Consider the following 119,702-nt stretch of genomic DNA (forward strand, 5'->3'; position numbering starts at 1 on the left):
TTCAGTGATTGATCACAGGTTGGACTTGATGATCATGGAAGTATTTTCCAACTTTACTGATCCTGTGATTAATGATCCTGTGTGGCCTGAGATAGCCACACTTGTACCAGGTGAGGTACAGGTGACCATGGGAAGTGGCTTGGTGGGGTTACTGATTTTGGGAGCTCTCTAAACAGACACAGAGTCTGGTTTAAAAAAATATGCTTATTCTGCACAGGCTACAAGATGGAGGTTTCTGCAAGTCAAACACCCCAAGGGGTAAAAAGTTACATATTTTCTACAGTAAAATTTAGATTAACCCACCTATCTAATACCTTTTCTCAGTACTCTGACACGAGCATTTCCATGTTACAGAGAACACCACAGAGTGAATTCACTCCCCTCTGGATTTCCTGCGAGTTAATTGTGGTGCCATAAAGATGTTTCCACATGTAAGTTTTTATTTTCTCGATAACTTGTTAAAGTACTTCATTAAGGCATCATATTCCCAAAGAAAATACTCCAATTATTATAATAGTTCTCATTTTTGTAAGTGAGAGCAAAACAAAACTCAATATTATTATACATCTGCATGTCCCCGGGGATTTCCATTGCGCTGTTCCTGATTCATGCCTGGGGGTGGTGAGAGGAGGAGGCAAATCAAGCGGGGAGTAATTTTCTAGGATACATTTACATTTAAGAAACTTAACATTGTAGCTTGCTGCTGCTGGCATAATTAATGATCGTTTCCTCACCCACAATGAACTCATTGAGCTGTGTCTGAATACAGAACGCAGGAAGTAACAGCAGCTATTATGTTATAAAGGTCAAATTGCTGACAGTTCCTGAAAATAAAGCTCGATGGCCTGGGTGGAAACAGGGAACTGGTGGCGTGGCAGGGCAGGGAGGGGAGGGGGATGAGATAAAGGCAGGGCTGCAGCCGGCCTGTGCAAGGACTGGGAAGGGAAAGGAAACGACAAACATCTGGTTCTGATGTTTCTGTGCAACGCTCTGAAGCCAAAGTGTGAACTCTGCTGACAATCCTTCAGTGCGTGGTGCAGAGAGAACATTTAGAATACACTTTTAAAGTATATTTAAATCAGCTCTCACGCCTAAAAAACAGCAGTGAGAGATTACTTTGATTGTATTAAATCCAAGATTAGGTAACACAGTTGAAAAAGTCATCTTTTATCTTATCTAGAATAGGCTGTGCCCAGCAGCAAGGCCAGAGGGGGCGCCAGGATGATCTGAGGGATGGAGCACTTCTGTGACGAAAGGCTGAGAGAATTGGGGTTGCTCAGCCTGGATAAGAGAAGTTTTGGGGTGACCTAATTGTGGCCTCCCAGTGCCTGAAGGAGCTGATAAGAAGGATAAAGAGAGACTGTTTACAAGGGCCTGGAGTGACAGGACACAGGGAATGGCTTCCAACTGGCAGAAGAAAGGGTTAGATGGGATTTTGGGAAGAAATTCCTCCCTGTGAGGGTGGGGAGGCCCTGGCACAGGGTGCCCATAGAAGCTGTGGCTGCCCCTGGATCTCTGGAAGTGTCCAAGGCCAGATTGGACAGGGCTTGGAGTAATCTGGGATAGGGGAAGGTGTCCCTGCCCTGGCAGGGGGTTGGAAATAAATGATCTTTAGGGACCCTTCCAACCCAAACCATCCTGATTCTGTGATTCCCTTGATTCTTCCCACTGCCATTAATATCCAACCTGAAATCCCCAGATAAAGCCTAGTGATTAAATTTGTCTTTTTTAACTCCACTATTAAATTTTGAAGATTGTTAAATTAAAACCAAATTAATATTCCTGGGTAGAATCACTTCCCTACCTCTGCCTCTGGTGCTGTGTAAAACCTTGGGGGATTACAGAGCTGCAGCAAGTTGTTGTCACTTGTTATTTGGTGGCAGAAGGAAATGGGACATCTCGCAGTAATAGATTTAAATCTTTTAATGCTGCTTTGGCACAATCCAGGAGGCTCAGCAAGGGCAAGTCTTTTATTAATAGAACCCCTTGAAATGCTCCTTTTCACCCACAGAGTAGCTGGCACAGTTAAAGATCCTCATTTAAAACCCCCAACGTGGTTACAGTCTGGGCACACTAATGAAGTAAAAGTAATCTCAAATCACATGTTAAGGACATGATTCATCCAGATCTGCCCAAATTAAGGCAGGAGTGGCAAGTGCAGCTGCCAGCACTGTCACCAGATCTCAGCTCTGTCAGGCCCACGTTACTCCCTAAAACATCTGTGTTTGGGAGGATTTCTTGTTAGCTAATCCTCAACAGAGAAGAAGGGAAAATGTTGGGTTTTGCTTGGTTTGGGACAGCTTTTACCCCATTACAGCAACTGCATGGGGACTTCTCAAGTTTTAATTTAATATTATTAACAAAAATATGTGTGAAACTTGGTACTTCAAGGGTGACTGAATTGACAGAGTTTAGATGACATAGAACTTCGTAAAAACCAAACTGTACTGATATTTTTAAGGTGTCTTAAAGCAATCCTTTGCATGAGAAATGTGAGGAATGTAAAGTTATATTCACAAGGCTTTTCTATTTTTTCTCTTTGACTAAAATGGCAAGCTATTATTGGGGGGGGGGAAATGACGTTTTTTATTAAGTCATGTGTACAAATTCAGAGCATATCTGAAGCTTGTCAAGGAGCACAAGCATTTCTGAAAAAAAGGTGACCTGCTTTTGAATTAAAATATGGTGTCAGTGCATATCCAGAAATCGGGCTGTGTGCAGTATCTGCTCTTATTCCTGAAGCTGCCAGGACTGTGCCATTCACGTGGCAATTACACACTTTTTTTTTCTTTTTTTACCCACTTCTTGTATCTCATTTGCTCCAAAAATCGATCCTTCCTGCAGAAATTACCAGATTGCATCCAACCCTTTGTAGGGGTAAATTTGATTTGTGTTCCATGTTTATTTTCAGCCACTTTTGTCTGTTCCTCTTTTTGGCAAAGGCCTGCCTGGTTCTTGGCCCTGTGTACTCTTACATAAAGCTTTCCTGAAGCCTTGGTCAGGTTTGTACTGGTGGGGTTTCTTTAATGTAATCTTCTGGTTAAAAGCTTTCAGTTGTTGCAACCTACAATTATTATTTTATATATATATCCCACTCACAGCCTAGAGAAAATAACAATGGCATCTAGGAGCTCGCTGGAAGTGGATTTTTAAATAGTAAATCTTTTCTGAAGTTTAATGGTTCTCACCAAAGGGCTTGGTAGAATAAAACTGAAAGAGGGTGGGTTAGGGTTAGGTGTTAGGGGGAAATGCTTTACTCAGAAGGTGGTGAGGCCCTGGCACAGATTCCTGAAAGTATCCAAGGCCAGGCTGGACAGGGCTTGGAGCAACCTGGGACAGTGGAAGATGTCCCTGCCATGAAGGGGTGGCACTGGATGGGCTCCACAGAGGGAGAATCCACAACCTCCCCAGGCAGTTCCAATCCCTCCATGGAAAGAAGCTCGTCCTCATGTTGAGGTGAAACTTGTTATGTTTTAGTTTATGGCCAGTCCTGTTCATCGGGTCACTGGGCACCACCAAAAAGAGTCTGGCACCATCCTCCTGGCAGTCCTTGGAGATGTTTGTATGGATTGCTGAGATCCCTTCTCAGCCTCCTCTTCTGCAGACAGCTCCCACCGACTCTCCTTGTAAAAGAGATGCTCCGGAGCCTTCATTGTGTCCGTGCCTTCCGCTGGACTCTCTCCAGGAGCTCCTTCCCTCCTGTCCTGAGGAGCGCAGAGCTGCACACAGCACTGTGCCAGGGCCGAGTGGAGGGGCAGCGTCACCTCGGAGCCACCCTCGGTGTCTGTAAGGCTGACACCCTCGGTGACACCCTCGGTGTCTGTAAGGCTGACACCCTCGGTGACACCCTCGGTGTCTGTAAGGGTGACACCCTCGGTGCCCCATCGGTGACACCACCTGTGCCACCCTCGGTGCCCCCCGCGTGTCTCGGCCCCGCCGTGTCCTCTGCTGCTATTGGTCGCTCCCGCTCGCCGTCGGGGCGCAGCAGCCAATGGCGCGCGGCGCGGCGGTTCGGCAGCCAATAGCGCGCGGCGCGGCGGCAGGGCCCGCCCTCCGAGCGGCGGCCCGGCGGGGTCGGCGCGGGGCGGGGGCGACGCGGCGCTGGAGCGGCCATGAAGGTGAGGGGGGATCCGTGAAGGCGAGGGGTTCAGTCAGCCGGGAGAGCGCTTCTCCCTGGCCGAGGAAGGAAGGAAGGAAGGAAGGAGGAAGGGGAGAATCGGGGAGGGTGACGGGGCTGGGAGCCCGGCGGGATGTCCGGGCCGGGCCGCCCCTCCCGGCTCGCCTCAGGCCGCGGCCGCCATCCCGCCCGGCTCTGAGGGGCGCCCGGGCCGGCACCGCCGAGCTGAGGGGCCCCGCGCTGAGTCAGGAGCCGGGCAGGGCCCGGGCCGGGCCTGTGAGGGGCGCTCCGGGGGGGCCGGAGCCACGGTCGCTCCCCTGAGGCGCCGCTCCGCGCCCGGGGCTGCTTTGCCGTCCCGGAAAAGCTCTGCTTGTTCCAAGGCTGGGTGGAAAGAGGAAGCTTCGGTTAAAATGTGATTAAAAAGAAATCCCTCCCTCCCGCCGCTCTCCTGTCGTTCTGCGGCTTTGGGAGCACACCCAGCTTGCACAGGTGTGTCAGGAGCAGCAGGTGAAATCCTCGTCACGTAACTAAACATCCTTAAAGCAGAAAACAGCGGCAGAGAAGTTGGAACGCAGGGTTTTGCTCCTAGGAGATGCACATGAGGTATGGAGAGGGAAGATACCGATGGCAGCTTGTCCGTGGAAGTGGAGACTGATGGTTTAGGTGCAGAAATTGGGAATATTCTCAAGGGAGGGATTTTTTGGTTTAGCCTGTTTTAATTTATGCGTTGTGTTGGTGCTTTCCAGCTATTTCTTTTACAAAACACTATAGAGAGTCTAGACGCTGTAATTAAATCATCAGTTAATGACCTGAGGGCATAGAAGGAATCCACAGGTAACTTAGGTTAAGGAGAAAATTAATGCCTTCATCGCCCTACCTTTCACCTTAAGCAAGTGGTTGGCAGCAAGATATTTTCTGTTTGATGCTGATAACTTCAGTGTGTCCAAAATGGCTAACAAAAAGTTCCTAAAAATATATGTGTTTGGTGTTGACAGTGATGTCTGAACAGTTGGTACAGGCTCTGGAATAAAATAAGTCTAAGAAGCAGGTGTTAAACTCTCAGGCCAGGCTTGTGGTATCAAATATCTCATGTCCTTTTAGTCATTGTGTGTCCTGGTGCTGCTGAGCAGTCCATAGTTGTGTAAAAAAGGAAGTTTAATTTTGACAGATCCTTTCAGTTAATTATTTTATTTTTCTGTTGTTTGTATGTGGCTGCTCTGAAATATTTTAGGTATGTAATTAACTCCCCAGTTTTGAAGAATAGGTGATGAATGAGAGGAATGGTTATGTTAGAGCTTTCCCTTAAGATGAGAGGAAGTATTTTTCAGAAGTTCCAAGTTTTAAAACTCAGGACTCTGGACTGTCATTGGTATTTCTGGCAAGTTAATTCCTCTTGCCTAATAAACGAGGATAATTATGTTTTGTCCTGGGAAAATTAATATTAATGTGTTTCCACAGTGCTTGTAGAGAAGAAGTATAAAACAAGCTTTAGTTTGAGGCTGGAGTGAGCTGTGTGAGCTCCCTGGAGGTCAGGGAAGGGCTGCTGGAGTTCATTCCCCTGGAGGAAGCTGAGGAAGATCTCCTGTGCCTGGGCACCCCAGGGCACGGAGGGTTCTTGTTTCACCAGGATGAATTCTGCTGTTGAAATACCCATAATGATGAGAGGATTTAATTAGAATGTATATTTGGTGTTGTAACAGAAGCTCTTGTTCTTACCTTTTGTGCTCTGTGGTTTGAAAGGAGACATTCTGGCCTATCCCCAGTTATTCTGGCATTAAGTTCCCACAAATGTAAGAGGATTGTGTTCAGTTCAGGGCAAATGTGCAACTTCATCTAGAAATTAATGTAGTTACTACAGGAATTAAAGCATCATGTTACAGAGCTGAAGTGTGTGTTCTGGTGGGTTGGGGTTTTACAGCAAGAATTAAAAGTCTCCAAAGCAATTATTTTCTGTCTTGGTGCTTTGGGGAAAAAAAAAAAAAAAGAAAAGATGCTGCCCTGGAATGAAAAAGAGAACAGCTGTTAAAGAAAAAAACGATGAAAAATTAATAGTGTTTAAAGGAAGTTGTATCCCTCAGCTTCCTTTCAGGGAGAACCTGATGTGGTTCTGTGTGCCCCTGGTGTTTTTTCTAGCAGGGAGCCACCTGACAGTGATTAAACTTGTGACCTGCCCAACTTGGAGTCCAAATTCCACCTTTCAGTAGAATATGAGCTTTTGATAAAGAATCCAATGCTAAAGGCTTCCAGGGATAAAAAGTAGCACTTTGTTTATGTGTTCAGAATATCCAGTGTTTTAAGATTGTGTGACTCAAAACTGAGATATAATCAATAGAAAATAAGTTTATTTAGATTTTTTTTTAAACTTGTGTTAGACATTTTGTAAGGCAACGAAACAAGGAGGATCGGGGAGATCTTGAAAAATGTTTTTTTTTTTTTTTTTTCAGTGAAACCAGACTGTAATTATCTTCTAACAAAGGTTGGTTTTCAGGTTTGAGAACCAGGAATTTTATTTTAGAGAGAGTTTTGTGAGTCGTGCAAGAGCTGGATGAGTTCTGGAGCAGATCCTGCAGGGACGGTTCTGCATTAATCACAAGTTGCTGTTTCTGCCTGTCACCGTTCTGGGCTTTGCCCCTCACCTACAATGGGCTGTCTGTCACTCCTTCCTTGCTCTGCTCTTGCATCACTCCTCAAATTCCTGACTCTGTTTGTGGGGAATTCTCTGGGAGAGGAGTTGTGAGTGTGAGCTCCCTGTGCCCGCCTTGGCCTCTGGGAGGCAAATCTTTCCCACTTTGGATTTAAGCTGGGAGTGGAGCTGCTCTGTCACAGCCATGTGTGCCGAGATCCTGGAGCTCAGGAGCTGGCACCACAGGCTCCTGGGATGGTGACAGATGGAGTGAAGTGGCTCCTCAGCAGCAAGTCACATCTGATGTGAGCTTTCAGAGGCTGATTTTCTGCTCTGTGATGTTTTCAGGCGGGAGCTACTTCCATGTGGGCTTCCTGCTGCGGGTTGCTGAATGAAGTTATGGGTACGGGAGCAGTGCGTGGCCAGCAGGCTGGCTTTGGGGGAGGTGCTGGCCCATTCAGGTTTACACCAAGCACGGGCTTCTCAGCATATCCAGCTCCTGCTGCAGCCAGCACCAACATCGTCTGCAAAGCCTGTGGACTCTCCTTCTCAGTTTTCAGGAAAAAAGTGAGTATATTTCCTAATGCGCTGCATTTTTACCCCTCTGAACTCATCTGTGGCTTACTGGGAGATGAGTGTTTATATCTCAGAAACCTGAGGCAGATATAGGCAGGGAGGGAGGAAGTGCCTTATTCTGAGGTCACAGGAAATTGCTGTCAGCCAGGATTAGAAGTTAGTAAGTCTGATGTTCATTAGTCCGATGTTCATTAGTCAGTGACACGTCTGGTCTGGGCTGGCCTGGAAATTTCTGGACTCTGATTTGTAAGATACATGGGTTAACTTCAGAATCTTAAACAGTAAAGCACATCTGGTTTTGAAGATGGCACCAGATAGTGTCTGAGTGACTGAACAAACTGGGTGATGGAAAAGTTAAAAACTCACAATTAGATATTAAAACTTCTTTCTGGAGGTTCTCATGCAGTTCTGGTTGTTTCCTCACCAGCTTCAGTTCTGCTCAGTGCTGTTGTGCTCCAACAGCATCTTCCTTCTTTGGGAGGCAGTTGGTGGGTTAATACAGATAAATAAAACTGAGACTTAATATTTTATTATTTCTGTGTATCACAACTGTCCAGATTGTTATTTTGTCCCCTCAGTGACCTAATCCTCTGTAGCACTTTCAGATAATCATGAAGCCTCTTCCCTCAGTTTGTGTGTTGTTTTCCCCATATGTGTCCTGTTCACATGGCAGTGGTTCATCTGGTGAATGAACTGTTGTGTAGGGACATTTCTGAAGCCAATATTGATTTACGATAATCCTGAAAACCTTGAGGAATTTGGGTTTGTTCACAGCAGCTGGAAGGAATGCTGACAGTCTTGTCTATTCCAGCTTTTGTGTATTGTGAGTCCTTTGAACAAAACTCTCTTGAGCAGTGACATCTGGGCTTTTGGGAGTATTTCCCTCCCTTGTGATTCATCACATGCAAGGCCTGCTTTGAGTTCTTGGAATCAGTTGAGGAAGCAGTAGGTTCTCTAAAGTTTGGGGTTATGCTGTTGTTTTGCACATGTGAAAGGAGTAGTGACAGTATATTCAGAAGTATTTTAACAGACCATAAAATGGGTTTTAGTTTCGTTTGTTGTCTAAACTACAACTTAAGTACTTTATTAATTTGTCTATTCGTAATATTTTTCACTGAAACCTCAAGTCGGCTTCAGTAGTGCCAAAAGAGTGAGACTCCCTCGGAACACTTGCAAAACTGACAGGGCAGTTTTCTGTATTTCAGTCTTAAAAATTATGTCTGTCACAGCTGACAGTGGAAGAGCCAACACTAAATTCTGTAGCCTAGAGAAGGAGAGAGCAGGGCCTGGATTTGTTTCCTGTGACCCACAGCTGAATGGTTCCCTCCTTTCCCCTCAGCACGTGTGTTATGACTGCAAAAAAGATTTTTGCTCAGTTTGTTCAGTCTTACAAGAGAATCTCAGAAGATGTTCCACTTGTCACTTGCTGCAAGAAACGGCCTTCCAGCGCCCTCAGCTAATGAGATTGAAAGTGAAGGATCTGCGTCAGTACCTGATCCTCAGAAACATCCCCACGGACACCTGCAGGGAGAAGGAAGACCTGGTGGACCTGGTGCTGTGCCACCATGGCCTGGGCTCAGAGGAGGACATGGACACTGGCAGCTTGCGTTCGTCACGCTCACAGACCTCGGGCTTTTTTGCCCATCCCTTTTCCACATCTGTGTCCATGACAAACCCAGGAGAACTTGCCAACAGAAGGGGAAGCACGGGAAGTGGGACACCTTCACGGGTACAGTGATTAATATCTTTCATGCAATAGCATTGCTTTATATTTTTTTAATAGTTACATATTGAAAAAAAAAACACCAGTTGATACAGTTTGGAGGGGCAGGAAAAATGCCTTTTGTACCCTGCATCTGAAAGCTGGAGATAGTCAGCAAAGATTCCTAGTTCATGTCAGAAATGACTTAAACCTGGAATGATTAGTAGCAATTGGAACTTCCAAGTGTCATTTCATTGTCACCTGTTATCCCTTTGGTAGGAAGGAAAATGTTTTATAAGGCAGTAACATGGGTTTTTATCCTGACAAGTTTCATTTTGTACACAGGGGCAAACGGAAACATCTGTAAATAATGAAGAAGAAGAAAGTGCAGAAGAGCAGGTGAGATATAAACTATCCAAAGAATAGGTTTTTGGCATGTGATGCCATACATTGTTTTAGTTCTCTGCCAACATTTGGCCTCATGCTCTGGTTCTTCCAGAGTTAGCTGTGTCTAGCAATGAATGTCTGCACACACTGGCTTCAAAAAGAACTAAACTTTAGCCAAGCTGCTGCAGCTTCACATGCTCCAGCTCTGGTGCTCTGAACTAACCAGGGCAGTTAAAACCACACAACTGATGTGTTTCAGACCCCGGGGCTGGCCAGGAAGAGAGCCAGGGCCTCCCTGTCTGATATTTCCAGTCTGGAAGACATTGAAGGGTTGAGTGTTCGGCAGCTGAAGGAAATCCTCGCCTGCAATTTTGTCAACTACTCAGGATGCTGTGAAAAATGGGAACTTGTGGAAAAAGTGAGCAGACTATACAGAGAGAATGAGGAGAACCACAAGACACGTAGGTTTATTCTTTATTTCTGCTTTCTTAAGACTACTGAGTTTCTGATTTCCGGTTTCTGGTTTGTTTCTGCCAGTGGAAAAACTTGGTATCTGAACTCGGTCTGCTCTGGTGGAAAACCTGGGAAATGTGTTTTAACAATGCAGGGTGCCCCTAGAGCAGCTGAACGTGGCTGTAGTGATTAAACAAAGCTTTCCAGGATTGTTCTGGTGTTCTGAGACTTTCTCCCAAAGCTTGGAGAGCTCAGCTTTCACGGTGAAGGTAAAACTGCACAACCGAGAACTGGTTCCTCAGAGAACTGGAACCTGGCACCTCCATGTGCTTTGCTGGGTTTCACAGTGCATTACTAGAGCTGCTCTGTAGCTCTGCAGATCAGGGCACTTCAGGTCTGTTACTGCAGAATTAAAATCTACAGCAAAAAAAGTCCAAGTGCTTTGGTCTCAGTTCACATTTTCATGATTAATTTTGTGGTTCTGTGGCTGCTGTTCTACCCTGTGCTCCACGCAGCAGTTGGAGTCTTTCACTTGTGCAATTTGTCCTCAGACCAATTCCTGTCATGCAAAACTTGAGAAAAAAATTTTAAACTTAGTATTTATTTATTTCACCATGCCCTGATGGAACGTTCAGTTATTGATGGGGATGGTTGCTATTTGCAATGAAACTTGACAGGTTCTGTTCACTTCTGCCACCTTTATGGCCTACTTAAGGCTTCCACTTCTTAGTCTGCTTTAGTATTATTGTGTTTAATCTTCTGAGGAAAGTGTTCTGCCAAACAGTGAGCTCCAAGATGGAAAATCAACATGCTCTGAATTTTAATCCAGCATGTTATTTCACAGTCATTACATTCTGAATAGAAAATAGTTTCTTGAGTTTAAAGAACGAAGCCAAATATTGGATGTTCACTCTAGGGGCTTTCTAGTTCTTGTTTCTTTGCTTATTTTTTGGAGGAATATAAAGTCGTGGCTGGGGTAAAAAGGTTCATGTGAGGGGATGGAGGCTGTCTAGGCTGGAACTGGCCTGGGTCTGCAGGGCCCAGAGCCGTGACCTCCCTCCCTGTTGGTTTGCAGAGGGGGAGAGGGCGCAGCTGAACGAGGACGACGACAGCCTGTGCCGGATCTGCATGGACGCGGTGATCGACTGCGTGCTGCTGGAGTGCGGCCACATGGTCACCTGCACCAAGTGCGGCAAGAGGATGAGCGAGTGCCCCATCTGCCGCCAGTACGTGGTGCGGGCCGTGCACGTCTTCAAATCCTAACCCAGGGCAGCATTCCTGGGGACGGGATTCCTGTGGGCGGGAGTGCTGTGCCCTGGGGCACGCGGCAGCGTTGTTGTCTTGGTTAAACTCGGCCTTTTCAACATCAAGATGTAGAAGATGGTGAAAGGTTTTTCAAGCGGCTCCTGCAGCGCAGGGCTGGGCAGGCCCAGGCCCTGCCCCACTGACCTTACAGCCCACAGATTGTTGGAGTCAAACTGTTTACAGCAGTTCTTGCTCTCTTCTGAAGAATCTCACCTGTCCTTACGCATTCAGCACTCGGCAAGTGGTCAGCAAACACCTCTGCTTGAGCCTATTAGCCTGTGGTGTTCTCTAGTGCATTAGAAGCAATGAATATATCAGTTGATTATTCAGCTTTTCCCTGGCGATAGAATGTATCTGTTCCGGCGGCCTGGCTGGTGTTGGACACAGCTTAGGAAGCGCTGCCGTGAACTGGTCCTGCACAGAAGCCCTTAAGCAGTCTTGCTTTATGCTGATTGCTCCCTCTGAATGTCTGTCATGACACTGTGTGCTGTCTTGGCTGTTCTGTCAGTGTACAAAACACTCCATCACGTTGCAGGGCTCAGGGGTCACACTGGGCTCTGCCTGGTGGGCTCCAAAAACCAGTTACTGAGTGGTTTTTAGTTTAGGAATAAACTATTTTTTTAAGAAGGGTACTGTAGGTAAACCATGTTGGCGTGGTCCTTAATCTGCTCATGCTGTTGTAACTATTAATCTGTGATGATTATACTCCATGTGCCGACAGCCTGATGTTACTGTGAATCCTGATCAGGGGCACCACCTTGTTGCTGCTGAGGTGGAATGTACAGCATTACTAACCTTAACAGGGGAGGCAGGAGCAGGGACAGTGTTTTTTTTTCAAATCTCCTGTTCACAGACTTTCACCCAAAGCCAACTCACCCAAACCAGCTTCCCAGGGGCTGCTGAGGGCCCTGTAGTGCCTGGCCAGCTCTTGGACCAGGGTCAGGCTGAGGTTTGTGCCACGAGCTGGGGTCCAGGTCCTCTTGAAGCAGGAAGGTTCCCTCCCTGTAGGATGTCTGTGAGCAATGACCTGGGGAAAGGAGCAGCAAGAGGAGCTGGTGCTGGGGTGAGAACAGGATGCACGACTGTGCCTGGTGAAGGTCACTGTAAAAAAGAGGTGAGCAAGGACCATGGGTGTCCAGTTATTTTTAAAGCAGAGGTGATTAAAGGTACAGTGTCTCCTTTAAGTCTCCATGTTGCAGCAAAGCTCCAGAGCCAAAGCTGTGCTTGGCTGAGGGTGTAGCACCTGAGAACTGGACCTGTGCTGCACTGGCACCTGCTCTTAACTTCTGTGAACTGTTAGGCTGGCGTGGAAGAGATAAAGCAGCTCCTCCTCACACAAACACAACTCCAAGCTCTACTGGGTTTTTTTTCAGAAGGGAGCAAACCTCTCAATGGCTTTATTTTTTAGAAGTAACTTTTTAATGGTACTTAATTCCTGGAGTCTGTCCAGAGGGGAAGCTAATGAAGGCAGACATGCCCTCAGTGTTATTTCCATGCTGCTCATTAGCCACTCAAGCTTAATAAAGATGGGTGACAGGCTCTCTCAGCCTCTGTCTCTTTTCTTAACCAGCCCTGGCAGTGCTGGGGGTTACTCGGCTCCAGTTTTAATGTTCTCAGGCTGTCAGTGCTCCCGGAGCCTGACCTGGGCAGGTCCCTGCTGGAGGAATGGAGACGTGGATGTTACAATGCCCTGGAAAATGCTCAGAGCCCTGGGCCAGAGCTCCCTGCAGCCACTCCCCCCTCCGCCCCGACAGAAACGCGCAGAGCCAGCGTCTGTTTTTGTACAATTGTTTATACAAATTCAACAAAGGTAAAACTGCATCAGGAAGGTCTACGAAAACAACACCATACAACAATGGCACTTATGAATGCAGAATTTTACAATCAGGAAATAACCATGTTATAAACCTTAAATGAGAACTCAACTCACACTTCAAAGAAAGAGAGACTACGTTTGACCATTTATTCTACTGCTGGACTCACTGTATAAATTAATTTTATATTGAGTACAAGAGCTCATGCTACAGAGTGAAACCCTCCTATGTGCAAAAGCTGAAATTGGAATTTTTTTAAAATTTTGAGAAAAAGGTGATTTCTATACAGATAAAAGTGTTTTACTTCAACTATAATTTACACCTTATTTCCACAACATGCTTATGTCACTTCTGAAGTATACAAAGCAGGATATAAACTTCCATTAAAACATGCTTTAAGTTGAAAGTATGAACCTACTTTTCCTGACCTGGGCACGTTTGTAGATAGATACTGCCTACGAAGTATAGGTTAAGTTCTCGCCTACCATAAGTAAAGATAAAAATTGGCAATCAAAACCAAAACACTGGTAATGCATTCAAACATTGCATAAATAATTTTTAAACAATTTTTGTACAAAAATAGTTCTGCATAATGTAAGATGTAACAAAACAAAACGTGTTAAGAAGGCAGAAATGCAGTGCGTGGTCCACTTAAATGACACCAACTTTTTTTTTTTTCTTGTTTTAAGAAATGAAAAGCAGAAATCAAATTTACACTACCAAGCACATGCTGTGGTACTTTAAATAACAGTATTTCTTGGAGCTCAGTCCTCTTCCAGGGTGTGAACAATTATCATCAGTAACAGTCGCCTTATGAATTTGCATAAGAGCCAGTGCAGGACATCCCAGGTGGACTGAATTAGTGGCACAAGTTGAAATTCTTAACATGGGTAGTTTCACGTTGTTCTCTCCTCAGCAAGAGTTGTAAAATCCAGTCACGGCATTTTCTGATATTCCAAGTTCCCAATTGAAAATAAAATCCCTACATGTTCTTAGTCCCTTCCCCCCCTCGCCCCAGTATTTACACAAGTCCTTTAACTAACTCAGTTTTTGCAGAAGTTTTTCTTCCACCTGCCCGAACTGGACACTTACAGACATCTCTGCTATGAACTGCTCACAGCCCTCCTTCGTCACTTGCTTGCAGTACCTCAGGTCGATCTGGCAGATGTTCCCACAACGTTTGAAGTAAGACAGGCACTGGTCAGTGACCTTATTGCAGTCTGGGGAGAGGAAGAGGGGACCAACTGAACCCTGATTTTCTTCTCCAGCACGAGGAATCCCCACGGCTCCATCCCCATCCCCGGCAGAGGAATCCCTGCCAGCTCCACTGCCCATTTCCATCCCCCAGCTGTTGTGTAACCCATGGGATCAAGCCAGGCAGCCCAGATGTGCAGAGCAGCGGCTCCGGAAAATCCCCTGGGAGGACGAGTGTGGACACAAGAGCTCCTGGCAGCTGCTGCCAGGGAATTGCACCAGGAGCAGGGCAGGGGCTGGGCCAACCCCCCCCCAGCTCTGCTGGCCTGGCAGTTCCCTCCCCCCCACCCCTTACCTGATAAATTAATTTCCGTTAGCGAATCCCGCGTGGTGGTTCCGACGGCGGTCAGCAGGTTAATAGACTGATCTGTCACGTGGTTACAGTAACTGAGATTGAGTTTGGAGAGCAGGGGCATGTGCCTGATGATCAGCCGCAGCGAAGCGTCCGTGATGTCCAGCCCGGCCAGGCGCAGCTCCACGATGTTCCGTAGCTTGCTCCGGTTGTCGATCTGACCTGCAGAGCAGAGGCAGCAGGTCACTCCCATGAGCCCCACCCCTGCTGCCAGCATCCGCAGGCCTCTATGAAATGCACCGTGACACACAACGCTGCTGCCCTGGGTCAACTTCAGATGCTTTTGCCTGTCTGGAGCTTTGGAGGGAATATCAGCAGGAACACCGGTCTATTTTTGGAACAGGCATGTGGACAAAGCCACCTCCTGATTTCAAAACAGAAGGGATAAAAGTAACTGCAGGGGCCCAGCGGAATTACAAGTCGGGAATAAGCAGTAGGCAGTGCAGTGCATGCCAGAAAGCAGATCTGATTTGCTCAAAATTTCACCTGAGCTGAAATCCGGGCGAATGGGGCATGACCCACAGAACTGCTCCTTCCCTGAACTGGAAGAAAGTGTTTCCATACTCTCTAAAGTACACCCGTTGCAGCCTGAAGAGAAGAAAGTCAGACAGAAAACCAGCACGGTGGCTCAGATGACGGTTCGGCAGCCAGAGAACATCCCCGTCTCCCCGGGGCTCCAACCAGGAGTGTTCCAAGTCACTTCCTCGAACGCCCCGAGGGGCAGCACGGCCCCAGCCCCGCCGGGATCGCCTGTGGGGACTCCTGCCCGTTTGCTCCAAGGGGGACCAAGCACAGAACAGGCCCCGGGGGTGGGACGGGGCTCCCGGGCTCCTCCCGCTGTTACCTGGCCGGTTGTCCGTAGGCGGGGACAGGAGGTCTCTCATTTGTGCGTCTTTCAGTCCTTCCGCCCACTGCACGTCCAGAGTTCGCAGCAAGGGACAGCTGGAGCTACAAAGTGCCGACACTGCTATCCATGAGCACCCTGATAACAGCAGGTCCCGCAGACCTGCGGGTACAGAACAGGTTGGAGCACTGTGACCTTCCCACACACCTCCCAGTGACCTCCACTGGCACCCCCAGGCTGCTCTGACCACGGCCTCTCCTCCTGCCCAGCTCTCCATCTGTCCCAGCACTTGGAACTTCACTGCTTCCCCCAGTCCTTTCAGCTTTTTCCACGCAGCATTCATCACTTACTGGGCAAGACCTGCCTCAAATTACTTGAACTGAACAGGTCGAGTAGTCACAAGAAATAATTTTGGCTCATTTTACTGACCCCGAAGTTTTAACCCACTGATGCTTCATGTCTACGCATTTCCAGCCCTCCTAGTAGAGTCTACTCCTCTTCGAGGCCATCCCGGTCCCTGGAGATTTTCCCCAGAGGTTGCAGTTTAGACACAGACTGGTTTGTTATACAGACTGGTTTGTGATTTGGTCATGAAAACACATCACTTACCTGGCAGTCTGTTGATAAGCCAACTCAGCTGCTTTTTAGATATATTTGTCCAGCTAAGATCAAGGGTTACAGGCTGTCTCCTAATAATGCCACTAAGCATAAGTGGAGTGATGGATTTACAATGGTTTAAATCTATTTTGGTCCATAATCTTTTGTCACAGCACCTACCCAAAAAGAAAAAAAGCCAACAGCACTTAATTTGGCACTTGTTTGGATTTTGGTAAGGCTTTAAAAGCAGTCATTAAACAGTAGAAAAAACTACAGCATTGAACTGAAAATTGCAAAAGTAAGGCCAAGTATTGCAAAGATAAACACAACCCCACACAATCTTATGTATAAGTTTCAAGTTCCTCCATCAAATATATCCTGCAATAAAGCATGGAATTATTCCTACAGTATTACAAGTATCTTTGGATCCTATTTTAAGTCATCCCAGCACTTAACTAAAATCCATTTTATAGCCTGAAGTTACCACTCCTTCCTTATACTTTGACTATGAAGTCTGATTTAAATAATATGCTCATTTCCTGTGTGTTTTCCTTACTCAAGACCACTGGATTTGGGAAAACAGATCCTCCCTCTCCTGCTGTGTGTCTGTGTTATCCCTATCTACGTGGATTATGTGTCTTTTTGCTCTTTATGGTTCTGTAAGGGCAACAACGCCAAGTCTTGATGAGTGTGCAGGAGTCTGCATTTTGTCTTGTTTTTTTTCCCCTAATTATCAAATACCGTATTTAAGTAGAAAATGCATTTGGCAGGTTTCAGTGACACCAAGCAGCCCACGGAGGAGACACTCCACACACATCACCTCGCACTGGATTATCAGCCTCTCTACTTTGTGCATGCTTTGCTAGCAGGCTGTGCTGGAAAGGAGCCTGTTCCAGTCTGTCTCTCTGTCCTTGTGCACAGCAAGAACACAGGACAGGAGTCACCAGAGCCACAAAATTTCACTGAGGGGTCACTGGAACCTGGAAATCTGCACTAAAGCTTCTGCTGCTGTGCAGCCACAGCAGCTGTGTCAGGGCCACACGGTACCAGAGCACAAGGGACACGCTGTGAGCAAACACCACCAACAAAGGATTCCTGCAGAACGTGCTCTGCTGGCACAGGGGGCAGGGAACAGGCTGGCTCTCCACGTACCCTCCACAGCAAGACAATCAGCACAGCCCTTGTGAGGAGCACACCGTGGGATCCTCACTATCTCAGGGAGTATTTAATAGCTGAACTGCACAAATGCTGGCAGTCAGGAAGTCCTGGGGCAGAATGACACCAAGGCTGAGCCAGCCTGGCTGTTCCAGCAGCAGGAACACCGCTGTGTCTGACTCCAGCACAGGCTGCTCCGGAGCCCGGCACGCTGACGCCGAGGTTGACACACACAGCCCCATCAGAAATGCTGGGAACTGCTGTTTCTGAGAAAGCAACCTGAGACCTGCCACTTCTGCTGGTCACCCCTTCTGCCCGGGCTCACCAGACCTCCAGGGACAGCCCCACACCCCTCTCCCAGGAGACACCGGTGCCTCCATCACCCGCTGCCCTTCCGCCCCCATCCCGCCACACCTCGTGTCCCGCCCTCCTTACCATCTGTTCCAGGTCTTGCAAACTCTCATACAGATGCACAAGTCTCTATGACTGAGGTAGCTAAAGACAGCCATCCAGACTTCCCTCTGCATCACGTGGGCTGCCCCATCGTCCAGGGGGAGCGAGTCCGGAGGGGGGCTGATGGGAGGTGGCCGGATAACGTGCCGCTCCATCTGGATGCACTTGGGGGGCGACAGCGAGGGCGGGGGCCGGGCTATTCCCCGGGGGGTGCTGCGCAGGCTGGGCATGAGCTGGTGGTGCCTCAGCTCCCGGGGAGTCCCGTTCAACCCTTTGCTGAACCTATGGAGTCTCTCGCTGTTGTTCAACGCGCGCTTGGGTTCCTCGTTCTCGCTCTCGGGTTCAGATTTGATGGGTTGGTGGTTCTCATTGGCAAGGCTGTTCTCGGTTTTTTGGATCTCCTGGTTAAGCTCTTTGCTGAGCTCCTTGCTCAGTTCTTTATTGGGAAGCCGCCTTTTCCTCCTCATCTTGAACTTCTTCTTGTCCCGGGGCTCGGCGCCCTCCGTGCTGGGCCCTGCTGTAGGTGAGCTGGACCGAGACTGGTCACTATCCTTGGACCTGGGGGGTGCTTCTGGCAGCTCATCCTCGGGCTCCTGCTTGAGGCGCCGCAGGGGTTTGATCATGGCAGTTCGGTCATCCGGGGCCTTCCACGACCGCCGCTGCAAGGAGAGACAAGGGCTCACTGTGGGAGCCAGGCCGTGCTCAGCAGCGCTTCCCATGTGGATGCTCCGCACAGGAGCCCTGCCTGGGGCTGGGCCCCCCGCCAGCACCGGGCCCCACCCATCCCAGCACCATCCCAGCACCGGGGCGCAGCCACCGGCCAAAGGTATCGAGTTCAAGAGCCAGCAGGGATGAGGAATCCAGCTATTGGCTCACTGGACTCCAGGAGTGATAAATGTACTGATTCACCCTGCACATTCCTGCACATTCCAGGGCCTTGCCCATCTCCCAGTGGATCATTTACACACAGGAGATCAGCAGCACACCACGGACAGCTTTGTCCCCAGCACTCCGCAAGAACCCAGGCTTGGGCCGCAGCCACTGGGAACCCACAACACCACCCAAGTGCCCTCATGCGTGGCTAGAAGGGCCATTCCCAAAACCTCTGGATTCACAGCTGCCATCCTGGCTGCTCTGAGCCTCCTTTAGATGCTCCTTTACACCCAACCAAATCCTGGCCGTTCCCTCCAATGCCTGTAAAACAGGGAATGTGACATCCCAGGACTACTGAGCCCTCACAGGGCACCTTCCTCCTGCCCCAGTCCCTGCTCCCAACAAACTGCTCTGCACTCACTCCCAGTCACCCACCTCCCTCTGATTCACCAGGCTGTGTGAGACACAAACAGGCCCAGGAAGGCTTCAAGCTTATTCTGATCACCACAAGCAAGAAAGAAGTCACCAGCTGTCAAAATGAAATAGCTCTAGTAAGGAGATCTGGACTGGCAAGGAGAGGGAACTGCTGTGAGCACACTTGTTGTGTCAGAGGCCCTGTGCTTTCTCTTTCCCAATAAAGGCAGTGCCTGTGTTCCCAAGTTTCAGCCCGTGGTGCATGGTGGAGAAAGCTGATCACCCTGCCTTTAAATTAACATATTATAAAGGGAGAAGTCACAGTAAGTTAATGACAGGTTAGAATAAAAACATTACTACACCAGCCCAGTGCAGATCCTGGCACCCCTCACACAGGGCACTGATGGGTGCTCTGCTTACAGGCACTGGAATTCTGTGATCATGCCAGGCTGTGAGAGGGTAGCAGTGTGCCAGGACATCCCTGGCTCCCTGGGGGGAGCAGGGACTCCAAGATGTGCTGTGGCACACCCTGCTGAGGGGCTGTGTGACAGGGGCAGTGTTCAACCACACAGGGAGGGCCAAACATCAGTATAGGAACAGACTTTTATTCCTTGGGTCATCAAAACACAACTAGCTTCTGTATTTTAATACAGCACACCAGAAGAGAAAATATGAATCCAGAGAGTGCAGCTGAAACTATTCTGGATTTAAAGGTTTCCGTAAGAGAGAGAAATTCTGTAATTTCAAGATGCAAATGGCATAAAGTTTTTCTTCTCCATGTTTTAGTTGCTGAAAGAAAGTAAAAAGCCCAAACACATTTGTTGTGTGGTAATGTACTCAGTGCCTTCCTCACTGGGGGGAGTCCAAAGGGATGGGAAAAGGAAAGCATGGCCAGCAAGCAGGTATGCATGAAGTGCTACTGTGAATTTTGCTCCCTCTCCACCAAAGCAGCCCAAATCCCTACATCTGCCATCCTGCAGCATTCCCACTGTCCAGCCTTGCAGGACTGACTGACTCCCAGCCCTGGCAGCCTCACAGGCAGTACCAGTCCAGCCACTGATTCTGATTTTACAGTCATCATTTTGGAACCTACATGAAAATTCAGAGTGTTCCCGCCTGGCCTGAGAGCCCCGACTGTCATGTTCAGGGTCAAGTTGTCTACACAACTGCTGGGAGCAGCTCCTGCTCTCTGCAGGCACCCCAAGGTGTCCTTCCAGAGGCTTCCCAGGGTGGCACAGCCCCAAAACAGCCTCGAAACAGCTGCCAGGCGCCACCACGTGGAGAGACACGAGAAGGCTTCCATGAAAAATTGATTCTCACCTTGTTCCTACTCTGAGCACCCTTGTAAAGACTTTTCAGTTAAAGTGGGTTTTCCAGTATCTTGAATAAAACAACAGCCATAGCCCAGTGTTTTTGGCCTCTGAACATCAACCTGAATGTCCCTGTTCAAGCCCCTGTCCTGTCAGACCAGCAGCTTTTACCAGAACGGTGAAACATGGCAGTTCCTCTGGGAACAATCTGGGATTTGAGATGAGCTCTAAGCCAGGAGAGCAGAGTCAGCAGCCCCAGGCAGCCCAGACCACGAGCAGGGGTTGTGCCTTACCCGCTTTCTCATCGTGGGTTCCTGGGACTTCTCGAATTTCCGTTTCCTCCACAGATGCACTTCGTCAGACTTTCTCCTCAGGATTGAATCAACTGGAGCCTTTTTGGAATGTTCCTCAGATTTCCGCCTGGGAGTCTCCTCGCAGTCCCCTTTCCTTTTGGCAGCATCTGGCACTTCCTTGTTGTCTCTGTTAATTTTCTGCTCCTTCAGCAACGAGCCCGGGAGATTTGATGCGTATTTAAATCCTGGTCCGCGCTTTTGCTTGTACGCCAGAGACACAAAACACAAACCAACTTTATACCTCATGCATCTCCCAGCTCTTTATGTTGCCACCAGCACTCCAACACTGGTGGGTTGATCACTTTCTAACTCACAAAATTATTAGTAAGGAGTTAAAAAGTTTTATTTTTTTCCTGAGGTTATTTTTCTAACTACACAGTTGCAAGTGTCTGTCTCGGTCTGCAAAGAAATAATGTGGCACTAATTCCAACAGACACCCCACGTTTTGCATAATTGCTTGTGAATTTTTAATTTCAGGAATTTTCATTGTCAAAATTAATGTGCAGCAGTGCACAGAACTAACCTAAATATTCCCCAGGTGCTGGGTGAAGTGTTGGTACAAGTATACAAAAATGACTGAAGAACAGAAAGCTGTGAGCTTGCCTCCAACTCACAGAATCCTCACAGAATGAGCCATATAACCCTGGAATGATTTGGGCTGATAGGGACCCTAAGGATCACCTCATTCCAACCCCTCACGACAGCTAATTAAGAACAAAACCTGAATTAAGCACAAAACCAAAAGCTGGTGTTGGGCTAAAGTCTATCTACAAGCCAAAGGGAATGCTTAAGATTTTGTATCTCATTCCAGCACCACTTATTCCCATTAAACTCACTTTTCCAGTTTTCCCTGCGTGGTTGCACTTTGGACACTCCCAGCAGTTCGGCAGCTCATCGTTAACCACACCATCCGATTCCTTCACCTGTGGGGGAGACACAGCCATTCACAACTGTGCTGCACAAGCAGGAAGGTGATGACCATTCCAAGGCACACTGTACAGCTCCTGGTTTGCTGGGATGGACTGCAGCCCTTCCAAGGGAGCAGAGGCACCATCCTGCCAGTGCTGAGCAAGCCCTGGGTGCTGCACAACCACCCCTCGCTGGCCAAACTCATCTGACAAAGGGCTCAGCTCTGGGCTTTCCATAAGGTCAGTGACAACCCCAATTCACACACTCTGCTCTCAGAACAACACTGAACACCCCAAACCCAGGGCTGTGACTGCACCATCTCCAAACACCCTCTCACACCTCGGGTGTGCAAAGCCCAGTCCTGTGTCCCCCCCCGGAGAGGCACAGCCTGATCCCTCCACAGGCAGGGCTCTCCCATCCATGTTCTCACACACATTAATCCCATGGGCATTTTTAGCAGCACAGAACCCTGCACTGTAATCAAGTGTTCCTTAAAATACTTTTCTTTCAGGATCAGAACTAGCAGTCCCAGGCTGCAGCCCTTCAGCCCATGTGCCAGTGGGGATGGTGCTGCCAAGGCAGCTCAGAGCAGACAGCTTGTTCACAGCACTGGACACACAGAAGCACTTCCAGCATTTCTCACACCCCAGATCCTCAGTCGGTGTAAGGGAGAGAAAGGCTGGCAACTTCACAACCTCCAACACTGACATTTTGCTTTCTGAAAGAAAACTTATGTTTAGTGTTGTTAGACTCCAGCAATAGCACAATCCTGCCCTACACAGCTGGAATGCTCCTCATTTCTTTATTTTCACACAGGAGACTGGAGTGCTTTCTGAACAGGGAAGAGGCATTTCAGAAAAGGCATTTCTGTGAATGAAAAGCAGAGCTAAGACACACCCTCCACATAAACACACTCACTGATGGCACATTCCCACTTAAGGGTTTTGTTACATATTTAGAAATAAAAAAACCTGGAGAAAAAAAAGAAAAAATATTATTACTATCGTAGACAACAAAAACATGCTGCTGTCCAGACTAACAGCTGGGCACTGGCAGCAGCAGTGTGGCTGCAGGAGACAGGAACAAGCACAGGCAGGGATCTGCAGATTTTTCATGTTTCTGAAACATTTCCTCCTCTCCTCCCAGCACAGGGAAAAGGCACTGGCTGTGCAGGAGCAAGCCCTTGGATTTAGGAACTGCCTCCTCAAGTCCCTGAGCCAGACAGCAGCCATTCTAGTTTCACCATCCAGTGAGATTGATGACATGCCAGTCTCTCAGCAAGACTCCTGGAGTTAATAAATAAGTAAACGAAGTGGGCAGAATTTAAATACTGGTTTTATCACAACTGTGTGCCTTTGAACCTTCTTTCCCATGGTAGGTGTAAGATACTTCAGGAGTTGTTGTATACATCTCTGCCTCAGGGGAACAATTCCTGGCCCAAGCCCAAGTTGGGAACAAGTTATTTCCCGCACTGAATATAGAACAAGTGCTGCTGAAGGGAAGGCACTGCAGCTCTGTCCCCTCTGTGAAGTTTAAGGAACTGAACAGATGTGAGGAACTGTAAGCAAACTAATTAGACACACACAGACCTGCCACTGAATCTGTCCCAAGCCTTTCAGGCTGGGTGGGAGCCAGTTCTGAGTGTTTGCTGCAAACAGCAGGTGGGTGTCTGAGGCACAGCGTGAGGCGTCACAGAAACCTACCTGCAGCACAAGGTCAGCAACTCAGATCTGAACATGAGACCTCGTGCTGGGAACTCGACTTGGTAGGGATATGGAGACCCCAGGATGCTGACCTGGCATCCCTGAGGAAGAGCCATGAATTCTGGCAGTGCCCAGACTGAAACAGGCACTGAGACACACCTGGGCTCAAGCTGTGCTGGATAAGGCCTTTGTATCCCTGCTGCTCTACAAGGCACCTAAATATTCACTTCAACTGTTATCACTACATTCAGCTGAGATGGAAAAGAACAGGCTCCTAGTGGAGAAGGGAACCCCTTCTCCCTAAGCAAAATGCATCAAATGCTGTACTCAGACATGCTAGCCAGGAACACCAGCAATTTGAGATGAAGCAACAAAAATTCACCACTCTTGGTTCAACTTAAACACTGTGTAACAATGAAAGGCAGTGTTCATTCCAAAATCTCATGAGCTCCCTCTGGAAGCAGTGCTGTGCTTGCGAAACTCTCACCAAGATCATTTTCATAAGAAACCCGTTCAGCAAAAAAAGTATTTGTGTTGGTGTGGTATTTTCAAGGAAAGAAGGATGTCAGGATGCTCTTGTTCCATGTGCTCAGAAGTGTCACATCCTGGCTGTCCCCAGCACAGCTCCAACACCAGCACTGCAGGTGCTCTGGTACCCAGGGCCCCCAGAGAAGCCCCTCAAGGCTCAGTGTGCCAAGATACACTTGAGCCATCCTTAATCTAACTCCTTAGAGAGGTCCTCTGGCACTGCTATTTCATGGAGGAAAAACCCCCAGAACATGTACAACCTAATCAGGGAGGTGGAAGAGGATGGACTTCAAACCACAACCAACCTGCCCTGGAGAATAAATCACCCCCTGCACGCACCAAGCTACTCCACAAGCTCTGGGAAATGCATCTTGGAGGAAAGGACATCTGCCCTTCACTGATGCTGTTTATTCCAGTCTCCCCCAACAGTGCATTTGCCAGACACTGAGCTGGAGACGACCAGCAGTTCACATGGTGCTATTTCCCAAGTGGGACAGGAAGGGACTTTCCCTCGTGGGCAGCAGAAGCAGCTGCCCTGGGGCTGGGGCTGTATCAAAGGCTATTTATGGGCTCCATCCTCAGAGCTTGAGGGCTCCAGCAACATGTCAACATGGCAAGAGATTTCTGTCTTGCAGGAAATCATGGAACCCAGGGAAAAAAAAGCAAGGAAAGATCGATCCAAGGAAGAAGCACCATTTTCCTTCTGCTGTTCCCCTGAGCAGTCTCAACCCACCTTCCAAGATGATTCTGAAATTCTACCAGAGCTCTTTTGCCTCAGGAAATCAACAGCACCAGTTACCCACCATTTCAGCTCAGCAGAAGCACTGAGAAATTAAAATACAAGACACACAGTGAATCTCCCAGTGCTTAACTGTCAGGAACACCCAAAGCAATGCTGCTCCTAGATACCAAAAGAATACTCAGAATACCTCACATGTGTAAGAGAACAAACAGCATTTGCCCGACTTCACAGATCTGACCCACATCCTGTACTAGTCCCAAATGTCGTATGGGGAGAGGAAATCATACCTGAGCTGCCACTAGACAACAACTGTCCTCTGAACTCAGCCCTGAGGTGCCACTGACACTGCAAAAGCAGAGAAAGGAGTGCACAGGGCACTTCCACCAAGGGCTGGAACAGCAAAACAGCCAAAATTAAAGTACCTCTGAAAATGAGCAGCTCCTTCCCCTGCTTCATCAGCCTCCGAAGTTTTGTTTTAAGCAGAGCCAAACAAGCAAAGCTCCTTTTCAGAGCCCATCTGTGGCAGGAACTGAGCACCAGCTCCATGAATCAGGGAGAAAGCACAACTCTGGTTTGCCAGCTCCCCACGTTCTGCTCTAATAAATGACAGCACAGAGCTTGGTGCAGCACCACATACAGCTCAGGAGAAATGAAAGGCCAGGACAGCTTCACCCCAGGCCTGCATAAGGAAGGCACACCTCTCCTCCCAGACATCCCAGAAGGGCCCAAATGCTCCTTTCTGGGGCACGGTGTGTAAGAACACATTTGCTTTGGCAAATCACTTTAACCATAAACAAATCAGCAACAGGAAATGGCTGATCAGCTGAAAGAAACAAGCTCTGGAGAAAGGCAGCTTCTAAACGCTAATGCAGGAAGATATGCCCAAAATGACACTTTTGTTACCAGCAAAGAATACAGCTGCTCACAGGACTCAAGTCAGCCAAGGGTGAACACTCCTGCAGCCTGACACTCACTCAGGCTGCTCTCCAGAGCTGCACTCCTCCTGCTCCAACATTTGCTCCTAACATCTTTAGAGCCAGCTGCCACCCTAAGGCACATCTGTACCTGGACCTCCATGAGCAGCCAACTGCTCATCTGTACTTTGTGGGGCTCAAGAAGAACCTGCTGACATGGACTTGGGAATATCTTACCCTGAAGTACAGGCTGCTTTTGCTCTGCCTCCTCCATTCCCAACTGAAATACCTCACTTAATTAAACAAGGGGTAAAAAGAAAGAAAGAAACCCACAAGATCTTCACATGCACACACACTCAGGGGATGTCCACAGCCAGGGTCCCTGCTCCCAGGGAATGCTGTTACATCAAGGACCCTGCCTGCTGCTCAGGGCTGTGCGTGCCACACATCTCACCCTGCTCCTCACACCAGCTCTCTGCTCACTTACTCCTCTGTCCAAAGAGGAAAACCTAAAAGCTTCCCAATTTCTGTGCACCACTTTCACATTAAGGTGATAACTAATTCAGCTTTTGTTTCCAACATGTATCACATCCTTGTACTCACCTTAAGGCATCCTGGGTGTATGATTTCATTACAAATGGAGCATTCCATTAGCATGAGATTAAACTTGCTCTCCTCCTCTTCCACAGTGTCCTCTTTCCCAGCTTCTCCACACACCAGACACACAGCAGTATGAGGCAGCACTGGCTGTTTATGTATCAGAAAGAAATGATCAAGATGTGGCAGACATGGAAACACATGAGCTTAATGATCATTTACAGTATCCTCATTGCAAAGAGGAGATAAATAGGGACTAATTGTGCAAACTGACATGAAGGCAAAAATAACCTGGTGACAAATTAGGGCTGAGTACCAGACCACGCTCCACAGGACACATTTTACACCAACGTGCCCTCCCTGAAGCAATACAGGTTCAGGGAACGTTACTGGGATGGATGAAAATGCATTTTTGGTGGGTTCCTTGAATCTGTGATCTGACAAAGACATTGGCATGCAAGTCACTTCACCAGTGTACAATGGGAGGGAAAAGAAGCAACCTAGAACATCACTATTCACATCCATTAGGCTTCACAATCCAAGTAGCAATTTGGCAGCTCCCCATTTTACAGGCAGGGCAGACAGATGTTATGGGACCTGATCCAGGTCTCACAGCAAGCCCACAACAGAACCAAGAACAGCTCTTTTCCTGACTGGTAGTCCATTATCCAGGGCTCTGCTCCCAGCCTGAGCACTGCAAAAAGCTCTGCTCACTTAGAAAGAGGATTCTCTCCTGCAAGTGTCACAAATGAGATCACACAGATTTTTTTCTTTTGCTGAGGCAGAAACTGCAGCATCTCACATATCTGTCACCCATGTCAAAGCACTGAATGCCACTCTAATTAAAAAGCCACCTTTTTGCTAATGATTAACAAATTTCTGATTTGCAGCCAATAAGGTATAAAGCTCATTACAAAAAAGGAAGATTCTAAGCTGCCCACAAAGGGAAGTGCAATCGATTAGGCTGCCAGTCCTTAACTATTACACAGCCAGAGGCAGAGATGGGGCTTTTCCCAGCAAGGATCTCTTGTGGATGTCGATTGAATAAATCCCTAAGAGAATACCTGCACACCAACCCAAAATTTCAACATCAACAGTGCATCGTTCAGCAAGTTTCATGCAGGGGGAAGCCCAGCTGTAGCAAGCCATTAGAGCACAAAGCATTTTGCAAAGAGCAGTACAGTTTTTCTATCTGGGAGCAAGGCAATCTCCTCTGTGCCACCACTGCCTCTGTCCCACTGATGGGCTGGAACAGCAGCTGTGCTGTCACAAGGGGTCCTCCCAGCCTCAGGGTCCCCTCAGACCCATTCCATGCAGCAGTGTCCCAGGCACTCCTGCTTCCCTTCCTGATGGAACTGGTGATGCAGAGGAGGTTCTTGCTCTCTGAGCAGCAGTAACAAAAGTCTCTGAAGGATTCTGAGCTTAATGAAAGTCTGTCTAGTTAATATTGTCAATGTTATTAACCAGGGCAAGCACAATCCCAGAACTGCAGGGATCATTACTCCCATACAGCTTCAGCATCTTGCAGGGTTTTTTTGGCTGGAAGCTGCTGGACAGGTACCACAATATATTACTCCTGAATTGTTAGAGAACAAGGGCAAAGCCAACAGGTATTGCTTACAGGAATGTAAAGAATCTTGAAAGTTACAACACTTCAGTGCCTTGATTTTCTGGGCCTTTGCTGCTTTAAGAGTTTGTAATAATCTCCCTGATATTTGCACCAACCTAGAAAGTGTAGAGAAGTCCCTGTCAGTGCATGTGAGGGTGGGACAAGTAATCAGAGACCCCAGGCTACCTCTGTCCTAACTGAAAGTAAAGAACTCTAGGCACCAAGAAGATGAATGAATCTTCACTGGAAGACAGAGGATAACTACACTCAGCTAAAAGAGAGCCCAGATCATCTCCAAAACACTCAGCCTGTGTTACTGAGAGTAAAACAGCTTAGTCTGAAAGTTTCCTTCATCAGTGAGGATGAGAAAGCACACTGCAGCCCTAATTTAATCCTTCCACAAAAAAGGCAGCATGATTTCACTATTTCTTGCCCTTGGAGAATAATAAATTCTTCATCCATGCTGTTCAATTCATGCCACACTCCAGGAAATCAAGTGTTCAAAGAAAAGACACTTGAGCTGCAAAAGCACTCTGCAGAAAGGTGGATGTTCTGTGTACTTTGCTGAAAGATCCAGCAGTGCTGAACCCAATCCTCTGTGTCAGGAACAGTGCAGAGCTTGGTACAGGACATGGAGTGAGCTACCAGGAGCAACTACTGGAAGCCTTAAGTGCTTAACAGTTTTTATATCAGTGTCAGGTGGAGTCATTTAATCCCTCCACTATGGCCATCTCCTAAGAATTAAAAGAAAAAACCCCAAATATTAAGTGAAAGGAACTGTAATGAGAGAAATCAGTACAGATAAGGTAATATTTCAGTTATGAATAAACAACATTCCTTTCCTTAAAAAAAACAAAACAAAATAATAATTAAAAAAACAAAAACAAAAAAAGAAAACCAAACCCGTAACAACAGCACAAACAAGACCTTCTAAAGAATGAAAATAAAAACTAAAGCTGATTTTTAGCCTTGAACAGAATCACTGCAGACATGAAACCCGAGAAGAAACTCCACAAGTCAGCATGGCAGCTGGAGATTCAAAAGCTGCTTGAACAACTTAATGGACGATTAATCTGTCAATATTTGTTAAATAGAAAGCTATCGCTTGTGACTCAAGAAGCTCCTCAGTAATGTATCACAGGAGCCCAGGAAAGCGACTGCCTGCTTGCCCTGTTCCAATGCTCTTTCCTGACAGCCATTTCCAGTCCCTGAGGAAGACAAGACCCTGGATTAATGGCTCTCTGCCTCATCCAGATCAGACCCTCTGCTCTATGCCTAAGTAACAGCAAACAAATTGAAATTCAGATCTCAGGGAGCCTGGGGCTGGGGTCATCAACACCAAAATCTCAGAGGCTGCCAGTCGAGGATTTCTCACATCCTAATTTATGTGGATAACATGGCAATGATGATTGCAGGGCAGCTTTTCTCAGGAAATTGCACCATCCAAACCAAACACACCTCTTCATCCTTTGAATCAGAATTTCCCACTCTTCCCCTTTTCCCAAAAATCCCAGAGTTTGAGGGTGATCTGAGCGCCGATTTTTGACGTACTGACATTCTCCACTTCTATACCGCTAAGAGGAAATCTGTTAAGTTTTAGTGGCATTCTGGTTTAAGATCTGGGGAGGACGAGAAGCACTGGGGAAGAAGGGATCTGAGCTGGGAGGGCAGGAATTAGACATTTAAAGACCACTCAAAGCAGAGCTCTCAGCCCCACACCTGACCACCCAGGAGACAGGGCTGCAGCCCAGGCACACTTACAGCTATGCACTGCCTCATGATGCAGGACTGCTTCATCCTGCCGGGCCCCCCGAACTTCTTCATGTCCTTGCAGAAGTGGCACTCTCCGCACTCTGTCCGCAGACACGCCTCGCACTTGCGGCATCGCGTCCTCCGCCGCCGCGCTCCCGCCGTGCTCCGGTTGGCCGCGAGCTTCACCGCGGAGGCAGCGCCCAGCTTCCCCTTGGGCCGCCCCACTGCCCTGTTCTGGAAGAGACACACACACACACACACACAGGGTCAGCTGCACGTCCCACCTCCCTGCTGGGCTGCGGGGGGAACTGACAGGCGTTAGCACAGGTAACGCACAGCGGATATATGCGATCGCTCTTAAAGGAGTTTCATCGTTTCTCCGAGGAAAAAAGCGTTGTAAAAAGACACGGAGGTGAGGACACAAATGAGAGATCCCGAAGCCAGAGCAAGCCCATTTCAACAGGAGGGCAGAGAGAAGGCATTTAGGCACAGCTCAACAACACAAGATCAAGTCCCTGGTGAGGTGCTTGGCTTTGGTCAATAGATGATCTGTGCTAGTGCTGAGCTCTGGGCTAGATAGCTTAGATTTGTGCTCAGGTTAAGACAGAAGGACTTCCTCTGCTGAATCCAAGCCGCAGCAAAAGTGATTTGGTGGTTAAGTACAGCAGAGAAACACTCAGCCAATGGCTTGAGCCTCCAGTCATATCCTTAAAAAATCAGGAGAGTATGTGCTACTGCCAAGCCATAAAGTAGGAAATAAAACAAAAATGCTTCAAAACTCTTCCAAAGTAGCTCCCCTCCTACCCAACACTAGCAAGTGCTCAAAAATAGAGCACCAACTGATGATGTGCAAAGGCTAAAAAGGGCATCCCAGGTCTAGATTTCAATGACCTTTAAGACAGAAACTAAAGAAGCATGAAAAGATTTGAAATTATTAGATTAACTGCAACGTATTCATTCCAGACATCCAAATTTCGTGATCTCATCAGAAACTCCCTGTTACACACAAGAACTTACAGCTCATGCCAAACATCACTAAATACCATGTAATTGTATGGGGCTAATTATGCAAGAATTGACTTGGCTCATACTGACCCCTGACAATTTTCTCCATAAAGATGATAATAAGGCTCATCAGGTTTAGCATTTCTACAACTCTTCCATTTTCTGCACATCTCAGCATATGACCAACAGACCACCCAGTTTCACTTTCTGTTCCTGTTGAATTCTGGGCAATCACCAAGGCAGGGGCAGCTTGGCTATAAGAAGCCATGCAGAAATTCCACCAGAGTTTTTAAAAGGAAGGATGTGGAAACACTGCACTTGGTTGTACAAAAGCTTCCCCAAGTATCCTGCTGTACAGTCCTGAAGAGTAGCAACACTCCAGTGTATTCATCCTCCTCCCAGCTGACTTAGCAAAGCCCTAGTGACTTTCTCTAAGCTGCAGAGAAGTGCTGATATTTTAACAGCCTCCATCCCAGGAATCTCAGTGCTGGGCAAGCAAAGAAGTCAGGAGCTAGACCCCTTAAGCTTTCTCTCCTACAGACTGACTATCACGACTGAGGTGGGAGAAAACACTACTTAATCCATGATGTTGCAGAGATTTCCGCTAAGTTTTTAATTCTGCTCCTCCAGAACAGATTTTGTTCCACGTGCAGGTTGCACCTCACCGTGCTGTGTGAACACGGACGAGCTCAGCTTCCTTCCCATCGGCAACCGCAGCAGCCGCCTGGATTTCAGATCAATGTCAGACACTCTAAAGAATAAATATTTACCTTCTAGACCAACTTTCCAACCTCTCAAGGATAAAGTCTGCTCTGGCAGGACTGGCTTAGAAGCAACCTAGATAAGAGATAATTTTCTTCCTCAGCATGAATCACTCCTCCATTCTATTAGAGTCTCCTTCAGCTAGGAAGGGAGGCGAGACACGAACCAAAGACTGGATATCAGCGGGAACAAGCTAAACCAAAACATGCACAACAACCTTGGCAGCTCCCCTTGGACAACAGCACATGGAAGATTCTGTGTGAGCACCTGACTCCTCCTACTGGGAAGCAACATGATTAAATTTGAGGCAAACAACAGCTATGACACCGTGAGAATGCTGTTTTTAAATGCTTTCAAGGAAAAATCAAACTCTGTACTTTTCCAGCTGAAAGACAACTCCTGCTTCTGCCACAGTAATATGAGCCAAGTCCTAATTCTGAGGACAACAGTTTAAGTGCAGAACACTGCAAAGACGCCAAGTGATAAAAAGCCATCACCGAACACAGAATTTGAGAATCCTAAAAAACCCACAAAAGCAGGAAGGTAAAAGTACAAGAACAAGCCTGAAGTCAGACCATGTCACACAGCTCAGATGTTCTTCCAGACACCACCAGAACACAGCAGAGGTACAGAGGTTCCATCTCACTGTAGGGAACTTTTCTTGCCCACCCAAACCTCTTCACTGCTCGTTAGCAAATTGCACTAGCTGGGTTTGTACTAATTTACCAACCAACCAACCCTCAATCCAAGCCACATTTTCACTCCAGGATGTCGCAGCCAGCAAGGCTAAAGAGATCTTGCAGGAATTCCCATTTGTATCTAGTTTCAAGGGGTTCCAAAAGTGGTCGCTTAAAAACCTCCACAGAAGAAAATCTGGCCTGTGGGTTCCTCCCAGAAAGGGGCTGGGATTCAAGGGGGTAGAAGGAGCCTCCAACATGGCTTGGGGTTTATTTAGCACATGGCAGACAGCCAGATAAATTCCAGGTCGATGTTAGTGAGGAGATGCTGCAGGATTTCCAGCCCAATCTGCAGTTTTACAACATCCCAGCCCTGGCAATGAGACTGGATAAAATCTCATTCACAGCTCCTCTCCTCATCTCCCTACTGCCACTTGTCACCCTCCCAGCACAACTCCATGGATTTGTCTTGCAAATAACGAGCACACAGTAGGGGCTGGCAGCACTCCTTACCCTGGATTTACCACAGTGGCCAGCAAACAGCAGCTCCACAGCCTGAGGCTCAGGACTGGGTGTCACACCAAGCCCTACTCCAGGCTGACACAATCCCACTCCTGTGGAGGAGACCCCACCATCTCCTTTCCCAAGGAGATGCAACCTTCAAGCACAGCCTGGGCCTGTTGACTCTGCAGTCCCACACAGCCACCACTGAGAACCATCAAGAAAACAAAGACTGCCCCAAATTTGGGAGATTTCCCCCATTCCCCCCCCCCCCTTAAACCTTACAACAGAAGCCAGGGAGCTGAGATAGAGCCTGCCTGGAATACCATCACAAGCCACCCACTACGTTCTCCTGCATCTCCACAAAAACTGCTCATAACTTCTATGGCCACAGCAAGTCTTCAAAAGAGAGGCAGGACAATGCTGAAGTGGTGACAGCCACTCCGCCAAGCTCTCAACAAAGGCAAAGCAAGCAGCTGCTGAAATGTATTAGGATTAGTATCTTAAATCCATATCTCTATTACACTGAAACCTAGAAAGCTGGTGGACTTGCACTGCCTTCTAGACATGTGAACAGGACACCCTGCTCATTGTTTTTTTTGTTCTTGTTGGGGTTTTTTTTCTTTTGTGGGATTTTATTTTTTTTTGGTGCTCTCCCTGTTACTGTTATGACACACAAAGGTAACTTGCTCCTGTTCCCAAAGCAGACACACCACCTGGGCACGGTGGTCAACGTGGCCCATCACATGTTCTATCCTATGCACTACAAAACCATTAACAAGTCATCAAGTTGGGCTCACCCTCCCACTCCACAGTGCTTAAACATGGCCACTCCCCCAATAGGAAACAGATTGCAGTGATTTTCTTAAGTGCTGACCTCCTACCTACCCCACCAAATTCACCAATTCAAATTGTCCTGTTGGACAGCAATTAGGGGACTAGGTGGGGTGGTCACCGGTAATTAAGAGTCTCTCAACAGGGCTGTGAAGATCTGGGAATAAGCTCAGGTACAACACTCACAATTCTAAACCAACCCTAGGAAATGAGCTACCTGGAAGCCTCTGCTCAGAACACGAGTTTAACCTGGTTATGGACAAGTATTTGGCTGCTGAGCAATTTCCACTGCCTACTTACAGGAACCTCAGGACACTTTCACATGTCCCAGCCCTGCTCAGCTGTCACTACAAAACCACCAACCAGGGTTAGAAGGACCAAAGGCACTAAAGAAGGGCCGCTGCCCTGAGCACAACCCTTCCTGCAACAGAAACACAACCCTGATGTTTACAGCAGCACATTTCTAACCTTCACAATTACAAAGAAAAACTCAAAAGACCTCGGGCAAACAAAAAACACTATGAACACCAAGCTTTGGAGAAAACACTGCAAGAGCTATCAGCCATTAAATGCTTCATTAAATAGGTGCTGATGTTCCCCAGCTGTTGTCCCAACACCAACTGGGATCTGCTGGAGATGTCACCAGGCAACCTCACATACAAACTCCTCCGGCCTAGAGAGGAAGATCAGCTGACCTTATGACCAAATCCAAAAGGAGGGAGGTCCTGGTTCTCAAACCAAGGCTGATTAAGTCTGCAGCCTAGAAACAAGTGGCTTTTACCTGGGCACGCTTTATTCCACCACTCTGCTTCAGTGACCTGCTTAAACTGCTGCCAGCAGCACCAAAATGTTATTTCAGACTCAACATCTCCAAGAAAAACCCAGAGACGTGTGGGGCTGTTCTGAAGGGCTTCTCAGGGGGGCAGGTCAGTGAGACCCTGAACACTTCACTTCAGCCAAGTACAATCTGAACAGCTCATGTAGCATCCACTGTGTACATCTCCCCTAAACAAGGCCTGTTATGTGTTCAATGCTCACTGCTTCAAGGTGCTGTGCCACACAAATCTATCCCTTGCATTTGCAAGGCAGCGGTGATTTCCTTCTGCAACACATGGACAAATTCTGATTATTCTCATTTACTGTAGTTTGACCATGTCCACACAACTGCAACAGCAGCCAAAGATGAGAATCCAGGACTTGGCCAGGTGCCAGTCCTGAGCTTAGAGCTTTATGTGGCACTGCATCCCAACACAATTGTTTTAACAGAATTAGGATAGTGGATAAATACCACTTGTTTCTTCAGATTATCTGATAAATAAACACTAGGGGAAAATAATTTTTTACAGAAATCACATGCATTAACCCATAATTCGTAACTGCTGTCACCTAAAATACCACTCTAGAGGGGCTGGGTCATTGGCAACACTGGGCACTGGAGACACCCACAGGGAGGTACAGCAAAGGCTTCTGGTCAGTTATGTCTTTGTCCTTCCCCATTGCACCAGAGGTGCATTTTTCCATCCAAACAGGGTGCAAGTTCTGGAGGAGAAGACTCCCGAGTGCTGCCCAGGGCAGTGAACAGCACTGTCCCCTCCTGCTCCAGTGCCACATCCCTCTCCCAGCCTCCTTGTACAGGGAGACACACAAGGTATTCCTGCTAGCAACCAGTCAAAGCGACAATTCTCAGCAGTGCTGCAGACCAGGTAACTCTACATTAACCCAAAATACAGGCACTGGCCTTGGCTGCCTGGCAGGGTCAGCCTGTTACACTGCCAGGCACTACACAATCACAGAACTGTTAAGGTTGGAAAGACCTCGAAGATGGTCGAGTCCAACCATTAACACAGCACTGCCATGTTCACCACTAAACCATGTCCCCAAGTGCCACATCCACAAGTATTTTTAACTCCTCCATAGACCATGATTCCACCACTTCCCCCAGGAGCCTGGGAATAATCACAAACAAGTCAACAGTTCTTCTGTATTAAACCCTTATGTCTGTTTAGCAATTAACAGAAACCCTTCTCAAAGGAAGAACTCAGAGGAAGAAGGAAGGACAAGGATGATGTAACTGCAGGAATGAAGTGGGGCCAAGGAAGCAGCTAGAGTAAGAAAGCAAAAAATCCCACTGATGCCAATAAAATCCCTAAAAGTTGTATTAACTGAAGGGCATATGCCAACGCTACGGATCATGTCTGACTAAAGCCTACCTGCCTAAAAATCTGCACATGCAAACTCCGTGAGAGCTGTTTTCCTCTCACAGTGAGTGTTTAGAGTAACATCACCCTCCTTCCGAATACGGTCCCGCTGGGGTAGAGGTGTCCTGCAAATCCAAGGTCCCTCATTAAACAGCAGCACTGGAGGGAAAGGGAAGGCACTGGAACTTTTTAAATCCCAGCCATCCCAAATCGGCATTAATCCTCTCCAGATGTACACTGCCACCATCTCCCCCAGTTCATACCTACAAAGTCCTCTTCTACCACAACCGAAGTAGCTCCTAGTGACCCTTTCAGGTGACCACACAGAGCTCCACTATTGAATCACTCATTTCACACAAGAAAACAGAAAGAAAATAAAAAAGCTTATACTTTGCAGGTTCATCTGGGTGTTAATGACACCCCAGCAGCTTTTCTGCCAGCATAGCAATGTTGTTTAGGGTGTGATAAACTGGCACATCAGTGCCAACGCCAGTGCCCCTGTTTATTTCCCTCTGGTGGTGAGGAGGCAGAAGTTAGGCCTGGGGGGTGGAATAAGATATATTGGCAAAAATATGGTTTGGGAGATAAGCTTCATCAAAAGTAGGAGCTCTTAAGAACAAAGACACCAGTAAGTTCCACAGACTTTGGGCACAATGCAGCTTTTTTTACTGCTGCTTTGGGACAAATCCCCCTGTCCCAGACAGATGCAGTTTCCTCTGTTTACACATAGTCAGAAATCGAGTTTCTTCCCAGCGGGAACAACACAGCAACCTGGTGGGCTGGGGCAGGTGCTGCCCACGACACAGGACACAGCCCCAGCACCCACACACTTCCCAGCCCCCAGCACCTCTGGCAAGTACCACAAGTGCAGTAAATCCTGTGTGCTCTGTGCTATAAAACCCCAGAGTCTTTTTGCCTTCTTAACTGAGACACAGACCAGGGAATGAGGAACGAAAGTCAGCATAACAAGTGACAAAACCTGCAGCTTCTACCCCAGCATTGAAATTGTGCTGTTCAACTGCACCTTCAGAGGTAAAGCACCTGTTACATACAAGGGCTGTCACAGTAGAAAAAGAATCATAATAATGATTTGACATGTCCATGTGCAGAAAAACAGCATGAGCAGACATTAAAGCAGGCCTGTATGAAAATACAGCTGGAGCTACATGAGGTGTTTTACCACTGGAACAGTTCTGAACAGAAAGGAAAACATTCCACAGGTCTTTGGTACATAGGTCACTGCGTTATAGCTAAGGATCAGACCAAGACTCTTAAGAAACTCCAAAAGAAAGATTTCCCCTGTCTTGCATTAATTTTTGTTTTAAACTTCTAAGACACAAAAATGCTATGAAAGCCCCAGGTTTTAAAAGAGTTGAAGAATCCCAGAACATAACCAACTTTCCAGATTCATCCAGCAAGAACCAGTACCTTCAAGTAGCAGCAATTTCACAGCTGGTACAATACAGCTGAGACCAATCTGCTCTCCCAACCATTAGCTCTTTTTAAAAAGTGTGCGGTGATTGCACCAAGACACAGACACAAACAGAAAAGGCCTGGCATGGGAAAAAAATTTAAGAAAAGAGGAGGACTGGGACATTTTAACTACTATGTCTGGGAGCACAGCAGTGAACTCAGAAGCAGCACAGGCCTGCACATTCACACAGTCCTCAGAATTAGATAAAGGCTTAATAAAGTTACTGATCCAAACCTCAGCTTAGGTTCTTGGACTGAAACTGCACCAGGTCAGTGCAGCACATTGTATCCCCCAAGGTTCTGCATCAGATCTGCCTGGGGAGATCTGGGGAGCACCAGGGCACACCACGACCCCCAACTCTTTTCAGGCCCTGTTTTCTATGCACAATTCTGAACCAAAACAAGGTAAAGTTGTTGAAAACAAGATGGGTTTTGGAAGACAGTCTCAACGCCTGGACTACGTAGAAACTTGTCTCTAAAAACAAAATATTAGGCTATTTTAAAGAGCGAAACACCTCGCGTTATGAATAAAACTATCAAGTTTACGTTTAAATTACATACACATGTTTAATACTATTCCTGGTGCATTTTTAATTGCTTAGGCAGTTCTTAGAGAGTAAAATACGCAATCTAGAACATATGTTCTGGATTATTTTTCACAGATTACTTCATAAATTCAAAAAGTTTATTCTCCTTCCCCCACAAGAAAAAAAATTTTAAAAAGCCTTCAGAGAATAAACCCTGCAAGTATTCATAAAAGTTCTCTCTTCATTTCGGCACACATCCTTCTCTTTCTTCTACATCCCTCGTCCCTGGGAATGGAAAGGAGGCTTTGGCTATAAATCAAATCAAGACAAGGTAGCCAGGCTCAGCATCAGACTCTCCCCCAAGTCCCGCAGCCCTCTCAGCTATTTGAGGAATCTTAATAGGAAAAAAAATAACAATTCTGCCGCGGACAGGGCAGCCCCCGAGAGGCAACAACCACCCGCTCGCGGCGCGTTCGGGGCCCTGGGAGGTGCCGAACTCGCGGTGCCCGGGGCGCCCGCGGCGGGCGAGGCCGAGCGCCCCGGGCCGGCCCCGCGGAGGCTCCGCGGCCCCGCCCGGCGCGGCCCCTCGGCGGGCGGCGCTGCCCCGGGGCCGCTCCCGACCCCACATTGTTCCCGTCCCCGCGGCCGGCGCGGCGCTGCCCGGCCCGGCCTCCTCCCCTCCCTTCCCGCTGCAAACTTCGCCGCCCGCCCCGGACCTGCTCCGGCCCCAGCTCGGGCCCCGGCCCCGGCTCGGGCTCCGGCTCCGACTCGTAGTCCTCCTCGTCGGCGCTCGCAGACATGGCCATGGCTCATGGTGGGCCCAGGCGGAGCCGAGCTGACATGGCTGGAGCGGCGCTGCTGGCGGAGCCCCGCTCCCCGCACACACACACACACATGCAGGAGGAGGAGGAGGAGGAAGGGGGGCCGTGCATATTCATGCCAGGCAGCCAGGAAGGGGCTGGCCCTGCCGGCACGGCCAATCGCGGGCCGCTTCCACACCACCGGCCTGCGGGGACAGCGGGCACCGCGCGGCCGGGGCACCGCGGCCGCCCCCCGCACACGGCGCGGCCGGCGACGGGGGCTCGGCCGCCCGGCCGGCAATTAGCCCCCCGCCGGTAATGAGCCCCGCGATGTGCCGAGGGCCGGCGGGGGCGGGCCGAGGCTCGGGTGTGCCGAGCGGCGCTGGGCGGGGAGGATGCGCGGCCGCCCGCGGGGCGCTCGGCGCTGCTCGGGCTGCTCAGACAAAGGAGACGCGCACAGACACACGCGCGCACGCACACACAGCCCGCACCGCGCTACCTGCCCGCTCCCCTCCCGCGGCGCGGGGCGGGCCGGCAGCGGGGAACCTCCAACCCTCGGCAGGAGGAAGGAAGGTACCGAGCAAACTTCCAGATTGCAAGCGGCAGAACCAGCGCTGGGGAATGAGACGAGGCGACCCGGCTGGTGGAGCTGCTCGTAGCCGGCGTCACGCTGCTCCTTGTGCAGGCACCCCCTTCTTTGACTTGCTCTCAGGGAACCATTTCTAGCCATGCTCTGATCATCCTGCCCCGCTGCTAGGGTTTCACAATGAAATACCCTCCCCTCAGTGTCACACATCGGTCAGTTGGGGACCTGTTCTGGATCCAAAGGGACCAGGGCCAGCGTCTCCACATGGCCACTGCCGTTGCCGTCCAGAACCCGAGGGTCACAGGCCTGTATTTGAGTGCCGGAGATTTAAATTTCCCATTGGATTTATGGGCCTGCTTTCAGGGAAAATCCCGATTCCACTCAAGTTGTTAGGATTTTGCCTCCGGCTCCTACGCCCACAACACAGAATTAAACATGAGATTAAATATTTGCATGTGCTGAGCAACCAAGAAGCCATAAAGAAGCACATCTAATGGTCCTTGCATCAGGATTTTTGCCAAACTAGTTTCAGCTCTGGTCTAAATTACCACATGGCACAACCACTTTGGGTAGTTCACAAGAGGCAGCAACAGGCAAGAGCTGGCATGGTAGCAAGCAGCAACACAGCCCTTGTGACACCAGGATCCACACCAAGCCTGGTCCCTCAAGTAACAAAACACAGTCAAACTTTAAACACAAATTTGCTGTACTCCTGTCCTCTTGCCAACTCAAACTCAAATGATGGGTGTAGGTGATGGTGTTCTCCCCATCCTGCTCATCCACCATGCTGGGAGCAAAGCATTTACTCACAGCACGTGATGGGGCTCCCAGAAGGTGATGGGATGTGCTCAGCCTGTCTCCTCAGGTTTCTCTCTTCCCCCATTGTGTTCCTACAACGGGAGCAGGAGCAGGAGCAGACGAAAGCTGAGGCACGAAAGGCATGTGCCTAAGGCCTTGGCTTTCAGAATCACAAGGTAATATCAGAATCCAATGTTTTCTGGAAGAGAGAGGAAGGGGTGGGGGGATGCATCTCATGACAGGCCTACAATGTTCTAAACTATGAGCAAGGATGTGGCTACAGCCGTGTTTGTGGTTCCTTAATACACCTGGCCTGCAGCAGCAGCAGCAGGACAGATGACATTTGGAAGGAAAATGCCTGGTCCCACACCTGCCCATGGGCAGACCAAGTCTCCACTAGCCCAGTTCCTTGCGAGGCTCCCTGTAACCTGGCTCACACTTGTCTGTCCCTCCGGCCTTTTGGCTCTGTAATCCAGACAGGAGAAAAAAAAGAACTTGTGACATCCCCCAAGGACAATCCACCAGTCACACCAAGTAGCAATGTCATTCACAGCAAATTAAATCATGACGGAGATCATGCTACTCCTCTCGATCTGCAGCGCATTCCAGCACTCCTGATGGTGGCATTGGCTGCAGCAGGTTCCTTCCCAGTGTAACCCACAGCACCCTCGCCCCACAGCCAGCCCTGCCACTCGAGAGCATGGCCACACTGCCCTTGCAACAGCACCACAAATGACAAGTGAGATCTAATTACTGAGCCTGAGTTAGGACAGAAGGCTCACACGTGCCACGATCTTGGAATGATTTCCAAATGCTAGGTAAACTTTGCCGAGATGGTGTTTAAAAAAAATGGGATAGGGTATGATATAAAATAGGAAATTGGGAATCAGCAAGGGGGAAACAACACAATAATTTTTTCTGATTATAATTGCTCTCAAAAAAACTCATCCTGTACAAGAGCAGCTAACCATTCAAAGGAATATTTAATACACAGAAGGAACTATTAAGAGAGCATTTTCCAGCTCAATTCTTTCAGCTTGTCTACACTAGAGAACACTAAATCACAACAAACAGTGAGCAACCCTTGTGTGAACAGCATCTAGTTGCCCAGCCTGGTGGAGTTTACAACAGTTTAGAACACAAAATAAGCAGCAGTGACCCCAGTATTGCCTGCAGTGGCAGAACTGTGTCCATACTTCAGCTTAGTGTGATCCAGTACAGTAATAAATAACATCCTTAATTACGCTGCTGAATGAGCCGTAGTGAAAACTGCATGAAAACAGACAGCACCTTCTATTTTGAACTGTTGCTTTGATTGCACCTCACCTGAAGTCATATATAAGTCTCATCAATATCATAATCTTCTCCACAGAAACCAATTATGTTGTCACAAACTGAGACAATAACCTCAAGCGAAGAATAAACAGCAGGAGCAGATGAGTGCCAAAGAACCAGATTTTATTCTCATGCAAATATCCTTAAGTAGTAAAACCAAGCTGGGGGAGGACGACTACAACCCCTGTGTTGTACTCACTCACTCCTGAGCATCTCCTGTACCAACAGACTGCAGCTGCTGCTACCAGCACTGAACAGGATCCGTGTTTTCCTATTACATACTAGAGTTTACGATGCTCAATAATGAAGTGGAATAAAGTTTTTTATGTGGCACAAACACACTTTTGATTTAACCTTCCCTTGAAACTTTTTATGCACCTTTACAGAGGATTGCATTTTGCTGGTATTAGAAAGAAATATTTACACAAAAACAATTAGACCTCAAGCTGGTTGATATGTAAGTCCTTGAAAAAAGATGTTGTGATTTGAGCTGCTGCTGCTTTCTGTAGGCCAGCACGTATGTTTTCAAAAAGGAAACCCATTGAGATGTTTATGAATCACAATTATTGACCAGTATCAGAATAGGAGAGTTTCCTAGTAGCTTTCTAAGGTTCATTGTTTTGGTGTAAGTGTCCATTCACATGAAATACGATCTTAACTGTTGGGCCTGGGCAAATTTCATGACGCTTTTCTCAAGAGTTTTAACCAATATTTCAGTTGTATTCTCAACATTAGTAGTGACAGTCTGACAGCCTAAATATCCACAATCTTCCTACTTCCCATCTACTTCATCTGAACTATAACATAAGAGTTGTCATCAGATGTACTGAGTATCTGTCACAATCTTTTCAATAAAGTCTGATTGATCAACCTTAGATCAAATAAAGTAACTCAAGATGAAATAATATTGACTGCTCCCTCCATGCTACTGCTCATACTTCCCTAACCAGTGTCCAGCACTGTTCCAGGAGAACCAAAGGCAGCCAGGGCTGTACAAACACCTCCTGGAGGACACAGCCATGGGCTATTGCAGCAGAGGAGCAGCACCAAACAAGAGGCCAGGCAGAACATGCTGACAGGAACTCACTCATTCATAAGCCTTAAAAACCCAAACAACCCTCCCCAAACCCCATCATTCTCTTATCTTTAAAAAGTAATAAGACTATGGAATGGTGAAAATGGACTTCATCTATCACACAAGACAGACTTCTCTGCAGGAAGAGCCATGACAGGACTGGGACTATCCACTGGGAAATGAGGAAAATCCTGCCATGCTTCCTTCTTCCACAGAGCCTTATGGCACAAAGTGTTTCCTCAGCACAGTTTGTGTCTCCAAGAGCCATGTTCTGGTAGTAAATGCAAAAACTAGTGAAGGAGGTTCCTACGGAGATAAGCACTGACTGCCATGCTGTGGAGGAACATGCAAATAGATGTGGCTGAAAGAGTGGATTAACCGGAATAGGAAACCTGCTTTCCTGCAAGAGGCTCAGTGTGCTCTGACACACAGCACAGAATGCTGGGAGACAGTCAGCTGTGTCCAACGTGTGGGCAGCAGCCTGAAAATCCAGAGACCAAACCAAACACGTGGTAAGCAAAGGAAAAGCTCAAGTGTAGTTTGCCTATGAGGGCTCATTGCTCATTGTCATCACCTACAAACTCGACTTGGATTTGTGGGGAAACTTCCAGGACTAACAACTAAACCACACTAGGTTAAGGCTCACAGCTGCTTTGCTTTTATTGGAATTTACCCATAGATTTTGCTGTATTTGTTATTTTCAAAAAAGAGAGCACTGCTGTCCCTCTTCTATCTGGTCCAGTGGTGCCTGCAGGAAAGTCCTGAAACTGAAACAAGCCCTCATTTATATTCTCAGCAGACTTTAATTTCAGTGTGCTGAGGAACTAAGAGGAAGCCATCTTCTCGGGGACAGAACATACAATTCAGTTTTGCTGAGAAGTGCACGTGGGATTAATGTCCATAATTGCATGGCCTGTACCATGGAATGACAAACGCCTTTCCCACTGCTCTGCCGATGTGCTTCGATCCAGAAACAAAACTATTAACTTTCAGATATGTAACTCAAAGCTTGGGTTGTTTTCATATCAAGGTGTGAAGAGCAAAAGAATGTTGGAAGTCTTAAACCAGGTTCAAACCTTAGCCTCTGTTGGCCAGCTCAGCAATAAACGTAGGCCAGGCTCCTGGTGATCAAATCTCAGATCTGTCAACTCATTTCACATATAGACTATCTAAGGAAAAGGTCTAAAGACTACAGTAGTTTTTATCAGCATTTTTACTGTCATGGAATAAAGAGAAAGCTTCTGTCTTGAAAAATGGTAGTCAAGGAGTAGTTGAGAAAGATTCATATTACTGAATATTCGTGTCTGTGGTAGAAGAATGACAATGGGGAGGAATACATAAATCTTCTTGTGTGATACCTGGAGCACAACAGTTGGAAAACAGAGATGTCTATTCATTTTTTTCCCAATCCATTTAGATTTCTAGTCTGAGTCAAAATGGCTCTAATTTACCTGTTTGATGTATTAATCACATAAAGGCATTGGTCAGATTTCAAAGCAAGTGGCTGAGAGTTGATAAGAAGAGAAAACATTAAGTCAAAGATGGAAGATTAAGAAGGTGCTCATTCAAGTCCTTACTATTTATAATTACTCCCTGAAGGGACACAATATTTCAAGCACAGACTCTTGAGGTGAGAAATAATCTGTCAAGTCACGAGGCAAAGGTTTTAGAAAAATACTGAGGCAACAGGCAGTGGAGCTCTTTTGTAGAGTCACGGAGTGGGCTGTGTTGGAAGGCACCTTCAAGACCATCTAGTTCCAGCCCCCCATGGTGTGTTATGTAAAATACACATCCACCAAACCCTGGAACTCCTCAGGTCTGCACCGAGCTACTGCACAAATGAATTTGTCTGGAGGACTAATGTGTGTAAGAGACTGAAACAGCTCAGAAAAATAAACAGGTCAGGCAAGGAGCTGCCTTCCTGGGAAAGTAGAGGCTTGACAGGAACTCCCAGTAGCTCCAAGAGCTTTCACTCCTTTGCACAGTACCCCAAGAAACCTTCGGTTCTGGTGCATCAGGTTTTTTTCCTGCCTCCAAGTGTACTTAACAGGGAAAGGCCTTAGTTTTGTATGTGTACAGCTACTGTGGGAAGTCCCCTAAAAAAAATATCACCCAAACCTCAACTATGTGGTTTTGTGTCTTAATAGATTTGTCAGGAGCCACAGCTGGGGTATTTTCGTTGAATACATTTCAGTTTTCTCTTACCACATGGCATCAACAATCCTACAGTGTAAAAGAACACAAAATATTCAAAATTATTTAAATCACTGATTCCAATCACAATTTAAATCAGTAAAGAGAAAAACAAATTTAAATTGATTTAAATCCTCATTTTCTTTTATACTTGTGTTATTTTCTGGAAGAAAAGTAATTATTAGCATCTGATAACTATGAAGAAATGCCTGATTTGCAGTAGATTATGAACTTTATAATCAGGACTTTTTGTCAACAAAAAGGATTCACAATACACACATATTTGTATATGCAAATCTCCTTGCAGACTACTGGCATTTAAAATTGTTGTTGACACCAAACAGAGTTCAGGCTCTGCTGTGTGGGATCACTTCAAACACCTTTAAGCTGGTGCCTGGCAAGAATGAAATGTGACAGTTTAAATCTTTTTGCTCCTGCGCCACTTGGAATGACTGATGGAAAACTTATTTGAATCTCAACCAGAAAAATACACCATACAACAATTTACCCAGAATCTCAACCAGAAAATACATCATACAACAATTTACACAGGATTGTTTTGCTGTCTTATCCACCTTTATATTTTTATCCTTTCCATGTTTTTTCTAACACCAGATAGACTCAATTTTTACTTTAATTCCTAAGTGCTTCTTTTTAATTGTCAGTATGTGCTTTCTAATACATTTGTATTCCCACAGGAAGTTCCCTGAGTAGATCTCCAAGGAACTGGCCTGTCTTAGGGAATCTGGCAGAGTTTTCCCACTGCTGCTACATGGAATGTTGCTTTCCTGGTGGTAGCCCCAGGCAGGCTCCTGAAGCTGATGCTGGTTTGATGTTGTGCCATTTCTACTTGCTCAGATCTGTTTCAGCCACCACTCTGGTTAAAACACTAATTGCTGTAACGAGTCCCTCACTGCTCCTGCTTCTCTGGGTGGAGCTGGCCCAGCGATAGCTATGGCAGGAATTCTTAGTAAGCAAGCAAGTAAAAACTGGAAGCACTTATTCAAAGGTTTTCAGGAATGTTCTTTGTCCACCTCACACCTCTCCCCCCGAACTGAAAGAAAACCTGATATAAAGCAATGCTCAACACTTCTGAAAAGTCACACTGGTTTCAAGTTAATCAAAACACTCCATTTTATGCTTTACCCCCTAATTTTTGCATACAATCAAATTTATTGTGTCCACTGATTCTTAGTCCGTTTGCTTACTATTTCTTAGGTTTGATCCAATGCATAATGTCACATAAAATTGAAACCATAAATAAAGGAGCTCTGTTACTAAAAACTGGTAGACTTTCTTCTCTTCCCAGCACTTCTAAGGTGAAACACCAAAGAGGGAAAAAGTCTCCTTGCTGCAAATGGTGGCAGACATATGAATGTACATGGGGACATCTATGGGGTCCAGATCTGGAAATAGTAGCTAATCCTGCTGACTTTTATTATTTAAAATACAGGTTCATTCTAAAAATCTAACACCCTTTTCACCACAGCTGTCTACTGTTCTTCTTGTGTACTCTTTGGTTCAGACTGTGAACAATGATCTGAAATCTTATTTCCAGCCTAAATCTATTTATGGTATGTTTATATTCACTTCTTCCCATGCCAACATTGTCCATTAGCTTAAATAACTCTTTTCCTGCCCCGATGATTATACTCCCTGAAGTACATACACAACAATCCTCTCCCCCTTCAACTCTGCTGGGCCATGCTGAACCAGGCATGTCCTGCCAGTCCCTGCTCTCCAACATCACATTTTGAATATATGTAGTTGTGGAGTCCCACATTTACCCTCACCTCAAAACCACCTATAATGGAACCAGAATAGAAAAGTGAAAAAAAAAAAAAAAAAAAAAAAAAAAAAACAACACACCCAAAAAGCTCAAACGTATGGTTTTTGTACCAGAAAAGACTTGTGATTTTCAGCTTTGGAATAAGGAAAAAAAAAAAAAAAAGAAAAAAAAAAACACTGAAAGACAGTAATGGGGTCATAAAAATTCCTTGACAGCACAGAGATGAATAGGCACCTCATTCAAATTTCTCAGAATGCATGATACAGAAGACATGAAGTGTATTTATGATATTAAAGATCTGAAACAACATAAGGAAGTACTTATCTACACAGAGCTTTATTAAACCGCAGGAGACACTGGCACAGGATGCTGAGGAGATCAAAAAGATCAACAGGTTCCACAAATTATTAGGTAAATTCACAGAGAGAAAAAAATTCTACCAGGGGACACTAAACAGAAAAGATTAAGATATAATCTTCCATCTTAACAGGGAAGATAAGCAAAGGGAATCTCTGTATTTCTGCTTTGTTGCTACGACTCCTTTAACAGCTGTGATGGCACCACCAGGAACAGGACAGTGCTGCAAGGACTGTGGGCTTGGACATGACTTGTAGACATGACTTTCCTCAGCCACAGGAATCAGCCTTTTGCTCTGCCTCCCACAAGATTAATTTATATGAGTTAATCCTTCTTTTTCATATCCATGGATGTATCTGTAGAATTCTGCAAAGAGATTTCTAGTAAAAATAATGGGGTACAAACTGAACTGCTGTAGGACAGAACTCACTCATGACAAAACAGATGCTGCCATCCCAGAAAGCCCCTTTCAATGTGATGCCCAACCGTGACTACCCCACCCCAAAAAAAAACCAGCCTGAGGGATGCCTTCCTTCTTTTTTTTCCCCAATGATCACTTTTCCTTCCTAGTTCTCATGCCCTGATACAGAGCTATGAACACTACTTGCATTGCCAATTGCAGGAAAATTGGTGTTCAAAATAATAATAATCCAATCAAACTTTCAGTTTATGGCCTTTGCTAATGAATAGTATTCCATTAAATAGGAATATTACCTTTTCCTTATTATACTTCTCAGCTATCCTCTTTTAAAATCAACAGGTAAAAGTTACATGGAGAAAGAGTATGAACAGGCATCAGAGAAACAACCACATATTGCAGCACTGTTAACCAGCTACTGAAAATTACAGCTCCATCTCCTGCTCACAGCCAGACCTAAATGTATTTGGACACTTACACTCATTGCAAATGCAGTGGCTTTAGTTTTGTGCCAGGTAAGAGAGATGAAAATCCAGCTCCCAGTCTGCATTCTAATTCTTCACAGAACAGGAGAGTCCAAACATATTTTAGTTCTTTATAGCTGCTTTTCATAGACAACTAAAGATCTTTATCACGATAAAAACAGAAGGCACTGCCACAAAGTGTAATTATATGCTGCTGGAATTGACTGTTTTCTTCCAGAAATAGGAAATGGTTTGAAAATCGTAGTTTCTGCTTGAACCATATTCTGATTTCCTTAAATAAAATACTATCCCTAATTCCTGTGCAGATAAATGGGAGCTCTGGTTCTGTAGGGCTGAGAAATTCATGGGAATGGGTTCTGAGATTGGGCTTGGCAGTCACCAGCTTCCTGCACCAATGACCAGCTGTGAGTTGCCACAGTGGAAAATCAGGTTTAGGCTCTGTTCACACCACCCAAAAGTTCATGTCCCAGGGATGGGGTAGAAGTTAGCGGGGATGATTTCTTGCTCCTCTTCAGTTGCTGAAGAACCCAGCACTTGAAGGCAGCTCCCTGTGGAGCTCTTCCTTTCAAACAGCATCGCACAGCGGGATTTGGTCAAAGGGTGGATTTGATGATCCTGGAGGTTTTTGCAACCTTAATGATCCATAATTGCAGCCCCCCAGATAACACTGAGCCCTGCACCAAGTGAGGACAGGCCAGTGCTGCACAGCCCCCGGCACAGGAACAGGATGGGGGTTGCACATCCACAGCTGCATCCGCAGCCAGTGGGCAACGTCCTGCCTGAAGGTACAGAAACTGTCAGTCAGCCATCAGGACAAGCAGGTTTCAAATATCCACTCAGTCCCACATTCCTGATTCCTTCAACAGACCTAAATTAGGATTGTTGTACATATCCTGAGACCCCTGGCACGCACTGGACTATTTTCTCCTACTGTACAGCTAAAAGAAAAAGGTTCTTGCTTCTTCTGAAATAGAGTTTCCAAAGGGGGAAAAAAAAAAGGTGCCTAAAGGTGCTAAATAATTATCAATAAATTATAAGAAGTACAAGCAACTCAAAATAGCTCCATAAAGATGAGTAAATATAATCTGAAGAGGTGTCTATGAATCACACTCCATCTCTCTTATTACCACAAAATAATAATGGTTCATACATTTTACTACAGAACTTGCCACTGAAGATGCCAGAGACCTTTATAAACATTAATTTCACCTCCCAGCCTCCCAGATGGGAAGCCCCATCTCCACCGGGAAAGGCTCAGGGAGCAGGAATGTGCCATTCACCTCTCAAGACACAAGGTGCTGCAGCAGAGCTGGGAACAGGCGCAGACCCCAACCTCCCATTTTGTGCACTAACCACCAGATCATCAAATGTCACCCAGTTATTCCATCCCCTCACTAAACCACTGCTGATTATTACTTCTGTTTCTTTTCCCAGAGAATCATTCTCTTTGTCAGGGAGCTGCAGTGTGACTGGCAGCCCCCAATCCCTTTGGAAAAGGTGGGCAGAGCGAGGCATCACTGCAGGGCCACAGGGACGGGTCTTCCCTGCACTTGGGTAATGTCCTGCCCATTACACCTCATCCTCTCAGAAGTGAGATTTGAGGTGAATGAACCTATTTCCTCCTTAAACCCCAGCATGTGAGAGGCTTCAAGCAGCTGTTCTGCAGCTCTGTGCACGCTGCCCACGTCACACTCACAACAAGTGAAAGAAACTGACTCTCTTTTAAAGGGAAATAGTATTTGCTGCTTTGAAAATCATTCAGGTTATCAAAAGCAGCCTCTTTCAAAAGCAAGTCAGTGTAACCAAGCTCGACCTTCCCCAACTTGGGTTACTTTCACAGACACTCCCTGTCCCTATTCCAGGGATCCCTGACTTTAGTCAGGGTTCTCTCCCTCTGCTCTTTGCTTTCCTCACTCCATCCCTTTTCAGTACTTGCTTCCCTCCTAATCCTGCTCTCTCACCATTTCTAGTCTCTTCCCTTCCTTTCTTTACAGAAATTTCCATCTTCTTTGAAATGTTTTGGCATTTAATGCAGGCTTTATTCTTCCTTCTCCATCTGCTGCTCTTGTCTTTCTAAATCTCTTCTGGAGCCTTCTCTCGGGAGAAAGCAAGAGAGATGTACTCTGTTCCATGTACTACTTCATCTTTCTGGATTTCAGTTCCCTTCTTTTCCTTCATGGCATGGAATCAGACAATCCTCCTGTCCCTGGAAGCTGATACCAACTCAAATGTCTCCTTGCAGCCCCACAGGAGCAGGTACTGTGCTGTACTAGATCTCCTGCTCCCTCTGAACACAAGGATCTAAGGAAGGCACTGGGAAATATCTGCCATTTCTCCTACAAGAGCAACACTGCAGAAAGCAAAATCACTGATAGATTTGACCACCCTGCCTTGTGCTCAACATTTGTGGGATCTTCTGGCCATGGAGACTTGCTCCACCAGCTACAATCCATTTTCCAAGGGAGTTTCCCCCTCCCTAAGGGTTTTTCTTCTCTGTAAAATCTTCTATTTCATTATCAGGGCTTACAGGGAACAAAGGAGAAACAACCAAGCTTAACTACTAAAACTGCTTTTAGACAAATCTCCCCTTATATTGCCTTTCCCACTGATTTTAATTTGGGACTCAAAGGCTCAGCTCTAAAATGTCTCTTCCCAGCCTTTTCAGTTGGCCTCTGTTCCCAGGAAGGGAAATAGCTGGAACATGGAAGATGACAAGGACATTTGCCAATTTGAAGCACAACAACAAATTTCTCTTGGGAAATGTGCAGCCCTATCTGCATGTGTACCTTTGAACTAAAACATAAGACATAACACAAACTGATCACAGATTAAGCAAAGTAAATATGAAGAGAATAGTGAAAGGATTTTTTTCTGCTATCAATTTTTATTTATTTTGAAACTTCAACCTAAAGTCTGACTTTCTGTAAAAGTTTTCCATATATTTGTTATTAACTGGTATGTTTGATATTATCATATGAGTGGGAATGATGTCTCCTAAAAGTTTTTGCTTTCAGAAAGGCAGAAGGAAAATAAACACCTGAAAAAAATCCCCTTGCAGCCAGCAAGATGGATTTTGCAAAAAAGGGTAAGATTTGAGTCATAAAAATTACAAATCCTTTACAGTTGCAGTTATGTTGCCAATACACAGAAGTAAAATAGAAGAAATGAAGCATTTATCAAGGTTCCAAAATAAAGTGAACAAGAACATTAACAAATGCCAAAGCTTATAAAAGCCTCAAAGCACTCAGATCCTCCCTTCTCTCACAAGCTCAAAAGGGAGTCAGTTGTTCCTTAGTTTTATCTTACACGTTTCCCACACCACCTTTTCTCTGGTCACAGAGATTTTGCTTTATTCAGTGCCTAAAATACACCTGACCACAGAATGAGCAGCAGCCATAAAACCAGAGGAGTGGAAAATCCCACACCTATTTCTCAAGGTTTTCCGCTGTTGTTTCTAAACCAATGTTTTAAACACAGAGCATATTCTCATGGATTTATTACAAGCTAAAAGGGAAATATGTATTTAACAAGACACAATTCCTCTGAAATGTGCTGAGCTAAAACCCAAAAAGAGACCAAAAAGGAACGTGATGTGCTCATCCTGCCCCACTCTCCTCTGGCAGTTCCATGTTTATGGTCTCCTACTTCCCACCTGCAAACAGCAAATTCTCCTGGCTACACGTGCCATAACAAGTTCACCAGCACAACAAGTGAGAACTGAGTGAATTATCTTCCCTGATAATTATTTTAAAGGTATCTACAATGATAACAACGACAGATTTTCAGATTGAAGCCTGATTTAAGCTGACCGATCCCTTCTGTGTTTCTAAAGAAATAATGGATTATAAAACCTAATTCAGTGAAAAATGAAAGTAAAAATAGAAGCGATGAGACATACTCTAAATAAGCAAAGCTGCTTTTACAGCGTGCTGAATAACTGGAGTGTGGTAAACATACCACTGTTATAAATAACAACCAGCCTTTTGACATTGTTCTTTCGTTAATTATTTCAAATTCTTTATCCGCCTTAACAAAGCAAACCTCATGGTTCTCCTGCAAAGTGAAAAGAATTACTCCCAGGTATAGGAGGGAAAATTAGGATATAAGGACAGAAGGCAATATTTTAAAAGTTACAGAGGCATATTGCCCAGAGCACTCAGAAAGTCTTGTAGTGTAAGAGAAAAACCATCCTCTTGTTCAGACCAGAGTGCTCTCTAAGTGACTGATTTGTAGCATTTACACATCATTTAATTTTCATAAAATGCATCAAAATTTTTCGATTTAACCATAATTAGTAAACAATCAAGACATAGCAAAGTTTCATACTGGTAAGTAAGGCCCAAGCAGATTCTTTTTAAATGGAAATTCTGACTTCTCCCTGCTAAGGCACTTTTTTGTTTTGCTTCAAGTCTTAATCATAAAACCATTAAAAGTAACAATTTGTGTTAAAAATGCTAGCAGCTGCCAACAGATAATACACAGCACTTTGTCAGATTATAGATATATAAACACCAGAGCAGGCACAACAGTGATTAGTAAGTAATTGTGTCTCATTACCTTTGTGGTCTTCTTAGGCCAGCTGACCACAGGGACACCCGAAATGGCAAGATTTTGGTCATCATCAGCATGTTCCTTCAGTATGTTCTGTTGCAAATGAAAAGGGCTTTATTAACCAGAGAAACATTTCTCCAACTCAAGAGTGCAGAGACCTACAGAAGAGAATACTCTGCTCTCATGGCAGAGTGTCAAAATCTCTGCAAGTTACTTTTGCTTCCAAACTTCCAATTCCCACTGAAACTCTTGCACTGGTCATTAACATCCAAGGTGTAAAACTTCTCGTGAAACAGCAGCAAAATCAGCCCTCAATCACCTCAAATGTTACAGAATTCTTTAATATTGGTGTGTCCAAGACCAGTGTCTTACCACTATCATCTCTCTCCCTCAAAGTCCAGGGCATTAAATGCCATCTGACCCCAGAAGTGACCCCTTGTCTCCTAATCAAGGCTACAGAAGGCCTGAGAAGCAGTGAGACTCTGCTCCTGTTCTTTCAGCCATCACAGGGTATCAGGTGTGTAGTCTGGAGCAATCCTCAGATTTGTGGTCATTCAGGTAAGCCAAGAACAAAAATGCTCTCTGGAACCTTTCATCTTTTTGCACATGGCAATCCAAGAGCACCATCATTCCCACTGCCCTTCCTTCCCCCATGATGGGCAGGACAGAGCTGCTGGAATCCAGTTCCCTTTATGTGACCAGCTGAAGCATTCAGGTTCCTGAGTGTTTACTAGGAAAGGATCTGACTATGGACAGCATTAAGGGAAAAAGACTGGTCTCCCCTCCCTTCCACACCCACCAAACCCTTTCTTTGATGCACTGTTCTAGAAATTTCGTGAGTGGGTTGCACAGGCTGACACAGCTTCCACCACTGTGAATCACTCCCATGACCAGTAACTCAACACAGAGGTGGTAAAACACTCAGAGGTGCAGCTGGGAATAGTCCACGCTTGCCTCCCATGACTCCCTACATGCTCTCTAATTTAGCTACAAAGCTCTGAATTTTGGAGTTCAGGTGCCTGAAAAGGAAGAAATGAAAACAAAAAAAAAAAAAAGTCAGAAGGAGGATTCTGCTGTGCTGCTGAAAAACTGAAGGCCAAATCAGCACTAACAGGTTAAAGACAAAAAAAAAAAAAAAAAGCTCCAAAAGAACAAAGGAGAACGGCAGGTTGGAAATTACCTCAACAGAAATTTTAGGAGATGACCCCAGACAATGAAGTTCAGTAGTGCTGTTCCCAAGTATATGAAAAAAAGCTTAATTAGCCAACAACAGGCAGCAGGCTCTGTCAGTCCCCAGTGCAGCACTCTAGTAATTAGTAATTTCACACACTATACAAAAAGAGCTTAAAATACAGTAATTGTTTTTAATAGGGAGTGCACTTGGAATTCATCTGTAATCATCCAACTAAAGCCCAGAGTGTGATGGCATGCTCCACTCCCCAGGAGCCTGAGTTTGGATGAGTGTCCCTGGGGCTGACTTTCTCCCTGGAGCTCAGACAACCTGTCACACTCAGCCCAATTCCCCAGCCTGTGCTTAAATGAGAGCTGTGTTGCTACCAGACAGCACAACCCCAGCAAAGCACTGCTCCTGCAGACACCAGCAAGGCTGCTGGTGATACTGGTTAGGCTGAGAGCAGCGCCAGTGACCAAAATAAGTGATACCAGTACAAGCCCAGTTTCATCAGCCCGGCCCTGTGGCTGTACTCAGGGCTTTGCAGAGGTGAGGAGTAAAACCCAGCTTGCCCCAACCTGGCTGTATCGTACCTGCTCTTCCAGTGCAAAACCCAACAACTTTTACACAGGGACCAATCACTGGTAAATTAACTCTTGGCCAAGCTGAGGTGAAGTGAGCACCTCTTTTCTCGTATCCTTTTTATTTGGAAAGAGGTCACTGCATTAACTGAGCTGTGACCACATTCTGAAAGTTCAATCCTAAAACTGAGAGCCCTTTTGTATTCTCATTGTAAAGTCAAAATTCTCCAGAACAAGGAGGCAGCTTGAGAGCCATAAACAAAGGACAAATTAATCCCTTTTTACTTTGCTACTCTTAGGTTTGAAAGCCTGTAAGACAGAAAACCTTAACATTTCCAGTAACGACTGTCAGAGACTCGGAGTTCAATGGAAAGCACAGTATATCCCAAGAACTTGGCAAGGTAACGAAGGTTTCTTGTTATCGTACGTATCACGTGAAAATATTATCCAAGGAGAAATGTAAAACTATGGCAGCTTATCATCTGAGGCAGCTGAAAACAACGGCTGTCTGCGCTCAGAGCCACAGCACTGCCACGGCTGTGCTGGCTGGAGCGTCAAGTGTCAGCTCACAACAGGCTGGGGGAGGCAGGGTTTTGTTCACCTGCTTAAAAACAATAAAAAAGAAGATAAAGAAAAGCCATGGGGTTCCAGTTAGAGGAACAACATGATGCTCTTCCAGCACAAGGTGGCTGGATTCATTACACTTGAGGGCTGTGGTCACAACAGCAGGTATGAAGGGAAGAAGCTGATTAACTGTGTAAGAATTCAACTTAGCCATTAATTTCAAAAGCACAGCAAGGAATGATTCCCCTGAAATGCATTCAGTAGAGGGAGGTTTTTTTTGTCATCAGAATGAGAAAGGGGTAAGATTTCTTGGCAAGAAAAAGTAAGAACATATTTCAGTAGATATCATCTGTCTTGCACAAGAATCTTCTCCTGCTGCCAAGGAGTTGCAGATATTTGACAACCTCTGTTCTTCAAATCGAGTTTCTTCTGCTCTAATGGACTTCCACAGGCCCTTCTGAAGAAGGGCAGTGTTTTTACTTTGAAGTGGGAAAGGTCTGTGGCATTAGTAGGAGGCAGATCTCAGAACCCTGTTCCCCAACAGCAGCAGAGGAATTACCATCCTGCTGGTAACACCGAAATGTTATGTGCAGAAATCAGAGGCTGCACACAGGTGAGTATCCCTGGCAGTGGGTTTAATGTGTGTGGGCTGCACTGCCACAATCAAAGGTCTGCTCAGCTTTACCTGTCCTGTGACCTGCAGTGCAAACTACGCCAAGGAGCACGATGGTGACCCCTTCTTCATGCATTAGCCCACCCCAGCACTGCTGCAGCCAGCAGGGATTTAATTCCCTGTTTGGGCTGAGGGAAGAACTGACCTGTTCTCCAAGTGAAGCCTGCTCCACACTGCAAATAAGCCTCCCTTGTGCTGCTGCACTCCATCGATCATGGTGATAAATGGGTGCTCAATCTGCAGAGGCAGCAGTTGGCACTTCTGGATTGCTGTGTCCCCACCAGACAGGCACACTTAGTTTGGAGCCCAGATGATGTGTAAGGAATTTACACAGGCTTAGTTTAGTTCTCAGTCTTCCTTCTCATAAGAAAAATAAATTATTTTACTTCAGAAAGTCTCACCTACTTGACATTAAATAGCTGTATACAGCTGTGGTAGTGTTTACCACTAAGAGCAGTAATCCAGTCACCCATCCTTTACTGTGCTCTTGCTCAGCTGGGAAAGCATGGATTCTTTGTGAGCTACCCCGATTAGTTCTGTGAAACTTCACATCACTGAATAAAATGGTTTCCTTTCTCCAGTTTAACTATCCATATCCTGTTTTCTGAAAACATTAATTATCTTCCTGAAGCACAAAGACAGACTTGAATGTCATACAAAAAAAGTTCCCGAGTGTATTTCATTAAGAAATAAAAGTGCTACAATAAACACTGATTTATTTGCTTCAGGAAGAAACTTGTTTAAGACTTTCCAAGCAGAGCAAGAGCTTTCAGACTCTGTCAGAGCATGTTCTTGCTATGCATTTGTTAAAAATAACTTTCAAATGGGTGTGCTAAAAGGGTACTTCTAATAGGAAACATTATTAATACATCACATGCCTGAAAGTTGGGTTGCCCATGAAATAAACCTTGTTAATACAGCCAAATACAGTCACAGCATGGGTCATTTGCCCAGCTCCTGCAGGATTCCTGCCTCCATTTAGTCACACAGCTGAGTGGTGCTCTGGGTATTCTTCAGGGTCAGGTAAAGGGGCCAGGACTCTGCTCACTCCACTGCTATCAGAAACTCTCCACATTATTATCTGTACAGGTTGGAAAACTAGTAGCAAAGTAAGAGAGAACATGGTTCAGTGATTAAGGAGATAAATACCATTCTGGAAAATGGACCGTAATTCCTCGTCTGGCATTATGTCTCTATGTGGTACAGGGCAAACCTTTTAAGTCAAGTTTCCACAGGGTGTTATGAATTGTGTGCTCCTGCTCTTTCTCACGCCTGGCTTGGGATGTGGATGCTAAAGATCAGAGCTCCTGCTCTGCAGAAATGTTAAGCCACTACTGATTCAATATAACTAACAATCTTTTGCACATATCATTGTTAAGCACACTAACTGTCCTGTGGCACACAAAGCCAGTATCCGAAATTAATTTTATCTTGGTCTCTTTGCACCCCAGTTCCCTGTGATAACAGCTCATCCATTATGTGTGGAGGAAAGGGTGAGGATCCCTGGGAACCCCAAGGGAATATTCATTCACCCTGTCCAGCTGAGGGGCTGAACATCAGTACCTGATGGAACAGCAGGGATGGAACAGCTGCATTCACACCAAGGAACACAGGGATCCTGCAAGGACCATTATGCTGGATGCATGCTCAGAGGACTAAAATCTGTCACTTGGCAACTCCTCCCTCAGCACACTCCATCCTTTGAAGGTAAAAGCTCTAAACACACTCACACACTTGGGTTTGATTATCTTTTTTTGAAGTGAATAAACTGAAAAAAACAAACCTCATGCTCTGAAGAGATCAGATGCTTTGGCTCCACTGCACTGCTCTCTACCACATCAACGAGCACGGTGGCAGAAAGGAGTGATGGGCTGTTGCATCCAGGGTCCCAGAAGTAGATGGGAATGTGTCACACTATGTCAGTGGCTGCCTGTGACCATTTGCTGATAAGCAAAGAGAAGGCCTGTGCTGGCAACCCTGGTCTCCCCTCCTGACCTGAGAGGAAACGTCCTCAACTGTCCCTAACTGCCCCCATTCATTCAGAGCACCTGGGAAGTGGATTGTGCAACCACAGGGAGTTATGGAGGAAGCTGACTGTAATTTAATTAATTTACTCTGCCATACTGACTCCCACTCTCTGAAGACTGAGGGCTAGCTTATATGTGGGTCAATAGTGTAAAAAAGATGGGTGAGAAAGTTCTTTAGCAGTTCTTTAGACATTGCTCAAGAAGATGTTTGAGTTAACATGGTTTCAAAAAAGTCTCACTCTGTCTAATCAGTCACAGACTGGCAAAACATCCAGAGGTGATTCCAGGGGAAACAATCCTGCAGCATGTCTGATGTTTAGATGTGGTCATGGGCTCTTTAACCAGCAGGGAACCATCAGTATCCAGATGTTGGGCCATATCCCAATGGTTACAGCATATGCTGGCAAGGACAGAAAGTTCAGAAGCAGGCAGTTATCAAAGGAGATGGAACAGCAAGCTGTACACAATAAACTGGCAGGTGGTCACTTAATACCAGTTACAGCACAGTATCACCAAAAAGGGGATACTGGCCTTTTTTTAAAATGTCCATTTGTAGTTCTCCATCTCTGTAGTCAGTGAATCCACTGCTCTGGGGAGAGTAGGAAAACAGATACTCCCACACGGAGCTTTAAGCCAGAGTCACATATGGTACCTTGCTGTGTTCTAGGGAGGTGTCTCACAGCACTCTGGAGTCTGTCTTCCAAGAGGGAGCAGGATCCCACTCGGAACATCTGCACCAGCTATTACATGTTGCACCCCTTTCTGGATTTTTAAGTGAAAATTATCCTGTGCATCAAGCTTGGAGAAGCAACATGACCATTCTTTCTGCTTCACCACAAATTCAACTTCTGGTCTTCATTTTGATTTCTGATTAAAAGATGACTGATCCCAGAGCAAGCTCATGGATCTACATCTGCAACTTTGAGCAGGTGCGTCCACTTTCATGTACAAAGTGGCTGATTTTGCAAGAAGAGAATTTCTGAGCTCTTGTGGTTTACCAGAATGAGAGCAGTGTATCACACTTCCAAGCTCCAGGATCAGGGAATATGGTTCCACTGCATACTGCACATGTTCAGCCTACTTTAACTGGCTTTGAAGCCTTTCTAAGCAGCTGTTACGCAACTTGCACTAGAAAGTACAGGCTCCCTCCCCATTTACCACATAAACACATATTTTTCCCCTCAGATTGTGCCTTGCAGAGCTCTTGTGTATAGAAAATATGTAACTGAAGACCCATACTGTTCACAGTCTGAAAATCTACAGAGAAGTTGTGTCATTAGTGAGCACTCACTCCTCACACTAGCTCCAAAACCAATATACTGTACCAGTGGAGAATAATTATCAACCTATAGAGGGCAATGGAGGAAAGGAAAATGAGAAAGGTGAACGAAAAAAAAAGCAACTGGAAGTGTTAGACAATCTATCTTCTGAGCTGCAATCAAGCATTTACATTTTGTATGTGTCAGCTAATGAGGTGTACACCAGGGAAACACTAGACCAAAAGGGGCTGATTAAGACTATAAACATAAACAGACTTTTTGAGGTGTAATATTTACATGTGGAACATAACAAGTGCTGAATTATGAGAGGATATAAACCTTTGGCCACTACCGTGACAGTCAGAAAGGACTGTGTCACTTAAATCTGGCTGCAAACAGGAGCCAGAGACAACTGTGGTTCAAGAAATCATTTCCCTGTCTGTGGCAGAGGAGCCTGACATGAGCTGGTCACCACACACAAGCTGCCACCCCTCTGCAGCAGAACTTTGCCTTCTGCTCTCCTGCTGTTCCCACAGAGCAGAGTTTGTGTGGATCAGCAAGTTATCACACTCACCTTCATGTCCTCCAGGAGAGCCTGCGGGTCTTCAATGCCTTCCGGAACACACTTCTTGTTCTCTGGGAGAGATTCAAGCTTTTCCACCAGGGCTTTCAAACCCTTCAGTTCAAATTCTGTGAGGTGAGTCCATTTGGTTGAAACTTCTGTAGCTGGAGACCCTGTGGGTGTTTTGGGATAGTCCGTCGGGGTCGTTGATTTTACGCTGTCATCTGACTCATTAGACAAAGTTCTTTTTAGGTACCTCATTACTGTGGCTTTTTGTTTCCTCCCTGCAGCCTCCTTCCCTTCCAAGTGTGTGCTGTTGGGTGAGGAGGAGCCATCCACCAAGGATTTAGAGTTCTTATCCAAGCTGTCATCCTTCTCCTCCTGGAGATGGGCATCACAAGATTCTTCATCCATGTCTAACCAAGAATCTGATGAATAGCTGTCTGTGCTGCGTTTTCTGTTTGCATCTGAAAGTCAGAAAAAGAAAGCTGAATTTTTAGCCACTGCAACCTCACAGCTGAAGCACTTCTGTACCACTGGGGCCAGGTGCTGCCTCTATTTCAAAGGGCACTGGAGAATGGTTTAGTGAGTATGTGACAGGAATGGACTTTATTCAGCTGATTTTTAATTTTTTTTTTCTTTGAGGGGGGCGCTTGTTTGTCTGTTTTAATGCTGGTTTTCATTAACATCTACTCAGTTCAAATGACTGGGAAACATTTAGGGAAAAATTATGCTTTCTTCAAAGCTTCAGTCCTCTATGCCTTCAATTAGGAGTAGGCAGAGCTCTTAAGTCACACACAATTAATTTTCCCACAAATCCGAAAAAGACCAGATTCGGCAGCTTTACAGCTTTAAGAGGAGAGTTAGCACAGAAGGAGGAGGGGGAAATGATGGGAGAAAGCACGTTAAAATGCTGTACATCATCATTCTTCCAGGAACCCTGCACAGCACAAAATCAACTCCTCACTACTTTTCCTCTCTGCAAGCAACTAACTGTTGATAAAACAAGAGCCCCCAGTTGTTAGTGCATGAATACTCATTGCTCTTCTGAGACAGAGGATTTCAACTGTGCTTATTTTACGACTACAAGACAAAACACACTGAGAAATACAGGGACTGTCACAGCTACATGCTACTGGTTTTCTTAATGCCATTCCTGATACATTTTAGGTACTTCTCAGGAAAATTTAAAGGCAAGTTTCTGAGTCTAAAGAACTATTAATCCTAATTTCCCCCTAAGAGCCCAAATTGTTACCCAACTCTGTGCAATCAAGCAGTGAAAGCAATGTAGGAAACCAGTGGCCATGGTTCCCTCAATCACACATCTTTTCTTATTTATTAGACACAATTTCCCTTACTAACTGAACAACATTGAATGCAGGCTAGCAACAGCAGGAATTTCTGTGGAAAATACAGTTAACACTGGCAACACCCAGTTAAGTCAATGTGAATTTTATTACTGGCTGAAATGGGAATGAGATCAAGCTGCAAACAACACACTGCGAAGGAAACAGAAGTCACATAGAAAAAGTGAGAGAACAATTAATGAAAAGTTCCTTTCACAGCTTCCATACTTTGCAGTGCAGTAGCTTTGGATTAGGACAATGTGAACCATGCTTAAGGAAGGATTAAATGGACATTAATGAGAAAGCTCAGCATCCGGCTGTTTAACAGTGAGGTTCAAAACAAATGCTGGAGCCCAGTTCCAAGCTGGAGAATTCCTCCTGGTCACAGAGATGCTCCTTGTCTGTGCACAGTCTGTACCATCTTGTCACAAACACACTGGTCAGAGATGCCACAGGCAGTGGCGGTGTCTGAGGGCAACTTCCTCAGCCTGCCTGGCTGCTCAGCTCTGCAGTTCCCAATAAAAACCCTGCAAGGCCAGCCCAGTTCTGTGTGTTACTGCTCCAGAGATATGAGTTGGTCACCTCACACTTCTCAGGGAAACTGTGCTGCTGCTAGTGGGCCTGTAAAAATCCAGCAACTCTGTTCAGTCTGCTCCTTCAGACAGGGCTTGCATTTTTCCTCAAAACCAAAATAGCCATAAAATGACTCCCGAAAGCCAAGTTTAAGCTGAAATGTCTGTGAAAAGATGGCAGCTATAGAAAATACCAGCTATCAGCAAGGCAGGGTGCAGGCAAATCCAGCTTCATCCACAGGGCAGGGTATCTTCCTCCCTGCAACCCTCCAAAAAAGCCTCACTGATTATTTTGTGTACTGAGGTGTATCAGCACTCCAAAGCAGCTCCTCCTCTCTGCTCTGTGCTAATACACCCCCATGCTTCTCCAAGAAAAATAAACAGGATTAGAAAATATCTTAACCAGGACATTTAAAACCCACTCAGTTATCCAACTTTTATTTCACACTGTTTTTTCCTTTGTCCACAGTAGCAAGCACACGTACCCACCTCAAAGGCTACATAATCAGCTTATGTCATTCTCCCATTTTACAACAGAGGAAACAGATGCTTGGGAGAAAGCACGATTCGCTCATTGTCACACATCAAATCTAGGGAAAAACCAGGAATGAGAATCCAGGCTCTTGGATCCAGGGCTGGAGCCCCCTTCTCTGATCCACACAGCCTCAGTGAGCTGTTTAACAACTGACTCAATCACAAAGCCTAGCCTCGATGGGAGAAAATGCCAGTGATCTGGCATCAAACAGGAGAGGGTGAAAGCCGAGACACATCCCCACGCTGCCAGGACAGTGTCATTAACAGAAAGTGGTATAAATCTGCACAAAGAAAATCGTGTTTCTGTCCTTCTGTGCTGTAGCTCTGCTGAACAGGAACTAATGGCTGTAACTGGGGCAAAGCAAAAGCGTAAATATGGCCTAAAGAAAACGAGGGAGATCACGTTATGGAGGTGTGAATAATTTACTCCAAGTAATGCTCTGGTGCGAGGAGAAAAAGCTTCCAAGAGAGATTTCCACTTTTTGTCTCTTGCTCTAATCTATGGAAACAAAAGGCAGGAGAGGAGTGGAGCACCAGAGCATACTGGGGGCCTATTCCCAGGAGAAGGCAGCACACGGAGGGGGTTCAGCAATTCCGTTCTGCCAGCTGCCACCGCGTCCCTGCCACCGGCTGTCGGCAGAGGCAGCCCTGCTGTGCCAGTGCCAGCCACACCTGGGCACGGACAGGAAGGAACAACTCCCATCTAACCCCAAACAAAACACCACCAAAGCACTGCCCTGTTCTCTGCATGCCTTGCCTAACTTTCCCGTGGGCACGGGGCTTGCTGCTAACCTGGAGTGTACCAGGCTGTTCTGGAGCACCAGGGGATTACAGTGCTGGTGCACCACCGGATTAAGAGCAGGCTGCTCTCAAAACACAACTGTCTGCTACTGCTGTTAGTCTATTAAAAAAAAAAAAAACAAAAAACAGCACCAAGGGAATCAATAATGGAAGGATAACTTCAAGGTGAGGGAGATTCAATTTTGTGTTTTCAAGTGTTTTGTTGTAATGTAACATGCCATGATTTTTATTTATTCATTTCAATGAAAACACTGTCTGACAGAATTATTGTGCTGTGATCTGAGGCCCTACATAAGCATAATCTACATTTACTTTGTTGAGAAGTGCATTTTAAGCACTGTATTACCAGAGCTCCACTGACTTGGAGGTTTCTGGTTTATAAAGCCTCTCTGTGGGAAACAGCACCTGCTCAGCTCAACTGCTTCTTCTTCTGAGTCAAGGCACCAATGAGTCCCAGGTCTGAACCCCAGTTTCAGAGGAGTTACCCAGTCTGGGCTCCCACACAACTTAGTGCAAAAAGACCTTCATCCCACTCATCTCAAAGCAAACAAAACCAGCTCACATAGACCAGTCTGTGATCTAGCTCTGTGAAGAGGTGGAGCAACACAAACGTGACTACAGGACACAACATTAGAAATGTATATTTCTCTATTTTCTGTAGCAGTTCACTTCCCTGTGGTTCTGGGCAGACCACTTAACTTTCCTCACAGTTATCCACTTGTACAAGAATAATATTCACTGTTTCTTTCCTTGATGAAAAGCAACTTGCTGTATTACAGAATTTAAAAGAAAGGGATGGGGGTCAAGCATAATTATATAACCTTTCTGAACTCTTTAGAACAGTCCAGTGTGTAGTGCTCCACACCCTGACACTGTGACTTAGGAGCAGCAGTTGCTATCAGTCTGCTAAAGACAGCAATGACATTTTCATTAGCAGAAAAACCCTAAACAAACTGGAAATGTATCACTGCATGGAGCACCCCACACAGGAATCACTCCATAGACTCAGGTACCTGTCTATCATAAGTAAATCTATTCTATCCCCTGAGCTGAGGAAAAGGTGGGGGGGGAAGAGACTTGGCTCCTTCACTGTGCCAGAGGGCATATTTTCTATATCCATCAGGCTTAACATACAGTTAGAGCCATCCTGTTAAAATTTTAGCAATGGGAATCTTCAAAGCTGCAGGCTACAGAGAAAGCACATCTCTGATAGCCCAGGATCTTCTCCCAATTACTCTTTGCCAGCTCATTCTCAACACAGTATCTCACTGAAGGTCAACTGTGGTTGAAAACATCCAGTACAGACTCATTCATGATAAGAGTAAAAATAATGAAGACATATCCACCCTGAGAAACAGCGCACGTTCCAATCTAGTAGGACACCCAAATAGGCTCCCTTCTGATTTCAGCTGGCAGGACAAATGTCCCAGTTGAGAGAGACAAGGAAAAGAAAAGAGAAAAAGAGATTGTGTGCTTTTACAGCAGCCTGTGATTGCTGTCATGTCATCATTCCCCTGAGTGTTTGCCCTCCTGGGAGAGATCTGAGAAAGAACAGCCTCACACACTGCCTGGGAGGACACGGCCTGGAAATTCATTCTGGGCCTGAGGAATGGGGGAGGAAGCCACAGCCATCATCTTCCACCTCATTTAGAGCTGCACTCACGTTTTTATTTAGGGAGTGGGAAGACTCTGGTAGTTTTCAGCCTTGCCTCCACAGAGGTGGGGTTTTTTTTCCTGTCTGAAGTTTTGTGAGTGGAGACATTTAGAAAACAGAAACACCAAGAACAATAGAAATTGCTACAGCAGCATGCAAGTATCAGGACACAGGTATCACAACACAATCACACAAATAACACTTTCATGAACAGTCACTGTCTTGAAAGTCACTCTGCATTTAACAACCTTCACGTCAAAGCAAATAAACACTATGGTATAAAAACACAGTATGAGAAGTCTAAAGATATCCTTAAAATCCAACTGCTGAACTCAGTTTTCTGTGTTCTCCAACAATGTTCTTTATCAACATAGTAGGTTTTTTTTCTTTATGCAGGAGAACAGAATCACTACAAATTTTATGAAAACTACTCCCTCGTGAATCCCAGAGACTGTGAGCAGTGTCCTGCACTCTCTCTGCTCGATGTCCTCCTCTACTGATAACCACTTTGTAACTTCAGAGATCCACTACAACCACTCTACCAGAAGCTATGTAAGGAAAGAAAGCGGCACAACTGTAGGGTGAAAAATAGACAATTCCAGTACCCAAAAGGAAAGGCAGAAAGTAGACATTTAGAACAAATTATGTCAAGGAAATTATTTTTTAAAAGTAGGAGAAGCATTAGATTATTCAAGAGAAATTCCTGAAAATTAATCCAAGGATGTGAAGAGTTTTTCCTTAAACCAAGAAGGACAGAAGGCAATTAAATGTACTGAGGGGTTTGAGAAGTTAAGTACTTTGCTTCATTACTCTTTAAGGAGAATAATGGGAAATTCTTTGTCAAGGGATACTTCCTCATGGGAAATCAAGAAATTGCTTGAAGATAGAGAAGTCCCTAAGAAGAGAAAAATTAAGGACCTTCTCAGCTCTGAAGAAAAGCTTAAAAACAAAGAGGTAAGGTTTGGAACACCGATGTCTTTAGGATATCCCATCCCTCAGCAAGCAAACAACATCAAGGTACAGACTTCACAGAACAAACCAGTTTAACTCAAAGATTACAGTTCACAGAGTTTCAAGTCAAGAGGCTGCACACAGACCAGTTAAAAGAAAAGCAAAGCAAGTACTGGAAACAGTATTACTGACACAGAACAAAGCAATGCAGCTTTGTAAAGTTAAATAATGTACCTTTACTCCTTTGAATTTGGCAAATGCCAAGTGAAAGATCCAGCAGTAGGGCATATCTGGTCTTTTGAACCACAATCCCCACTAAAATAATTATTTTAAGGTTAAGTTTCTGACAAGAAATAAAAACAAATGAACCCCAAGTTTCTGACAAAACAAAAGTATACATCTCTGCCACCAACTGAAGCCACCACAGGTCACAAGACCCTGACCAAGTCACCACTAAACCCTTTTCCAAGTAGCCAGGCTTCTTTTCCTGAAGCCTTTGCAGCTGGCATTCTTTGGTCATGCAAAACAATCCTGTTCCCTCAAGACAGTGGATATCTGTAGCTCCCTGTGAGCTTTTATATGACTGGAATATCTCACAGCTAAGTGAACTGAGGCACATTTCGTGGGGATTTTAGGGATCACCAAACTATTATCAGTAATTATGGAGCTGGGCTGGAATTCACACTGGTGATTTAGCTGGAAAAGGTCCCACCTCAATATCCTGAACCGTCCACTCTCCACATCTAATTTATTCTGAAATTACACATTGCTGGTCTGGCACCTCTGCCCTGCCTGCAGAACCAGTCTCTTTCCATGCCAGTGGTTTAGACAAGAGGAGATTGTTCCTTATTTTCCAAAGAATGCAGTTATCAGTTTTGTCACTGCTTTCTGAAGAGCTGATCCAAAGGGCTAATTCATCCTTTCCTCCTCTAGGATGATCTTCTGAGAAAAATTCCTCTGGACACAGAATTTCTGCTTAACTAACCTTTCTGACCAGGGCCTCAGATCTAAAATGTGAAGAACCCAAATGCCCAGTGACCCCAGGAATTCCCCCTGACCTATCTACACAGATTATTAGCTCCCTTAAATTATCCTTGGTCAGTAAAACTCACTGGAGAGTGACAACTTCTTCAATGCCTTCTGCTAAGAATTTTGCTCATAGGTGAACATTTCCCTCCTCTGTCCAGTGCCTGGGGCAGTGCCAGCCATGCCAGAGTGGCACCTCAGGGAGCAGGAGGTACAGAAATACTTTATCCTCCTTCACATTTAACACACATCAGTTAAGATTTAGCTAGTGTTTGTGCTATTTTCAGCTATTTTGTACTTAAAAGCAGAGGGAACATGGCCCACCATCTTGTTCCATCAAAAGGAGGATAAAGAGAGCAGTTCAGCACAGCAACGATTGGATTGTCACACACTGATGCAAAGCTCACACCAGTGCCAAGGCAGTGCCTCAGGCACATCTGTCTCTCTCTCCTGTGGTCCATTTTCAGCTCTTGTAAAGCTTTCTTTGACCTCCCTGTACCTGGATTACAGATCATGGAGACTTATGTAGGTGTCTTCTTGGGTTTGTTTTTCTGCAGAACTAGAACTCAAAGTCACCAGAGAATTACAGGAGAATTTAAGGAAAAGAGAATAGTGAAGGTTTAGTGACCACAATGTGTTGTGTAGCAGAGCTGCTCTGAAAAAGGCAAAATATCCACCCCACCAGAGCACATTTGCAATACACACATTTCTGGCTATGGAGATACTCTGCTGAACATGTCAGTAAATCCTCAACTGTTTGGCAGATCATCCCAACACAAGCATTACTGAAACCAAGGAACGAACACATCCAAAAATTGTTTTTCTGGGATCCACTTGCTAAGGGAACGTTCAACAAATATACTTCAAAGTAGGTTGGTACTTCATGGAAACACTTAAGAATCAAAAATCTTCCCCACCCCAAAATAAAGAAACAGTTCAATAGAATTTCTCCAGTTCTCCAGTTCAATTTATAATCTGCTTTACAGAAACCAAAGCAGCAGCTAGCCTGAGGTGCCAGCATCAGTTCTGAATCTGCACTCAAAGGATTCACTCACCAATTAACATTGATTCTTTCTGGTACTCTTTGCTGAGGTGGCAGCGCTGGGTCACACAGGACACGTATCTCTCCAGGACATACCAGCACATTTCATAGTAGAAAGGATACCGGAATTTGGCGTGCACCTGGAAGCAAGATCACACTGTCAGTCCATGGGGAAGGGAGAGAAGTTTGCAGCACAAGGGCCAGTCATCATTCCCATCGTGTTATCAAGAGCACAAACAGTGTGAGGAGGGGGAGGGGAGAGGGTGGGAGCAGGGAGCTGAATGCCTCCAGCATACGGAATGAGGAGCCAGCCTGCCTGCCACGACAGCATCATTTCTTGGTTCACTAATTTGTATCCTCTTGGGGTGGTGGGAGAGGAGAGGGTTTGTGTTCTTGTGAAATCATGAAACTGATGGATGGCCCCTACAGAATTATTTACCTGCTGTATAAACATAGGGTGGTCACATACAGATGTTAGTCACTAAAACTTAAAATAAAGGTGTGGATTTTCATCTCCTAAACACTATCACAGGATTTTTATCAAAATGGCAACATTACCTAAAATGAGTCAAGCAGGAAATTCATCTTTTTCATTTGTGGTTGTCTCAACAATTTGATGAAAGAAATGAACACACGAATTCTTGATAACTACACATTAAAGTAAAAATCCCTTATGTGCTTTACCTTTTGGTAGCAAGTTAGCTTTTGCCACAAACAGAGTAAGAATAGAAGAGCAGGATTTTGACAAAAGATCCTGTCAAGCTGTGTACTTTTTCTTACATCTCAAACCTGTTGTTCTCACACAAAAAGCTGAATTCTCCAACACTAGTTATTTGTGAGAGTATTTCAGATACAAAAGAAAACAAAGAGGGTTTCCTTCCTTTCCAACATAGTTTTCTATCTGTAGAAGGTCACTGTACCACAGAAGGATCTGGGAAGCTCCTAAAATGCAGGAAGATAAGTGTATTTGTAGTGATTTGTTAAAAATGGATGCCATGCATCTTGCATGCACTTGTACTTACACTGTACACCTCTTTCTCCTGGTGGCACAGAAATCTGCATTTTGCAGACACACATGCATGCACTGCACTGGGATGACAGGAGCTGTTTTAAAACATTCTCTACATATTCACTGCTCCCTAAGCCCAGAGGTGGACACCCACCTTTAGTGAAAAGCTGGACTACACCAGAAAGGAGCATTATGTCAAAATTATCTCACCACTAGAGATCAGCCAAAAGCCCAAAGTCTAAACAGAACCACTAACCCAGCACCTGCAAACTCAGACTCAGCTCTGCAAAGCAGGCACTGTCCAAACACCTGCATGGTGATCAAAGCATCCACTTGAGCAGATCAGTGACTTACTGGAATGCCCAGATTTCAAAACTGTCCCCAAGGTGGACAGCCAAAGAACTTGCCTCTGTTCCCAGGGCACAGGAAATGCAAACACTCTTAGCAGTAAAACAAAATGTAACAAGAGGGAAAAGATACTAAATTGTCACACTAGATGTATCACAGTGTAGAATTAAATAGTCCATGGCAATTCCCAGAAGTTAAAATCCCTTAAATTCAACACAAATACATCTGGCAAATCTGAACTGCTTGTTGCCACAGGTCATGCATCCAGCACTGCTGCACCTTTCCAAATGTTTCCCTGTGTGGTTTGTTACAAAGCACACATACCAAAAAAAGAAGGGAAAAAAGAAAAGGAAAAAAAAAAAACAACAACCAGCCAAACAACAACCCCCTAAGTGTGAGAACATTTAACACCAGGGCCTTTTTGCATTGAAGAAAATTTTTCCTTTAGCTTAGTTATTTGTCACAGAGAAGAGATCAAGTCACTTATGACTATTAGGGAACACAGGGGAAATTATCCATGCTAAAATATATGCTAATAAAGGAACTCAAATTTTTCCAAGAGAGCACTGCAGGAAACAAAATTTGCAAAGAATTGACTTACAAACAGGAAGCCGCCTTCCACCCCTCAGCCTTCAAAAGGTTTTCAGCCACATGCCTGGGAATATTAAAGACATCATTGCTCAACATTTGTTGACAGATTCTGAGCTTCACCAAATTTAGTTGTTACCAATGTTAATTCAATGTGAAAGACAAGGCAGTAATGCATGCAGTGCTCCCATTATGTATATCAATCTTTAATATTCAATTTGAGTTCCTAATTGCCTCGCTATCAATGTTCCAACCCACAGCAAATCCCTCCATGCCTCTGTAATCCACTGTTTGCCCAAGAAGGCTTTGCTTTTACAAACCTTCAGAAGGAAGAGCTCTCTCTACCATCTGTAGACAGAGATACTGTGCAGAGAACTACAGGGCCTTCTGCCAGTAAAGAGACTTGAACAATGCTTTAAAAACTTTTAAAGTTTGCCTTATGGAAAAGTAGAGAGGAATATGCTCTTTATGATATCCCTGAACATTTATTAATTATAACGGATGTGAACTGCATTATGTGCTTGTCCATACTCTTTCTATTGTACACTCATAGGCAAATGAGCTCTTATGGACAGGGGAGGAGGAATAAGAGAAAGAAGGAAAAAAATTAAAAATGTTCTGTGATGAATTTGAAGTGTAATATCTGATACAGACACTGCCAGAGGACTAAATTCCCCACCAGCAGGGAAATAGACTGGATCATCTAATAGGCATTTCCAGTTCTAACTTCTGTGATTAATAATTTACCATCCACTGAAAAAAAATTAATTATTCCTGTACAGCAAGAAAAAAATCCTCCCTGGAATATGATCCATTTCTTCAGTTCAAAGTGAAATTATTTTAGAGATTATATACCCCTCCAAAAACAAAACAAAAACCCTAAGCAAGTAAGACACGTTTTCCTGAAAAAAGTAATAATCTCTTCCACAATGCCCATTAAAATCATAACAAACTCCACTTGTGTTTAATCAATCTAATCACAATATTGAAAAGCAATTTATGATTATTTAGAAAATAATTAATCTAGCCACTTAATACGTTATCTTACATTCCAGAAAACCAAGTGAATAGCAAACACCATCATCTGTGAGTGACCACCTTACGTATATATTCAGAGTGCCCTTGTTCCCACCATGTTCCAGTATTTTAAAGCACTTAAATTTAGATGAGCTGGAGGTAAGTTTGGCACATTCTTCCTGTTCAATACTAGAGAGCTGTATCACCCCTATGCCAAATGATGAATCCCTGCATGGCATCCTGCTCTGCAGTTCCTCAAGCTGGGCTTGCAGAGAGCTAAACAGCTTGGCCTGCTTGACTGGCTGTTAATTGGCCTCCAGGAAAGCCAGGCTGCAAAATGAGAGTCTCTACAAACTGTAAGGCTCGAGAATATTTGTTTACCTCAATTGCACATTAGGAGCTGTTTCCAACAATAGACATGTTTTTTATTACTCCTTAAAACTATTTTTAAATGGCTACAACCCTCTTAAAAAGTCTCCCAGGGGTATGAGGAATTAAGCTAGAACAAGCATGACAAGTATATAAACCAGGCAATTTTATCAGGCTGTAAATCAGCATTACCATTTCAACCCTGTATTTATTCTTGTCTGAGCTAAGACAATAACAACTACACCTAGCATAAAAATGACTTTGAATATCAGCAATCAAAGATGATTAAACATTACATAGCAGGTTTAAACACAGTGAAACCTCCATAAAATTGCTCTGTGCAAAATGAAGACAAGAAGCACACCTGTATTACACTTTGATATGAGTGTGGCAAATTACTTTGTCAATCACATCATGTAATTTGCTTCTGTGCCATACACAATGGAAAGATCAATACTGATGAGAAACTCATTTGCAGTATGCTCACACTGGCAAATTTGGGTGAACTACGCACACCGTACTGAGTCTGCCAGACCAGCCAGGCTATGAATGGAATTATGTCAACAAAGAAATGACAAAATTTGATTGACAAAGCAAATAATGTAGTACACACCAGAATCATGTTTTGAAATCACTTCCCCCTTCAAGATTCCTGCATGATATTTTAGTTTGGGGGGAGAGGGGGAAAGAGTGTTATTATTTCTAAATCACAGTATTGATTTTCCTGCCTTTTATCAAACTTCTGTATGCTTTAGCTGCACAGTTTCCAATTTGTTTCTGTCCAGAAATTCTTGCTATTCTTCAACTGTTCGCACAGTTCTGATTTTATACATCTGCCCACGAGCACAAGTTTGCGAGCACAGGTACAGCCTGTGTGTAACACATTGCCAGCACACAGCACCATCCAAGTGCTGAAATTGCTTCTGTGAAGTCATGGATATTCTGGGCTGTTGGCTTTCATTGGTCTTTTTTTAAGCACTCCAGTATTTTTGCAAAGAAAATAATAAAGAACTACACAGACTTCAGAGAAAATTGAAACAAAAAATTACAAGAACAAAGGTATGATTTGGGATTTCCAACTGTTACAGTATCCCTTTCCCAATTAATGGTGACAGGACATTTTTCAAGAGGCAGATACCCAAACCCCAGAACCTCCTCACAGGACCAGGGTGCCAGTAAATTTTAAAAGGCATTACTGGCTGTGTAACTGGCTGGTTAGTTCCTAGAAGTTACCAAAATATTTGACTGTTATAAGGAGTTTTGCCTGCTCGCATAAAAAGCTTAGAAAATCAAAACTGCATCCAACTTCCCAAAGAGAAAAGGCCTGACACGAAACACAGCTGAGCAGCTACAACCAAGGTGTGTGATCTTGAGTAGCTCCAGTCCTGTGTGAACAAAATGTCAGTTTTTATGAACTGCCCATCTTCCCCAAAGACTTCAGTTGAAATCACTCTTTTCTGGCATTGATCCTCCCTCCCAGTCTCCCCTTCTCCATTCTCCATGTGAGCTGCCTGTGCAAACATCCTTCCCAGCAACAACACACCACCCCATGCACCCCTGCAGTGTACTGCATGCATTGCTGGTTCTTATTTACAGTCACTCTGGAAAGCTTCCTGTGCCCAGCACCTCTGCCAGCTCCTGGTGAGCCCCTTCCTGCTTCTGTCACCTTAACTTTCCTGTCCAAATCCCTCTGCACCTTCTCATGACACTTGACACTCTCACCTGTTCAAAGCTAGGCTGAATCCACTCTGGTCTCTACCTCTACTTCTTCTCTCTGCCACACTCCTCTGCTCTAATTCCCCCTAAATTTCAGCTTTTCTCTTATCTCTCTTCCACTAAGAATTCATTTTTCTGCTTCTCTTCATTAAAGTCACTCCAGGAAACCGACTGCTCCCACCACTGTTTGGCAATGTGAAGAGTGCCAGGCCTTGTACCCACTGGGAAGCCAGTGAGGCTGGAGGGAAGGACACCTCACTTCCACTGAGTCAGAGATGTACTTCATAACAATTTGTATTTGCTTCAGGCCTATACACTCTCACTGCAAAGAAAGCAATTTGGGGTAAAAGCCAACTTGGAGCAAGATTTGTGCCCTCTTGTCGGGGTGAACAACAGTGAAATGCACTGATGTCAACAACACACAATTTCAAGACCTTTTAGTGAAGAAGAATTGCAACTCCCTGCTATTTTGCCAGCCCAAATCTCCATTAACACCAGAGCTGGCACCTTTGACAGTGGCTTGTCAGCACTGTCTCAGAGTGAGGCCTCCAAAATAGTCCCCATCTGGATTGCACATCCCTCTGGTCCATTTTTATATCAGAATGCCACAACAGCCTTGCACAGGTTATTGACTAAAATGGAGTCACTTCCTTCAGATCCTGCTGCTTTTTGAAATTCAAAGTATATGATGACTAGATGCCCTGTTTATTAACCAAAGATGAAATTGTCATTCCCAACAAAGAGGTGACACAGTAACCTCCCTCAGCCTTTCCCTCAGGTAGGTCCTACAGCCAGGTGAATAGTACAATGTTCAGATCAATGTCCCACCCCAGATTCTCCATTCCAAGAAATTCTTGCATGGTATCAAGTCACTGTAGTGACTGCCAATTACAGAAGATGCCATTTCATCACTTCTGCACAGCTTTATCAATTCAGCTGTGGGCAGCAGAATCAGCCTAGCTCCATCAATTCTCCAGGATCAGGCATCCACCCCAGGTGTGCATAGAGAGGTGGTAAGCAGAGGGTTACCAGAAATACTGGCACAAAGGTCTGCAAAGTGCAATATGTTTTTGTGCAAAAGGGAAAGTGTTTTATGAAAGTTTAACAGGCAGACAAAAGACACGGAACACATCTGTGGGAAGCACATGAGTAAATCCCACTAAAAATAACCAACATTTGAAAGTCTCATTACTTCATGTTTACCTCTTGTTTCAACGACTCTGACACAGAGATCCCGTCAGTTGCTGTGTCAGAAGGGAGTATGAGGGAGAGACTATGAGAGATCATAGTCACAAAGAACTGCTCAGTTAAAAAGAGAATCAAGTATCCTTACCCTTGTTCTGTCCTCAATTTCATAGATGCGAAGCTGCATGGGAACATTAAAGCTATGCAGGATATTTCCACCAAACACCAGAGAATCTACTGGAGTATAAACCGCGTGTATCCACCCTAGAGAGGGAAAGCAAAGAACTGAGAATGCCTCGTGCTATGGAACATTACAGAGCAATTAATAATCATATTTTAACAACCCCCTGAGTCCCAGTGTGCTGGGGATGAGAGGTTAAAGCAGTGAAAGGTTAAATGGGATGCTGACAGCCACACTTCAGGACTAGTCATAGCAGAAGGGCACCTTGTGACGTGCAGTCTTACAACCCTCTGTAAATCAGTTCTTCTATTTATTCACCCAACACTTACAGTGTTTACTGAGCACACCCAAGTTTATGACTCAACCATGTCCATGACTAAGAATTCAATTCAGTCTGTACCATACACATGGCTCTCAGACTGGCACCATGGCTGCAAACCATGACAGCAGTGATGGTGGGCCGAGGGTTGTGGAACTGGACTGAGGCACACCAAACTTCCAACACGCCTTCAGACGAAAAAGATTTCAAATTATCACCAGCCCTCCTTCAGAGGTGAAAGTTTCATCACCTACGATCAACTTCCTGAAGTACCCGAGAAATTGTTTTACTGCAAGCCTCAAGTTAAGGGATTTAACATTCTGGTACTGGAGCTGATGAGACTGTTCTGATCCAATCCATCAAAGGACTGAATTCATTTCACAGGCTCCAAAGAATCTTCTGTCACAATGAAAATCCAGGCACAGAAATTCAGGCAGCCACACACCAGCTCCGCATTGTTTGCTTGGTCTGTCAGGAGCTGAAGCTCTGGCTATGTGAGACTGTAGCCTCTGATCTCTGCAGTGAAAAAGGAATTGATCCTGCTAATGATCTGGGACCCACAGAGACCTGACACTATTTTTCCTCTTCTTTTTTAATGAAAAGCATTACAATTTATAAACCAGCAGACAGCAAAGCAACATGGGGGGCAGTCAATTTTCTCCTGACTGTGCAGTACTTTCCATTAAAGCTGTGGCAGCTTTCCCTCACTTCCAGATCAGTGAGGGAGCAGGAAAATGCCGTTCAGCCTAGAGGGTTTTCCAGCCAGCAGCCACAAAAGTGCTCCTCCACAATTTTTCAACATAAAGGCCTGCAAAGCTCTATCTGGTAAGTCCTTGAGCCACAGCAGATGGCAGGACTGGGGCTTTCATTTAAGGGCATGTTGGTAGGAGAGTGATAGGAAGGAAAATAAATCAGCACTAGAATTTTCTCCCTGGAAACACAAGCCCATCACTTTGAATACGTTTTTCTGAATTTTAGAGTCACAGAATGGTTCTCTGGTCAGTATAATTTCAGTTACAGTGATCCAGCCTGTTTATTACTTCCAAATCAAGAACAATCAACTAGAGAGGAATTTATTTTTTTTCATGTAAGGGTAGGGTGGCAACTACACACATCAACACTATAAAATCCTTCACAGCTGAAGTAGTTCAGCACCTCACACTAAATACATCAGTCTGTACTAAGAGCAAACTACTAGAAAAATAAATGATCCTCATCCTAGTCTTTGGGAAGGAAAACAGATCCAAGGTCAAGGAAGTTGGGGCCACTGCTTCCACTAGGTAAACAAAGATTTCTGTGGCTGGGGGAAAGAATGGAAACCATGCACTGAGGCAAATCTGGGTCCCCAAAGCAAACTTACTGGGTGGGTGCTGAAACACAGGGTTGGTTTGCGTGACAATCCACCTTAATTGTCAGGTTTAGAGATGAACAAACTGAAACTTGAATAAGTGAAATGACTTTCATGGCCCCGCAACTGAGTGGGGCAGAAGAGCTCAGAACCAGGCAGTTACCAGCAGAACTCTGAGGAGTCCCCAGCACCACTTCCCACAGAAGTTCTCTCAGCACAGGTGTCAGTGTCCAACCTTAGTGGAGCTGTTATTTTAGTTCAACATCATTCAGAGTACAATTTGTTATCAAATATTTACAACTTAATTAAAAGGAGTAACTGAGCTGATTCTTGTCCTATTTGAAAGGTTGAAAGGAGATAACCCTTCATTTCTTAATCAATAAAATTAAATCCAATCAATGCAGTTATTCTTTGAGTGGGTGATTCTACTGAAACCACAAAGTAGCCTTCTCCTACAAATTGTATTTCTTCAGTGACCATTTCACACTGGAGTGATTTCATTGTTTCCTGATCTTTGGGTCTTCCCTGACTTCTCAACTCTACGAGATGCCAAAGGTTTTTGTGTTAATAACTGCCAGACTTTCTTGGTAGCTGTCCCAATATTTTTGGGAGAAATGTAGAAGGATCTATCACTGGCTTGAGCCAATGCAACACAAATGGTGTTCCAGACATGATAAACCCTCAACAGAAAGAATAATGAATACAAACATAGTTCAAACATCTATTCTTGCTGAGCTGGTACAGTGCAAACTGAAAATCTTCTGTAAAGTATCTGAAACAACCTCTGATTCTGTGGAGAAGGTCTCTTAATTCCCTACTTGCATTTATAATCCAGGACTAAACATCTTAAAAGCAATTAATACCTTCAGCTCCCAGCTGCTGAATTAACTGAACACTAGGTCCATCAAGATGCAAGTATTTCTAATAACAAGACTTAAAAAATTGCCGTTTATGACACAGGTGTCAGTAGCAAAACCCCTCAGTAACACAGCACTAAAATCCATCAGGATTGGGAAAACAAAAATAAATCAGAGACCAAGAAACCAAGTCATCAGCTATAAAGTCCTGGGAAGTCAAATCCCTATCCCTGCCAAGGCAGGGATGATTTCCAGGCATAGCTCTGAGATAGGTACAGATGATGCCTGTGGGTACCATCCCCTCGCTGTTCAGGTGCTGAGCTGGGCACACAGCTCAGTCCTGGGGAATCCCAGATTCCCTGCATGTGCTCTCAGAGACAGCATCAGCTCAGCTCCTCTGCAGGACACAGCCCTGTCAGAGGAGTCACCTGCACATAAAATAGATTTTGGCCACTCAGCTGTGCAGCATTTCAGTCACACTGCATCCCAAAATAGCTTCCACTTGCCTGAGGAATGTATGTGCATAATTGAAACTGCAGAGACACGAGCACCAAGAGGTGGATTCCAGGGACACAGGACAGAACAGGCAAGGTTAGACAAAAAAGATGGAAAAACTGACAAGGTACAAAATCCCAGCAAGATTGGCACAGGTGTTACAGAGGAAAAAAAAAAAAAACAAAAAAAACATGAAATCTCTTGTTATAATATTAAACAGACTGTGTATGGAGAAAAACTGGAGGTCAGCACCAGAAAAGTAGAAGTACGAGGAAAGAGAGATGAGCAGAAAACAGGAAACAGTTTCCATCAGGGTAATATATTGTGGAAATGAGCTCTGAGAAAAGAGAAGCTTGGATGGCACATTCAATCCATTCCCACAGCTTAGCTACAGCACGACTCAGAAATAAACTGAGGAGGATGAATGTTCATTGTGACCATTTGCAAACAAAAACACCCATCTTGTCAGCTCCCCAATTACCACCGTTTTTAAAGGGGAAGACAAAGCTCCAGAACAGGAGAGGAGGTGCTGCATGTATGGTTAAGACAAGAGGACAGCCAAGAGATTTGTTTTCATGTCATCCACCACACTCCTGCCTCACCTTCACCTGCACTGTTAGGTTTTGCTGATGAATTGAAGGTCTGTTGACATTTTAGATCATGTCACCTGTGCTGAACAGCCTGTGCTGTATGTCTGTCATGTCTGTTCCTGTGTGTCTGACTTCCAGCTCTCACAGCACAAACTTGCTACACAGCCTCCAATAGTGACACCTCTGGAGTGAGTTCCTCAGTGCTCTCCCCAGTGACTGTTCTGTGCTGCTCACACAAGCCCTGCTACTCCTGCACAACCCTCATGTTTCATGGCTTCCTGCGAGAAAGGAGATAACATCTCACCTCTCAAAAGCAGAAAAATGCCAACAATTTAATTTTATCCTTAATGCTAAAAAGAGCACTGAAATAATAACAGAACGACAGGAATAAGGACTGAAAAAGTCAAAGGTCAGTGGAACAAGAAATCGTTAATTTTTGTCTGAAAGTAACAAACAAAAGCACCTGTTAAATAATCTGCAAAGCTACAATTAAATCCTACAGATGAGAGGAGGACATTGACTGTGTGGCTTTGAGGAGCAGTCATGACCTAGGAAAATTCATCCCCATGGGTGACCACTTCCCAAACAGGCTGTGCCAGCAGCAGTGATGACCTGAAGGTGGAACCAGCCCAGCCTCCGGGGCACAGCCACTGCCCAGTCCTGCCCAGGACAGGCTCAGCCACGTGGGATGAATGGATTTGGGAATACAGACACTGCACAGTCACTGCTCACAGCCTCAGTCAAGCCTCATATCAAGCCTCAATAAGAAGACCATCCACTTATGTTTTTTCTGAAGTTGATGGTTTTTATTTCAGCTCCTGGCGATCAATAAGTGCTTTTTCCTTCCCAAAACAATCCTAGTGTATGAAGCCAAGCCAACACTGAGCAGGAATTCTATTCAGGAGACTCAGAAATGCTCTCAGCTGATTTACAGTTATGAATTATTCCACCATCATAAGATACACTTGAATATTTAGATGTTATCATCTCTAGTAAATCAAGAAGGTAAAATTAACAGTAACAAACGTTTTTTCTAAACAGTTAAAAGAAAGATATGATCTCATTATCTTTTGAATTTTATAAAACAAGTATTATTAAACATTGCAAACTTGTTAGAAGATTTCAGTGGGCTGCAAATTCCTACTCAAGGATGCAATCATCCATCTGAGAATAAGGAAAAAGAATATTAACTTATAAAGCTATGGGGCAAACAGCCTACAAGCTCCAAGCCAAAACCATGGTGCATCTGTTTCCATTAGTAACTGAACTGATATTTTGCCTTGTGATATTGAAGTCGCCACACATTTTCCTGCAATTCTACAGCAACTTGGGGTGAAAAAGATGAAGTGTGTGTCTCAAAAATAAGAAGTGACTAAAGAGATAACCTGAGAGTGGGCACTGCAAGCAAATCTCAGAAGAAAAATGACTGCATCATAACAGTGCCCACAACCAAATCTATCAAGGAAACATCATGTTTACATTTTAAAGTTAAATACTTGCTAATTCTGCCCCAGTAGTACAAGTAATACAGCAACTCTCAATCTTAAATGTTTTTTAAGAATGAGGCAGACCTTGGTATTAGGTACAGAACGAAAAATCCAACATCATGCTGTCACCTTCCATCTGAAAGCAGACACTCAAGGCAAAAAGCCTCTCCTCTGATCCTCTCCACCAATCTTCTGAGGTTCCAGGCATAGAGATTCCACTAATGTCAGTGGAAGCTCACAGAATGGGAAAAGCTAAACAGCAACCAAAAATAGCCAGGCAGCTCTGCAGCCCTAGCACAACACCCTGCAAAAAATGCACCAGCCAGATTTTAATAGCCTGTCATTCTCCCTGCTGTAAGGGCTATGTGCCACCTTCTGGCCCCACCACACAATAATCCATCAAACTCTCACTGGCACAGCAGAGGTGACCTAGGACCACACACTCCTAATAGGCAAAATCGCACTGATAACCACCGAGACAGCATCTCAAACACTTTGAATCCCTGCAAATAGCTGCCTGCAGTCCACACAGAACATCCCTTTCTGTCCACTCTCCTTCCCAAAAACATCCATCTGAGAAAGGTCATTATTTCTGCATTTGACTGGAGACAAGAACTCTGGAGCACCCTCAGGTTACCACAATAATTAAGAAAGACTCTTAACATCCTGTTTCCATGCCAAAGGCCCTGAAGTGCAGTGCAGAGAACATAAGAAAAATAAAGTAAAACAAACAGCTTACTCCTCAGTGGAACACTGCCAGCTCCCAGGTGAAACACAACTGCTATAAAATTGCATGCAGCAACACGAGAAGTTTGAAGAAGAAACAGAAAGGAACATCATCCAGTTGACATCATGTTACCCTGTCTGGATTTTGATTGAATTTTGAATGTTGAATAAGTAAGCACTACAGAAGTCTTCTGCAATAACTAATGGCAGCCCAGCATGTCACCCCTTCCATGGACACACATTAGAACGACAGATTTGAAAATCCTACAGTAAGATCAGAAGACCCAAGCCAAGCCCACAGCTGCTCATGAACCCAATACCTCTGACCACCGACAGAGGCTCAGAAAAAGGCTGTAAGAAAGAGAGGATGACAGAGCAGCATCAGCCATCTCCTCCCAAAGGAATCAAAACCAGGATGTTTGCAAATGTTCTGAGACCAATCACACTGCAAACCCTGGAATCAGCTTGTATTCACAGCAAGAGGGGCAACCACCTCGGAGGTCAGCAAAACTGTTCTTCACCAAAAAAGAAGAAAATCCACGTTTATCCATATTTTGGCAATATCAGTGACAATCCAGAACTGGCTGGAGTTCACCTTTTCAAGACACTGATTGCTCTCTGATTTCACAACATTAACAGGCAAAAACACTGCAAGACACATTTTCCACAAGATACTACAAGCTGGCTGCTTTTGTATGCACCAATTTTACATGTGCAAACTCCCCTGAATTTGAAGTACAAGTGTCTGCACCAGATATATATACACATGCATGAAAGAAAAGGTAATTTTTTTAAAGAAAGGCCTGCCAAGAAACTGAGAGAAAAGCAGACAAGTTTAACGTACTTCAAATTATGGCAAAAATCTTGCTTGTAGAGGATAAAAAGCAGGAGGAGAAAGAACATCCATGTCAGAAGTCCATCACTCACAATCAAAATTACATATTAAGCCAAACTAAAAGAGCAAGTGGATTGAAAAAAAAGATTAATTTTTGTGTATGCTTAGTTTGAGCTTGGGTTTAGGCAACAACAGTGATGTTTAGGAGGACATGAGAGGAACTAATGTGGTGTCCAGAGACCGAGAGAGAGAGAAACCAGTGAATGCACCACTTGAGAAAACAAGTGCAAGTAGAGAAGTGAAAGAGTTTACAGAGAATAAGGACTGGTGTGGAGGGTGAAGGGCAAGAGAAGGAAAAGGAAAGCTTCCAGTGAAGTTATGCAGTGATGTAAAAGGAGAAAACACATACAAAGGGAGAAGCATGAAGATAAAAAACCTGGCTAACTGGCATTAACTTAGTGAGCAGTATTTCAAAAAGGCTGTAGAGGAACAGTCACGATGGAGCAGAGCAAGTGGCCTGTAGAAGCCAAAAACAGGTGTCCAGAGAAATCCTGAGCTGTAGAAAACTGAGGGATGCTGCCCAAACACTGATTCTGTGTGCCCCAGCACAGTGATGAGAGATACCATAATTACTACTCCATAACAGACTCCAAACACTTCACACTTCCCCCAAAAAAGTCATCACATTATGCAGAAGAAAACTATAGCACAAATAGTACTGGACAAGCTCTAGACTTGACTGTGACTGATAAAATTGTGTTGTTTCCCTACTGAGACAATAACTGAGCACTGAAATGATGCTTTTTCTCTTCTGGATCATCACAGTTTCTACCTGAAGCACACTTTATAAAGAATTTCTCTTTTATTTGGCATGTGAGTCAGATAGACAGCATCCCCTGTCTACTATCCCAGAGTGAGAAGTGTTACCTTGACCAGATTTCATCTGTGATGAACGTTTACCTTATGAAAACTTTACATATTAAACTCTGTCCATGGTAACATACACAATGTAAATATCCTAGGGCTGCAGCACTTTTCCTGTGTAAGGAAAAGTTTGCTCCCATCCCGGGAAAACAACAGTTTGAGTTCTACAGAAAAAAAAAGAATTTAAATAATTCCCTGACACTGGCAGCAGTTATGGGCTCCTCCCCTCTTGAACTTTCAGCTGGTCTAACATCGTGAATTTAATCTGGCCACAAACCTCAGAATGGCACAATGTGTGTATTTCTCAATCAACAATTACACTGACATAACTTACACTACTGGAAAAGGCCAGGTTCCTAGCTGATTTTATCACTTTACCACAGACTTTAGCAGAGTTATCTTGACTCACCAGTGGGATCAGTAAAGTGGGAGATGAGAACTTTTAACGGTGCATCGCTCGTGTGGAGCAGCTCTCTGGGGCCACCAGGGTACAGCTGGGCTCCTACAAGAGCATCCCTCAGAATCCCAGCTCTCTCTCCTCCTCCCCATATTTAGGAGGAACTCCTAAAATGCTGAAAAATGCACCTTGGCCCATAACAACTCACTGTGCTGACAATATTTGGCTCAATTCCTCCTTGATACCACAGCTGGGATCACACTCTCAGTGCTCTGCAGGGTTACAAACATCAGTAGAAATCTACTTGTTTAAACTTAATCCTGAAAGGGTGATGGCAGTGATGGAGAGGAAAATACCCTGAGGCTCTGGTGAGCACTATAATTATGCCTTCCCTAAGAATGATCCCCATTCTTGTCCAAGTGGTTTGTACTTTCGGGGATTTACTAGATCTACTGCTGATCCAAGATTCCCAAAAAAACCTTCCATTTCCCAGCAGTCTGTGATTTCACTCCCCCACTTGTCTTCTTACAGTCTTCTCTACCTACTTCACCCTCACAGTGCTATGGTATAACAGCATTTCTAGAACTACTCCCAAAAGTTACTTGAAAGCAGGAGCAGAGCAGGGTATTTTATGGGAAAGGTCCCTTGCTGAAATGTTCCCCATTCACAGCCCAGCTGAGCACTAATTCCTCTACACTTTCTGTGACCAAACCTGTAATTAGAAGGTATTTCCTCATGGATGATTTGAGGCTGGTCAAGGGTTTATCAGGCTCAATTGAAAATACAGGACACGCTGGTTTTACAGACACCCATAAACAGAATCTAAACACTAAGAACACTTCTAAAGCACATAAAAACCACTTTCAAACATTAACTAACATGATACGTGCACAAACCAGAGCAAAGAGGTCACAGGAATTGACCTGTTTTACACAGCTGTGCTCAATTCACTGACCTGGAACAGCCTTTAATTAGGCGTTTCCATACTCTTAAAACAAAGGCAGAAATAATGGCCTTTCACACAAATAAGAGATTTGCAAATAAGTTTTCCAAACAAAATACAGCAGCGCAAAAACCCTTGAATCTATGAGGTGCTTACAGAGAAATTATTCATAAATGCCTTTCAAATCTGGCATGAAGCCTAAAATGTCTGAGGTATTGGCATTTCTGTAGTTGGGGCTTTCCTAAGAAAACAGAAACTACAGTCAAAAACCCGTTTGGAACCAGTTTGTGTCAGCCACCATGTTACAGCTGTGTCCTGTCCAAGCTCCCACAACCTGCAGTGTTCCAGCTGCTGAACATGACTAAACTGACATACAGGAAGTTTTACTTGTAGGAGGCTTTTCACAGGAGGATGGAGACAAACACAAGATGCAGTAATGGGATCTGAGCAAACAGCACAGCCACACTCAAACACCCAGTTCAAACAGTAGTGGCCCATTCTGACCTGTTTCAAGGCAAGATCTAATTCCTTTAACAGATTAACTCCTCCACCCTCAAAGTCATTTTGCCTGTCATCTCCTAGGCTGATACTTACCAAATACTTAAAATGTGCACATTTGTGGCCTTCAACTGATCCTAACAACACTTCCCAGAAAAACATTGTCCCTGTCTCTGCATGACCTGCATTTTCTCTTGTCTCTAGGGTTAAAAAAAAAAAATCCTATCTTCACTGAGTAATTAATTCCAGAGTTGAAAAACTACCAGCCTGCCTTTCTGTCATGCAGAAAGTCCACCTATTTATTTCCCTGGTAAAATCCAACAGAAAGAGGCAATGTGTTAAATTATTATAACAAACTTAGGGTCCCATAATAGTCACAGAAAGCAAGGTCTGATATCATCTTAAATGAGGGCTGTCACACATTCCACCATCCTTAATCCAATTTAGGCAGGAGCAGAAAGGGCTGAATCATCAGCCTTCAAAGCAACAATAATTTGGTGGCTTTGCAAGGTGAACCTGGATCATGAAACACAGCTACTGAGGTGGGCAGCAGTGTAAAACTGAGTGTAGCTGGAAGATGTCCAGATTCAGCACCATCCCCATCAGCAGAAATTCTGAAGAGGTGTAACAATGAAGCTGCTTCCCCAAGAAGCAACCTGAGGGAACACAGCACCTGCTCTCCCATGGACTGGAATCTCTCCCGAGTTCCACCAGGGAATCAAGACTGAATCAAGTTACTGAACTGCAGGTGAAACCTGCCAGAAGAGATCACAAAAAGAGAAAACTGTCTTTCCCAGAAAGCTAACAGCAGCAGTCAGTACAGCTCTGATGAGAAGTGGTGAACTGACAGCTCCAGAGGCCCAACTCCTCTCTCCCTTCTCCCAGTACACACATGTGATCCCTGCACACACTTCCTCACAGTACATTTTTCCATCAGTCTTAATTTCTGGCAAATGAAGCACATTTAGTCCCTGGCCCTTCTTCTGCCACAGCAAATAAACATGTCGGTATGGGGAAGAATTGTTTACAGAGAGCTGTTAGTAAAACACAATCCCAGTCATTCCAGGTTAGCTAACAGGGATACCTGAAGGAATGAAGAATGTGTAGCCTTGTTTCAGCTCAATTCTTTGGCACCGTTCCACCCTGTCTCCCAGAAAGATATCACTTTGCTTTCCTGAGAGAACCCATTCTTCATACAGTTCTAGATTCTGCAGAGTAGGTGGAATCAGCCAGAAGATCTAAAAGCAAAATGAAAATTTAACTATTACCAAGAGTCAACAAAAAAACCAGTTGAGAGACTCCACCAAGGCTACCATGTGTTAGGCAAATGAGCTGCTGTCTGCATGAAACACTTGTTTTCCAGGTGTTGTACACCAAGGCACGCACACACAGACAGCAGCAGCAATTAGCCCACGTGCTGGAAGTGGCTGGGTAACTGTCACTTGTCATCCCTCTTCCAGAAATATCTTATTCAGAAGCTGCCTGTGGCTTACCTGCAGTCAGAACAGTGTGTTGGTACAGTAGAGCTGTGCTGAGCTACAGAGAGGAACAAGATCTGTAACAACAACTTCAGTTCCCACCATACACTGTCCACACTACAACTGGGAAAAACAGCCTAAACCAGGAAAGATGGCAATATAGCTGTACATGCTGTGTATTTTAAGGCTTCTGTATCCTTTAATGTTTCAGTTCTGGCTTATTGTGCCTGTACACACCAAAGGAACATGGAATCTCTAAAAGGAACAGAAGCTTTAGCTACAGGAGACGTGTGAGGGCACTCTGACCCAACAAGGGTACACACAGCCACATCTCACTGCAACACACTTCTGGACCACACAGCAACAGCGAGCCTAAAAGCACCACCACCAGCAAATAACACATTTGGTATTCCAAATAAATCACTTGTTTCAAAATGGTGAGTGGTGCCCTTCTAGTTCAGTAAACTCTGTGTATATCAACAAAGCTGCTGAAACAGTCTGATCACTGGCTGAGCCCCTCAAGGAAAAAAGTAAGAGAAAGAAAGGGAAAAAAAAAAAAAAAAGAAAACAACCCCTCCCCTCTGTAAGAGGCACAGAGAAATAAAACCAAATATCAAAAAAGGTTCACCTACCTTCCCCCCACGGAAAACGTGATACCACACTGAAGTGCCACCAAAATCAATATGAAAATCAGTGAAGCATCCTTTCACACTCATCAAACAGTACCTGCAAGCAGAGTGAAGGACAAAAATGAATCAGTCTGAAACAGTATTTTTCACATCTTAATTTGCAGAGGTTAATCTGCCTGTGCAATGCTGCTTCCACCAATTAAGTTTCTGCATTTACAGTACAGGAATTTGTCTCATGAAGGTAACCAGGTTTCTGCTGAAAAATGTGTTACCTCCATGTCTGAGTTTGCTGTTCATACAAGAGGAATTAAAGCTTTCAGGGTTAGGGAATAGAAAAACATTAAAAGTTAGTCTGTTCAGAAATATTTCTTATGCCACTGCCAGTCCCTGGAGTGATCCATTTAATGCTCTCGTTCATCGCTTCAGAGACACAACCTTCACCTAAAGTTGTACACAAATTGCTTCAAAGTTTTCAAAAATCTAATTTGCTTATAAATCATCCTGAATGTTCTTTACCTACTTGCCACTCATGCCATTTTTGCAAGGATTAGGGGACAGAAACCTCATTTGGCAAACTAACTCCTTTTTGTTCACATTTCTAGGCATTCTGCATCAAAATACATAAAGGACCCAGCTGGCAGCCACTCTAAGTATCACATCCACTATTTTTTACGCCGTCTTGATAGAGGATTTGAGCAGTTTGAAGTCTGCATTGCTGGAAAAGACACAAGAGCTGTGGTCTGGCTGCAGGAACCTCCAGCCTGCAGCCACCATCTGTAACTAATGGCCGAATCACAGCCGCCCTCCTCACTGTAGGCACCTTTGCAAACGCAGGAAACACACACCACTTAACCCACTAACCTCTTTTCCTTGTTCCGGTCTCCGTTTCATGGCTTTTTTTTTTTTTTTTTTTTTTTTTTTTTTTTTTTTTTTGGTTTGTTTGGCTTGGTATGGTTTGGTTTATAAGGGGAGTGATGGAAACACTACCGGAAAGGGGATTTGTTCAAAAAAAATAAAAAAAATAAAAAAAAAAAAAAAAAGGAAAGGCAAGAGAGAAAAAAAAAAAAAGGTTTGATTTAAGTGTGTCTTTTTCTGCTCACATTCAGGTAGGAGAAGCTCAGCAGTATGCAGCCGGCGTGCAGAAGTCCCTGTAGATGATAGGCTGGGAAGGACCTTACCATGTGTCTGCAGAAGGCTGGCAAATCAGAGCCTCTCTGGGTCCATAAGAGCCGCTGCCTAGCAACCACATCCCGAGCCGGAGTTGACAGAATGATACGCAATGCTGTCATGAAGACAGTCAATTTGTGGGCTTCAAAAAAGGTCCTGCGCCTTCATCTCACAATTAAAACCTCTCCTTGTGCAATTACACGTCTCTCCTCTTGCCCACTCTGGAATTTTTAATTTTTTTTTTTAATCCTTCAGAAGTAGGAAGAAGCTTTTGCTGCCCCTGGGGTATTTCAGATGCTTCAAAAATCACAGCTAGCCAAGAAGCTGTCTACACTCTCAATATGCTCCATTTCAAAATATGAGTCCTTCCCTCCCAAACACTTTTTTTTTTTAATTTCTCCTTTTATGTTTTCTCTACCAAGATGTTGTTGATTACAAGTCAGATAGAATTTAAAAACAATAAAAGAAGCCCAGAAAGGAAGTTGCCTTTCTTCCAGCCAAACTGCAAAAAGTCACAGATTGAATAATTATTGCTCATTAGGAAAAAAAATCTGCATGGAAATTCTCAGCTTGTAAGCAGTGCTGAGTACTTAGAGATTCATGTTGTTTTAAAGTAAAAAATTCAAATCCTTATGGAGTCAATTATTTTCAGTTTCCGAAAGGCTAGATATAAAATAAATCACACTAACAACAAAAATTTTCTAGACAGGGCTACCTACCAACAATCACCCACTGAATTAACATAGTCTGGAAGAGCAAACATGGCCTGGGCATTAGCTGGTTTCAGCTATTCCTCAGTAGTCAATAATCTAAACCTGAAGCACTCAAACTGTTTATGTTCAGAGAGGAAATAACAGGACTGAATCCTGTAAAATCAAAGCACTTAAAATGTAGTTTTCTGAGAAAACACCAAAGGTATAACTGTGAACATGCAACTCTTTCTTTTCCTTGTTTTTCCGCTTTTCCCCCCTCTGTTTTCTTGAAACTCTTCTAAACAAATTTGCACTCCAATAAAGGTGGTTTTAGTGAAAGAATCACATATGGCAATTAATAAAAACCCGCAAAGCATTTGGAAAATAAACTGTTTTCCTTCCATCCACAAACAAACCATGCCTTAATTCATGCTGTTAATCTCCCAGGCTTGCTTTTGTCCAAACCCAAGAGCTCCCGGCCGGCCCAGGAGCCTGCGGGAGGATCTTCCGCCATCCAGCTCTCTCCCTGGTTGCCAGAGTCTGGCACAATGCCTTTGCATTGACCTCTACAGCTTCCTCTTCCAATGTACACCGCAGTCACATGGTCCCAGCGCACTCCATGCCACAGCTAATCTCAGGCACCGCTCAGCTCCAGCCTCAGCCAGTGGCTTCTCATCACCAACAGCTGCTAATTTGGGGAACCACTCAACTTTTTAGGGTTTTCCATAACAACAGTGGGGGAAAAAAAAAAAAAAGGAAAAATAGGAAGGGGAAAAAAAAAGCCATAACACAGCATCCATATTGAAAGAAATCTAGGAACTACATCCCACTGTGTGCTGTGGTCACAGCGCTCTGGGCCAGGGCAGGTACAGTGCTTACAGGAACGCAATCCCACGTCAGGCATGGGGAGACAACCTCACCAGAGTTCCACCCTGAAAACACAAGCAACGCAAAAGATGCCCCAAGTTGAATATTTTCACAACTGCTACCACATCCAGCCCCTACACACTCCACTTTATCTCCCTGCACAGACTCAGTCCGGGTTTTAAAACACGCAGCTGCTTGTAATCTGTTGGGGGGGAGCTTCCCTTCCCGATTGAAGAGTTTGGTTTGTGTTCTCCACAAGCCTGAAATTTGTTCAGTTAATGTATTGTTATTTTTGAGGAAGGATTTGTGATGCGGAGAAAAGGGGAAGTTCCCCCTCCCACCCCCCCCCAAAAAAAAAATAACAAAAACAACAAACACCTAAACATCTGGGGAAATTTGTTAGAGAAATGATGCGAAGAAATATGGAGTAACCTGCAAACTCACGAGGAAGAACAAACACAGAGATCCAAAAAAGGGAGGGAGATGATACAAATGAAGCTAAACCACTAAGCAAACACAGCGAACTGGGAACACAGGAACAACACAGACACCGCTCCATAACCCAGCGCAGAGCCCACGCTCCCAGGAAAACCCACAATGCACTCGCCACGCATCGCTACAAACCCGCAAGCAAACAGAGAAACAAAGACAGCGAGAGCCGCGCCGGGATGCGAAGGCAGCGCCGGGCAGGGCAGGCAGCGGCAGCGTTCATGCACATGGGCCCGCGGAGACGCGAGCGGACGCACAGGCAGCAGCAGCACAGCATTACCCTGAGCTCAGCTCCTTCTCTCCCGCAATAGGCACCGCGCACCATACGGCTCTATTCCCTCTGGCATTGCGAGGGCTCCCCTGCCACTGAGCTCAGCCCATAAACCACTCCCAAACCCCAGCAGAGGCTTCTGTTTTTTGTTCGGGCCAATGAGAAAAGTATAGCTCACTCTTCCTTCCTCCCAGGAGCAGCGCCGGCTGGTTGAAATCCCCGAGCCTGAAACCGAATACCACAGACCCATGAGCCAACTGCAAGTGCCGGCGCGGGGAAAGGCGCGGGCCTCGCTGCCCATCCCCGGGCGGGAGCGCCGCTCCGGGTGTCGGGGGAGAGCGGCCCCCGGCAGCATCCCGGCACGGCGGGGGCCCTTCTGCCGGGCCTGCGAGCGGGGCTGCCAGGAGGCTGCGGGAACAAAGGCTACCTCGGTGCGCCTCGGCCCGCACCGACGGCGCTCCCACACTGGGGCCCTGCAACTGGAAGTCAAGAATTGCGCCGCAAGACAAAAGAAACCATTGTCACCCGGGAGGCACCGGCCAGGCTGCCGCTCCCACCCTCGCCTCACCGGGCAGCGACCGGCCCCGCCGGGGCGGGGAGGACCCGGCTGCCCCGCGGGCATGAGCCTCAGCATCTCCTCACGGAGGGCCCCGGCTTCCCTGGGGGTGAACCCGGCTTTCCTCAAGGATGAGCCCCGAGTCCCCCGTTAGGGATGACGAAGCCCGGCTCCCCGCGCTCGGCAGGGCCCCCAGCACCGGCCAGCCTTGCCCGTGGAAGGGATTTACCGCTCATACCCCGTGCCCTGCCGGGACCAACCTCCCCCCCGTCCCCCTCCTGGGGAGCGGTACCGAGCTCTCCCCGCCCGGGGGAACAAACCAAATCGTCACACACCCCGGTCATCGCACCCCGTGCGCTTCACACGCACATGAAAGGCCCGGCTCCTGCCCCGAGGGGTTACGGTCCGAGTCAGTCACACACACAACACCGAGATAAGGGAAGCCGGTTTTCCGCCGTGCACCGGAGAGTTTGTGAAGTGCCTGCAAATCCCGTTCTCAGACCACACTGGCACCAAAGCAAGAGACAACACCTCCCTCGTCGCGCCCTTGCCCTGTCCCGGCCCGGTGGAACACCGAGGCTGTGCGGGCCAGCTCACAGTGAGCCAGGCCTGCCTGCCCCTGGAACAGCAGTTTGGTGTCTGTGAGGGCACAACGCGTTTCTTCATCTTGTGACAAGGCTGTTCATCTCCAGGGTCACCACAAACTGTTGTAAACACTGGTGGTTATTTGAGTTACATGTGTCATGCTGCTCCTCCAAGTTCTACCTGAAGGAGGATTTGAGCCTCATGCACTGATCTGAAGAAATCACGTTTTATTTACTTTGCTACCGAGCACGCACTTATTGGTGTAATTTTTTCTTTACTGAATTGTATTTATAGAGGTTTTGTATCAAAAGCAATCCACAAATGGCATACAAAGTGCAGACAAGTCTCTCACATGCATAAACCAGTGCCAGGTTGCCTTGTGGGACCTGCGAGCTCCCCGGATTCCCTGTCTCCAGAGGCACACACAGCTTCTAATTAGACCACAGCTCAGCAGAGCATTTTAGCATCTGTTTAAATCCATCCCTACTTAGTAAAGGAATGAATAGAAAGGAATGGATGGCTGAAGAACAGCTTGGGAGAGGGAGAATAGGGCTGATGAGATGCTAAAACGGAGCAGCATTCTTTTGTGAACAGGTAGATGTTTCACACAACATACCCCATCCTTAACTGAAGGCCAGCATCATTACAGAGACCTATTACAGCACTGCTTAAATATTTCAAGTAATAGTAAGAATTTTGAAGGTAAAATGATGTTGCATTGACTAAAGCTACAGTTTTCATTTGTTCCACAGCACAAACATTACCAAGTTCTTAGAAATTCCTGTTACTGTTTCATGTCCTGAACAGTAGGTATTAACTGCCACTCCATTGCAAATAATCTTGCAAGGCTACAAACACAAAACCTAATAAAGAGGATAATAATTTCAGTAGGACTACCTCTTTTGATAAATGAAAAAATCAAGTCCGTACTTTTTGTTGTTGTTGACTCAGCTGTATCCAGATTGCTTCAGTTCTGGATTAATTTAAACAGAAAAACAAATCTGAGCTTGTTTTGAGCTACCTGAAAAGGGTTGTGATATAATGAGCTTCTGCCCCTAAAAAACAATGTTACAACAGCACTGCCTTTTTTTACACAGCATCTTCTCACTCTCATCCAGGATCCCATGTCTGTGAGGCTTTTTTCAGGAACTTGTACCCTGGGAAAAAAGGGACATGAACTACTGCCTCACTTAATTCAGTCCTCTAAGGCTCCTCTGAGGTAAGCAGCCATTTACCTACAGAGAGAAAAATAACTTAATTACCCAGAATTTTTTAAGAAGTTAATGGTGCAAGTCCAAGAGCGGGGCAGGGTGGTCTCCAGCGCGCGCGGTGCTCCTGGTAACCGAAGCAGCAGATGGAGCGTTCTCTTAACTTCACTCCCAGCACGGAACTCGACGTGCAGGAGCCAAGACAGACATTTGTGTCTGCTAATGCCATCTGTGTCTGCAAAACTGCAGCGCTCTAGCTGGAGTGCTTTTTGTTTGTAGGGAACACGTTAATGGTGGGGATGGCATACTGCAAAGTCTCAGAATTATGGGAATGCTCAGAACAAGAATGAAATTAATCGATCCCATTTCTGAGCAGCAACAGTCATTAATAAAGCATATGAATATGGATGATTCACGTAAAAGAATGGGCAGTGTGAAGCCACCGACAGCACTGACTTGTGCCTCCACAACTTAACATGATTTCCTTAATAAGGGCTCAAACCCTCTGGATACTCATAGCAATAGCTGGGAGCACTATCTCTACAGGAGAAGGTCAAGTTGAATTCCCAAAGATGGAGAAAGCCAATCTCTTGAGGAGTTCATCTTTAAACCAGATGAGTTCATGGAAGAGCAATCTCTTAAGGGAATCACTGAGCACACAGAAACCACTTCTGCCTCAGGACAGCCCCTGCCTGGACTGCAGACAGTCGAAGTTCAGAAGATAATTTTTAGAAGCAGCATCATTTTACACTCGCACCATTCTTACACTCCTGTGAGGGCATCAATGCCAGCACCCAACAGCAGACAGGTTACTGAGAGCCACAGATTTCATCCTGATCTGGTACAGCTTCTCTTGTGCTCACAGACTGTCACTGTTTGTTACTGGTTTTATCTTTGTGGCTTCTTCAGACTGATGAGGAGTTTGTGCCAACAGTGCTGTAAATCATCCTTCTCTAGTCTTTCTGTGAGATGACACTCAGTAACAACATCCTTATCACTCCAGCTGCATCACCCTCGCCTTTAACACTCAGGCCTGGTAACTCCTTTTCCCAACATCAAACTCTATTGTCACATTTCAAGCCTTCACAGCCTTTCAGTGTTTAGCTTCCCTGTACCTATCACGTCTACTAGTTTATCAAGCTGTCAACCTCCACCTTCCCTTTGCCAGTGACAGCAACCTCCACAGCTCCATGTCTGCTTCTTCATCAGGCATCTCCTGCCTTTCTACCAGGCCACCCTCCACAAATGGGAAAAACTCCATGTCAAAATCTGTTGAACTGGTACGTCTCTAAAATCCATTTGAAACCTACCATCTGGCATTTCATGATGCAAGTAGAGAACTGCAAGCCTATACTCTGCTTTTTCTTCTAAATGCTGTTAGTCATGTTGCTACCTTATCCTTCAAACCATCTCTGCCTTGCTATGTTTACTTGCTACATCTTTTTCAGCATCTGGAGTGTGCCTGCTCTAAGAAAGGAATAGTTTCCTTTACTTCTTACCTTTTACCATCCATGAATCCTTAGGCCCTAAATCATGATTCAATTTCGTAGCTCTGGCAAATTATAAATAATGTTATTTAGCTGACTAACCGCTTGGGAAGCAAGTGCTGCTCTACTGCTGGTTTATTGTATGACCTCAGGCAAGTCACTTAGGACATTTCCAAATGCATGGGGCACTCCAGTCCACATCCAGTTACACTAACAGCAGTTTGATCCTTTCAAAATGTAGGAGTATCTTTAACTTCCACTGAAATCAGTGGTGCTGAGTATGATCCCCAATGCCTATCACAGAGTCTCTTCTTTTATGAACACCTTTACCTTCCCAAATGTTTATTTTTACAAAACAAATGGAAATGCTACATATCACTTCCTGACTGCACTCTCCTTTGTATCTGCTAGTACAAATCTATTTTACAATTTGGAAGGAGTTCTGAGTGATTTGCAGAACACCAGAGGTCAGTTCAACAGCAGAGCCTGGGATGCTGCCAGCGTTTGGTCTGGCCAATAAAACAGAAACAGCAGTGAAGGGCTTCCAGGATTACCTGGTGTTCAGAAGCCATACAGATCATTTCATCATTAAAGGAACCCCTATCTCAGCTGTACTCATTCCCATGAAACTTGCACTGCACATTCTGAGGCCCCCAAACAGTCCCTTTTTCCGATCACCACATAAAAGGTTTCAAGGAAGACATTAAAGCCGAAGAAAAAGCAAGGTGAGCCTATGCTTGCCCAAAACCTAGAGCTGAGACAGGCAGAACCAAGGAGAAACTGCTCTTGTGTTCAGTCTCAAACCTGCCCTGAGTCTGGATAGTCAGTCCAGGACCAATCTTTGACGTTGCTCTTGAAAAAGTGAATAGAAAAGCAGACTGGCAGGAAGGGCAGTGACAGAATTTCTACTAAGTCACACACACCATCAAAAATGGACTTCAACCTCATTTCACAAAACATTTCTCAGCTAATAACTTCTGTCATTAGCACTTTAGAAACTGAGCAGCATCTGAGCCCAGCCTACAGCAGGACTCTGTGTGACATATGTGTGTGATGTGATTTCTTTGGGCAGCACTTTCAGAGAATTTACTACTTAAGGTCAGTCTGCCACTTTCAAAACGGAGTTGCTCAAAACTGAAAAATAAAAAAGCACTTTTCAAAGAGACTTGATTAAAGACTGTATTCTGCAAAGTTAAAATTATTTAAGGCAGTCAAGAACAGAGCTTTTTAAAGACTTACTTTTTCACTTTGGGGTATTTCATCTCTGAAATAGCATTGGTAGCATCCGTCTGTCTCTCCTTCAAGTGCTGTGGCCACATATTATCCACCCAGTCGACTAAGTCTACCTGAAATGCCACCAAAATCAACTGTTAGCTCCTGAACACTTGGTAGGACATATTCTTGTCAGCTAAAACTCCTCCACTGACAGCTCACAGACAGGGAGAACCTTGCTCTTCAGCAAAAGTCCCTGTGCACCCAACTTGTTAAGGTGCAGCATTTCATCACCACAACTCAGCCCCTTAAAACACAGGGGAAGGAGAGTTTTACAGTCAATTTACCTGAGTGCAAATTCTGTCTTATGGGCACTTGTGAGCACCTTCTCTTGTACAGTCTGTGGCATTTTTGTAGCAAACAGACTAGAAATTGCATTTATGAACATTAAAATGGAAACATAAAAGGGATTGTAAGATGCTAATATCTTCTATTTCAAGGAGGAAATGGGAATAATTCCGTCAATACCACAACTGTAAGTGAAAACAAAATTTGCCTACTGCCCTGATTCTGAAATAATTCCCACATTCTGATATTGCAACCCAGAGTTTGCACAGCAGGGAACCAAAATCAGGTATTTCTGCCTCACACGGGCTCAAAACTCTTCAGGATTCAAGGGAACATCTTACACTAATATATGGAAGCTGACTTTAGGTACTGGACTTTCACAACACCCTTTCTTCTACTCCCATGGGAATGCAAATCTTTCTTTCAGTGAGATCTAAATATTCCTGGTTTTACAAACAACTGTGCACTCAGGCCATTTTAAACAGCTATGAAATAACCATTTACACATGATAATAGGTACCTAACTGCCTGTTTCATTTCTAAGCACCCAGGAAATTTGCACAGATGTTTTAACATGATGTGTTTGGGAAAAACCCGGATCAATTGAACACAAGAAACTCCCCAGAGCACCTTCAAATTGCCTGCTAAGTGTCTGAATGACAGCAAAAATCTGAATCAACCTCTAAATATGTGTTTAATACTCAATTTGTGATTTGTGTGGAAAAGAACAAAGGAGTCTAGTTAAGAATTACTACTACAAATCAGTAATTAGAACTGCTATCTATTTGTGACCTGTTCAGGCAGAAGTATGGTGTTTATATTGTCTTCTTGGGTAAGAGATATCCCCAGCAGGAAAAAAAAAAACCTGCTTCTGTAACTAGAAAAGGACTTAGAAATCAGGAGAAAAATGTCTGAAAATAAAACATCATAGAGCCGTAGTTTTACACCCAGCTCCATGCTAGCATAGCACACATGGCTGCATTTCAGAGATAAATGAAATCATCTTTACTAATAAGGTCACAGTTTCATGCCAGTGACTCCATCAGGAATAAAATCACACAAGCTCCCTACCTTTACAAAGCATGTACTACTCTACCCCCTTCCACCACTGCCAATTCTGATATAGCAGCGATTATGCTGATTTAATTATGTAAACATTTCTACATTTAACAGTTGTGTTTCCAACTTATTTCCTTTGGAAACCCCTGAACATTTTTTAGGTAAAAGGAGTGTTCATATATAATGAATTCAAGCATGGTGGTAGTTTAAGCTTCCTTAGAGGAGGAGAAATACTAGATAGGTATTTAATTTTGGATGAAGTTTCCCCTAAATACCTTGAGAGGAACTGTGTATCAGTGCAAATTGCATGATTAACAGCTCATCAGGTACCTAATTCCTGTAAATTAAGTTCCACTGTCAAGGAGATCAGCTTTCCGCTTGGCTAAAAATGAGATCCTGACACTAAACGAGCAGGAGTTCCGGGCACTTCCCATCACCTTGTTTAAACTCCCTGATTTATTTCTGGAAGAAGCTGAAATAAAGGCCATCACCACGGGCTCCCTTACCACGTTGGGGCGTTTGACAATGTTCTCCAGTTTGGTGTGACTGAACTCCAGGCTGATGACGTTGTAGAGCTTCTCCCGCTGGGCCTCTGGGGTCTCGTAGTACCTCACAAACTGAGACATGCTCATCTCAACTCCCCTCTGGGTGTTCACATCCATCACATCCACGATCCGGCGGCTCCCTGCAAACACAGCAGCAGGCTCAAAACATCTGCCTTGCCTTCATTTATGCATATATAGACACATATATATATATATATCAGTTCTCAGTGACTGCAGAGAACCTGCAGGAAAATAAGATGAGAGCAGTACCAGCCCTTCTATGGCACCTAAGAAGCTCAAACAGTGAGCAAGGAACTAGCTTGGAACTGGGCTGTTTGCCCAATATGCCCCTGAATAGGTCACCTGGTGCTTCACAGGGATGGAGAGAGCAGTTTCCTCCTTTATGTGAACTGATGTGAGCAGGAGTACATTAAAAACTATGGAGAAGTGATACAATATGGTAGCAGGGGGCAGGCACGACAAATTGCTCTCCAAATCATACTGCAATTTTCTAAACATCCATATGTCTCTCAAGATGCTTTTACTCACGTACAAAAACTATCCACAAAGAGCAGAAACTGCCTTGCATCACTGGATACTGTAAACTGCTGAACGTTCCCAATTCCAGTCATCAGCAGTGGGGATGAAAGCACTAAATGCCATAAAGGAGTGAGCTCCCACTTTGGATCTCTCAACAAAAACTACAGGCCATACTTTCAGCTCCTTAGTGGCAGACATACAGGTCTCATTAGCACCAGAATGCTGAGCAGCAGTTTACACAGATTAATCCACAATCTTCTCTTAGTCCAACTGGAAGGTTTCACCTCTCCCAGCAATTTCATCATCCTAATTAGCAGTTCATTTGTGTGTGAGTGAACAGGAGCCCATGAGAGACATGCCTCATTTCCAGGAGAGGATTCCAGCAAACAAACTCATAAAGCTTCCAGAAAATCTCTCCAAAACAATTTTCACCACTGAAGAAATAACTCAAAATAAATTGCATTAATACAAAATGTAGGGCTGATATGCACCATCAGAGGGAATTATTAATAATTACAGCACCTGGCCTATCGTGTGCTTGGGAGCAGTATTTCAGCAAGAGTGATAGCTTGGATTGCTGCTCTCCATTACAAACATCCTTAGCCCCTGATAGCAATGACAGTGACAGATGTGATAATGATTCAGCAAAGGAACTCAAGACCATAAAGGCTTGAAATCAAAAAGAAAAATTTATATAGTGTAAATCTGGAATAGTCCCACCAGCCTGTCAATCAAACTCCTCATTCCAAGGCCAGGGAACAGGAGCCCATCCTTGGGCTGGGCTTGGGACTGTCTGGAGTGTTGCCACCTTGAGGCAGGATGGGGCAGTTTAGTTACGTGTGAAAAAGCACAAGAGTCCTTAAATTTGGCATCTGCGTGTTTGAAACAATATACATAAAATCTAGCTATGGGTTGGAGGGTTTTGTTGTGCTGGGTTTTTTTTAATGCTTTACTATCTATGTGAATGGTCTTTCTTCAATTCCACAGGTTAGCAGCTTGGAGTGGAGTGCTGTTAAACAGGCCCCTAATGAAAGCCATCCTGATCTCTTCTTCCAGAACCTGGGATCAAAGCAATGGCTACAGCCCAGAAGGGTTAAGGAAACAGGTACTGAAAAATTGTATTTGAAGGGCTGCGTGGCTGAGCCTGGGATCTGCCATATTGTAGTCTAGGTTTGATCTCAGCTTTGCTGGAAGCAACCTTGTAGAGCCTCTCAATTATCCTTTCCAAAAGAAAAATCAGCAGTTACCTGATGAATTAAGAGTATGAGGAGCAGTTCAATAGCAGGTTTGTTAAATTAACACGATTATCAATTACAGGCAGAAGATCTTAAGATTTGAATTGATAATCTCTTGACTTCCAAATTAAAGAGTAATTTGAGGGGATGTTTTTCTCTTAAGCCACAGTACTGTCAAACAAGCCCATACATAATGATTCTTGGAGTACTGCTCACAGAATTTGAGATGTATAATTACAGGTTCACATCCTGGTGCTCACTGCCCACTGCACAGCAGCTCTGGCTCACTGCCAGCTTTATCTCTTCTGTCCTGAAAAGATTCAGCTCTTTCTTCTATCTCCTGTTCCTAGCACAAGGTGAAAAAAATATCATCTAGGATAGATGAAAGAACAAGGGAAAGAAGCACAGAGAGGCTCCAAAAAGTGATGGCAGGCTGCGAGATCTCAGGTCAGGCTGGATTTCTGAGCAGCTCCACACACATTTTACCATGAGCCATTTCTCTTAGCCAGTTCCTAGGCATCCCCTTACCACACTGTTACCATGTTCTCAAAGAAGGGACCTCACTCAACCAAGCCTGGGGCAGCCCAGCAGGTCCCAGCAGGATCTCAGTGACCCTGGCACGCTCTCTGTCCCTCACTCCAGCTCATCACCCAGTGGACATGGATTAAAAGACTCCTGGAGCCTGGCAAAGTTTCTTACTGCTGGCAGGGGAAGCTGCAGTGCACTGTGCACCACTTCAGCTTTGACTTCCCTGGATGTTTTTCCAATAGAACTCTGGACTGGGCAATGTGGGATTAAGAGGACACTGCTTAATCTCTAGCAGCAGATGTGACTCAGAGGCAGAGTGGTGATGCTGGGGAATTTTACAGCCTAAAGAAACATCTTCCTCTCCTGCTGCTTGCTCATGGAGCACAAGTGAATTCCCAAAGGATCACAAAGACAGTAACTAAGAAACAAGCTAGTGCCATCTCTGACAAGGGGAACAGACAACAGCAAGAAGGAGACAGAAGAATCGATTGCAGGGATGTAAGTTGGGGTGGAAAAAATCAGTCAGGATGAGCTACAGATGAACTGTGCTTTTCTTAAAACCTCAAAAACATATCAAGTTACTCCAGTCTGTGTATTAGTAAAATCCCCATTAAAATTAAGGGGACAATAGCATATATAATATCAGTTCCCTTTATTTAGAGGCTTAATGACCAAGACACTGTAAAGATTCTAATAGATTTAATTGTACAGTATTTCTATATACTGTAATTTATTTTTTTTTCCTATAGAAATTAACATCTCGAGGAAAAATTGCTTATATGGGGTCCGTGGCTCCCACTGCCCACCCTGGACAAGTTGGCTTGGTACAGAGAATTGGTCCTTTCTGGTCTGGGCTTCTTGGTAAAACAAGAGCAACAGGAAGACAAACCTTTTCCCCTTGTCAGAGAGAGAGCTGCCCTCCAGGAATGCAGGCTACACAGGCACCTTCCCTGCACCAGCAAATGGTTTCCCAAATCACAGCTCACCAAGCCCACCCCAGACCCTTCGGGACGATGGGCTCCTGCTCTGGAGTCATTCAGCAAAGCTCTTGGTGATCTCCCCTGCAGAGTTGGCACCCTCACTTCCCTTCACGTACAGAATATTGCAACAATTTTCCAGAGAGGGAACAGGGAATGGGAAATGCTGGAACTATGATCATCTATTCTGTTGTCCAACAGCTGCCATTTCTTATTTCTAGCAAATTAAGCATTGCCTTGCCCTGAGCTTCACGTTATTCAAGCTGCCAGACTCCAGCCTTCAGCATGGCCCATCCTTTTCCATGACATGGATTTAGCATGGATATTTGGAGCAGTGGAAACAAGGCAAACATGAACCACACAGCAGAGTATGAGAAATGCACAGGAGGTGTGAATCAGAGCTGCAGATGACACCAGAGCTTTCTAGGCTGTGGTCTCTTTTCCAGCACAGCACCAGCAGGAAAAGGTGCAACTCCCCCACGGCAGAGGAAAGAGGAAATGTCCTTTCTGTAAGAATGATTATCAAGCCTGTCCATTAAGCGGATAAAGCTACCTTGGGGAATTATTTTAACCCTCTGTGGCTGAATTGAGATCTGTGCTGAAGGTACAATATAGTGTTGACAACCAGAAACCAACGTCCAATGCTGAGGGACCGGCCCGCTGCTCCTGCCTAATCTTTATGCTTCTTACGAGGAAAAAAATCCGTGGTTTGTAAAGCAGGATTTTTGGCAGAGCCTCAGGAAATCTGCCAGCCTCGCTAGCGGGTTAATTGTACCTAAAGACTGAGGCTTTGACTTGCATCCCAGTTAATCCCCCCGGAGCTCCCGGAGCTGGAAGCACGTATTCTTCTGATGCCCACGGGAGACTATTATGATATCCCCTGCTAACTGGGAGGGATGTGAATCCGAGCAGAAAGTCCTTGCTCAAGTGGGGCTCCTCCCGACATTCCCTGCATTTCAGAGAGAGGGTACGAACAAATGAAGAGACGCGTCCGGATCCCATCGCTCCCAGTGCCACCAGAGGGCACAGAAGAACAAAGGGAAACGAGCCCGGACATCGCACCGAGCTCTCCCCCGCGCCTCCTCGCCCAGCACCTTCCCCAGCACCGCAGGGCCCCAGGAAAGCCGAAGACACCCCCTTGGCAGAGCTCGGTGCAGTCCTTCCTCCCCCTGGGCCAGCTCCGCGTCCCCAGCGCCAGCCTGGCCGTGCAGCAGGAGCCCTGGCGGCGCGGTGGCAGCATCTCCTCCTCACGGAGGTGTAAAACCGCCCTGCCTGACACCAACCTTGCCCTTCGGCCCCTCCGCAGCTTTATCATTTGATATCAAAGTGCCGAGTTGCGATAAGCAGCGTGAGGAGCTGTCGGCACACAACAAAAGGTGTGCAGAGCGTGGCCACAGAACAGCCCGTGGAACCTCTGCGGCCTTAGTGCTACAGGACCGCGCTGGAGAAAGGGGCTCAGGCAAATCATGTGTTTTAGTGGCATTATATGGAATTAATCAGTATCCTTACACCTACCCAAGCCATGAGTTTTAGTGATTCTTAGAAGTTTCAGACAGTGAAAAGCACATGGAAAAAATTCCTTATGCAAAGAAGGATATTACTTCTAATTTTTTATATAGTATCCCAGTGCATTAACCTGTAGTATAAGCATACTCCAGGTGGCAGAAAACACAGAGCACACAAATAACAATATTTGAAAAAGACAATACAAGGTCCAAGAAAAGTGGGATGGGATATAACTTTGTGAAAATCTTATGGTTTATTTATCTATCAAATTTATTCTAAGACTGTTAATAATTTTCTAAAATGTCTCAACATAAAATATATCTAACAGTAACAATACAGAAAAATGTAAAAATTATAATCTTTCTGAAACCTCTGAAAGCTCATCATCAACCCATAACGAGGAAAACTTGATTTTCCTCATACTTTGCAATTAGGAAATGGAAGAAGACCTTCAATTACACTCACATTACCAATAAACATGTGCACTATACCAGAAATCCTGCAGCTCCCCTCTCGTCTAGAAGGGTTTTTGAAGGTGTCAAAGGGTTGCAACACCCCCACACATCTTGTACCTACACTTATGAGAACATCTGAAGAAATATATAATTACATCAAACCTCCAAAACATGTTGGTATTAATATATATTTTTAGGTAAAGGCACTACACTTGAATGTAATTTTGAACTAAGGTATATTGTGACACTAAAGCATCACAACTACCATAAACTATTTAGGATTTTGATCACTCCAAAATAAAGAGCTCATTTCTAGTCTGGATGAGATAAAGCAGTAGATGCTTATTGCAGTGTTGACTATGAGGAGTTTTTATGAAACAGATGTTCTGCTTGATTTTCTCACATGGACAATTCATCTTTAAATCCACCTGTAGACAGAGGCTTTGAGATGCCTGTGGCTACAAGGACACATCACTTCGATTTCACTTTCATGTCCTGATGTCATGGAAATACATTCTCTTGAGAGGTTGTATTTTTGTTGTAATGTTCATTCAAAGCAGATTTATTGCTGTTTATATCTGGACATGAACATTACTGTTTTAACCAAAATTGTCCCAGTTTAACTAAGATTTTTTAAAAGAGCTTGCATGTTTTAGGCAACAGACAAACTTAAAGACAGCTCAAACAGGAAGTTCAGCTCTAAAAATAGAACTGGTTCTACTTCCAAAATGGCAAGTCAGCGGACATGCTAAACATAAGCGAGTGTTATAATATTTCATTTTAACTTCTAGGAGAAAAAAAAAAGGCATAATAAGAGAGCATCAAATGCCTCCTTTTTATTTATTTTATTACACAGAAACCCTAATCATGGTTCAAAGCTCACTCACCTGGCACTTCTGATGCACAAAGTCTCAGTGGAAACTTATGGCAGAGGTGGAAGGCTACATCCACCACAGCTTAGTCCAGCACTGGTTAGTGCTGAGAGCTAAACAAGCACCAAAAAATATAGAAATAATAAATATATATATATATTCCTCAACCTTTCTGCGAGGGAGAAAGACAGTGTGAGTTTTCTGCTGGTTCAACGTCCTGAACCACTTCACTACAAGAAAGAGGAAAGCCTGTGCCAGCACACAGGAGGGGATGAGAGAGCAATGCCAGAAGTGAGGAGAGAAGGAAGAGAATGAGCAGGATGCCAATTTAGAGTTGCTTAATTGGTATGGCAAAAAATCCAAATTGTTGGATGCAATAGGGAATACAAGGAACAGAGACACTTCCCCATGTCACATAACAGGCAGCAGCAGCAAGACTAGAGGCCAGTTTAGATGACAAAGAGATGGTCTGGCACCAGAGCCTGGTACTGGTGTTAGAGGAGAAGTTTTTATTTTCAGTCTATCAAGAACACTGGGTAAGTTTTAACCTCTGTCTGCCCTAGGTCCTGGTTTCATGATACAAACTGTTCACCAATACTCAAGAAACTGATGAGGCTTAAGTAATTTTTTTAAAGCGGGGTCAGCTCCCTGCCTGCTTCCCAGCACAGTTCCCCAAACATCAGGGGAAGGATGTGCAGCCAGCACTGGCACTGTGGGAAATCCCACGGTGACACCAACCACAGCCCCAGCTCCCTCCTGCTATTACACACTGCAGCTTTTCTTCTTAAACAATAAGCTGTTTAAGAGGCACAAAACCAGTGAGTGTTAAATGAAGCAACATCGTCTGAACGTCTGCAATACAACACTTTAATAGACAGAGATTTCCACTTTATTCATGCACTTCTCTACCTTAACACTGGTGGATGCCTAAGTCCCAAAGGGTTCCTTCAGAGCTGCTACAAACCACTTCAATTTTCAATAAATTAGAGCCCTCAGACTGTAGGAAAATCACTAATGGAACCTTCACTTGAAAAAAATCCATTCAGAAACTTCGCTCTCTAGTTACTAATTTTAATTCTGCCCAGGAGAGAACACAGTGCAGCTCCACAACTTTGTCATTCTTCCCAGCCCTGAGCTAACATGGAGGAGGTCAGAAATCACATTAGGCTGTCTGATTGACATATGGGACTGCTGGTATCCCATAAAAAGGGATCGATTCCATGGAAACCAAAAAAAAAAACCTACCTGTGGAGTCCTACTGGTACTGTTTACAGCAAAGTGTGTCTATCTCTCCCTCACTAATGGTTCATGGTTGGCAAGAGTATCCTAAGAGCACTTGCTTGAGTCTGGAAGGATTTATCTGCACTTCCTCACAAACTTAAATGGAATTAGGGAGTAAAACAAATTCTGTACAGAACAGCAGCCTCCTCAAGGAAAGAGGGATACAGAGAAAACAGGAGAGGTCGCTCAAGGGAAAAGAAAGAAAAAAAGTATAAAGACAAAAGGATGAGCTAATAAACCTCCAGTGCTGTATTTTGGAAAGAGAAACCTGCTAGAAAGAATTGGAATCAATCATTTCAGTGAAATAGCACATTATATATATTATATTATATACAGATATTATTTTTATTGTCCAGATGTTTCCTCTTTGAAGTACTCAAGCTTTAAAAGAAATGCAGGAGCTAGGAGTCTGCCCGGCTCATACCAACAGTACTTATAAACCCCTTTGTTGACAGACCATTGGTTTGACTCCATCTGAGCTTACAGACACTGGGAAATTATAATTTTCAGTGGTAATATTTATTTGCTGATTTTAGGCCTGACTTAGCACATTTCCCAGTTTAGAGCATGAAGCATGTTGACAGGCCCAATAGCATGACTGTGAGCAATTTGGAACTTGACTCGATGATGAACAAAGCATTTTTTTAAAATAGTGTGAGTTTTTAAAACAAGCTTTGGTCACAAAACAAGATGACAGAGGAAACAATTTATTTTTATGGACTGGATCTCAAACACATGCTTCTGAATAACATCTGAGACAAATCAGTGGGGCCCTGATGAAAGCTGCTTTCTGATTCTCCACTTTTTCCCTTGAAAAGTAGGCAGGTACATAACCCAGCTCCCTGAAAACACAGGTTTTGGGTTTTAGCCTCAGATCAATGGGAATAGCAGTGACATGTAATTATTTTACAGTCACTTGTGAGGAACATCCAAGTTCAGCCTCCTGCAGGGAGCCATCCTTATCTCCTGCTTCAAGGTGCTCTTGGATCCCCTGCTCCGGGTCTCCTGAGGGTCTGAGTCCCTTCATGAACTCAGAGTGTGACCTGCAGGCTTCAGAGGCTGAGGTACTCTCAGTGAGAATTCTTACAGCCTGAGGAACATGTTCACAAGTTGGCATAAAACTACACAGACATTTGCCTTCCAAACTATGGATATTTAATTAACTCAGCTTTCTTAATACGCCAACAGTCCCACTTAGATGAAAAGAAAAAAATCAGAACCCAGAGAGCAGGCCAGGCACAGATCACACAGTCAGGCACAAAAGCCCCATGAGAAATGAGGAGAAATCTTACAATGAATGGAAATATTTCATCAAGTACCTCCCCTCCCATGAGATCAGTGATGACTCCTCTCCCCTAGAAGAGCCAGGTCCAGTGTGTTTTGAGAAATGCATTATTTGGGTCCCAGGAGCAGAGCACAGACCTCGCTGCTACCTCCTTGTCCCTCCACACGAGGCTCCTGGAGACACAGCAGTTAATGACTCCTGACTCAGCTCTTCTGCTCTTCCCAAAGGGGCATTCCCATTCACAGGACAAATTCCCACACCAGGGGAGAACCATACATCTTAATCAAGACTTAGATGCAAGTCTGGGGGCAGACTTTTGCACTTCTTTTGAGCAGCCAGTTTAATTTTGGGAAGTGCTCCTTACAACAGAGCCTCTCTAATGAGCCTCCCTCCTCTCAGTCTCCAATTTCACAACTTCCTTGAAACAAATGGAGCATTGCTCTATAGAAAAAGCAACACTGGGTCCCTATTCAGCAGAAATGATGGAAAGTTTTCTGAGCTGCAGTGTGTGGCTGCTTTGTCCTTCTTTTGTATCTACACAGCTAATTTTCTTTCACAGGATGGAGAACTGTACATTGATTAAGACAAAATTTCCCCTACTTGCCCACAGACCACACTATGAGCCTCTCGACTTGCTTTGTAGTTGGATGTGAATTCAACCATGATACAATTTTCAGAACAGATCAATTTGAGAGGAGCAGCAAACATGCAGGAGGAATGAACCAAAAAATCACTAGGCAGCAGCTACTCAGGTACACTTCTCTGATTTGCTTTCAGCTTTTTTGAGTAGCTGCTAACAAAAAGCTGAATATTTGCACAGCCAGCTCGGGGACCATTGTGCTGTCACACCACAAGAAATGTATGCTAATGTAAAAGGAGTGCTTCACACTGTCCCTGCCCTCCCTCCTGCCTTTACCCACCTGACCTGCAGTCACCACCAGCACCACAATTTTCTCTTCCATGGAAACACGGCTTACGATTCTTGATTCAGTGCTGAATGAAATTTATATATGTGTATGTGCATACATCTATAAATGTGTGTACAGTTTTTAATAGATCTATAAAACACTTTATAAAGCTAGAATAATTATTACCTACAATGTTTATATCTCTTTCTGTTCCTTTTTCAATATCACCTGCTTCCAGAAGCGTAGATTAGGGGGGTTCTCATCTCTTTGTGAAGTACCTGGCATGCATATTCTCATTTTAGCTGGAATTCCTGGGGACTACAGCAGTGTGTGTATTTAAGAGAACAACAATGGCTGGATGAAAAATGTAGAGCCTCACATAACTTATGACTGTTAGGTACATTTGATGGGCAGTAATCCTTTCTGTCCCAACTGAATTTAAATTATTTACATCAGTCTGCTGGCATTAACTAGTCAGGGAACTTGTTCCTCCCCACCACAGTCTCTGCACAAAGAGGCCACGGCTTGCTATATTCACTACATCATTTACAGTTTACAGGAAAACTAGAAACTGGGACTTCCCAAATTCTGATTTTAGCAGATCATTTTACTTTTCAGCCTGGTTCCCACCTGGGAAAACAAGGCCACATGTTTTACTGTGTACTACTACACTGCAGAATTGCAGTTCCTCCTAGAATGAGCTAAATGTTGCAACACCAAACTTCACAAACCCTGCTTAGGGCTCTCCTCTGAGAAAAGAAAAAATCTAAACAGCCAGGGAAATACTCCTTTGCAGGTCTAATTTCATCCACTGATGTTAATGAAAGCTCAGATCCTCACTTCAGTGCACTCTGATACACTTAGTGAATAAACCATGAGCAGATGTGTAACAGCACACAGCATCTCCTCCAGAAGCTGTCAGCAGCATGAGGGAAGGCTGACCTGAACTTGCAGTACCAACCCCCCCCACTTATAGGACTTTTCCCTTGAAAACATCAGGGACATAATGATGTAATTTATTCTATTATCTTGCTTCACTGACACCATGATTATAAACTCATAGTTGAGGCACAGACCTTCACACATATTCCTTTAAACAGTCAATTTGCAACTGAAATTTTTGGCTCAGCTCCTATTCTTTTGGTGTTTCTAATGAGAAGGCAAATCCTACCAATAATCAAGTATTTCTTCAGCGACTCCCACCAAAGAAAGCAACAGGATATGTAGAGCCTTGGTTTTCCTTTCACCCTTTGTCTTGAGATCAAAGCCTGCTGCCAGATCTTTAGGGATTTGACAGAATCACAGGAATCAAATATTGAAATGATCTATTAGGTTTCTTCTTGTGCATCATCTCCTTGGGCAGATGAAGACTGGTCTTTACAACAGTTACTGGAGCTTGCTTATGTTTGCTCTTTACTGCTGTACCTCAATGCACAAATTGTATCACAATTAAAAGCTTTGCTGCTTTCAACTTTTCTTGGATTCTTTCTACAAGATGAAAACACCAAAGCCTTTCAATGCAGTTTGTGAGCACAGCAACCAAACACTTCCTATGCTTGTGAGCATCAGGGCCCAGTCCAGTCTACAGCATCAGATTTTAACAGCAAATTGCATGACTGATGACACATCCTCCACTGCTCCTACACTTAGTTTTTTTTTTAATTCTATAAATAAACCCGTAGTGAGTTAGTTAAATGAAATCAATCAGTGAGTTGATGTCAGTTGTTAGACCACCCCATGAATAGTCTAAGTCCTGTACGTGCACTGTTCCCACTGATACAATGCCTGGCTGGGCACGGTGAATTCCATAGGACAATGCTGCTGATCCCACAGAAGTGACCGCTGTGGTCACAACTTTAACCTCTTCAGCCCAGAGATCACAATAACCCAAAGTCTCTTTTCTTTCCTACAATCCTCAGCATGTTTGAAATTTCCCCTTTTGCCACTTGCTGGGATTGCAAGCTCTGCTTTGGGGGTGCACAACAAATACCTACCCTGGCACACAAAGCTACAGCAGCCCAGAGAGGGAGGATGTGATGCACATCACAGACCCAGCACCACTTTCATTCATTTAGTTTTTTATTTACTTTAGTTAGGTGCAAGTGTAAAAGCTGGGATTCAATAGCCTTAGACTATGTAAGTCTATGTAAGTCTGGCAAGCAAACTGAAAATAGGTTAGCTAAACATTAGAAATAAAAGCAAATACATCCAGACTGGTCACTACTGTTTAGAGAGAAACACTGTGCTCAGGCAGGGCCTGCACACCTACCCAGGGAGACAAAGGAAATGCAGAGTCACAGAAAAACAGATATTCCTCTAAATTCGACCAGTGGTGACCCAAGAAAACCTCAAAAAAACCCCAATAAAAAGAAGTAATCAGAGAAAGAGCAAGGAGCTCAGAGTGATAGACTGAGCAGTAACCTTTCTCCTTGCTCAGCCCTAGGCAAGGGATTCCCCTTGTTCTGCAGAGAATTTGGCATAACACTCTCACACAGGTACTTATGTGCAGAGAGTGGAGCTGACAGTCTGGGAAAACACACTTTGGCTTTTCTGCCCATCTATGGCAGGCACCCCTGCAGAAATAACACCAAAGTTTTTGTGCAGATGTGGCAGATGTTTAAGGACACTCTAAGAGGGCAAATGACCCTCAATCAGATTTAAAATCAGCTTATGAAGTGATGCCAGTGACATTCTGCCCTTAAGAATTAGCAGTCAAATCTACCTTATGCAATGAAATTACAAAGTTTAAGAGTTATTAAATTACAACAGAGCTTTACATCTTTCAAGAGTTGTCTCAAGTTCCTGAGCAGGCCAGGAATTCCTTTCTACTTCTCCATTTGTATTCTTGGCTCACAGCCATTTCAGAGATGAGACATTTTCAACTACTGAAATGAATCCATCAGCTCAGGTTTTACAGAGCATCCAGGATATAGTTCAAATGGAGGTGGGAGTGTGGTTATAGCTATGGGATGGGTCTGTAAGGCAAAAGCTACTGTAGGGTAGAGTGCTTCGTGCACACACATTACACATGGGTGCACAATCAGGCACTCGTGTCAAAAACAGGAGATCATGAACAGCACCAAACTAAATTACAGCTGTTTGCTGCATTTTTTTAGCTAGGAAAACAGAAAAATCCATCAAGCAATGGCAATGTTTCTTTGGAAGTCTGACAAAAGATTAAAAAATAGACACCTAAGCTCAAGTAAACAAAAACAACAATCTCATCCTTTTAAAATTCTCCTTATTATTTCCACAGAACAGAGTTTTCAAATGGAGATTTAAAAGCTTGTTATTATTTCCCTGTAACTTTTAGGTTCTCCTCTGTGAAGATGGTACAGGACTCAGGTTAGAAATAGAAAGTAAGATTTCAGGAAAGCTTGGGACCAAAGGCTCACTAACTTCCCATGGAATTTATGTGCTTTGGAAAAAGCCAGCAACACGTCCTTAAAGGGTTCTGCAACAAATATGCTTCCCCTGATCCAAAGCAGAAAGAAAAGAAAAGAAAAGAAAAGAAAAGAAAAGAAAAGAAAAGAAAAGAAAAGAAAAGAAAAGAAAAGAAAAGAAAAGAAAAGAAAAGAAAAGAAAAGAAAAGAAAAGAAAAGAAAAGAAAAGAAAAGAAAAGAAAAGAAAAGAAAAGAACCAGCAAACTATGATGATGAGCACTTAAAAAGCCAACAAGTTTATACAGAACACAACATTTTTCAGACTGTGCTCTCTTTCTATTGACTCCCACACACAATCAGATGCATTGTGAGTTATGATCATTCCATTTCATTCACCAAAGATCCTTCCCTCCCCAGGTTCAGCAAGGGATTGAATAAGTTTTAAAAATACCATGCGTTGGAAATGCAAACCTGGAGGTTCAGAAAGATTTGAGGGATCTGCTAAAAAAATGAAGATTTTTTTTTTTTATCCCCCAATGACAGGAGATGTTGATAAAACAAGGCTTTTTATGTCCTTTATTTGAACATTGGATAGGGAGTGTAGCACATGTAACCTAAAACTAGAAAAAAATGTCATCAATGATATACTATAAGAAGATGCTCACTTGTGTTTCCAGAAATAATGAGTAGATAATTTTAAAATTTGGCATGGAGACAGGAATTCCCCCATGTGCTCTCAGTGTCAATGTGGCTGTTCCACCCAGCACAAGTTCCACAGCGAGAAAAACAATTTGCCACAGGATCTGTGGTTTTTCAGATGCAACTTACAGTCCATTTCCCAAATATTTTAGGGCTTTTGAATCAAAGTTTCCACCTGTGATGCCAAAAGTCGTCAACTGTATTATAAAAAGGGGAGGTGACAATGTTCTGGACCACATTATGGGCTCAGCACAATGACTCCAAAGGGAGTTTGCCCAAACATGATATAAAAGGACCCATGATGTGGTATCTGGCCAACAGCAGGTACAGGGATTACTGATCCAGCTGTGAGCAGGCACGCTCTTACATTAAACTTAATGTCAAAGTTAATTACAAATGTTATTTCTGCTCCATTGTTTCATAAATGCAATTTTATTTATAAATATCCTCCCGCTTTGCTGGTCATGTACACAGGAATCTCCACCCCCTAATACTTCAAAGGACATCAATCTTGAGGAAATTCAACTCCCACACTTTGACTGTTATACAGGAAAAACACTGTTGTTATGCAACACTACACTGTTCCAAAACATCTCAACGTCAGACCCTCAGCTCCAGCAGCCTCAGAGACAGAAATGGCAGTTTATCAGCCATGGAGCACGCTCACAGAAAACTGCAACAGGGTCCAGATAATGACAGGGTTTATGCACAAGGCTCCTCCACAGCAAAAGGGTTTTTTTCTGTACCTGCAAATGTGCACATGCAGGTATTTAGGAAATCCGTACATTTTAGGAGTTGATTTTCTATTTTAATGATGACTGACCACCAAATAGCACTTCCCACACTACTTCCCAAACATTTTCTACCAGATATTTGGGGCTTTTTCCCTGAGCTTATAAATGGTCATAAATTAAGCAACATTGCTGAGTTGTTTGTGAGGGAAGGTTATCAGAGATAACCCCTCTCTCACTGATAACCCCAAGTGAGCAGAAATGAGGTACGAGTTCCTCTGCTTTGTTTTTCTTAGCTACATCTTTTCCAGACTTGATATTCCTATTGACTTTAAAACTCAAAGAGTAATTTTTTTAAAAAATGGTCTTTCAGAGCATTTGAGCTAATTTTAAAGATTAACTGGTGCCACAAGACAGGTAAATAAACCCAGTAAATTCTAGCTAGCAGGAATGCAGTTAAAAATCTCCAAGAAGGTCTGCAGCCAACATATCCAACCTCCAGCTTGCTCCACAGCGACTTCATGGAGTACAGGATCACTATTCAGTAACAATTTCAGATAACAAGAAATAACACACCCATCTGCAGTAAAAACAGATTTCGAAGAAACATACAGTATAATCTCCTACTCAAAATGTAGCTTTTCTTAGAGTTAAAAAACATTTGTTTGCAAAGATTGCTAGGAAGCATTTGATGACAGTCACCACTTCTCTGGTTTGTGTCTCCTCAAAAGCCAGGCAGTTTGCAAGGCTTTGTGCTCAGCCTCTCTTCACAACCTTCCCTCAAAGCCCCGACCTGGCCTGACACTGATAAATACTGTGGGGAGAACACAGGCAAAGGTGATACAGCTCCAGTCACACCTTTTACAAACAGATGCTCTGCAACAGATTTAAAAAAAAAAAATAGGAACTCAAACAATAGAGCTGCTGCTTTCCAGGATCACAAAAGTGTTTGTAGGACACCTGGTAAGAGCAAAACCATTCCCTCCCTTCCAAATGGCCAATTATCCAGCATGAGATCGGAGTCCGGTCAGCACAACTACTAATTAGGGTTCTCCCAGCCTTTTTAATTTACAAATTGCTTCTCCATGCCTTCTCCCAGATTCTGAGAGTTATCACAAATGTCTACAAACACAACTGGACAAGTATTTGAAAGCAATTCTGTTCTGTATAGAGTTAATCCAGTGCATTCAAAATAACTCACCCACTAATAGCTTCACATCTCTGACGGTGAAATCTGGGTCAGGCATTCTGTAATTAGCAAAGAAAGCAATGTTAAATACTGTCAAGATTAAGTATGGGTACACTCTCGTTACCATAATAAAGGAGAAATAAATGTATAGTGCTCTTTGTCCCTAGTGCAGGAGGTGGAATCAAGCAAGGCCTCTCTGAAGTGTGGACAGTGCAAGTTTCAATGACACACATGACATCTTTGCATTGGCAAGTGTACAACATTTTCTCTACTCACAATGAAAGAGAAGAGTTGACTGTTAGACCACTTTTTATCAGCACCAGAGTGGGAGAGAAAAGAAGGGGCTGCGATTGATTTCAATAAAATCCTAAATCTTTATAGCTTGTGAAGCAACTTGTGGTGGTTTGCAACTCATGGTGCCTCATGCCTGTTCCCCAAGGTGAGCATTATCACAATTGTCAAACTGATGCACAGAACACTAAAACAACCTGCTCAAAGCCACATCATCACAGGTTGGAATCATGGCTTGGAAATAAAATATATATTAAATAATAATAATAATTAAAAACCCTTTTGTTTTAATGACTGTTCCAAACCTCCTCGTCTGGCAGAAGACATCCCGGCTCTATTTGGTGGGTTGGGAAATTGTTCAAATCAATTTGGGCTAATTCAGAGCTAAATTAAATGGTAGCATAATTGGTTCAGGGATGTTGATGCATTTACAGGATCACTTCTAACACAGGCGATGTTTTAGGGCATAACGTAATTAGAGAGTAGCCTGGTCCAGCAAGTGAGTGAGTTCTACATGTCAGGGAGAGAGTAAAATTCTGCAGCACAGAAACTGGATGGAAAAAGAAAACAAAAACAGTAGTGAGGTTTTAAGGATGATTGACTTCATTTTACTGGCAATATTTCACACTTCACATTGCACAAAAGCTGACTAAGGAATTGTAATGAAAAACAGCCCAGTGGGACCTGCCAGCTCAGTGCTCTGCCTCTCTTGTACTACCCCAGATTGAAGATAAACAATTTTCTTCCGGACTTTTGACATTATTTAGTTGAAAATTAGAACAATCCAGCCCACGGGCAAACATGCAGAACAATAATTTTTACTATTAGGAAAACATTGAAAGGTAAAGTTAAAAACTGCATTTACTGGCATGCATGTATCTTGAGAACTACTTGCCAAATTCTCCTTGTTCACTTTCTTTTACCCTTATCACCTTCCTCTGGTGGGATGCAGAGGCTGGACAGTATCTTTTGTTAGTTCTCTGCCAACCCTCACATCTTTGCATTTGGCTGTGAGGCCCTCACAGCTTTGGAATTCACTCCCTCTCCGGAATGAAACAGCCTGAATCTACTGACCTTCAGGGTTCATTCAGAGCTCATCTTTTCTTTCCAAGCACTAGAAAGTCAGAAGTAGGGGAAACAGGAACCATTTGTGGGCAACAAGAACATGCCAGACTTGTCTGCAAATGACACAGCTTGCTTGTATTTGGTATCAGAAACGTCCAATAATTAGGCAATCTTTTTCATTTTTGTATAAATCAAAACAAAAATCAACCACAAAGACAGAGAACAACCTTAGCCCAGATGGATATGAGCCATTCCATTCTTTCTGAGAGCTTCAGCAGCAGTCAAAAATAAACATTACTGAAACTTGAAGAATACAGTCCTTTCAAACAAATAAATATATTTAGCTCTTTGGAGAGTACACCTGACAGATTCTTGATCTTTTTTCTTTGCAGTCTAAGGATGTATGATACATTAAAAAAAAAAAAGAGTACACTAAGTGAAAAAAATCAAGCCTGAAAACAGCAAGTTTCAATAACTCATTTTGTAGTTAGGTAGTCTTGGGAAGTCCAGGTTTAAATCCAACCCTTTCTGCTGCCACGGATGACCATACTTCAGCTGCAGCCCCACCAGCATAACTGCCACACTCCCTCTTACACAATTAGGGCTGGTTTGCTACAAAACTATGATAGCAAAAAATCCAAAAGCAACTGTTTTCTTGAATGTCACCAGTCATTTGATTTTCTGTTTATAAATCCAGAATAACAGCAATGCAAGAACTGCACAGAAATGTTTTTCCCTTGATGTTATGCACTTTTCAGACAAATGCATCCTGTGTAAAACCACCATGAATGATGCTAAAGACTTCAAATATCAAATAAGGTGGTGAAGAATAGTACAGCAGGGTAACTTAACTGCAAAATATGACTGACTACATTGTAGATGTTCAGCAGTCTGTAACAAACAAATTGTGTTGCTAGTTTCCTCAACCAGAAGAGAAATGCAAACACCTCAGCCTGCACTGTGTGCATTTTAGCAAATGTTTAAAGATTGGCTAGAGAACCTATTCAAATCCTAATGAGGATGAGCTCTGGCCAGCACAGGTATCTGATTTACCAGGAAACAATGCCAGATGACTACTGTTCAGATAAGAGATAACACCTCTACAAAAAGCATTCTCTCTCTGAGTTACAATACTGGAAACAGTCCTCCAAGAAAAACAGCTTCTCCTCTGTTAAGAGATCACAGGAGAGCTTTGCTGCATTCAGACATACAAGTAGCAGCTCATGATGGTCAGAAGTATAGAGGAAAGCAATTTCCAGAGTTTCATTGTAAGAATTTTTCATCATTCCTCTCATTCCTTGCCATTTCAGAGTACCTCCAAGCACAGTAGCCAAACTGTTCAGCTCTGTACATCTGCCAGGCACAGACATGCAGGCTGACTGCTGACAAGCAGAAGTGGAAGCTTGTATCAGCAGATACTCAAAACGTCAGAAGTAAAACACCCATCTTATATCATGTATTTTGTAGACCACCGTATCTCAAAAGTGACCCTATGTATATCTGGATCACCCTATCCACCACATCATGGTGTTCACAGCCTCCTGTGATCTAAGGCCTAGGAATGTTTGTGTCTGCAGGATGAGCTCCCATTTCCACACTTCATTCTGGAGCAGGAGCTGAACCGGTACCGTTGGGGCAGCACGAGCTGAAACATCTTCCCAGCTTTCTTCTTCAACTGAGGGGAATTTCGTGAGAACCTCCTCAAACATAGGAGGAGGATCTGGCTGCTGGGAAGGTGCTGCAGTATCTCTGGATGCTAAACTCTCTCCAAACTCACTGAACAGCTCATGCCTTCTTCTTCAGGAAGAAATTCTTGAAGCTTTTACCACTTGCCCCTTAGGAGCAGAAGTTTAAAACCAATGTATACAGAGAGCACCTACTGAGCACTTCTTGTTCAGAGTTCAGCATATAAAACTACTCCACCAGAAGCATCACAGCAGCTCCTGTTTGCTCTTATAGTAAAAGGACACATGGTTGTCAAATACCTCAAACTCTGCTTCATCTCTTTCTCTCTTTAAATTATACTGGGGTGGCTTGAGTCCTTTTAATTGATTACTGGAACTCCTTGGTCCCCTAAACTGGGAGGTGTTCCACAGCTGGAAACTGAGGTGGAACTCAGCAAAGCAATGATGCTTTCAAAAAAATATTTTTCTTTCTTTCAGCAATAGTTAGTTACATGGTCCTAATTTCCAAAAGTATCAATCTAAGTATTCATCTAAACTAGGAATTAAATACTGATAAAGTTAATGCTTTTAATACTTCTCTTTTAGACACTGTCACTTTCACAAAGTTGCAGGATTCTCTTATCAAAATACCAAATCCTTTATACTGTGTATTAACAAAATGCAACCACAAAAAGGCTCCAGTAATCCCATATTTAACTAGACATTATTAAATATTTACAAAGCTGTAACATTCTGAAGAGACACAATTATAATGGAAAATGACAGGCATCATTAGAATTCCATCAGCAATGAAGGAAAGAATTGAGAAGTCAAAAATTGGATAGAGTTTGTTCTGTCATTACAGTGTGGATTGAGTACAGAAACCTTTGGATTTCATTTCTAACTTTCACTGGTGACTTATTTTTGACTGTGTAGTACCATACTGTATGCACTTAACTTTTATAGACTGCATTATCTGCTTGTTTATAAGCAGAAAATAATCATTCTTCCTCTCAAGGGTGCTGACAGTCTTACTGATTGCAATCCATTTTGAGATCATAAAAAGAAATATCAGATACAAGTAGAAAGCATAATGGTTATTTTATAAAAGTATTTATTAATCACCAAAATTTGGTTGTAACTTACTTAATTCCCAGTCCATCCTTATTTCTGAAGATGAGAGGGACTCTGAGAGCTTCTCTTTGCACGTACTCAAAAGTAAAATCTGTGAAAATGAATAAGAACAACATCCAAAAGCAATTACAATGGTGTTGGCACATCACATTACATTTTCTCAGACTCTCCCCATTTCCCTTTTCTCACTAAAGAACTCCCTATCACCTAAAGAGAAATAGAAAGAGAATGCATATTTTAGATCCAAACCGGAAACCCAATGACAGACAATGCTCTCCCAGCTGCTCTCTATTTTTCCTGTTCACTGATGCACATAAAATAGAAGCCAGTCAGTTTGTCAATTAAGGTCTGTGTTGAAACACCCAGGCTGTAATGAAATACCAAATTAACAGTTAAAAGATAATCCTGACCAAATACTACAAATCAGTCTGGTACTTTTTGGGCAAATGTAGAGTTTAAAATCTATGTGTAAGTTTAGATATTCTAAGTTACACATTTCTACTTAGATAAATACATGCTTTCTTGTGACTATTATCTTGTTCTACCAGAGAGCCCTGATTCTATGAACAAATAATTCTTTTTATGTGGGGGTTATTGTTAGTTTCAACAGAGCAACTTTTCTTTCAATTAATCAGCAATGTAACTCCAGGAGCTGATAGATTTTATACAGTGAAGATCTGTCTGTGAAAAATGAGTTGTGAGGAGTCACAGCATAATACACCATCAAAGTGAAAATTAAACAAAAATTTGTCATGATAACACTGGCCAGAATTACCTCGTTGCTCCTCTCTGAGGATTACACAGGACTGGCCTTTCCTGGGGATTTCTCTATGCATGGTCTGACACAATAGCAGTGATTTGGGGATTAGAGAGGAAGTTACAAGGCAGCGATTTGGGTGAGCCATGGCTACAAAACCCCACGCTCAGTTTGGAGCCTTTTGCCACAGAGAGCAGAGGAATTCCTGCAGCAGCCATGGGCTGTTTCTATGGCTCTGCTATTCCCCAATTTTTCAGGAAAAAATTACTTTTATAAAGTGTCCATACACTGCCTTGAAATGGAAAGCATTGCTTGACTTTTCAGCACTACAAAATGCCCTGCACTGCCAAACCCAGCACTCACTCCCTGCAGTTTATTCAGGTACACAGGAGCAGTTTAACTGCAAGATTCATCCAGCTGTCCACACTGCCTGGGCCAGCACAAGCACCTCAGCCTGAGCTTCTATTCCTGATGTTTCTGTACTCTAAAACCCACACTGAAAGTAAGAGGGAACCCAGAGGCCAAGCTCCCATGCCTGCACATTTTTACAACTTCTGCTTTGCTGTATTCAGCTAGTAATTATGACAAGTAGGTATATAATGTTCCTACTTAAGAGTTACCAAATCAGAACACCCCAATTATCCATTTACAGAAACAGAAAACTACAGAAACTTTATTGCCACTAGTCTCAAAGTAAGTGTAATGAACACTCCATTTAACTAAGGTTACCAAGTAAACATTTCTGTGCTAAAGAAGTCATCCTTCCCCATAGGCATCCCCATTAAAGCTACTGCCTTTCGGTAAGCAAATAAATAAACCATAGAGACTTTTTACAGACACTGATCCAAGTCAGAAAGTCAACAAACATCAGGAGTAATACTGGTGGGAGAAGCAGAGCCTTGCAGACTAGAGAACAAGTAGCTATGACAAACTGCATTCAAACCAAAAATCACACCACTGCAAGAGAAGATATTAAAAATAAAAACAAGGACATGTGAAAGAAAAATAATATAATGCTCAACTAATTCCATGTGTTCATACAAATTGTTTTATTCTTTCATACTACTGTCATTGTTTTCAATGACAGATTCAATTCAACTCTTAGGTTTACAGAGAAAAAAAGTAAACCAATGGTAAAAATAAAACCAGAGCAAATAGCAAGGCAGATCCTTTCTTCCTAATGCCTCAACAAAGCATTTAAATCCCTTGTGGGGTTGAACAAAGCCAACACAGACCACAACAAAATAACAAAAGACACTCATTTATTTTCCAGTTCCCTAGAAAGAAGAGAGCTGCCCAAAGATTTTGGAGCCGCCAAGCCACGGAAGATGTGGATTGTACTATCCTTAGCATGGAGCACTGGCAAGCACTGGGGTGTTTGAAAGCTGAGGGTAGAATGCAATCATTTTCTGGAAAATTAATTAACGTTTTCCAGCTAAAAAATAGTTGGTTGTGTTTTGTTTGGAGGAAGAGGGGTCAGGGTTGAGTTTATCTCCTAAACAAACACCTTCCTAAGTAAGATAGGTATTTAATTTCTACACCACACATCAACTTTTCTAAAAGGAGCTTAGAATGCTCATGCAAAACTAAGCCTAGGGGAGAAAAGGAAATTTTCTAAACTCAATTAGTGGCTCCACACAGTTAAAGTAATTTCAGGAGGATTACAGCCAAAACTTCTCTTTCTTGAGAAAGCCATCCTAAACAGGCTTCCTCAGTCAGGCCGAGTTTTAGTGATAGCCATCTGGGATTAGGGATCCGTGTCAACAGCACAGCGGTAAATAAAGGTGACCTGCAACCCCCCGGCCCGTTTGATTCCCGGGCAAACCTCTCCCGTTTCCCTTCCTGCCAGGCAGCGTGCGGCAGAGCTGGGCTGTCTGGCTCTGCTTGCCGCTCCGGAATTCGAGTCACCTAAGCAAAGCAAGTAACTTTGGGGAGGGGAGCGCTGTAATTTAATATATGATAGACACACAAAGAAGTTATTGACTTTAAAGTCTCCGAGCCTGGCGAACAGGCTCATCAGTCGCACCGTTTCGCAAAAGGGGTCCTGGATTCAAGAGGGGGCGGAGGGGGAGCAGGAATCACCTCTGGCTAAGTGGGGGCTGGGCTTTCGGCCTCTCCCGTGCCAGGACCTAATTCCTGACCAGCCCGGTGCTGGACTGGGGTCACGGTGGCGGGGCGCGGCGGGGGGAGCTCTGGGCGCTGCCATGGATCACCGCGTTCACCCTAGCACCGAGCCGGGGCAAAAGCCGCTCTCCGGGTGCGGTGGGGGGACGGGCCGGGGCAGCCCCCACGGGGCGGGACGGGCTGCAGGGCCCCACCAGCAGCCGCCCTCCGGCTCCCCTGGGCCGGCGGCGTCACCGGATCCCCGGACAGGGGCGCGGGCGCGAAATCTGAAGCCGGAGCGGAGCCGCACGTGGAGGCGGCGGCGAACGCGGCCGGACAGCCCCCGGCCCGGCAGTGTTACCTTTGCCGTCCATGGCATGCACGAAATCCCCGTGGTACATTTTACTCTTTAATTTTTCTTCCAAATTGAAACTCCTGATGCTGACAATTTCTTCCACGTCCGAGAGGTCCTCGTTCTCATCGTACCGTCTTCGGCCGATGCAGCGCTAAAAAAAGACACAAAAAACAAAATAAAACACATTGTCCGAAAAAGAAAAAATCGAGTAAAGCACATGGATCATGCACAACGGTTTGATAAACACATTCTAGGAGAAATAATTAAAATGGTAAGGCACAAACTGAACAAAACCTGAACCCAAAACAAGCTCCAACTCCGCTGCATGCACCTTTTCCATCCCGTGACACGGAACTCGGCAGGAATAACAGGTGCTTGGCTTCAGGAAAACTCAAACTTGGGCTGCTGAGCAGGAGCTGGCGCTGGAAGGCGAGCGGGGGAACACGTAACTCGCCGACAATTCACAAGCTACAGCACCAATGCGTTTTGCAATCCCGTAAAAGCCCGTGAACGGCGGTCAACGCTCGTTAACGACCGGGTCATTATTATTATTATTATTATTATTATTATTATTATTATTATTATTATCGTTGTTGTTGTTGTTGTTGTTGTCGTTGTACGTGAACACGAGCTAATTCCCCAGGGAAGGGAAAGGGGGCGAATCTTCGCATCTGATGCCCAGCATCCAGGTTTCGGTATTTACATAATCCGAGTGTTTCCATAGTCACACCGGAAGCGGCGATTTAAAAACCAGATCGCTTTATGTAACGCCGCGATGGATGCGCAGCCCCCGCGCACTCCCCCCGCCGCCCCGCACGCTCTACAGCGCCGAAAGCGCGGGGGTCCGCGGCCGAGGGGCAGCAACGAGTTCAATGCCGGGGGATGTAGGGTAGGCCCGGCGGAGGCCGGTGCCGCTGCCCCGGGGAAGCTGCGGCGGGCGCGGAGAGAAGGGGCTGGAGGCGGCGGGGACCGGCCGCGCACAAGGTAGGTCCCCGGAGGAGCGGAGGGAGCCCGGTGCACCGGTTGCCGCCGGCGGCTCTGCCCCTCTCCCTGCAGCTCTCGCCCTGCGAACCCGCCCCGCAGCCCCGCGGACACGCGCGGTGGATCAGCGCAAACCCGCACGCACCGGAAAAAATAATGATCCATGATCGTCCCACCCTGCCCGTCCCTCGGTTCCATTCCGCCCCTTCCCCGCTGCCTCAGCCGCGCTCCTGCAAACTAAGTCGCTCCGCTGCCTACGTCCCACATGCATTTCTCCCTTTGCAAACAATTAAGCAATATCAATTAAAAGGCACGAATAGGAAAGAGACCGAAGCCAGCTACACACCAATCTTCTTCCAGAGTCTTTCTTTGCCTCCATTTTTTTGGAGAGTTTCATCACTTATTTGTCAACAGTTCCTGTCCTGCATATTTGGCCCAAATGGGGAGGAGGCAAAACAAAAGCCATCCAGGGCTCGCTAAAGTTTTGCAATTTTGCACCAGGACTTTTTTTTTTTTTGGGGGGGGGGGGGAGAAAGGGGGAGGGAAGGGGAGGGGGGCGGCGGCGATGCCTTTTGCAAAGTCCTAAGGAACCATGTTCAGGCGCTGCGTGCGGAGCGGGGCGCAGGCGTCGCAGTGCCCGGAACGTAAACAGCGGCGGGGCCGGGGGGTGGCGGGGGGGCGGACCGGGGACACGGCGCGGTACCGGCGCTGCGCTGGCCGGGGCGGGCGGGGTTGATGTCCGGGGGTACGGCACGGGACCGGCGCTGGGCTGCCCGGGATGGGGGGCTGGGTGGGATACCGGGGCGGTACCGGCGCTGTGCTGCTCGGGATGGGGAGGGTCGCTGGGGTGCCGGGACGGTACCGGCGGTGGGCTG

The 119,702-nt window shown here is 44.7% G+C and overlaps 2 protein-coding genes across 3 annotated transcripts; one reads left to right on the plus strand and one right to left on the minus strand.

Moving 5' to 3' along the window:
• Window positions 1–419: 419 nt before the first annotated feature.
• RNF34 (ring finger protein 34) lies at window positions 420–12,702 on the plus strand. 2 transcript variants are annotated; one of them, XM_062504235.1, is made up of 6 exons: window positions 420–431; window positions 7,089–7,307; window positions 8,656–9,045; window positions 9,364–9,417; window positions 9,665–9,866; window positions 10,934–12,702. In XM_062504235.1, the coding sequence occupies exons 1-6, from the start codon at window positions 420–422 to the stop codon at window positions 11,119–11,121; spliced, it is 1,065 nt and encodes a 354-aa protein (XP_062360219.1). In that variant the 3' UTR covers window positions 11,122–12,702. The 2 variants fall into 2 exon arrangements, with proteins under 2 accessions (XP_062360219.1, XP_062360218.1); XM_062504234.1 differs by lacking the exon at window positions 420–431 and adding an exon at window positions 4,031–4,118.
• Window positions 12,703–14,007: 1,305 nt separating this feature from the next.
• KDM2B (lysine demethylase 2B) lies at window positions 14,008–119,206 on the minus strand. Its single transcript, XM_062504372.1, has 21 exons — window positions 119,174–119,206; window positions 117,853–117,997; window positions 114,644–114,722; window positions 110,490–110,536; window positions 94,850–95,028; window positions 92,964–93,070; window positions 84,406–84,499; window positions 83,380–83,533; window positions 72,844–72,959; window positions 66,477–66,603; window positions 58,550–59,004; window positions 51,707–51,793; window positions 29,346–29,570; window positions 25,982–26,125; window positions 21,419–21,505; window positions 20,503–20,783; window positions 17,615–18,310; window positions 16,037–16,200; window positions 15,428–15,589; window positions 14,527–14,745; window positions 14,008–14,197 (listed from the first exon to the last, which is right to left on the minus strand). The coding sequence occupies exons 1-21, from the start codon at window positions 119,204–119,206 to the stop codon at window positions 14,016–14,018; spliced, it is 3,783 nt and encodes a 1,260-aa protein (XP_062360356.1). The 3' UTR covers window positions 14,008–14,015.
• Window positions 119,207–119,702: the final 496 nt, after the last annotated feature.

The sequence above is a fragment of the Cinclus cinclus genome, chromosome 17 (genome assembly GCF_963662255.1).
Source record: "Cinclus cinclus chromosome 17, bCinCin1.1, whole genome shotgun sequence".
Taxonomy (NCBI): domain Eukaryota; kingdom Metazoa; phylum Chordata; class Aves; order Passeriformes; family Cinclidae; genus Cinclus; species Cinclus cinclus.

Excerpts from the sequence above, each read along its gene's own strand:
- RNF34 (XM_062504235.1), top strand. Across the intron at positions 7,308-8,655 it reads TCTCAGTTTTCAGGAAAAAA|CACGTGTGTTATGACTGCAA; the intron begins GTGAGTATATTT and ends CTTTCCCCTCAG. Across the intron at positions 9,867-10,933 it reads TGAGGAGAACCACAAGACAC|AGGGGGAGAGGGCGCAGCTG; the intron begins GTAGGTTTATTC and ends GTTGGTTTGCAG.
- KDM2B (XM_062504372.1), bottom strand. The coding sequence starts at position 119,206 with ATGGAGGCAAAGAAAGACTCTGGAAGAAGATTG. Across the intron at positions 51,794-58,549 it reads CTCTCCTGGAGGACATGAAG|AACATACTGAAGGAACATGC; the intron begins GTGAGTGTGATA and ends CATTTGCAACAG. Across the intron at positions 15,590-16,036 it reads GCTTATCAACAGACTGCCAG|GTCTGCGGGACCTGCTGTTA; the intron begins GTAAGTGATGTG and ends CTGTACCCGCAG.